The following is a 142,037-nucleotide window of genomic DNA, read 5'->3' as shown; positions in this document are numbered from 1 at the left end:
TTAATTTTTTAATTTTTTCTCTAAACTTAATAAATTGGGTTTTTTTGGCCACTCAACCGCTTTCTCATTAACATTGTTATAAATAAACTTTTATATAGATGAAAAGTGACATTCTTTTTTTAATTTTTTTTTAAAACGACATCAATTTGATCCCATTAACTATTTGACGGTGAGTGACAAATAACCTCCAATTTTTTAAGTTTCATGAGAAAATTAAATATTTTAAAGTTTAATAATTAAAATATGAGAGAAAATAAAAATTAGGGATGAAATTAGTAGTTTAACCGATTGGAATTAGAAAATATGAAGAGTATGAAAAATACGGCTTGTGGACATCACCGTAAAGTGCGCCACTAGGCGCCTTTTCTATCCTAGCGCATGTTTTCGCATGCCCGTATGTATCAGACTTGAATTTCCTGGATTACCCTCGTGTGTTCCTCTTTATTACGAGTAAACCACAACGGTCGAATAGCTTTGTTAGGAAAAATTGATCTTTTGACAGTCCACGCATTCCAACGGAACTCTGTGTGCACAGGTGTCATCTATCAACGACCGTAGCTATTTTTTTTTATCTTTTTCGGTTTCTTTTTATTACGTCATATTAATGATGTGCTGATGTTAGGTGACCTGGCTGGATGCCAGGTTACCTAGCTACCGCCCTGAGAGGGAAACGCCACACACGCGCTAGTGAAGTTCAAAACGGTTAAGTTGGTGGGTGTGGAATTGACGCGCTGAGGTGCCCGTATTGGGGGAATGAAACTGGACCCTGTCCTAAAACAAAGGATAAACTTAAACCAATAGTTAAAAGATATATTGGGTCTAACTAATAACGTTCATTTAGATTTTTTTTTAACAAAAAATTGAATAAAAAGATTAAGGTGTGATAAAAAAATAAAATCAAAATATTTATTTAAGTGTACTATAGTGAGATTTTTCTTCGTATAATGAAATGATTATTAAATAATATTTTTATATTTTTTTTAATTTATTAATAATATACATAAATCTCATAGTCGTAATTGCTTGAACACAGTAACTCTAAAAAAAATATTCATTTTTACTACCGATAATATGATGTCACTTAGTAGATTTAATAAATTTTAAATTAAAATAATCTGTTTTATTTTATATTGTAAATTTAATATTCAATCAGTCAAATGTATCTAGTTAAATGACTTGTACTCAATTTAATAAAGGGTAAAGTATGTTAATGGTTCCCCATTTTAGTATGTTACTTTGTGGAATGTGTGATTATTAAAAGTTATAAAATGATCCTTCAATTAGAGTGACAACGGTTGCGACGACGGTGCTTTTGTTTTCCGTCAAGCCGGCAAGTGCAGAGTTTGACCGACAATTAGACCTTTATGCATCAATATATGCTACCGACGTTGTAGTCATGGCGCCGCCACGATGGATAGTGACAGTGCGGAGGTGAACGGATGATGAACCGACCAGTTATGTATTATTTGTTTTTGTCAATTGTGATAAACATAGAAGGTCCATGAAATTGATCTCAATAAATTATCATTTCATTTCTGAATATTTTTTAGATTATTCAATTGTTTATATTTTTATAATTATCGATATTTGATTTATTAATTGATTAATTCAAATTGGGTATTATAGAGTTAAAGATGATCCTTTCGATCCAGTTTAATCTATTTATAAATATTAGGATTTAAACACTTAATCTTGCTCAAGGGATTTAGTGTCTCGTCCCACTAAATTAATTTTATTTTAATGCATGTAATATAAAATAATTTCAATTTATTTTAATATAAGAAAAATATTAGTATAAGATATAGAGATTTGGACTTGAGATTTTAGGACAAAAACATATTAAAATAATTAAAGAGCAATTATAAATAGTATTGGAATGAGTTGTCAATGTTTAAATTTTTTAAGTAATCAATTTTAAAATTTAGAAAATTATTTTAGGTTAACGGGATTGTGAGAGTGTAAGTAGTGATAAACATTAATGATTTTATTAGAATTTTATAATTCGTAAAAAGGTCTTGTTTTAAAAAAAAATACAATTTAAAAAATAAATGATTATATATTTTAAAAATTTATGATTTTTTAACTTTTAAAATTATTGTTTAAAAATATTATAAAATCATAAATATAGATTTTTAATTTACAATTGAAGTATTAACTAAGATATACTTAATCAATTGAGTGTAAAATATGATTTTGGTTGAACTACATATTTAGTATCTAAACTATCAGTTTTAATCTGTTTTAGTATCTAAACTTTCAATTTTTTCAAAAACATATCTAACATTTTTCATTTCATTCTAATACATGTCGTTAAAATTTTGATACATTTAGTACCTAAACTATTAAGTTTGGTTTGTTTTAGTACAAAAAATTTTAATTTTTTCAAAAAATAACGTTAAATTTTGATCAATGTATTAAAATGAAATAAAAACTAAAATTTTTAACGGCGGGTAATAAAATGAAATAAAAACTAAACTTTAGACACAATTTAAAAAAAAAATTTAAATACTAAAACAATCCAGAATGATATTTTAAGTACTAAACACATAATTTACCCTATACCTTTTTCTAGAAACATTTAATAACACATTATTCATTTTATAATAAAATTAAAATTTCAATATTCCTTTTATTAAAAAGTTTAAGAAATAAGAAAAATATCATTTTCACTTACATAATTAGAAATATTCTACATTTTTCTATCGTTCCATTTGTCAATTAAGGATGGACACCAGAGTTGAATCGAATATGGTAAAAGAATTGTTAATACTCATTGAGGTCTAGGGTTTGAGCACCCTGAATATTAAAAATATAAACATTCAATGATAAATAAGTGAGAATATTTAAACATATTATTACTTGTACTTACCCTATAATAATAATAATAATAATTATTTTGGATAATATATATATATATATAATCCATTAATTATAAAATATTATTTTATTAAATCTCTAAATTATTAAAAATTACATAAAAAAAATTAAAAAATAATATCTTATAATAACCGATCATTGTGTACTTTACCTTTTATTTTTATAAAAAGTTTAGTTAAGTCAGATCGAAAATTTTCAATTTTAAACAGTGAGAAACCTCGCACAATCCCCATCGTTCCATTCCCAGCTCAATCTTCATCTTTATCGTCACCACTGTCACTATTTGTTCCTAAGATTTTGACGTCACTGCGTGAAACATGATCTTTGCCATCTTTTGAAGCTAAATTTTGTTCACTTTTTTGTTTTGATTCGTCGCTAGTTAATTAATTACTGTTTACTTCTTCCATTCGGGGGTTTGCTAATTTTGATCGGGGACTTGTTTATTCAACGGAGACACTGATTCTATGAATCTCATGTCCTCTGCCTAAATCAGTTTTTGTCAATTTCCGGATCTTAGTCTTCGAAACAAACAAACAAACCCAAAAGACTATTAAGAGGGCGATGGATAGAAATGCAATTACGGCGACGATTTTTGTGTTTTTAGTCGTTGCCGATGTTTCCAGTGGTTATCCGTTTTGGAAGTTTCGATTATTAGCTGGTGAATCTTCCACGAAGAACGACACGACCGCCGCCAGTAATTTCTCTTTCCTTCCTCCCTATCTATCTCAATAATTTATTTTAGTTGACCATTGTCGTTTTTGTTTTATTCTTATGGAATTTATTGTTTAATAAAAATTACTTATTGTTGGAATTTTAGAGTTCTCAGTCGCCAACCAAGAAATTGGATCCAAAACCGGATAGTCAATCGAATTTGGATCCGGATCCGTTGAATAAAATGGATCCCGTGAATCAACTTCCAGTGGACAAGAAGGATCCTAAACTATCTGATCATCCCGGGAAAGTGATTCGACCTTCTCCCCAAAAGGGAACAGATAGTGGAACCAATTCGAGTTCAACTTTAAATGCGACGAATGTTAAACCAATGGATGTTAAGGAGGAGAAGAAAAACAATGCTAGTAGTGCAAACAATTCAACTTCAAATTCCACTAATGATAAAGAATTGAAGGATAAAGAGGAAAAGAAAGAGAATACAGGTACTGGAAAGAAACCGAATAGCACGGGGAATGAACGGGCAGATGGGTTAGAGGAGGATAAGAATAAGAAGAAACCGAATGTAGATGGAAACGAGACTCAGTCAGGGATTGCCGAGACATGTGATGGGGTGGCTAACAGCTGCAAAGTCAGCAACTCCTTGACTGCCTGCATTAAAGGGTTTGAAGCTGGTAATTTTTATTGTTTTTTAAGATTTTATGGATTGTATATTAGGATGGTAGGGCGGACTTCTAAGAAATAGAAAGTGATTTAATGCTTACATCTAATTTTAAATGAGCTAATGATTTTGTGCTGTTGTTTTTATTAGAGAAATATCATGCATATATTAATTACTGAAGTGAAATTGAGTATGCATTAGCTGCCTAGTAGAGTAACTATGTGCAATGAAACTTAACACTTATATGTGTTCTTATTCTGTAAATTTGAGCATAAATGTGCCTAGGCATGTTGCATTTTTAGAACATGTTTGGAAACAGGGTTATGAACTGTTCCATGACCGTCTAGCAATACATGGACTTGGGTACACAGCAAGGGTGTCTATTTACAAATGTTAAATCTGCTAGATTAAATAAAAGAAAAGAAGTCGAAAAGGCTGGATGTTTCTCTATGTTGCTAGATTAAGGTTGGATGAAGCAGTTCAGCACAATAAACGACTTTATGGATGATAGCTTCCTTTTAAGTGTTGCCCGAAATGGAAATAAATAATGGGAATCTGATTGTTAGGTAGGTGTTGCTGGTGACTAAATTCTTAGGAATATGTATAGAAGGTTAATGGTTAGGAATGCCACGTTGATGTATTTGGTTACCAATATAGATAATGCAGTTCTTGGGTTAATTTCCAGCAGTATCCTTTTGTTGAAAACATATTCTGAAAGAAACAAGGGGCAAGTCCGTATGAAGGCATCTTAACTATAATATAGTAGTATAATTATCATAAGCGTTTTCTAGATCAGTTATAATTAAATTATAATCTTCATCTATTAATCTATTTGTATGAGGGTGGGTTATGCTAGGTGTCAGAAAATTGACACATTTGAAATGCCTTCAACACAATCTCCAAATCATCGAGTGGTTTTAAGTGAACAGTTATTTAAGGATAAATTATTTGGTTTCTTTTTTTGTTATGCTATATTTTTGCCATGTGTTAAGAAACGGATCTCAGTATAGATGTTCATTTAAACTGTGCAAATACTAGGCAGTATTTATTGATTGTTGCCTAATTGTACAAAATGATGAATATAGTGTACTTGTTTTCATGTATTGTTGCTTGTTGGCAATGTGGAATTCATAAAGTAGCATAGTGGTATTTTTCCTGAGGAGTGAGGACAAGCAATATGTTTGATTTCATTTTTCCTTTCCAGGGTCCAAACATCGGGTTGTTTTGGTCCATAATACTGGAAGAAAAAGTTTGAAAGTCAATGTCGTTGGCCCTTCTGGGGAATCTCTTGTGGAGGGACTTAAAGTACCAAAACACGGAACTCAAAAGGTATGGTCTTTTCTGTATCTTCTATTTTGTCATTTTTTCTCATACGATAGGGACATAATAAGATATATGTTATGTTGGAATAAGATTCACATAAAATTTGAAATTGGACTTAAGCTGGTAGCTATTTAAACAAAAGCTGAAGTTCTCAGCTAGCTTTCAATTCATTGATTCTACCCAGCTGTTAAATTAGGCATGAACTGCATCATTTGATTACTTTTAGGAAGAAGACTTGCTTTATGACTTAATGTGGCATATCTTAGAATTTAAATTGTAGTGACAAAATTGTTATCTTTAATCTGCATAAGTTTGGGACATTTAGTACATCATTGTTAAGTAATAAACAAAAAGGGAAAAATATGAACTTTTATCTCTGCCGTATATTGTTGACATCTTTGGGCCTTTAGTGTACTTTGAAGGTTTAATTGATTGTTTACCAAGTTTAAAAAGCTTGCTATGAAGGACCTTGTTAACCGTCCTACCTAATACCAATTGGTATCTTGTGTATGAAAAGAACAAAACCCTAACTTCACCAACAAAACTCTGCTGTTATGCAGCACATAATACTCGCTTTACCAGTAGGCCTAATACTAATAGATGAAATCAATGGACTTCTTTTTTGAATAATGCATGAGAAGGACATCAGCAAAGTACATAAGATTTCTGGGATGAAAATAGATACCCTGACCCTGAACAATGTCCCAAATCCAATAATTGTCCATTCTTAGTAACTGTATATCTTACAGTGCACTTATTTGTATCTAGAGTTTATGTGCATTTTCTGAACTGTTTTCAGGTCAATATACCTTTGACTATTAGCGAAACCGGTGAGCTATTGGTAAGTGCTGGAAATGGAGACTGTGTGCTACGCATGAACCCCCTTGCATCCAAAGGGAACCCTTTCTTAAACCTTCCTTCTTATGAAAAGTTGCTGAATCCAGTAAATGGAGCATACTTCTTGATTGCAACAGTTTTAGTTTTCGGAGGGTCGTGGGTTTGTTGTATGCTTAGCAAGAAGAGACGGCCTGATGGTATACCTTACCAAGAGCTAGAAATGGGATTACCAGAATCCATGGCAGCTACTGAAGTAGAAACAGCTGAAGGTTGGGACCAGGGTTGGGATAGTGATTGGGATGAGGACAAGGCAGTGAAATCACCAATGGGACGACGCAATGTACCGAATATCTCAGCAAATGGCCTAACTACAAGATCATCGAACAGAGATGGCTGGGAAAATTACTGGGATGATTAGACTTTTCGACCAGGGAAAAAGAGAAGGTAAGAAAGTGCATCAGTCGAAGTCGTTGGAGAGAAGGAATAGATAATACATAGAACAGGCGGCTCGATATCGAAACTGTAAATTGGTCCCCACAGTTGTGGTGTTTAGGTTTTGGTTGTGGAGTGAGTATTCATTTATTTGGTATTTGAAGTTGGTCTCTAATGAGTCGGAATATTATATTGGAAGGTAACACAGTTAGCATAATTGTTGTTTCATGTATTTGCAGGAAAAGGGTTACAGGTTTTTTGGAACAAAGTGAAAAGCTGAAAGAGTCATATTAGTTGTGTATTATGTATAATTGAATTGGGCCCTACTCATAAAGAATAATAATAACCGAAATTAATGATGAATATTTAAATTTTGTTTTGAAGTTTAAATTTATATTTATGAACTTGAATCCATATTTATATTAGGGTTCATAAACCTATATATTAGGTCTAACCAATTATATAACAACGTCGAATTGAGGGGATGGTTGCTCTTTAAAAATTCTAAATTCTTATATGTTTTAGAATTTTTTATTTTTATAAAAATATGTTTTTATCCTCTTAAAATTTTATAAGTTTGTTTCTTCCCAACATGAATTTATATGTTCAATCCTTAAAATTTTATAAGTTTGTCTCATTCTAACATGAAATCATACAGCCATCTCTCAATGAGATGAAACAGATAGTAAGTTACTTAAGTTTAACTCAATCAAAGTTTTGATTATATTCGAATGGAAGACGAGTTTTTAGTGAGTCGAAGCGAGCTACTTGATACTCAACTTGAAAAGCTTGTGAGCAACTAAAAAAATAATATATTATAATTTTAAAATTAAATTATTAATAATATTAATATTTATTTGTTATTTTTTTATAAAAACAATATTATTAGTCTTTCATGTACTTAAGGTTTAGGTTCGACTCGAGTTCGAACTTGAATTAAGCTCGGATTTTTAGCTTCAATCGATTTGAGTCTGAGAATGATTTGAGTTCAAATTTTTTCAAGCTTTCGAATCAAATTTGAAAATTTTAAGCTCGCAAACTTTCGAATCAAGTTTGATAATTTTAGACTCGTGAACTTTCAAGTCGAGTCAAATTTAACTTTAAATTTTTCTGACCGAATCAAGTTTAATAATACTCAAACTCGACTCGATTCATTTACCGTTCTATCCACATACCACACTATCATCCCTAAACAACAATCTTGTTTTTGAAGAAATGCACACATTATTATCTTATACCTTATATCTTACCTTTAATGCCCTATGCTCTCTGTAATACTATGATAATGTATTTTGCCGTTATCTTTGATAAAATGATAAGAAAATTATATTTGTTTATCAAATATAAAAATAGAACTTAAAATCTAAATAATTCAGATTATTGATTAAGTGTTAAATTTTGGAATTTATAAATTTAAATATAATAATTATTGATTTAAAAATTTAAAATAATTGTAAGTATATCAAAGAGGTATATCGGCAGTCTGTCGACACTTGATAGTCCGGTAAGAACCATATTTATGCAACCTAGCTGAATTAGGGAAAAATCCAGCTGTAATGCATTTTTTTTATAGCCTCTAAATCATTAGCACCGCATGTTAACTCAATTCCAACTCTCTCCAGAATACCCTCTAATTGATCCCTGACGTCTCTCGCACGCTTCATGCTCCTGGCTTGAATATAATTTTCGTAACACCACTGAGTTGAGTAATTTGTATCCCTCCAGGCATTGTAAACATTCATTAAAGCAATAAGGTGACCCACGTTGCCAGTATGAAAATTCTTCCTCGCATTATCAGCATGAACTTGTTTGTCCTTTGGACGGTAAAAGATTGAATTGCCTACAGAGAGCATAGCAGCAATGGAAATAACCTCATCCGAACACTTGTCGGAAGCAACTATCATTTTGGATAGCATTGGATCAAGAGGGAACTCTGCCTTTCGTCTACCAACTTTAGTCAACTCCGCAACTTTATTTAATGCATTCAATGCAAACAGAAGATCAGCTGCTTTTATTAGAGCCTCAGCTGGTGGTCGATCCATAAAATCAAAATCACGCAAATCATGAACTTTATTCAAGACTCTTCAAAGAAAGAACAACACTGGCAAGGTTGGTACGTTGCATCTCCGGCATGGTATTGTCATCAAGATTTGTATAATCGAATTCAGTGTACAATCGGAAACACTTACCTGGACTTGTTCGCCCAGACCGACCAGCACGTTGCTTAGCTGAAGCTTTAGAGATAGGAGTTACTTTCAGAGACTCCATCCCAGTCCTCGGATTATAAAATTTCATCTTGCAGAAACCTGGATCAATGACATACTTAATGCCATCAACGGTTAATGATGCTTCAGCAATATTTGTTGCTAGGACTACCTTGCGTGCACCAGCAGGAGTAGGGTTCAGAAGGAAGATTCGCAAATATAGGGCAGATAATAAGGTCCTACCCTATGCTTCAAAATTTCTCCTGTTGTCTCAATTTTTTCTTGACCAGTGCGAAAAACCAAAGTATCTCCCGGTGGCTGAGTCACATGGATTTGAAGTGCAGTAACAATTGCAACATCCAAGTAATCAGCATGTGGAGTTTTTGTGTAGTGTATCTCAACGGCGTACAGTCTCCCAGGAATTCTGAAAACTGGAGCAGAATAAAAAAATCACTGAACTCCGCATCAAGCGTTGCACTTGAGATAAGCAATTTGATATCTTTTCTAAATCGTGCAATATCCTTCACAAATCCGAAAAGAATCTCAGTTGAAACAGTTCTTTCCTGAGCTTCATCCACCATTATCACACTGTAGCTAGCAAGACCAGGTTCAACAAGCAATTCTCGCAACAATGCACCATCTGTCATATATTTCAATAGAGTCTTGCTTGAAGTGCAATCTTCAAAACGAATAGTATAGCCCACCTCATTGCCAAGTTTGACACCCATTTCTTGAGAAACTCGAGCAAAGACACTCATAGCAGCAACACGTCGAGGCTGTGTACAACCAACCTTCCCACGTTTTGTGTAACCAGCTTCAAGAAGATATTGTGGTATCTGTGTGGTCTTCCCTGAACCAGTGTCTCCTATGATAACAACAACCTGATTTTCCTCAACAACTTTAAGCAGATCATCTCGATATGAATAAATTGGCAAAGCTTTCCGTTCCTCTTGTAGTTTCTCCAATTCAGATTTTGCCATGGATTTCTCGGGTGGGTCAAGTAACATCTCATTATCAAACTCGTCAACATCCATCATCGACGCCTTAATAAACTCAATCTGGTCCTCAAACACAAACTGATAGTCATCATTCATTTTCTTTTTATTTTTTGAGTCAAATCTCAATGTGGCCTTGCCAATTTGATGGTCTTCCCATGCCTCTTGCTCTGCAAATGGATTCATTTTGTCCCCAGCAGTAGGGTCTCTGCAACACTGAAGGGTCACAGAAAATCTTTTCACCTGGTCAACAACCCTATCTTGATCATAAGCTTCTGGCATTTTGTACTAGCCAATATCATCATCCTCTTCAGTCCGCTTCTTCACAAGCTCATATACTTCCTTCTTGTACCTTAACTCACCATATTCTGCTTTGGTGAGCTTTACACCTTCGAAAAGGTACTGCTCATCTTCTATTCCGTCCCTGAACTCCTCGAGTTTCTTTTGCTCCCTCTTTTTCAAATACCGTTGTCTTGAAGCTTTCCTCAAACTATTAATGTCACCTCGCTCCAAAGCTCTAGATCCATGTCTTCAAATCACTACCTGCCCATTGCCCAGATTTTGAATTAACTGACAATGACATGGTTCCCTAGCAATCTAGTTTGCAAAATTATCCTTCTCAACAAAGTAAGCAGAGATAAAAACAGCAAATCGAATATAGCAGAGCGATGCAGAGCCTTGGTTTTAAAAGGCAAAAGGCGCACCTATGCGCAAAAGATATGCAAAAGGTGTATGTAGCCTAGGTGCAAGGTGTAAACGTAACGCACTTTTATATTAAAAATTTTATAAATTAATTATAGAACATATTTTATAATTAAAACAATATTATAAATATATATATATGCTAAAAAAATTATAAATGAATTGTATGAGTATATTTATACTCATTATCCACTTATTAACTTTTAAAATACTTGTTTACAATGTATTGATTTATACTTAAAGTTTTTAATATTTAAAATTATTATTTTATTTATTTTTATAAAACATATTTTGATCCCTTTCACTAAAATCTACACTGTTATTGATCTATACTTAATGTTTTTAATATTTAAAATTATTATTTCATTTATTTTTAAATGATACAAATTTATTTTATTATTAATTTAAAATTTTTAATTTTTATATTTAATAAAATGTATTAAGTAATTAATATTTTATTTAATATTTTATTATTTTAAAAATTAAAATAAATTATGTATTATTAAATAACTAAATTTCTAGAAGAAGTATATATTTTAGGTTAAAAGTAGATAAATGGTGGAAGAAATTATAATGGTTTGTTATAAATAAATAAACATCAGAGTTGGACTATAAATTTGGGCTATGGGGTTAGGCTTATTAGTAGTTCGAATATTAGTGTTAAGAAATGAGAAAATGTGATAAAATAAAGAGTTTTCTACTCTTATTCAGCGTTCTTCTTCCTTTTCTACTAGTGCAATTCTTTTTTATCTTTTTCTTTTTTTTAATTCGAGATGACCATCCAGCTCAGTTGGTAGAGCACAAGGTTCTTAACCTTGAGGTCATGGGATCGAGTCCCACGAAGGGTATTTCATAATTCGGAGGTCTCTTACGGAAGTTGTTCTCAACCTGGTGTTGGGGGTAACCTACTATCTTACCTCCCCCTTACCTCATATATATGGGAAAAATGGACAATCATTTTTTTTAATCCGTTATACTTCCTATTAATACATTTTAAAAAAATCCGAAAGACATTTGTGCCCGACGCCTAAAACTAAGAGGCGCTCGCCTTTTGTATCTCACCTCATCTCAGGTAGACGCCATCTTCAATGCCTGGCTACGTCTCGCACCTAGACGCACCTTTTAAAACCAAGTCCAAAGCAGAAAGCAGATAACTCAGAACTGAAGGAGAAATCAATTTTCGAGTTAGAGGTTTCGAAAATTATCTAACCCTATTCTCAGGTCCGTCGGAAACTCGAAGGCAAGGGCTTCTTTGGCCGCGGGGGATGTGGGAAGAGAATAACAAGCAATAAGATTGAAAAAACAAACAATCAAATTTAAGCAGTGAAGCAGAGGGAACAAATCCAACTATAACTCAAAATCTCTGAAAGAAAATCTTCAAGTCCAGGGTTTCGAGAATCACTTAAAAAATAATGTCCTCGTTTGCAGGAAACTTGGAGCGCAAGAAAGAGATAAGGTTGAACTTGACGAGGAATGTCTTTGAGATTATATGTTGGGAATTTTCTTAAATATATATATATTTAAAATGTCGAAATAAAAGTCGTCTTTGACTTGAATCGTCAAAATTATACTATTTTAAATATTTTTTAAATAAAAATATGATACATATTTTCTATTTATCATTAAAAATATATTTTTTAATAAAATTAAAAATAAATTAATCTCATAAGATTATGAATATTTATTCATGTGAATATCTATTATGATTAGAACATTATATATTAAATATGATTTGGTTGTATTTTATTGTTAGAACTTTAATATCTATTAGAATTAAAGTTCCATACGATATATACTCCTTATGTCTATACATACAGAGTTTCAGAAAATATTATACACAATTTTTTGATAGAAAACCGTTTGTTTTATTAAAAATAAAAAATATCTAAAATTACAATAAAAATTTAAAAACATATAAATAAAATGTTGAAAAACCTAAACAAAAGTTCGAAAAAAATAAAAGATACAAACACCTTTTTAGGATAGTTTGATGGCTTTATTAGCCAAATATTGGTGACAATAAAATTTTTAAAAAATGGGTTTGTTTGAAAATTATTTTGGGATATAGGATATTTGTTACAATACACTAGAAATTTGTCGCAAATGGGATGGCGAGTTCTATAAAATATAAATAATAAATAATTTAAACTCATCACGTGGACATGACAAATTCCATACAATTTTTAAAAAGTTCATATGACCCGTTTGATTTTTTTGATATATTTTATGGAACTTGTCACTTTCACGTGGCAAGTTTCTCGTGTACTATAACAAATGACCTACAATATTCCAAAAATTTGAACTCGTTGGATTTGAAAAATTAAATGTTGAGATTGATAATAATAAATGATAAGATATGCACCGAAAAAAGAGAAGTTAATCTCAACATTTAGTTTTTTTTTCACGATCCTAAAAATATAAAACTAAGTTTTGCACGTGTAAGTGGATCTTAACCCATATATATATATATATATATATATATATATATATATATATATATATATAAAGTCAAACACATTAGGGTATCGCGGATTTTTTCGGGTCGGGGACGGGGCAAGATATCCCCGCCCCGACCCGATTATATATATATATATAATATTTTATATTTTTTATATTAATTATATATATAATATTTTATATTTTATATTAATTATATATATAATATTTTCGGGTTCGGGTTTGAGTATAATATTTAGGGTTGGCTTCGGGGACGGGACAAAAAAAATCCCCAACGGGGCACCCGATAAAAAACCCGATGGGGATCGGGTCGGAATCGGGGATAGGAATTCATTTAGGGTTCGGAGACAGGGCGAGCAAAACCCACCCCGAACCCGTCCCGTTACCATTCCTAAAACACATGCAAAATGTCCAAACTCAATATATACAAGGGTGAGGGCTACATAAAATTTCCAAACCAGTTGAAAACCAAGGGTTGTATGAATGATGACTTTATTAGTACATTTTACAAACAAAGGTTTCTATTTTTATTCTATTGCTGATTTTTTAAACTGTTAGGAGAGTTTCCATGCTTTACCAGACTTCAAACTGAAACTCTTGAGCCTCCCAAAAAACATGACAATAATGAGAATAAACTTGCCACTGTTGCTCCACCTCCCCACGAATCCAGTCCATGAATCTGTGCATCCCGTCTCCCCTTTCACCCTTCTCTTACAGCTATACCCCGTCGAGAATCCAACATTCCCATAAGCACTGCAAAACCACGGTTTTCTTCGGTTAATTTACACTCTGAAATCCGAATTTTCTTCGGTTTATCATTCGTTTTATTGATTGTGTTGTTAATACAAGTGTTCATCCTGAAAAATAACGCAAACGTATACCTTACGACTTCTAGGGTGATGTTTAGGACATTGAAGTTGAGGGGATCTTCCCTCAGTTTATGTCTTTCTGTGATGCAGATAAGGATGATGAAGATGGCCAAGTATGAGAGGGTAGAGAACATAACACACTCCAAAATGTTCTTCCCTTGTTCTTCACTTTTGCATTCCTTCTCCGATTTCTTTTTCCAGCATTTAGTTGGTACAAAGGAAGTATAGGGAGGGAGATACCTGTAGAAGAAATAATGAAATCATATATATTATTGGAGTTCGATTTGACTCGATTAATGAAAACAAAAACTAAGAGAAAATTAATAAAACTAGAAAATCTAATTTTTTTATATTTATAATTAGGGTCTTTAATTTTTATAATTTCATAAAATGTTTAGTTTTTGATCATCTTTTTCCATTTCTCTTATTTATTCATTCAATTTTAAATTAAATTTAATCATGTTTTTCTCTTTTTTCAAATCTTACTCTTTAATTTATCAAATATTCTTTAATTTTTAATCTTCTTCGTTTTCATTCTAACAACGAAATAATATACAAATCTTTTTATTTATTTATTGTTCAAAATCAAGCTATATATCATGCATGCATTCAATTTTTTTGTATTTATTTTCTTTTAGTTGTATTTAAGGTGTTTTCTTAATAAAATAATAAAAATAATATATTTTCACATAATTTAATCATTTTCTATGATTTATTTATGTAATATTGAATTAATTGTTCAAAGTAATGAAATATATTTTCATTTTATAAAGTCATATTTTTTAGTTTTCGCTCAAGGTCCCGAAAATGTTTGAGACGACTCTGATTTATACTTTTCAAGTTCATTAAAAGGGAAAATCTAATTTTATTACATCTATATTAAATAAAAAAAATTATAATCAAGTAATTATACATACAAATAGATAATAGGAATTAAGATTAGAAACAAGATTATCTATAAGTACTACTCGTGTATTCTTGATGTTTTCTTAATTAAACGATCATTATACTCTTTGATATCTTCTAATATTATATGTGCGTTTGTGTACGATAGAAATAATGAGGATTCTTATCATTATTAGTTGCACGTGATATATTCTAGACATGATCAGTTGAAGATAGAAATAATTTACAGAGACCGATGCAGGATTTTATGTTGGGGGACGAATTTGAACATATAAAATTTTAGGGGATGAATTTAAACTTATAAAACTCTAGAGAGCAAAAACATATTTTCAATAATAAATATATAAAAGAAATTTTAAAATATGAAGTAATTTTAAATTTTTAGGGTAGGCGACAGCTCCCAACTGTCTTCTCGATCCATCATAGATAATTGATAAGTGCTAGACACACAAAAATTGGGGGTTGAAATAGAACTTATTCCAAACCCACTTCAGTAGTGCTATGACACACAAATATGTATATATCTTATAAATATAATTGAACGTAGTATTTGCCACATGCAAATTTGCCTACAACAACAGCTACCAGTCGAGTTTTAAGATGGCTCCCTATTAAGCTTTATAAAGGAGTTGCGAGTAGACATATATGCTCTAAATCATTAAAGATGCGACCGTACTTTCTTGTCAATTGGGCAAATTTGAGGCTAAAAATGCACCAAATAAAATCATGCGTGTGTGCGCGTGTGCATTTGCGAGTGAAAGAAAACTACTCACATCATAACGATGAAGAGCAACAAGATGGCGGAGGAGATGGTGGAAAGGTCGACGATCGATTCCCCGCTGTGCCTCGAATTCACTACTTCGAACAACAACCCCACGATCTTCTGGTACGAACCAAGACCATCCATGGCGTCCGAGTTCCATTCCATCGAGCAGAACAGAACAAACTGAACCGATATGAACCCGAACACGGTGGCAGCAAGAAGAGCACAACGAACGCCCGACCGTAAATGAACGTAACCCATCTCCTGATAATTCGACAGGATGTAATTGAACTCCGCTTTTTTCGTCACCTTGTCCAAAACCCATATCGTGGCTCGCAGGCAAACCGGGTAAAGGGTGTTGCCGAGAAGAATGAGTGGGATAAGCAGCAGCAAGAGACCCGAGTTCTCCTTGAACACGATCATGTTCTCGTTCGTCGGAATGAACCCGCAGTTCGAGAAAGTCGAAACGACGGTGAAGAAGGAGAACGTTTGAATCTCAATGCCTTTGGTTTTCATTATTTTCCTCGCGCTTGGGGCCAGGCTTACGTACATGTAAACCAGACTGGAACCGACTACATGTACGACCAAAAAATAACCTAACACCACGTACCTTAAATACCTAGTAGCTCTATACTTGAGGCTCTTTGTGGAAGACGAGTTTATGTTGTTTTCTAAATCCGTACCACTAGGTGGTTTCTCGTAGGTAATTATGGTACCCAACTCCACTTCATGGGCAATGGTATCGGGGCTTTCATGGTTTGTGAAACTGGACCTTGCCAGCTGAAGTCCGAACATGGAAGTAAAGACCTCCCCGCCTACGAGCATCAAAACAGTCATGATGATAAGTTGGGTGTTGGAGAAAACCTCCATTTCCACCGTCGACATGCTTGAAACCGTCGCCGCCGACACCGACGTGAAGAACACGTCGATGTTCTTTGGCCCGAACGAACCGGTTCTCGGCTTCGACATGTTCAGTGCCCCGAAGCCAAGCAGAGACAGGACGATGAAGTAAACAACCTGAACCCACAAGGGGTTCGCTTTGAAGACCAAGGCATGGAAACAGGACCGTTTGAAGCGTGATTTGCTACAAAAATGCTCCAATTTTCTACCGAAAAAGATAGCACTACCCATTTGTTGTAGGAAGAAAGCTGCATGATAACATGTTGGCCTCCGAATAGAGGGATATATATACTGGAGCTAAAGCTCAAGGTAGTGGGTTTTCCCTATCATCGGGGTGAGTGTTCGATTGAATCGAGTCAAGTCAAGTCAATTTTTCGAGTTTTTTTTTTGAATTAATCATTGGTATCGATCTATTGACCGACTAATTCAGATTGGGTACTCCAGAGGCGAGGGCGACTCTCCCAACCCAGTTTGTTCCATTCGCAAATGCCAGGATTCGAACTCTGACCTTACTTAAAGAACCTAATGTCTTATTTCACTAGATCAACTGGTTGGTGGTTAACCTTTATTAATTTTAATCATAAATCAAAATATCCACAACCTTGTATAAATGGAACTTCAATAAAAAACATTCAATGTTGGGTAGCCCTTTATATAGTTATAGCCTAATGAGATTGGCCTTTCATGGAATGACATAATGGGCTCACGAATTACAATCTGCAATCGTCTCTAGCGTGTTCTAGGTGAGTAAGATCCGGGGCCGAGTAGCCCTTGGCTGTTGGGTGGTTACTTCAATGCTCTTTTGTGTGCTTCAGAAAGAAATGGTGGTGCTGTTGGTAGAACAGGAACGAGCTGTGGTTTTTCGAATTTTGTGTTTGATAACGGTCCGATTGACTTCAAGTTTCGGGTTTCTCCTTCACCTGGGCCAGAAGATCTCTTTTTCAGCGTATTGACCGTTGCCTAGTTAATTAGGATTAGGTTCTACGCTACTCAGCTTCCGTCGCTTCATTTGGAAAGGATAGGGTCGGACCACTGCCCTCTCCTTCTTCGTGTTCAGTCTCATTCGTTGTCCTCTAGGCCTCCTCCATTTCGATTTTTGTTTGCTTGACAAAGTCATTCGGAGTTTAAGCCATTGCTGCGGAACTCTTGGCGTAGTCAAGTGGATGTAATTTCTAATCTAGCTATGGTTAAATCGAAGTTGATGGACTATAATTCTTCTACCTTTGGGAGCATTGGGAAAAGGAAAAATAATGTTTTAGGTCGCATTAGGGGCATTCAACGAGCTCTGGAGAACCGATATTCGAAATCTCTTCAAGTTCTTGAATCTAAACTATATAAATAAGTGTCTACAAAGGATAATAGTTCATGGCTTAGTTACGAACTAAGGAAAATATTAGACTTGTATTGATGAGAATCATATTATGCCTTGATATATGAAAATGCATATTCTCGTTAAGTATTCTACTAGTATGTTTATGTTTATGACATTCACGATATGATCATAATACTAGAGATATATTAGTGTGTACGTGAAGTTTAGCATTCCGATTCCTTCGTTCGTAGGTTAGTAGGCTCAATCCGTTTGTGGAGCATCGTTATTTTAGGATTATGGCATCCATTCTCATGGTACAGTTCTGGTTATTTTGGTGAGCATATGTATCCATGAGATTATTGTATTCAATCTATAAACCATTTGTTTATTTTAGTATGTGTTTTGTAAACTATTATTTTGGTGCTCCGAATTCGTAAATCCTTTTATAATTCCTTATAAACTTGATGGATTGTTTTATGGTGAATTCGTATCACAGTATTGAAATACCGTAATTAAGATATCCAAGTCACAATGAAAATTTACAATCATAATCGTAAATTAAGATATAATTAGGAGAATTTCTTATATTCATTGAAACAAAACTAACAACTTAAAATCACATAAGGATCATACAAAGATATATTAAACATCTAACCAAAAAACTCGAACAAAGATAAATACAAACAGAATTAATTACCCTGATAAACGATTCACAAAAATAGATCAAAAACAGCTCCAACTTTCCTTCTTCCTCAAGTTGGAGAGGGAAAAAAGGATGAAGAATTTTTAATCACTTTTTGTTTAATATTCCCTTTATTTATTTCCTTTTCATTTCCATTAAAAACATGTGCTAATAAACATGTGGTAGGGATTTAACATTAAAAAATCTAGTATATATATATATATAGGTCTAATTGTACTATGAGGTTCTAACTTCTATTCCCTTTTGATTTAGACTCTAATACTGCTTGAGCTATTCAATTTAATCCTTGTTTAAGATCTGAGGCGTTACACTTGCCTTCTCTTATACCATTAAATTTCTGAAAATTTATCTAGCAACTCTTGATATTACGATATGAACCACACATGAACCCTAAAATCCAAATCTTGTATAAAAAATATTGAATTAATAAAAATTTACTAGTTATAAACCCCGAAAAATTATTTTTTTATTAATCTGGGTAAGTATAAAGTAGTATATATTCAAAGATAACTCTCAACCATTTTACATTGAACATTCACACTCTGACATTCTTGATGCTATCGAAAAATAAGGATAATTCCTTTATTATCGAGTTCAGTTCATGCCAAAGAAAATGTTGTTAATGCGAAATGATGGCTTTTATACTTCTGATTATTTGTTTTGTTAATGCGAGATAGTGGGGTTTTTCTTTTCTCTGGTATGTTCTTTTTTTTTCCATTTACAGATTTTGCTTCACAGTGAAAAAGATTTGTCTTTTGGTGGCCTGAGTAAATTGATGATTCCAATACTTAGGTTATATAATTGTAAATTAGGGCTGAGCTTTCGATCGAGTCGAGTCAAAAATTTTTGAGTTATTTGAAATTTTACGAGTTCTATTTTACAACTCGAAGTTGGCTTAAATCTTTTTTATATCAAGTCGAATCTATAAAATTTAAATCGAGTCTAATTTTATTAATATGTGGCCTGCCTTTTTAGGGATGAATAATGGGACAAGAATAAGTTATATTATCTGCATTGAAGATCAATAGAATAATACCTTGACAAAGTTGTTTTCCTTCTCTTTTTACCCACGTCTCCAAGGTCACTGGGCGACTGTCTAATATCACTTTCTTATTTATTTATTTATCAGGTAAGCTACGCATTTAGTATCTAAATTATATCTTTTGATCCATTTTAGCACTTAAATTCTTACTTTTTTAAAACCATACTAAATATTTAGTTTTTATTTTATTTTAGTACTCGCCGTCAAAAATTTAACGCTTTTAGTACCTAAACTATCAGTTTTGATCTATTTTAGTACCTAAACTTTAAAAAAAAAATCAAAACTTAACGTTAAATTTCAAACGGTGGTACTAAAATAAAATAAAAACTAAAGTTTTTTACAAAAACGAAACAAAAACTAAACTTTAGGTATGATTTTGAAAAGTTGAAAGTTTAGGTATTAAAAATAGACTAAAACTAATAGTTTATGTACCAAATATGTAGTTTACCCTTATTTGTTTATTTATCATATTTTTGTTATGAAATACAGATTCAATCGGGTTGATGGAGATAATTCAAGTCATAATATTTTAATAGTACGTAAAATAACGATTTGAGGAGCCAGACAGAACTGATTCGGAACCCACTTCACCACTTACTCGAATGAGAATGAAAGCATCAAATAATGGCCTACGCGTCAAGTCCTCCACTGGCTCAAGGGGGGAGCGGAGGGAGATCCTCGTTTATTATCCGATTATTATTCTATATCCGTTTTAATATCTAAATTTTTAATTTTTTTAAATTATACTTAAAATTTAGTTTTTATTTTTATTTTAGTGTCATCCGTAAAAGCTTTAGTTATTGTTTCATTTTAGTATCAAATTCAAAATTTAATGTTAAGTTTTGAAAAATTGAAAGTTTATGTACTAAAATTGACCAAAACTAATAGTTTAGGTTCTAAAAGCGTTAAGGTTTTAACGACGGGATATTAAAATGAAACAAAAACTAAACTTTAAGTATGATTTTAAAAAAATCGAAAGTTTAGATACTAAAACAGACAAAAAATAATAGTTTATGTACTAAATGCATAATTTACGCTATACTTTAAATAATTTATATTCGTATTTTAAAATTTTGGGTAAAGTGTCTAATGTTTGATTAATATCATTTTCATGTAATATATATGGGATAGAATCCTATTACACAATATAATTTTTTTTAGTTTTACAAATATTTAGGATCATTTGATGAGTGAAAATAAATTGTTGAGATTAACAGTAAGAAACGAGAAGACATTCACTTGAAAAAAAAAAGAGTCAATCTCAACCCTCTATTTTCACTCATCCAATGATCCTAATCTGTGTAAAACTAAATAATTTTACATCATGTAAGTGATTGAGATAATATCCGCTTATACTATGTAAAACTAAAAAAGTTTTACAACTTTTTTGGATCATTTGATGAGATGAAATCAAATGTTAGGATTAATAGTAAAAACGAGAAGATATTCACTGGGGAAAAAATAAGAAGTTAATATCAACCTTTGATTTTCTTTCATCCAACGATCTTAAAAGAGTGTAAAACGAAAAGAGTCTTACATAGTATAAGTGGAACCCAATTGTATATATATATATCAATAAAATTAAAATATTATTAGACTAAAACATTTGAGGTAATTAATTTTCTAAAAAAGCACTTCAATTATTTTCTAAAAAGTAATTAATTTTTTTATGTAAATTAAATTTTATATTACAATATAATTAGATGGTCAAATTATATTTCTCAAATAATTAAATTATCATGTGGGTAATTAGTTTTTGGGTAAAATATCCAGGTAGTCATTAAATTATAGGATTATTTTTATTATTAACTTTTAATCAGATCATTTAACTATTAAGTTATTATCAATCAAATTACTAATGGTTAATATTTAGTAAAACTAAAGATATGACAGTTAAATAAATAAGTATAATTACACTTTCAATATATCAATTAATAGTTTTAAAAAAATTAAAATAATTATTCCAACATGTCTTATTTAATATTATATTACTATCAAAAAAATGACATTAGGAATCCCTATATATATAAACTTTTAAAAATAATTAAAATAACAGGTGGCTGGCACCAACGAGGGCTATGGATTTGTGTCGGAGATGAGTGGGAAAGTAGTGGGTTTACTAGTGAAGATATAGGAATATATTAATCTTGGTCAATCCTTTAATAAATTTCTAATTGTGGAAAATGTTGACATTGTGCAATAATTTTACCCTTTTAACCATGTTATTATGATGATTAGTTTAACTTAGTTAAATTTAAGAACCAAAACATGTTTTAGTTAAAATTGACAACTAATATTAAAAAATTTGGATTCTATGATGCAAGAGCGGAACTTGAAATTTATTATAGCATGAGCTAAAAAAAATTATTTTTCATAAATACAATTCCTTTTAATTGAGGGAGTCTGCTAATTTTTTATTTTTTAAAAATATATTTTTTATATTAATTAATAATTAAAAGTATAATTGGCGGGGGCCTTGGCCCCCTTTCGGCTCGGCCCCTGCCAGGATGGGCACATACCCAGTCTGGATATGTTTTGCATCTGTCATTACTTATAAAGACTCAATCATTTGATAACAATATTCAAGTAATTTGTAGTATCTAGTGTTCGAATTTAAGATTTTTAAGAATAATAATCATTTCTTTAACCATTATTGGTTTGTACTATTTGTCTTATATTTTTAGGCTTAATACACTTTTAGGTGTCTAAACTATAATTCAAATTAATTTTTGGTGCCTAAAGATTTTTTTTGCTAAAAATAAAACATTATATTTTTAGGTGCCTAGAATGTAACAAAAACAATTATCTGATACATGTCATGCATATAATATTTAAAAAAAATTAAAATACACTTTTAGGTGCCTAAACTATATCTCAATTTGATTTTGGTGCCTAAAGAATTTTTCATTAAAAATAATTGTCTAACGTTTTCTCCTTTACACTTTTAGGTGCATATCGTTAAATTTTTATTTTTTAATAATAAAAATATTATTTTAAAAAATCAAACCCTCCCATGCGTCTTCCCTCTCCCTCCCATCCCCTACCTTCGACACGACGAAGGATCACCATCGACTGAGTTTTATTCGGAGCAGGACGAGGAGCTCAATGGTGGTAGCTGTGTAACGTACGGCCAGTTGTAGTCGTGAAATCGTCAAAAAACAGCTAAGGAAAACTTAGAAAATCGATGACCCCTTATAGATGTTTTTACGATGATCGGCGCAGTTTCATGATGGGTGGAGGACTGTGTTTTGATCCCGACAACGAGACGATTCTGATGGTGTCAACGGTGACTACGGACCGACGGTGACCGATAGCGATGAAATTTAAGTTTTTTTAATTATAGTATTATTTTTTAAATTTTATATGCATGACATGTGTCAGATAATAGTTAAATTTAAATGTCGTTATGGTCCAGACACCTAAAAGAGTAACGTTGAAAACGTTATACACCTATTTTTAGAGAAAAATTCTTCAGGTACTAAAAGTCAATTTGAGATATAATTTACGCACCTCAAAGTATATTAAACTTTTTAAAAAATAAAAAAAATATAATAATAGACACCTCAAAATATAATGAAAAAAATGTTATGTATCTATTTTTAACAAAAAATAAATAAATACCAAAAATCAATTTAAAAAGTGTATTAAACCTATATTCTTATTGCCGATAAGCTTCGATGTTGACATATTTGACGTGCTAAATATAAAGAGCCACAAGTTTATAATCTTCGTTTGTGTATATCACTAAGGAAGTTATACAGGTGTGTAGAAACATTTCATTCTAGTAGTAATCATACGCAGCGTGACATTATCAATTATTTCATTTTTGTAACATCTTAAATCGGTACGACACACAGTTGATTGATTAGGATATTACATGGAAACACCAGAGTGATTAACCAACTCTTTCTCACTTCTTTTACTTTAAAAAACCATTCTCATAAGAAAAGTTACTATAAAGATATAATTAAAACCGCACTCTGAAGAGCTCCCAAAATAAATATTTACATTCAAAAATAATAATACATATCGACTTTAAAATACATTTACTACTCAATTTTACAACATGGTTTATAAATATACATGCCCTTCAAAACGTTGAGACATACTCTGATCTACTCCTGGTCTGGACCTCGGTCACTTTAAGTCTCCTCAACATGTTCACCTAATTTGCGTAAGGAAACAACTTTCAAAATGCTGAGCTAACTAGTTCAGTGTCACACTAACAACTAAATCATACTAATTGTATATCACTGAAAGGCTCAAGCTATCAACTCCACTGTTTTTCTTTAGTGAGTATACTTGTATACTCAATGTCTACTCTATGGTAGACATCATGGTGTTGCTGAGGGTTCTGTATTTCGGAGCTCACACACACCTCTAGTCTACCGAGGATGAGGCCCCCATAATCTCTGCATCGGACACCAAACCCTTGACTAACTCACCCCTTGTGAGTGTTTGGCCTTGGCCTTAGTTAGTTAGCTTAAAGTGCCTCGCGCAATCCCTAAGGATATATCTGGACTAAATCTATACTTGCGACCCCGCTAACTTTTCCTGAAATAACTCGGGTGTCCTGATCGTTTCCCGACCATACAAACAATGCTAGTCTTATTTCACCCTACTTTATCTCGTTTCTACGTTTGAATTAAACATTATTTTTGTTCTCACTTGTAGTCTTATTTGACAGTAATTATAATTTTTTGGGAAACCTCACTTGCTTCTATGATTCCTCTTGATTTTTTTAAAATCCAAAACTTAAGTTTGGTATCGATACTGACCTTACAATATCGATACCCTCTCCTCAGTATTGATTCTCTACCTAAGATATCGAAACCCCAACTGAAATGCCTTGAAAAAATAAGGGGAGTATCGATACTCATATAGGAGTATCGATACTAGGACCTTGGGTATCGATACTCCCTAGGGTACAGATACCAAAATGGCATACTGAAATTCCACTTTCAATACTAAGCCCGTCAGTCTCGATAACGAACCCTCATTATCGATACTACTTTATGAGGTATGGATAATGCTTTTAAAAACTATTGATTTTATGTCTGAGACATGAACAATATCGATACTTACCCTTAAACATGCCTTATTTAGGCACAAATTAATCCTTTAAACTCCCTAAATTTACTACTTTGAGGTTTCATACTTGTTATTAAGTCTTATGTGATTCATATGGGTCATAAATAAGGTTTTAAACATGCTATAATAACTTTAATAAGAAATCTACCATGTAAATTTACTTAACATGCTTAAATCTTAACTTTCTACCTAAAATTCATTTCTAATGATCTACAATTGGTATAAGGAAGTTGTGAGTGAGTTACCTGACTTTCTTGGCTACTAGAATCCCTCTCTACTCAGCTAAGACTCACTTTTTCTTTCCCCCTTGCCTTTAAACTTTCTCCCACTTTCTTAGCTAAACAAGGGTAAGAAAAGAGATTATTATTTATCTAAGGCTTAAAACAAGACTATGGATACTCCAAACAACTCAAATTTAATAGAATAAACTTGAATTCTTTGAATTCCTTAACCTCCCTAAAAACCCATTTTCTGAAACCTTATCCAAAACTTATGATTTGGGACTTGAAATGAAGCCCAAGGGATGAAGATTAGGATTCTTAACTTGGTTGCTTCAACTAGACTTGAAAATCTCAAAAAACTTCTACCTTTGGTTGGCTTTTGGAGAGAAAAAGAAGGAAGAATAGATGAGGAAATGAAGAGTTCTTGGGAAGCTTGGGTTTCACGTAAAGCCTCTTAAAATAAGGGGTTTCTATCCGTTAAAACAAGAATTGGGTAAACTACAATTTTGGTCCATCGCCTTTAAAACCCAACTTAAAACCACCACTTAGTTTTACCTCTTGCGCCCACCTTGAGCCCAATACCCTCATACTATAGTCTAAACTGGTTTAGAAAAACTAATGGACTCAACTTATAAGTCTCGTGTTGACCTGAACTACTGACCCGAGATTCGAGGTATTACAATTTTTACTCAAATAACACCTAAAGAAATTAATGATATAATATTAAAATATACTTCAAATCTTTGATAGGATAATTATTTTATTTTTATTATTTTTTCTTAAGTATTTTATCTTTCGCATTTTAATCTTTTACATTTCACTTTGAGATACTTTAATATCTAATTGAATAAGAATCATTGATTAACTATTAATGTTTGATACAAACAATATTGTGTTCAAAATAATAATATGACATACTCATGGTATCACTTATGCATAAGCGACATATATCACATCATCATTTATGTTTATGTAACATGTATCGCATCATATTATTTTTCCCATTTAGAGATAATACTAATCTAGTTTTCTCTCATTGATGTGTGTTCATCTCTTTTTTTTTTGTCTTTATTGATTGAGGACGACATCAACTTTAATATTAATTGTCAACCTCCAATATTTTTTATTGTCTTTTTCTTCTCATTAATGTTTGTTACACATTTTCATCTGTCTTTCTAACACGTTTTTTTTTTATATTTTTAGCATATTTTTCGATTCTTTAGTCGTTTTTCGTTTATCCTTTTTCTAAAGATTGATTTGACATCGTCACGAATGATCAAGATGACATTTATCTTATATATTGTTAATCTTCCCTGCTTTAGACTCTCATATTGAACTTGAATACTCGACTTACGCTTGTGGATAACTTTTCATGTCACTTGAGTCTAATTTACAATTTGTCAATAATCTTTCAATAACTTGATCCCTTTTGTAATTCATTTACTAATACGATCATATTTTCTTATATTTATCTTTGTTTGAGTTTCTTAATTAAATTTAATCTTTCCTTGTATGATCTTTATATATTTTAAATTGCTAATTTTATTTCAATAATTATAATTTTTTCTAATTATGTACTTAGTTTACTAGTTGTTAACTTCTATTGTAATTTTAGACATTTCTTATTTTGAATAAAATTTACTTCTATAAAAAAAATGTATCATATTTTCACTTTAAACATAAGACTTGCTATATTTGCAGATACTAACTTGTCAACTAAGTTTTCTTTTATCCATATGATATTTTACCTCAAAATGAAACATCAAGAATTAAATTGCTAAAAAATAAGTTAAAGTGATTATTCGATCAAATACTAGTGATAAAGATGTTTAAATTTAGCCATTAACATGTAGTTGCCAAGCACCACCTTCGCAAAAGCTTGTTCTCTCTGGCTGTTTTGACTGTTGGATGACCATAGAATCATATTGTTTTAAATCATCTTAGAAACCTATAATGATATGGAAGATGCAGAGTGATAAAAAAACATGATCATGCAACTCATAAAAGATGTATGGCCATGCATAATGAAAACTTGTCATGTACGTAACCTTAAATTATTTAGAATTACAAAGTCAAAAACTAAACGAGTAGATATTAAACCTAAGGGAATGTTCCATGTGCTGGTCTTATATGTCTGGATGATGAACGTTATTAGGTTGATTATCCAATGGCATGTATTGTGCCATAATAGCCCTAATCTCCGAATCCATGTATCTCTGCATCAAGTTCAATAAGTCGGTTGAGTTCTAAATAATTTTGCCGACACTCCAAATATTATTAATATTAGTGGAATGACAATCTTACCCGGATTCTGTACTTGTAAATGGCGTATCCTGCACCTCCAGCAGCGATCAGTCCGAGAATTATTACCCACACGGACCCCCAGCCTACCTCTGTTCTACCGTTCTTGCCTGAAAATGAATATCCGTTAGAGGGGTGTTTTGATCCTGAATAAATCGAAATCATGTTGATATGTTGCCAATCTCCAGATCACAGCATGCCTCGAAGATACTTACTGATACACATGTCATGCTCTTGCATGTACAACGAACCACCGCTACAGCTGCACTCGTAGCTTCCCCAGGTATTTTTGCATTTGCACCCAGAACATTGGCATGCCAGCTTCTCCTTGCACTCATCAACATCTGGGAAACATTCCGATGTAAGAAACAATTAACCAACAGAGATATAAATGATATAAAGCTTGAAGTTTTGCCCCAAAATCTAAGTCCACGGTGTCTCGGTAAAAACACAAAATGTGATGGCTGAAATAATAGCTAAGCATCTTCCAATTCACGTGCGACCGGTGTGTTTATAATGACTTGATATTATACGAAGAAATCAGGTAGAAATATCATATACCTTCACAGCCCTTGACTCCATCACCCTTGAATCCATATGGGCACTTGCAACCATGTGAATGGTCATCCTGAACATTACATTCCAGAATCAAATACGTAAGCAACCTGGAAAAAGATAAACAGATAAAACAAAAAAGAGATGGCCGGAGAGGCACTCACAATACAAGCAGAGTATGTCCTTCCTTCCCGTGTTTCTCTCCAACATCCTCCGTTGTTGAATTGACAACGTAAAGCCGAAGAAGCTGTTAATCAGAAAAGCGGATAGAACTAAGCATAAAGGAGCCGCAAGATGCAAATTTTGTTTTAGCATTGATTATAACCCTCAAGCATAACGACCAATACTGTCCATGAAAATATTTACCTTCACAATGTGTATAACCATCTCCAGTAAACTTCACCCCATTAACTGTTGGGCACTCGCACACTCTTCCCCGGAAGGTATCCTACAAGTAAAAGAGGGGCATCAACAAAAAGGTTTAATCGAACACATAGCTGACGAACAAAAATTTCCTGTTGCATACCCTGCATGCGGTAATATTAACAATCTTGTCGTGCCAGCAGCCACCATTGTTTTCTAAGCACTCATTAGTTTCGATTTCTGCCAAGGACAACTTGTAACGAAATAATGAATATCATCTCTACGATAATCTCTACCCAAAAAATATAAATTTATAACTTAAATAGCATGGGGGGAAACGGTGGTGGTTAATGCCAGAAAATCCAAATGTTTCAAAGCAAATCACAAGAAGAAAAAAAATGCCTCTAAATTAAAGAGCAACAGGTGATAACCTTCACTTAAACAAACTGCTGGCTCTTTTGTCTCTTGAAAACCTGCACAAATTGCATTGAGAACAGCCCCTCTGTCCAACTTCCCTAAATCCATCAGAATTGATATTGTTAAAAAAGCAATGCAATCAGATTCCCAGCAATGACAGTAAATTCTGATTCAAACCTCTATACTGTCTGTTATTTATCACAAGAGTTGGCAGTATAGTTACATCTCCACGGGGGCCTTTTCCAATCTAAAATAAGAATTACATCATAAATGAGAAACTCGATGAAAAGAAATGGCAACAATGGGATTGCGGGAATTCTTTTAACTTATAAAGTTCAAGAACTGTCTGACCTGTGCATCTTGCTCAGCTTTCAGAACTGGGTTCTCCACATCGGCCTCAGTGTCACCAATACATTTGTCTACTTTATTGAGATCAACGCCTATAAAGCAGAGAATGGAATGCAAATACATAAGTACACCTCTCGGAAGAAAAAATATGAACTTGTTTTAATCCATACTTAACAGATGATTTGAGTAATCAACATTTCCAGTGGCAAATAAGAATTTGTTTGTTTTTCTAGAACCCTATAAAACCACATAGTTGTATATACGAGTAGATACACATGTAAATGCATATAAAGTCATCAGTACTACAACAAATAACCCATTTCCATTAACTTTTAGGGAACATAGAGGAGAAAAATTACGTGCAATTAACAGGAAGAAAAACTACTTACTGCTTATCCCTAGTAAAAGGAGACTAATTCAATGGTCTTACTCCATATTCGAAGAAATAAAATCAATCAAACCTCAAACAGTATAGCTGCAGCAATGTTGTGAATGGCCCATTTTAAGACTCATATATAAAGAGCATTGTGTATAAAGCATTAACCTACCAAGAGATCGGATAACTTTATCCGCACACTCTTTGTTATACTTCTGATCTTTCATCGGGCAGCGGATAGAGAAGTCCGTGACATAATCCCACCAAAGCCATGGCTTTCCACTTTCATTAGCAACTCTGAAAACGCAAACTTGGCGAAGATTTTGAACCACCACATCTTTACCATCATAACCTTTGCTGAAGTCTTGCTCAGGATCCGGAGCACAGTACCTCCCATGATTGATACACTGCGACTTGCACTGCTTGCTCAAAATAAAAGCTTCCGGGCAATACCAAGTTATATAGTGCGGGGTAAACAGGGTGTAGCCTTTCTGCTCGAGAATTTGAGCAGCTCCTTTGAAGCTCTTGACAAATTCAATCTGGCTGTCACACTTTGGCCCGCACTCGTCGTTGCTATTAGTCCAGAACTCGTACTCAACCCGCTCGTCGGGATGAGGAAGAGCCTCCCTCCAGTCGAGATTCATATTAACCATTTCCCCACCATTGACGGCTTTCTTGAGGCTGTCCCCTAGTGATTTACTAATGAGGGCCGATGGAATGGTGATCTTCTGCAGGTATTCGGCATTAGCATTCTCTTCTTCAGGGGTATCCATGGTAATCAAGGGCTCATTCTTGTTATCAGCAACAAGAATAGCAGCGGCCCCAGCTTTCTGAGCATTCCATGCCTTCAAGGTGAAGAAACAATCTGAAAGAACAGCAAAGTCAAAGATGATAAATCAGGCAAACTCAAAATAAACCCCAAAAACCTACAAGTTCAAATCAATAAATTAGGCAACTCTAAATTTAGCAAACATCAACTACCAGCATAATTTTATTTGGTGTAAAAACTCATAAACACAAAGGAAAATTCACTTAGCTAACACTAATCATATTTACAAAGATAAAAAAGTAAGAAAAATTCCAATATAGTTGAAATAATTTACTTCCAAAATTGGATTATCCATCTAAAATAAAAATAAAAAAGGCGTACATACCTCCACGATCAACGAGGAGAAAAGTGGGAAGTCCACCAGGCTTAGATTTGAAGGAGATGTCCAAATCATCGAAGGACTTGCATGCGCCTTGATTGGCTTTAGGATAAACAACGGTGCCGACCAAGGTTCCGCCGTACTGAGGAACCCCAAAATTCCCGATCGCACACTCATAAACCCCTTTGATCGACTCCGGCGAAGTCACCTTCAAGCTGTTCTTCTCCACTACAAACCTCCCCAAGCAATTCCCAGACAACAAAACCCACAAGCAAGCTAAAAACCAGAACTTTTCCCTCATTTTTCCCGGACCCAAGATTAGAAAAACTTAACTAACAATAAACCAAGATGGGGAATATTTTTGAATCAATAACCAAGCACAAAAGACACCTCTTTTTGCTCACCGGGTTTCCGTGTCCTTCCCGGGAGCTGGAAGTTTATAGCGATGAGGCGTTTGTTTGGTTCGTGGGGAAAAAAAAGGAAGATTTGGAAGGAAGTCGTTTGCTTTTTCAAAGCTCAGTGAAAAAAGGTTGTGCATTGGGTTTTTTTATAGCATTGATATATCTACACTACAAAATCAAATGGATTATTAAATATTAAGTATACCGACGTTGATCCAAGTCTAAGGACTTGATTGCAGGGTAAATAATATTGGTGATCACTTATTTTTTATTTTGTTCAATTTCGGTCACTAATTTTGAAAAAGTTTGATTTTGGTCATTTTAATTTTCAATCTTATGTTAACCACTAAGTCGTAACTTCTATTACTTTGATGATGTGATATGTTAGTAAAGTGGTTACTTAATTCCTAAATTTTAGATAGAATAGTAATTTGATCTTAAACTTTACATAAAATATTAATTTAACTCTAAATTTTATATAAAATATCAATTTGATCCATGAATCCAATCAAAATTTTCTCACTAGCCGTCACTCATCACTGTCGTCCGTCATCATCGATTTCCAACGCTCGATCAATTTCATGTCGAAGTCCTCCAACACATCCTTACTCATCATTTACACTTTTTGTCATCATTCATCAACTCAACTGTCAACATACAAGATAATCTGACAATCTAATAAGAAAATGAGATAAATCCATGATTATTGTAATATCACTTACTAGTAGCCATCATCTCCCCTTCTTTAAAGTCATCATACAACACCGATGATAAAATATCCATAAGAATACTCTTTTTTTTCTTTAGGAACTCTTTTATCTTTCTCTCTTGAGATTTCCCTCGACCCCTTGAGGGGGGAATTTTCTTGAGTATTCTTCCTAACTATTAGTAGGATAATTACTCTTTTAATAAGTTAATTTAAAAATGTATTTGTTATCTTTTTAATTTTGAATATTAAAAGATAATTATATATTTTTGTATATTTTAAATTAAAATAATATTTGTTTAAGTTTTAATAGTAAAAGAAGTTTACTACTTGACCATTGCAAATTAAATATATTATTTAATTTGAATATTAGTATGATAATTACTATTTGAATATGTCAATTTAAAAAGGTATTTGTTATATTGTTGTCTCGCTTCTTGTTTGCTCATTCAACCCTAAAACTTTATGTCTCGCTTTGCTTTCAATTTTCTCCCGATGTATTAATTTCGAAATGTATTCAATCTTGTGTTTTTGGCTAGAGGTTTGATTTTAGGATAGTATTCAATCGGTTTTTCTAGGAGAGTTTGTCAATCGTGTTTTTGGGGTTTGTTTCTCAATTGTGATTTTGGGATTTTGTTTCTCAATCATAATTTTGGGAGAGAAATCAATCACCTTCGTGTTTTTTAGGGCTTAAGAAAATTGGGGATTTTTCCTCGCCCGTGTAATTGTTAACTTAAAAAAAGAATTTTTTGGGTTATTGCCACTTCAGCAAGTTTACATGTCAGCAAAAAAATCTTTGGTGGCAATAGCTAGCGTCCACGTCAATTGAAACTAACGGTCCCGTTAGTCAACATGATCAAAGGCATACATTGATGAAATTAAACAACTTCAATTATCAAATTGATGCGAAAATACGTTAGGGGTTAGATTGATTAATTTGATCTACTACAGGGGCAACTCTAACTCTTAAGCCTAAAGATAATTATATAGTTTTGTATATTTCAAATTAAAGTAATATATGTTTAAGTTTTAATAGTAAAAGGATTTTACCTTTTGACCATTGCAAATTAAATATATTATTTAATTTAAATATTAATAGGATAATTACTCTTTTAATAAGCCAATTTAAAAAGGTATTTATTACTTTTTTTTTAACTTTGAATATTAAAGATAATTATATACTTTTGTATATTTCAAATTAAAATAATATATATTTAAGTTTGAATGGTAAAAGGAATTTTATCTTTTGAATATTTCAAATTAAAAAATATTATTATCTGTTTAAAGTTGAATATTAAAATATATTTGGTTGAATTAAATCTCTCTTGAAAATCTCCTATAAATAGGGAACAAACTTGTTAGATTTTTCACAACTCAGGATGGTTTGTTATATATGTAGATGTGTTATTGTAGCTGATCATAAGTTGTTGTATCATAGGAGACAGATGACCAACGAACTCAAGCACCAAAGGAGTGGCAAAAAATCTGTCATAAGGAAACTGTGTAGCGACAAGCCTCAACTGATTCTGATCTCACATGATCAAATAAAAAGAGTATTTTATCTTCTTTTTTATTTTCCTTATTTTTTAAAAGAATTTAATTTATTCTTTTGTTTTCTTAGGTTTTGAATTTCGTCTCGGATTGTTACTTCGGTTAATAATCTTAAGACAATAAACTCGTTCTATCACTTTCATCCATTTAATTTTATAATGATATTTATTCATTATTAATTTTCTATATCATTCTCAGATTAATTTTGCAAGTTTTCCAAAAAATACCTAAGCAAAAGAGAAAAGTCATTTAAAGAAGTCACAAATATTGTTATCAACTTTTTAATTGAAAAACTAAATTAAACTCGTCTCTAAAATGACATAGATTATACTTTCATAAACTTATTAATGGAAACAAAATGAATCAAAAGTCGGCTAAATGATATATTTTTTATCATTATAAACATATTTAAAATAATAAAGATAATATATATATTTTTTATACAAGTATCTAATTTTATTCAAAATGGAAAATATTTCAATTTGCAATAAAGGTTTATGATTACAATCGTAAACTAAGCACATAATTAGAAAAAATTTCAATAATATTTGAAATAAAACTAACAACTTAAGATCACATAAGGATAATACAAGATTAAATCTAACCAAGAAACTCGAACAAAGATAGATATCCACCGACAAACCGTAAATCAGACTCGAGTGATGTGAAAAGCTATCCACGGACGTAAATCGTGTATCCAAATCCAGTTTGAGGGTCAAAAGTAGGAAAAATCAACAAGATATTAAACATGTGTCATCTTGATCAGTCGTGATAGTGTCAAATTAACCCTTACAAAAAAGTTAAATAAAAAACGGCCAAAAGAATCAAAAAACATGCCAAAAAACATAAGAAAATATGACATAAAGGTATATGAAAACGTGCAACACATGCAGACTTATCGAAAATCAAATAACAAAAGAAAATAAATATACAATATAAAAAAATAATATAGATTACTGACAGTCGACAACCAACATTAAAATTAATGTCACCGCCGATCAACAAAGATAAAAAAGAAAATAGATGAATGGCATCTATAAGAGAAAATTAGGTTTTGTTTTAAAGCTAAGGCAAATAATAATTTAATAAAGATAAGATAATTATGTTTGTTAAATTGATTGATTCTGAATTTCAGTAATTTGTATATACGAACGAAACCATACTAATCAAAATTAGAAATAATTTAATTAAAAAACTGGAGGTAATTGTAATCGATAATTAATTTACCTGAATTTATTTACTATAAGACGACAAAAATGTAGATGGGGAAAGGGCATTGCATGAAATACACGTGTTCTTTTTTTCTGATTGGCTTGAACAGTCGCTGCTCGGTAACAACTAACAACCGCATCCCATTCGTCGCTTCGCGTTGTTTTTCTTTCCTTTTTATTTAAGGAACGAAATACTTATTTAATACATCGTATTATAATAGAAGGGTAAATTTTCATTTATATTCACACAATTTTGAGGTTGTTATTATTTTCGTTACTCAACTAAAAAACACTTTCAAAATTAGGATAAAATATATAAATAGTCCCCAAACTTTTAAGATACCTGCATTTTGGTCATTCAACTTTTGAAACTTATAATATATTCATCGAACTTTTAATTCGTTTTCAATAAGGCCCATGTCATTACATCCGTTAGTTTTTGTTGTTGTAGCATTTAACTCCCCTTTGTCTCTTCCTCCTCATATGTGGCACACTACTAAATATTGTCGTTGATTTTAGTTGTGTTTGTGTAACTTGTTTTGATAAGATGACTATCTGGAATGTAGATTAAGAGGGAGATTAAAATACTGTAGAATCTTTGTGGAGGGATAAATATTGTGAAAATTGTTGGATATAGTTAGGGATCCGCAATCAAAACTACCAAAACACGTAAATTCGAAACTACTTTCCTTTACAAAGGTGGGTGATGATGTTTATGCAGATGGCTTCCACCCAATAAATGTTATTGTTAGTTGAAGGAGGAGGAGGAGGACGAGGGAGTTAATGAGAGTTAAGTGACACGTCAACAAAAACTAACGGGAGGTAACCATAGGAATCTTACTGAAAACGAACTAAAAGTTCAATGACTGTATTGCATTTTTTTAAAATTGGGTGACTAAAATGCAAGCGTTCTAAGAATTCGGGGACTATTTATATATTTTACCCTTCAATTAAATTACTGATATTGAATTTATTGAGAAATTTTAGTGATAGAAGTGAATGATTTTTTTAAAGGTCTTGAGTTGAAAGCTTTTAATTTAAGCCGTCCCTTAAATTATTGGAAATGCAAGTCCCTTTCCAAATCCAAAGAGATCTTTATGCGACTATCATATGTGGTTGAGTGGCAAAACAATTAATCAATATTCTATTATTATAATTGAAGAGAAGACGGTGTATAAACCAGTGTGATTCACATTTATATATATTTGTACATTAAATGACAAACCTCCATGGCCCCACCAAGAATGGACATGGCACATGATGGAGTGGCAAAACTTTCAGCACACAAGCGGAGATCTTATTTATCGACATTAATTTCATCATCGTTCAGTACCCACTATTTTATGCAGAACAATAATAGTATATTGGTATTTTTTCAGACATGGTTGAGTGGCTTTGCTCATTGCTTAAACTAGCTTTGGTCAGACCATTCTACTCGGTTTGTATCAGTAAATGTCTTTTTTTTTAATTATCTCATTCAAATTGTTTCGTTAGAAAATTCAATAAATAATAACACTTATTAAATAAACATTTCGGTGATCGGATTGATTCTCAACATGCACTTTCAAGCCACCTGAAAATCAAAGTTCGCTACATAAATTGCTTGGTAAATAGAGTTGCACACTCGCCGACGCAGTGGGCACGGTAGATATACAGGGATGGGTATGGGACCGAAATCAATGGATTCTGATTTGACCCGACTCGATCGAGTTATTTTTAAAAAAAAAATTAAATTCGGCTCGAGTTTTTTAAAGGTAGGTCTAGGTCAGGTCGGATATGGGTTTAGGGTAAAAATATCCGACCCGATCCTACCAAAAAATAATTTCACTTAATATATTTAGAGATAATTACAATAATATCACTCTATATATTATTTTTTTCAATTAAATCCCTATTTTTATTGAACAACAATAATATTTTTTATTATTTCGGATCTGGTCGGGTTTTATCTTAAAAAGTCAGGCCAGGGTCAGGCTGGGTCAGCTTCAAATTTTATGTTAAAAAGTCTTGTCGGGTGAAGGGTGTATATTTTTCAAGTCGGGTGGAGGGTGTAAAACTTTTGGGTACCCTAACTTTATTTGGATGAACTCGAATGTGTTAAGAATGATGTGCTTAAAAAACAAATTTCTTTTTTACTCTTATGCTCCCACTTTTACACTTATCAAAATAAATCAGTCGATTCTATCAATCACTTTCAAGAGATAATTTTGTCATTCTTTTTATTAAATATATCTCTTAAAAATATATACATTATCGAAATAAGACAAATTAATATGGCAGAGGGATTAATCCTTACCGAGCAGAATAAAAACAGATATAAAAGCCCATTGGTATTAGTGAAGCCCAAATAGTGGAAACAAAAACGACAATAAATCACGGACCGTCCATTCCCTTCGGATCAAGAGAAGCCCGACATCTTTAACTGTTTGATCCGTATTTCAAGAAAACCTTCCCCTAAAGTTTCTACCTAGATCTTGACCCGGGCCGGTCCAAACCAACAAGTGCAAAACCCACTATCTTTTTCATCTGGGTTCCGGTCTATTTTCCTAAGGATAAACTATACAAATAGTCACTAATGTTTGAGTAAGTTTTTGTTTTTTTACTGAAATTTCAAAAAAAAATAAATTGATCACTAACTATTGTTAAATTAACTGACCAAGCACCGTTTGACCATGTGAAACACCTTTTGACGGATGGTTTGACTCTCCTTTCTTATTTTACTTTCTTTATTATCTTCTGTTTTGTTGCTAACACCCATTTATTCAGGCACGAAAATATTCAAGCATGAAGAAACCACTATTCAGAAAGCCCAACAGTATCGAGAAAATTTTGGGAAGACTGAGCGAGAGCCTGATATAGTGATATTTAGGCTTCAGTCACCTCCAGAGCAACCAACAACACCACCTTTTGTGACTCACAAAAGATGCTCTCCAATATATTCCTTCTGGAAATCCAAAAGCCTTTTTTAAAGAAAGAAACTAAAAAAATGAAAAATTGTAAGAGCCATTGATAGTGGAACACATATTCACAATAATCATGAAAGGTGTTTTAAAAATGTGAAAGTTGTCTTCTTTACTTCATGCCTAAGGTTTCTCTGAGAGAACTTTACAGAGTCCGTTTGACATATCTGTCACCGCCGGTGCCCTCTGCCTCTATATGATAGATTAAGTATGGCATTTTCTAAGAGATAGATCAAATGATAGATGTTATTTTTTTCTGACTTGTGTTCTTGCAAGAAATGTAGGTGGAAAAATTAAGAGTAAGCTTGATGACCCGAACCAAACTGCATGAAACCCAGTGCATACCTGCATTCCAGGCCTCGTTATAAGCACGGTTTATTCCTTAACGATCATGGAAATTCGTCAACAAATATTCTCCGGTCTCACCTTCATATATTTGTCATTTCATGCTGGAGAAGAACATGCAATATTTGAGGCAAATTTGCGAAACATGAATGAAAAAACAAGAACGAAACATTTGATCCGCAATCAGGTAGAAGGAAAACACAATCATCCAGCTTCATAATCATCAAATTTTAAATCTATATTGAGACAACAAAGTTGATGTAAACAAGTTTCGAGTAGAGCTAATAAACAAAGTATAATAATAAGAGTTTGGAATCTTGTAAACAAGATATAGCTAGTTTGACTAGCATATATATGCATTACTATCATAAAGAGGCAGAGATTAACGAACATACCTATTTTAGTGTAAACTAGCCATACATACATACATACATACATAAATACATACATACATACATATATCATGGCTTTACCTTTGAAACGGAGGATGCCCTAGGCTTTGACAATAAAAACACGCTGCAACCTTTACAAAGCTATATATATATTGTTTAGATTCGACAATGAGTTTTCATTATACGTCTCTTTTGGGTGTTGAAAATACTTTTTTTTTTCACTAGCTTCAAAAACTATGAGCAAAGCATGGGTTCGTGAGATGTTTTTGTCTTCCGCTTGGCATTGTTAATAGTTTTGTCAACTCACCTTCTGAATTCAAACTTCCAAAATTATGTCTTTCACGTTTGCAATTTTTGGTGCGAGTTCAGTCTCAGATTCAGTCACGCAGGATCTAGATGTTTGAAAACCAGGCAAGGGTTCAGTTTAACAACGATAAGGATTCCGTTAAAGGGTGATGGCAAAACAAAAAATGATGAAGAAAATAAAATAAGATAAGAGAGTCAAATGACCGGTCAAAGAGGGTCTCAAATGGTCAATGATGTTAGATCAGCTGATTTAACGTATCACGTCAGTATTATGTTAATAAAGTAATTGCCATTAACGTTGAGTTATTCGATAATATTAATGATCAATTTGTTGATTTTGAAATTTCAGTAAAAAAATGATAACTTAATAAAAAATTAGTGACCATTTGTGTCATTTACCCTTTTCCTCATCATAAAATGCAAAAGGATTTGTCTTTCTTTCGAACTCTTTAGGTTAATTTTGGCGGATGGAGAGGGAACTGGTGGATTTGTTCGAGGCCGCCAAGAAAGCGGCTGATTTGGCCGCTTCCTCCGACGCCGTTCTCACCGACGGCGCCGACGTTTCAAGATGCGTGGACGCCTTGAAGCAGCTCAAGGCTTTCCCCGTCAGTTACGACATTCTTGTTTCCACTAAGGTTTTTTTTCCTATCACTTCCTTCGCCATTAACATATATATTTTTTGCTTATTTTAGTTCTAATATATATATATATATATATATATATATATAAAGTATAAACTTGCACCTGAGCGTATCTTTGTTTTAATTTTGTCACTGCCTATTAGAAGGAAAATTTAATTATATATATGTGGAATCTTAGTTCAGAGAAGCTGATTTAATACGGTGCAAAAATAGTGATTGCGTGAATCTGTGATTTTGCAATGCCTTTCGGATTCCCATGGCAAATAAATCAAATTGCTTCTAGTACTGAATATATGAACATGTAAACTATATTAGGTTATTACCAGGAGGAGGCTCCGGTTTTGTGCTATGGTTTTGGCCACTGACTAGAAGTGATCAATAGAAAGTTAGGAGAGACTTAATTTAGGCAATATTTTCCCGAACTGTACTCTTTTCTTGTTGTAGTTAGGAGTATATAGTTGAAAATAGCTTAAAATAGATCCTATGGTTTTCCCATTTTTCTCTCTTGCAAAGTAGGTGAACCTCTCTCTCTTTCATTCTCCATTCACCGTTTTAGAACCCCATTTTTTAACCATCAAGTATGTTAAGGGTGTGGTTGGATGGAATGATGGAAAGAGTGATTGTCTAGGTGGAAATGGAATAAATTTTGAGTGTGCTTGGTAGGAAAGAAAACAAGAGAGATTACCATTTTCTATCCTAATCCATAGAAGCAAATCATTGCAAAATTTAAATGATAAGAGGAGATCATAAGAGGGGGAAAGATGTATGTTCAAAATTATGCATTTTTAAAAAGTTTTGTCTTCTTTCCTCTCATTTTTCAACTCTACCAAGCAAGGAATGGAAAGAAAATTACTTTTTCTTTCAATTTTTCCATCTTTCCTATCAAGCACACTAATGGACAGAAAAAAATATTTTCTTTCTATTCAAATTTTACACCCTCATAATTTTCTTTCCCCTCTTCTAAGCAAACACAGCATGTCATTTGAACCTATTAGTGGATCTTTTTTGAAGTTTATATAATCTTCTCCTTGTACATATGTGTGTTGTTGAATATGTGCACTTCAGAAAAATTTATCTCCCATGTATATTACAGGTTGGAAAAAGGCTTCGGCCTCTCACAAAACATCCCCGGAAGAAGATTCAAACTGTGGCTTCTGACTTGCTTGAGTTTTGGAAAAAAATTGTTATCGAGGAGACTACCAAGACCAAGAAAAATGGCACCACTGATGCTGTCAAGTTGGAGAAACTACCGAAGCCAAGTGCCATGAAGTCTGAAAAGCTCTCCAATACAGAAAGTGTGAAGGCTGAGAAAGTATCTAAAGATGGTTCAGTAAAAGATGTCAAAGTTGAGAAGAGGGAATCAAATGGAGAGATTGATAAGGTTGAAAAGCTTTATAATGATGTCAGACAAGCACCGGATGTAAAGAAACCATTGCAGCCATCTGCTGGTCCACCAAAGCTGACATCAACGGCCAAGTGCAATGATCCACTGCGTGACAAATTTAGAGAGATTCTTGTAGAAGCCTTTTCTAAAGTTCCCGGTGAGGTTGACAAGGACAAGTTTGATCAAGTTAATGCTTCTGATCCCATCCAAGTTGCTGTAGCTGTAGAATCTGCGATGCTCGAGAAGATGGGTAAATCAAATGGCACCCAGAAATTCAAGTACAGATCTATAATGTTCAACTTGAAGGATCCAAAGAACCCAGATTTAAGGAGGAGGGTTCTTCTGGGAGAAGTGGAACCAGAAAGGCTTATTTCGATGACACCAGAGGAAATGGCTAGTGATGAAAGGAAACGTGAAAATAATGAAATCAAACAAAAAGCTTTATTTGATTGTGAGCGTGGTGTCGCACCAAAGGCCACGACAGATCAATTCAAGTGTGGTCGTTGCGGTCTACGCAAGACCACTTACTACCAAATGCAGACAAGGAGTGCGGATGAACCCATGACAACTTACGTTACGTGCGTAAACTGCAACAACCATTGGAAATTCTGTTAGGGAATCCGGAGATCCGTCATTCATTCATGCAGTGAAGATGTATGGTGATCGATTAACTTTAAAATAATCCTTCATTCATATTTATCTGCAATAGGAACTCTCATAGGGGATAACTAGGTACTTGAGTATGACTTAGCTGTATCACAACTTCTGTGCTTCCAAAACGAGAGGCTCAACTTGTGGCAAAGATGAGCTTGGATGCACAACCAGGGACACTGGCAATTTATTTGTCAGTTTCTTTCCATGTGAAGTAACTATTTCTTGTTCCTTTCCATTATTAGTCATTGACCCTCGTAGGTTTTTTTTTTTAGAAGGTAGCGGGAATTTTAGTTGTGGAATTACACTTATTAACAACGCTATAATTGAAGCCATGTTTCAATTTTCTTTTTCTACTCCATCAATGTTCGGCTTGCTTTTTCGATTCCAAATAATATTTGAAGATCCGTGTTTTAGTTGCTTGGGCGTGTGTTTGTTTTGTAAATAGATTAAGAAAATTTTGAACATATCAATTTTGATTCAAAGAATGAAATAAATACATGGGTAAATTATACATTTAATACCTAAACTATTAATTTGGTCTGTTTTAATACTTAAATTTTTTTTTTTTCAAAATCATACTTGATGTTTAGTTTTGATTAAAAGAATGAAATAAATACATGGGTAAGTTACGCATTTAGTATCTAAACTATAAGTTTTGGTCTGTTTTAAGACCTAAACTTTTAATTTTTTAAAAATCATATATAATGTCTAGTTTTTATTTCATTTTAGTACAATATTGTTAAAACTTGGCACATTTAGTACTTAAACTATCAGTTTTGGTATATTTAAGTACTTAAACTTTTAAAAAAAATTTCAAAACTTAACGTTAACCTTTGAACAGTGTACTGAAATGAAACAAAAATTAAACTTTAGATATAATTTTAAAAAAAATGAAAAGTTTAGGTATTAAAACTGATAGTTTAGATACTAAATACATAATTTACCCTAAATAAATATATTAGTTGAATTCAATGAATGACGGGATAAAACGAGGATAATAAATGGATTTGAATTTTAAAATAGATAGATAAAATCAATAATTTTGGGACTTGCTGCTGGTGCTTACGGAGAAAGGGGGAAATTAAAATCAGAAACACAGCTGAGGTAGCTTTAAACAAAATCAAAATCAATCATACGGTTGAGGTAACTTTGGTTTGAAAATCATCATCATCATTATTGTCTCCAACAAATTGAGAAGAATCTGATGGAGTTGGGCTCTGCAATGTGTTGTCATCCATGGATTCTTCCCCCCAATCTGCACCCTGAAGAAATCAAGATCCAAACAAATCGGCATTCTGGTTTTCACTTTTTAAATCAAGTTAAAAACAAGGGTAAACTGCACGTTTTGTATCTCAATTATCACTTTTGTTTTATTCTGGTCACCCAATTATTTTTGCGTAAATTATGCATTTAGTATCTAAACTATCAGTTTTTATTTCGTTTTACTATCCGCGGTCAAAAACTTCACACGTTTAAGTACATGAACTGTCAGTTTTTATCCGTTTAGTACCTAAATTTTAAAAAAAAATCAAAACTTAACGTAATAACGTTAAATTTTGAACATGGATATTAAAATAAAATAAAACTTAAACTTTATGTATGATTTTGAAAAAAAAACTGAAAGTTTAAGTACTAAAACGGGTAAAAACTGATAATTTCAGTACTAAATGCATAATTTACCATTTTTTTCAAAATCAAAACTTTGTTTTCATTTTGGTCCTCCACCATTAAAAAAATTAATTGGCGTGACATTTTTTTAATTTTTTTCAATGATGACATGATATTATCTTAAACTATAAATCAGTGTCATCGTTAATATTTTAATAGTAGGCGGGTGATGAAAATAAAACTAAAACTAAATTATTATTATTTCAAATTCATGTGTAACGTTGAGTGACCAAAACAAAATAAAGTTTATAGTTAAAGTAGTAAACATGTAGTTTACCTTAAAAACAACTTACCAACAATTGAACTTCCTTCTTCATACTGGCCACCTGCCTCTCCCTCAATGACTTTATCGGTGAAATCCTCTGTTTCAAAATCAATTGAAATCATGAATCTATAAGAAACAAACAAGAAACTAAAACTCTTCCAGCTTGATTTAAGTAATTACCATGCTATAAGATTTGAGCTCCTTTAATCTGAACAACCGATCCACCTCCATCTCCAGCTGCTTCTGAAACCGTCCTCTTTCTTCCAGATCCTTGATCTGCGAATCCAGCACGGCGTTCCTCTCTCCCAACATCTTCTCCGTCTTCTCCTTATCCGATATCAGCCGCTCCATCCTCTTCCTCATGGCGCTGAGCTCCTCCGCCAACGAGCAATCCAAATCCAAAGCCTCCTCCACCTCCATCTTCTGATTTTTCTTCTTCGTCGGCGGCGGCGTGGAGTACATTGTCTTGGAATGATGATGGTTCAGGTTCTCCTTGTTTGATACATCGTCCGGGGAGTGCTGTTGTTTGGGCTTCGAGTTCACTTGCTTAGTCTTCGAGCCTTCTTTCAGCACAACCATGAAATTGGCATTGACGGCGGCTGTATTCCTCGGGTGGAGAGGTTTACGGGCGCTGAGATGAAACTCCGGCGTAGCCATTATTAGGGATTTGAGGGGGTTGACAAAAAAGGGAAAATGGGGGCAAATGGGGAGAGATGGGAGGGGCAGATATAAAAAAACAAGGAGAGTTTGAATTTGAATAGAAGCAGGCGCTAACGGCTACTACTTTATTTATATAAACCAGCTAAAGTCGTACTACTTCTTTGTCTTTTACTTTTTTTTGTGTGTAAACTACACCGGATAGCATTGAACTTTGCCTGCTGTCTCCTTTATATCATTGAATTTTTAGTTTTATAATTATAGCACCGAACTTTAGTTTTCCAGTCAATTATGTCATTCTGTCTTTAAGTCACTAAGGGACAATGACATGGCTAATGCTTGCTGATGTGGCATGCAACACCAAAACTTCATCGTTTTGGTGCGATTGTTATGATGCTTAAAACGACGTCTTATTGGACATTAAACTTTTGGTGTGTATCAATTATGCCACTAAACTTCTAAACAATTTTCTTTTTTACCACTATACTTTCTGGCCTCCGTTGGTAACCAAGCATCGATGTTCACCGATCATATGTCGTGACAAGATCTCTACTAAAACGCTCGTATTTCACTCCTCTTTCTTCTCATAGGATTGGTTTTCCACAAAACCCATTAAAAATCGACGAAAATCTATTTAAAAATTCAATGTATTAATACTCTGATCTCTGATCTCTTTCAATTATCGATCGATGAAGCTAGTTTGAGGTAAGTTTTCGTTTTCTTGAAATAATGCTTTTCACCGTTCAGATTTTCTAACAAACAACTCAAATCTTGTAAATCTAATCAAGTCTCCAAACATCTAAAAAATGGTAGATTTTTTGTGTGTTTAATTTCGTCGATTTTGAATGGGTTTCATGGAAAATTAATCATATGAGAAGAATGAGGAGTCAAATGCGAACATTTTGGTATCAATTTTGTTGCGAAAGATGATAGGTGATGGCAGTGATTGGCTGCCGACGACGGTAAAAAAATATGTGGTAAAAAAGAAAACTATTTAAAAATTCAGTGGCATAATCGATACATCCCTAAAGTTTAATGTCCATAAAGACATCGTTTTAGGCATAGAAAAATCACAATAAAATGATGTCATTTTGGTGTGGCATACCACATCAGCAACTGTTAGCCATATCATCATGTTACAAACTTAACGACAGAGTGGTATAATTGAATGTAAAACTAAAGTTTAGTGCTATAATTGATAAAATTGAAAGTTTAGTTATAAACCAGCCAACATATAAAGTTTAGTGGTATTTGGTGTAGTTTACCCTTGTTTTTTTTCCTTTTTTCCTTTATCAAAGTTTTTTTTTTCTCTTTTTCTGTTCTCAAAGAAGAAATCATTTAAGATACATAAAATGGTAATAGTTTATCCTTTATTTTGATAAAATGGGGAGGGGTGGTTCCAGCTTGAGCCTACAATTTGATGTCATTTTATTGACCTTAAAAGTAAAAAATTATAATTTAATTATAAATTTTTGAATAAATATAAGATTGAAATGTAATGTTATGCTCTTGACTAAAAAATGTGTTCTAACTCCATCTTCAATGAAATTTTTGTCATTACACTACAAGTTTGCTTGACATAAATGATTTATCAAATGAACATATCATTTTATTTTTCTAAACATGATTTATCATTTATTTATAATTTTATTAAATTAATAATTTTAGGAAATCAATTAGAGAGAGAACAAAAATAATTGACAAATTTAACACTAAGAAATAATAAACGCCTAATCAAATACGTTTGTCTGATTCTGGTACATAGATTGTGGCTTTGGCTTCAAATTTCATTTGGCCAGCAACATCAATCCGCATACTTTACACCTTGATTATGCAAACTTGATGAAAAGGACTCAATCCGATTCACAAGTAATCCTTCGGAAGTTCCCAATCATCATCTGCTTTCCTCATCCTTGAGCGTGATCTCCGGCCGCTTGAACCCCTTTGGTTTCTCCATCCATCATGGAATTCGACAGACTCATCATCATCATTTTCATATTCTGTACTCTCATCTATGGAAATAGCAGCATTGTTGGCATCCCAGAAACCCTGGCATAAGCAGTCGGCGATTATACCAATAGCGGAGTTTATATTATAGATAAAAAGACATTAGTAAGCACATTTAATGGAAAACATTTTCAAATACGAAACAGATGAGGACATATCAGCTTCTCTATTTTTACGAGAGAACTTATTATCCAACTCAGGGTGTTAAACCAAGTTCGAGTTATGAACAAAAGTTGCCCGTGGATCATAACAACGTCCCGTTATTGTTATATGGACAACCCAATTCAGTCAGCCAAAGACAACACAAGCTACATTGTCCCAGCGATAGAAAAGTTGCATGCTTGTCAAACGGACTCCGGAAATGTGGCTCGTATGCCAGAATACAATCGTCTGAGTTATGATTGCCGATTTGGGAGGGGGGAGCTTATTTTTAGCTGATATCACTGAGTTAAACTGGGCCTAATAGGCATGCATATCAACATGAAGGCAAGCAAGTGCCTGTGCTTTGCATATGGAAATATTAAGTGATGAGTAAGATACCTTTGTCAGCCTCTGAATACGTGGCGCTGCAGCTTCGTGAACAACTACTGTATCAGCTATAACTTCCAGCACATCCTCAACAAGCAAAGCATAAGTGCTCACCTAGAACCATAAAATGATTACGACAGTAAAACTACAGGAAAATTCTGCAAATTTCATGACTTGAGATATTAAATGTATTAAAAGATAAGAGGGCAGTCACACTACCAAACTTGATGGAATTAATGATATCCCGAAAGAATCCAACTCAAGAGATTCAACAACCCCTGAATTAATGTTGAAAGTATAGCCCCGCACCTAGAATTATATGAAATATTAAGATCATATAAAGCACCCTGAAATAAGCAGAGTTTCTAGCACATAAAGTATGTACTCACCTTCCCAATGTTTTGACGTCCGGGAGTTACAACTCTGTATCCTACCTAACAAACACCAGAAATTAAGCTCTCAGAAATATAATCTAAAGAAATAAAACGCAATTCCTAATGATCGTAAAAGGAGAAATGTTTGATATCTTAGAAGAATGTAGCATATCAACGTCATTCATTCATAAATCAACAGAAACATGGAAAAACAAGAATAATCACTGTGCAAACTTTAAATTTTAGTGAAACCTAAAACGAGTTTACTTATAGTGCATAGTGAACAGTAGCGACCCAGACACTAAATCAAGGGACTATGTTTCAAAACAACCGAAACTTGCAAGCTGAAACAATATAGCTCTATTTCAAATGAGAAACTAGTCATCACTCATCACCATGGCATCATACCAAACATGAGATTTTCATAGGATTGAACACAAAAAAATTGCATAAAAGCATTCTATACCATAAAGATAACTGCAATTTCAACATGGGCAGAATAATCAATGGATCATACAGATAAAAATGATGTGATTAACATCCAAACAGAAAATAAGATATGCATGGAGCGTTACCTACCAGCGTCTCAAGTCCAATCATTTTAAAATCATTCTCCGTCTCATCTTCAACAAGCACAACATCACCAACCTTTAAAAGCAAAAAACATAGTTACTATATGAGAAAGAACGGTAGAAGCAAGCATAATCCTTGACCTACAGACTCGGACTCCTTTTTGTTAGAAGACAGATTTATAGGGACATCAAACATGAGCCAGAGACAGGAATGCAGCAGAATTTAAATGCAAAGCAGAAACATATAATCTATTACCTTGGCAACATCTTGTAAAAGAAACCGTTCTGATTCCCCAGAGAGCAAGCTTGGCCTCACCTCCACAACCAATACCACCCACTGAAACAACAGCATATGCATTAACAACTTGGCTCACTTGTGCTAAAACTCACAAGGAAAAGAATAAAAGTCCAAATTTTTTTTGTCTAAAAAAATAAACAATTTGACTATAATGCAAAACAAGCTAAAAAAGGCATACAATTTGGCATTCAAAAGAAACTTTTTTTTGCTTTACTCTTCTAAATTAATACGTGAACAGTAATAGTAACAATGGAACTAGGCAGTAAACTAAGATACTATGAAAACCAAAATTCCAAATTAAGCTAATCTGAATAGCAAAGAACTAACTGAGGTGGTATCCACCCATAATTGAGACACAACGCCTAAGCTTTGAGCAGACTGGATGCTTATTACTTGCTTTGCCACCATATTTAACCTCTTCATCACTTGCTTCTTCTTCTTCATCTTCCTTCTAACCAATTCCTCCCGACTTCTCTCTCTCCCCTTGTCGTCACTAATCTTCTCCAAGCTAGCATTACTTCGACTTCGTCGGAGTTCGAATTCGTTGTCCCCTTTGTCTTCAAACTCCAACTGCCCATATCCGTCTCCATCTGAGCCTGACCTTGGAGAAGGGGCTGCTTTCGCAGCGCATTTCAAAAGCTGTAATCTGCCATTTTTTCTGATAATCGGGAAATGGGTACCTGGAATATCGGAGTTACCGAGCTTTGGGTTTCCAGGTCCGATGACTGTAAATCCGAGGGCGCTCCAGGTCCACCGGACGCAGTTGCACATAATACCCGAAGCACCCAACTTCGGGCGGAATTCAAAAGGTTATCAGCAAAAGTAAACCCAACTCGACGCCGCTCGACGCACGGCTGGTTAATAGTACGGTACTAGTAGGCAGTGGGCTGGTTGATACAGAGAGTTTTCTCCTATTTTGTCCATAAAAATAATCTGAATTTCACTTAGATTGCAAGTTGTGATGCTCATCGATAGCCAGTCTGATCTTTGTGGATATATGAATAGTGTTTTGGGTAAAATTCTGGAGATTGTACCTGTTCTTTTCGTTTTGTAAGCATTTAGTCACTCTATTTTTTTTGATAAAGAAGATCCCTCTACTTTTCAATTTATTTAAGAATTGATTATTTTAATCCCCACCAGATAAATATCTAATGTGTTACTAAATATATATAAATTATTGTTATTTTTTAAGGTTCATGATTCAAACATCATGAATGTCTAGGTTACGTGCGTTCAATGCTAAATATTTAAAGTGTGTTTAATGTTAAACGATTAAAATTATCTTTAAACATATATTGTTTTATATTTATCCCAAATTAGTTAAAATATTATTACAATATTGTAACATCTTGATATTCAAAATGTTATATATATACACTAGAAAAAAAATGTTGTAACATATTTACTATATACCTAGAATGTTACAACATTATAGTAATTTTGTTATATTTTATAATATATTCAATATTTTAAGGGTAAATTATGTATTTAATACTTAAATTATCAGTGTTGATTTATTTTAGTATCTAAACTTTTAATTTTTAAAATCATACCTAACGTTTAGCTTTTATTTCATTTTAGTACATCACCGTTAAAAACTTAATGCATTTAGTACCTAAACTATCAGTTTTGGTCCATTTTAGTATCTAGACTTTCATTTTTTTTAAAAAAATAACGTTAAATTTTGAACATGAGTACTTAAATAAAACAAAAACTAAATTTTATATAAAAATTTAGTGCTAAAACGATCAAAACTGATAATTTAAGTACTAAACTTATAATTTACCCTATTTTCAATAACACATGGTTTTTCTACCTCTTCGTAGTCTTTTTCTTCAAAAATAAATGCTTCATATTATTGATTAAATCCACCGTTGCTTGAATTTTTATTTTAATATCCTTTAATGTATTATCTAACAAATTCTGGCATCCATCAAATAATTTACAGTATTTGATTAGAATTTAAACCAAATTCAAATAATACAAAAAATTTATAATTAAAAAGTAAAAATAATATTATTTATTTAGACATCTTATTTTGTCCTAAAAAATTATGAAAACCTATTCATTCACCCTATTTCAAAGCGTGACAAAAATACATAAAAGCATTCAATTCCTTAAAAGAGAGGGAGTTGCGTGTAAGTTTCCCAAATAAAAAAATGTTGTTTTTTTATTATAAAAAAATAAAAAGAAGAATAAATAATTGAGATTAGCTATAGAAAAGGTGGCGGCTGCCAAGCAAGAAAAAAGAAAGGGAAGAATGGCAAGTTGGCAACCATAAATAATCAAAGGGTAAACTACACAATTACTGCATCGACTATCACTTTTGATCTGTTTTAGTCACCTAATTATTTTTTAAATCATACATAATTTTACGTTTTGATTTCATTTTCATCACCTACCATTAAAAAACTAATAGAATTAATGACATGGTTTTTTTATTTTTCAATGAAGATTTGGCATTATAATATGGCAACACATCAGCATCATATTCAATTTTTTAATAGTAGATGACCAAAATGAAACTAATACTAAACGTTAAGTATGATTTAAAAAAGGTTGAATACACTTTTAGATGTCTAAACTGTACCTCAAATTGACTTCTCATGTTTAAAGAATTTTTTGCTAAAAATAGGTGTCTAACGTTTCTAATATTACACTTTTAGATGTTTAGATTGTAATGGTCGTTAAATTAATTGTTATCTGACACGTGTCACCAAATACAAAATTTCAAAAAAATATTTTTAAAAAATTAATATTATAATTAAAAAAACAAAACAAAAATTCACTGTCGATCGGTCACCTCGGTCCGTGACTGTCGCCATTAACACCATCAGAACCGTCTCGCTGTCGCAACCAAAATCCAGTCCCCATGTACTGTGAACCTGCGTCGATCGTCTTGAAAAGGTTCACGGCGGTCTTCGATTTTCTAAGTTTTCCTTCATTGTTTTCCGACAGCTACAGGTAGGGACGGACGCAGGAATTTAAGTTAGGAGGGGCGAAATTGAACTTATAAAATTTCAGGAGGTAAACTTGAACTTATAAAATTTTAGGGGCGAAAATATATTTTCAATAGAAAATACATAGAAAAAATCTTAAAAAATATGGTGATTTTAGATTTTTAGGGGCTACAACCCCCACTCGCTATCCCTAAGTCTATCACTGTCTACAGTTGATTATACATTACACAGCTGTCACCATTAAATTTCTCATTCTGCTCCGAACAAAACTCAGTCGGTGGTGACCATTCGTCATCGTCGGAGGTGGAAGATGGGAGGGAGAGGGACAACACATAATTATTAAGCCTTAAAAAAAATAGTTGAATCACTAAAACGGAAGAAAAATTATAGTCGAGTCACTAAACGTGTAGTTTACCCATAATGAAATAAAGAAAGCATTAATTAATTAATACGCGGAGAGTTGTGCTGTTATATTATGCTACGCAAATCCAATTATAAGCATTCTTTCTTTATAAAAAATCCGGCGGAGTCCCGTTTCAATTTGTTTCTTCTTCCCTAGGTATTTCGTTTCGTTTCTCTCTTTCTATAATCATTGCTTTGGTTTATCAAAATTAGCATCAACTGTTTGATCATCTGCATCTGTTTCGGTTTCAATGTTCTCTAGTTTCAAGTTTCTATTCATTGATTATCTGCATCTGTTTCAGTTTTATAGAGAATGGGACTTCTGTTTTTTGTTAAACGTTTTTCTTCCAATTTTCATTGGTTTCTTCATCCTATTTGCGTTAAAGAGGGGACTTCAAATCCTATACATTTTCCTCAAATAGGTAATTAGTTTTTCAATGTTGTATAATCAAGGTTCATCACCCCCCGGATAAAATAAAAAGAAGGAACCCACTTTGTGAAAAAGGTTTTTGTGTTGATCTTGGTGATTTTCTCTTCGAAAGTTTCGTTTGTGCTTGTTATCCCAAGATCAAGTTTTGATTTTTCTTTTGCTTGTTAAAAATATGTTTTTTTGTTGTTGCTAATTTTACGAGCTTCTTGTGGAATTTTGATTGGCAGATTTAATTGCAAGGTCTTCATGAATTCAAGAATTGCTGGAGAATCCACAGTTTCCTGCAAATCGGGAAACAAGAACGCCTTCTTCTGGATCCTCTTTTGCTTGCTTCCCAAGTTTCTTGGAACTCCTGTCGCATACCTCAGCCTTATCTCGTTCAAGGCCATTGATAGGAGTCTTGCAGTAATCATCATTTAGGATACTTGTCAGGGGGGTCATCAATCGTGTTTCAGTCGATCGATTTGCTTATTTGGCAACATGGTTTCATCACAGTTATCTGGTCTGACCAAGGGTCGTACATGTAAACCATTTGATGCTCAGTTGCTATTCACTGCAAACCCCCCGGAAGCTGTTTTGCCTTGTCAGGTTGAAGTAGATTTTTCCGATGTGTTCGGTCCCCTGCTAATTCAGGACTCAATAGAAGTCAATTGTGGTGAATTAGAGAATACTGATTCAGCTAAGGATGCGATCGAGCTTGTTTATGATGAACCAGCTATTGTTTACAGCCAATCGCATTCTTTGCTCGGTCCCTCTCCTCTTGTCAGTCCATCCTTGAAGCTAAGAAAACTCACTTTATGTGAGACAAGGGATGCAGTGGATCTTGTAGAACTTATTGACGAAGAAACCAACAACGAAGAGGATGAGCTCTCTGTTGAAGATGGTGACAACAACAAGTCCCAAGAAGATTTTAATGGAGATCACATGAAGGTCAGCAGTATTGGTGTTGAGGACTTTGAGGTGTTGAAGGTGGTCGGGCAGGGCGCATTCGGAAAAGTTTATCAGGTAAGGAAAAAGGGCACACAAGAAATTTATGCGATGAAGGTTATGCGGAAGGACAAGATAATGGAGAAGAATCATGCAGAGTACATGAAAGCAGAGAGGGATATTTTAACTCAAGTTGATCACCCTTTCATTGTTCAGCTCAGATACTCATTTCAAGTAATTTCTAGCTCTCCAGTGAATCTACTCTCTAGGATTTATTTTTAAATGCTTTTAACAGACATCTATGGAATTAGAATTTCACAATGCCTTGTACTAATGATTTTTATCCATTCTTTTACAGACCAAATATAGGTTGTACCTTATTTTAGATTTCATTAACGGAGGGCATCTTTTCTTTCAACTTCACCATCATGGACTTTTCAGGTATCATTGTGATCTTTGCATTTTTTTTTAACCTGTCCAAGAAATGGTTGATGATGTTTTCATTGTTTTTCAGAGAGGATCTGGCTCGTATATACACTGCTGAAATCGTTTCTGCGGTTTCACATCTTCATGCAAATGGCATAATGCATAGGGATCTTAAACCTGAAAATATCCTTTTGGATGCTGATGGCCATGTATTCACTTTCTCCTCCATTGTTATCTTTATCTGTTCTTGCTGTACCAGCAACGCTGACTAAATCTTTATCGTATATCGTTGTTCTTTTGTGTAGGTAATTTTGACTGATTTTGGCCTGGCTAAGCAATTTGACGAAAATACAAGATCAAACTCATTGTGTGGAACAGTCGAATACATGGCACCTGAAATAATTACTGGGAAGGGCCATGATAAGGCTGCAGACTGGTGGAGTGTTGGTGTTTTATTATTTGAAATGCTTACTGGAAAGGTAATTTCTGTTTTAATTTTTTTTTTCTGCTTTCTTCTCTTTGCATCAAATGCCACTTTGTTGATGTTCAAAATGCTTACTTTCACTGGTTACTGGTGCCTTTTGTTTCTACATTTGTAGGAGCAATTTGCAAACCTTCTTTTTGTGATGGCAGTTCAGGGAATTAAACATTAACTTCTGGTTCTTTCTGTTCTTGCAGCCTCCTTTTACTGGAAACAGGGAAAAGATTCAAAAAAGATTGTTAAGGAGAGGATGAAGCTGCCTAAATACCTTTCTAGTGAAGCACATTCTCTGCTGAAAGGGGTAAATATTCCTGTTTAATGTCCCTAAACTTATCTGCATCTTCCTGGATGAATTAATGGTCGTAAGCTGGGATGTTGCCGGCCTAGAACTGTCCTTTCTAGTTTCTCACCTGAGAGCTCTAGCTAAAGATAAATCTTGAATGGCTGATCTCTAGGAACTGGTTATTAACAATTTGGTTTTCTTCTGTTTTAGCTGCTACATAAAGATCCGAGTAAGCGCCTTGGAAGTGGACCGACCGGAAGTGAGGAAATAATGCGATGCAAGTGGTTGAAGACAATAAACTGGAGGAAACTAGAGGCGAGGGAGATCCAGCCCAGTTTTCGTCCTGAAATCGCCGGGAAGCGTTGCATTGCAAACTTCGATAAGCAATGGACAGACATGCAGTTGACGTTTTCTCCTGCGTCTAGCCCGAAAAGCAACACAAACCCTTTCACAGATTTCAATTATATAAGACCTGCTGCAACCAACCCTTTACATCAGAGTAGTTCATCATATAAGTTTGTCTTGGCTTAGCCTTGGCATTTTGCTCACCTATAACAAACCCGAAATTAGTCTGTAGTTTTTTCTTAAATTTACTGGGTTCGAATAATTAAGGAACTCTTATGGAAACAATCTCAGTTTTTCGATTGAAATAGAAATGAGATATTACAAATCCACAAAGAATCTTATTTGTTCCTTGCTTTATATTTCATTTCACATTTTGCATGTATAGCCAGCTTCCAAAGACCCTTTACCTGGGCCATAAGCAGTTTTAAAGATAATCATGGTTGAGGAATGTCTCCAAGGAATTTTTCTTCCTGCAACCCCAACGGCAATGCCAAGAACACCTGGAGTTAAAGATTGCGAGTCTCGTTGAATGAAGGGATATTAGGTTTGCGGTCGAATGAGACTTTGAAAGGACAATTGCATAGCCATCATCCATGTAGTCCGTCCCATCGGGGAAGAGCTGCCACAAGAGCTACCAGCTCCACTCCCTCCTTTCTTTGTCGAGTTCAGGAGTGTTTTGTACACCGTGCTAATAAGAGTGTCTCGGTATGATGAGTTATAGCCGGTGTCTTTTGAGGATACTCCAAACTCGGAGAAGATAACAGGCATCCCCAGATATTTCTCTGCATCTTCTATGTGGGCCTCCATCCATGATTTAGTGAATAGGAGATGAGCATCAGAAATCATTTGCGAAATCCTTCACAAATCAATTAAATCATCTATTATGATGTTTCCATATGCGTGATACGAAGAGGGTATGATTAACAGAGAGGTTAAAATGTGATTCATAGGAAGTATACATAATATCTTTATTGTATTTAAAAAAACGGGTGTTCGTACCAGGAATCGGCATAAATGTGAACAGATGCAAAATCGACGCCAAGAGCCTGATGGTTTCTTATAAAGTCAGTTCCAACTTGAGTTGCATATGAATTCGGGTTGAACTTGGTCCTTGCAGGTGCTGAGGGTCCATAAAATCCTTCTACTCCGATTTCAACCAAGTGCTTTGCATCAAGGCTCTTCACGTACGCTGCCATTTCCGCTATCCATGACTAGAGCACAATACTAGAATTTAGAGGATTAATATATGCAAAGCTAATTTCATTCTGTGACTACTTCTTACAAGAAAACCGAACCTGCAGAGTATCCCCGGAGGGATCTGAGGCGCATCGAGGTTCGTTCATCAGTTCCCAAGCAAATATCGTAGGGTCATCCTTGTAAGTTATGTTTGTGAATGTATTGACTCTATTTAGCACTGCCTATACAGCTCAGAAAAGTAACAGATGAGTTCCACTGCGTCGAACCACTGAGAATACATCAGCAAATTCGACAAACAGAGCTGTTAAACATATAGTTGAAAAGAACTTACCTTAACGTGGGACTTGTAGTAACTCCTAAGAGTCGGATGAGAGAAAAATTCGTCGACTGAAGTCAAGTTGAGGCCGGAAGCGTTTCCCCACTTAACATATTGTGCCTTACCACCATATGCATCCCAGTTATTAACCAATGACAATATGAGCCTGATCTTGTATTTCTTTGCTTCACTCACCGCAAAATCCAAGGCCTGCAATATAATTTTTCAAAGGAAAGACTTCGTTATCTGATTCAGATGACTGACATTGCCATGTGCCGTATGCAAGCAATCCGAAGCCACCATTCAGGGTGACATTAGTACCTTGAATACATCCTCGTCGTAAACTGAAGGAGACTTCTGAAGAGCTCGCCATTGGCCGTCGTTGAAAGCCCAAGTCCTGCAAACAGTTAGTCCGACCGACGATGCTTTTTGGAACAATTCAGAGACCTTCCCTCTTGTAGATAGATCGGCTGCGAATACCATCAACCAGTAGGTATTGAATCCATTGACATAGAAAGGTTGACCATTGACGACAAACTGGTTCCCTTTGGTCTGCACCATTTGCCAGTCATCATCATCTTCCAACTCTTCCACATTATACACCCTGAACATAGTAAACCATAAACATGTTATATCCAAGTTTCTATACTTGAACATTAGAAAGTTCTTATAAAAACGTATAATACCCTTGTCTCGAGGTGACGAGGACTTCGTCCCCCATGGTCTCGATCAGCTCTTCCCCTTGAAAACCGAAGAAATCGGCCCTCGAATCGTCAAAGAAAAACATGAGAAAGGCCAACGAAAGAAAGAAGCATCTCTTGAAAGTGTCCATGACTATGAAAAATTGACCCCCCCCCCCAAAAGCTGCATTTTTGCATCTTCTGGAGGTAACATATTTATACACGTGTCTTGTGCAGCAATATCTATGACCACCCCATACACATAGTAAGAAGAAAACTAATCTTTAATCTGAACTTGTGAAACAAGAAGAGTATCAAAGAGGGGATGGTTTATGTAGCTTGGAAGCCAAGAAAAAAGGGTTTCCAATGGATTCCCATTGAGATAACAGATAGGGTAAGATGAGAAGACACTAGAAACTGAGATTGAATAAAAGGGTATTTAGTTTCACAATTTGCAAGGACACCATGTGATGGAGCATAAAGCTTGTGACTCCCAAGTTAAGTTTTAGGTCCAGGCTTTAGGGTTCAGAGAGGACAAGGATTGGTTGAGATGTGAACATCATTGCGTTTTCTTGGTGTACAAATACAATCTAACTATTCCCATCCACCAAACAGAACTTTCACTTACGTTTATAAAGCAAAGCAAGAGAGAAATAAAGGAAAGAATTTTGCTACTCAGAGTCTCTGATAATGCGAGAAAAGTTGTCTTCAGCTTTTCTGCCTACTTGTATGTGAGAGAAGAAGAAGAAATAATTCAGTTGGTTTTCAGTTTTCAGTGATTGCAGGTATGGAAAGCTGGGTGGGAGAGTTTACAAATTTTCATTAGACTAATCCCTTTTTTATTGTCAATCCCAAGCTTAATTATTTATCGGGTAAACTATAAGTTTAGTACCCCAACTATCAACTTTATTCTGTTTTGATCACCCAATTAATTTTTTTTCAAAATCACACTTTTGGTTTCATTACGATCATTAACCATTAAAAATTAACAAAATTTCTAACGAAGCATTTTATTAAAAAAATCAATGATCAGGATCATGGTTAATTTTTAATGTTGGATGACCAAAATGAAACCAAAACGTAACATTAGGTATAATTTTGAAACAAAAAATTAGTTAGGTGATCAAAATGGAACTAAAGTGATAGTTAAGGTACTAAACTTGTAGTTTACCCTTATTTATTTTAGTACAACAAAAGGTTAGTGGAGCTTTTGCTTAAAACCAGGAAGGTAAGTGGAGCTAATTTGTGAATAGTCAATGGTTATTGGTGGAAATGTGCGAAACAAGAGGAGGCAGGTGTATCATTTCATCATGTTTATTTTTTCTTGGGTAAAATACACTCTAGGTCATTCAATTTGTGACACCATTTCTATAAAAAATGTTATAAACATGTTATTCAATTAAAATAGTATTATAAATAGGTTACTCTGTGGTTAAAAATGAAACGAATAACTAATGTGGCTGGTATAATAACATTTTTACTCTTTAAAACTTATATATATATATATATATATATTAATTTAAAATAATTCAATAAATTTAACCCTTCATGTTTAACATTTTTATCAATCTCGATTTTTTTTGTGATATTGTCAAATCAAGCAAGTCTGTCGGATCAAAATAATAGTTGGATAATTGCATTATGTCATAAAGCAACACCAAGTTATTGTTAAACTGTTATTATATCAACAACTCATTGGTCTAATAGGATGAGGCACTAGATTCCCTAAGCAAGGTTAGGAGTATGAATCTTTGTGCTTATGAATAGAGTAAACTAGGTTAATAGAATCTCTCTTAAATCTTCAGTACTCCATCTGGATCAATCAATTAATAAATTCAATAATAGTAGTTATACGAAGACTAAGATGTTGAAATTTTTAAATATAAAGAGTTAAATTTATTGAATTATTTTGAAATAGAATCAAATTGATAGATTGTGTAAGTTCGATGACTAAAACTACTATTGTATCTTGTTGTGTTATGATTTTATCTAATAACAACTAATAACTTATTTATAATATTGTCTTATAATCACTTCATATCATTAATTTTCTTTAAAAGAAAAAAGTGACATGTTTGTTGCCATACATATAATTGAATACTTGAAGTGTATTTTACCCTTATTTTTTCACTATACTTACTAAATCTATATACGTTATAAATGGTTGAAGTTTATTAAATTATATTTAAAAGTTACGTAAGTGGTTAAAGGAATGATTGTTATATCTAGAGGTTTCGAGTTTTGAGCACCAGCAACTGCAACATGGGTGATTGAGCATTCATTGTTAAATAATTGATAATATTTAGAACATATATTATTTTGTAATCAACTAAACTTAATAGAAACTTATACTTCAAAGTTTATTTTATTCTCTTTATTCTAAAAAAGAATATTTTAATATATTAAAAGTTTATCGGGTAATTTCAATGATAAAAATAAATATTATTCTCTTTAAAGTATTCAAATTCAAACATCTACAGTTGTAGGATTGTCAATTAATTAAAGGAATTTCGAACATATGCTACTAGCTTATTACTTATTAATAATTACATCACTAGTAAAATTTCATATTCATCCTTGATTACTTATTAATAATCACATCATTTATTATTTAATAATTTAATTAATAAAATTCATAATTCGATAATTAAAATAAATTATTCTTTATAGTTTAGGATAAACTGCATATTTAGTACCTAAATTATCAATTTTTGGTCTGTTTTAGTACCTATACTTTTAATTTTTTTTTAAAAATCATACCTAACATTTAGTTTTGTTTCATTTTAGTACCCCCGCCGTTAAAAACTTAACGGATGACTAGTGGGGCATAGCTCGGGTGGACGGACGACCAATCCGAACGGTGGACCACGAGAAAATGACGAGTCGACCAACATAGTATAGTTTCAAGACCATTGGACAGTTGATGACGAAGATCGAAAGATAAAGAAGTTGAAGAGTCTATTATCGATTTGGGGTTTAGGGTTTAGGGTTTACGACTGAAAGGTTTTGCCTTCATTGGTTGAAATATGCTATGGTCAGTGACTGTAGACATGATGATCGGAGAGACAGTCTGTTAAGTTTTTAACGGTGAGGTACTAAAATGAAACAAAAACTAAACGTCAGGTATGATTTGAAAAAATTGAAAGTTAGGTACTAAAACGAGTCAAAATTGATAGTTTAGGTACTAAACGTATGATTTACCCTATAATTTGATAACCCCTATTTTTGGATAAAGCACAAAAAGATAGGGTATACTTTATTACTTTAACTATGACTATAGAGTGTTGCTTTGTTGAGTCCCTCAACTATTTATTATATTCCTAATTCATCCCTTTTTGTTAAAAAATTGATGATATTCTGAGCTGAACATTAACATGCTAACTGCGATATGATAAAATATGATCATAGAATCCAAACAACTAGCATATCTCAGTCATCATGTTAACGTTAAACTTAGACAACCGCTAATTTTAAACGGAAAAGGACGAGTTTGAAATATAATGAATAGTCAGATGACCATTTTGTAACTTTTAATAGTTGAGGGACTTGATAAAGTAAAATTCCATAGTCAGAGGATCATTATATAACTTTTAATAATAAAATGACTTAATAAAGTAATACCTAATAGTTGGGGGCCCGTTTGTGTACTTCACCCAATATTTAATATATTTATACACATTGATTGCAAAAGGGGATGAGATGCATGATATATAAATGCAAGTTGGCAAAGGGAAATGGTGAAAAACAGAAAAAGAGAGAATGCCTTTACAAACTCACTCAATCTATCATCCGACCATTAAAACCTCATCTGTAATATTTAAACACATTCAGGGCTGTTACCGTCCTTTCCACATATGCATCATCATCGCCTCAGCTAGCTCTAGCTGTAGCACTTCAACTTTCCATTTCAAAGGTTGCTCCTTTCTCTTTCTTATTCCTAATGAAACAAACCCTTCTTCTCCGAGTTCACTCACTGAGTTTCTCCCTTCTTTCTTCAGCTTCCCAAAGGTAAATGCCTTGAAAGTCCCTTCATTTACACTTATTTTACAAGCAACGTGTTTCTTCTTCTTCTCTGTTTTTGGGGTAACTTGCTATTGTCCCTTGGATCTCAGTTCTTTCTATGCTCTTTTAGCTATAAAGAATTCTGGGTTTGCTTTCATTTGTTCATTTATGTTCAGACATTAAGTCTTTTTTATTCTTTCTTGGATCCCGCATTTTCAACTCATGAGGAACTCAGTCGGTAACTCGTTTCCAATGTCGGTTATTGTTCTTGCCTCCTTCTTGTTGCTGTGCTTTCGATTTGTCTTAGCTGCTGATTATGTACCAACTGAGAAAATCCTGCTGAACTGCGGTGAGAAAGCGGAGCTCACAGATAACGATGACCGGAAATGGACCCCGGATTTCGGGTCCAAGTTCCTGGTCGGAACTGGGAACTCCGTCACTTCCCGAGCTGCCACGCAAGATCCCTCGGTCCCCGAAGTTCCCTACTTGACCGCCCGCGTTTTTCGATCGGACTTCACCTATAGTTTCCCGGTCATCGCCGGTTGGAAGTTTGTTAGGTTGTATTTTTATGCTAATTCATATGATGGCCGGAATTCGAGCAATGCTTTGTTTTCGGTGTCGTCCGGTTCTTATACGCTTCTCAAGAATTTCAGTGCTGCTCAAATGAGTGAAGCCATGAATTATGCTTTTATTGTTAAGGAGTATTCCATCAATGTAGATGGTGATCACTTGAACTTGACATTTAGTCCCGGTTCCAGTCCTTCGAACTCGTATGCGTTCGTCAATGGGATTGAAGTTTTGTCGATGTCTGATATTTATAGTAATACCGATGGGATACCAGTTGTGGGCCAAAACTCGCCGTTCAGTATCGATAACAGCACTGCTCTCGAGAATGTTTACCGGCTGAATGTGGGTGGAAACGATATCTCGCCTTCGGGGGATACAGGTCTGTTTAGGTCTTGGTATGATGATCAGCCATATCTGTTTGGGGCGGCCTATGGAGTTTCAGGAGCTGCAGATCCGAATGTCACGATCAATTATGGTACCATGCCTAGGTATATTGCACCACAAAATGTGTACACCACTGCTAGATCCATGGGGCCGAATGCTCAAGTGAACTATAATTACAATTTAACCTGGATGTTCGGTGTTGACTCCGGGTTCTCTTACTTGGTCAGGCTACATTTTTGCGAGTTTACGGATAACATTACTAAGATTAATCAGAGGGTGTTTGATGTCTTCCTCAACAATCAAACTGCCGAGAAAGAGGCAGATGTGATTGCCCTGGCAGATGAACAAGTTGATGTTCCTTTGTATAGAGATTATGTGGTCATGGTTCCTGGAGGGAGTTCGCAGCAGGATCTATGGCTTGCATTGCATCCCGACCCAACTAGCAAGCCCCAATATTACGATGCAATCTTAAATGGTGTGGAGATATTCAAAATAAGTGATCCGAAAAGCAACTTAGCAGGGCCTAATCCTACTCCTGGTCCGAAACAGAATGTAGTTGATCCATCGTTGGCTTTGCCATCTCGTCAAGGTTATTCAAAGAATCGGACGGCAATTATTGCTGGGGGAGTCGGTGGTGGACTGGTTCTAGCTCTTGTCGTTGGTTTCTGTGTTGTTGCTGCTTCACGTCACTGTAGGCATGGTGGTGCAAAGTATACGAGTGCAAGTGATGGCCCATCGGGATGGCTTCCTCTTTCACTGTACGGAAATTCACACTCCGCTGGTTCAGCGAAGACTAATACTACAGGGAGCTATGCTTCCTCCCTTCCTTCAAACCTTTGCCGCCATTTCTCGTTTGCTGAGATCAAGACTGCCACGAACAACTTTGATGATTCTTTAGTCCTTGGAGTGGGAGGTTTTGGCAAAGTTTACAAGGGAGAAATTGATGGTGGGACGACTAAAGTCGCAATCAAGCGTGGCAATCCACTATCCGAGCAAGGTGTGCATGAGTTCCAGACCGAGATTGAAATGCTTTCCAAACTTCGACATCGCCACCTTGTTTCATTGATCGGGTACTGTGAAGAGGACTGCGAGATGATCCTTGTTTATGATTATATGGCTCATGGAACATTGCGAGAACATCTATACAAAACCAAAAAGCCACCACTTCCATGGAAGCAAAGGCTCGAAATATGCATTGGGGCTGCCCGCGGTTTGCACTATCTCCACACTGGTGCCAAGCATACTATTATTCACCGAGATGTGAAGACGACCAACATTCTTCTGGATGAGAAGTGGGTGGCGAAGGTTTCTGATTTCGGATTGTCGAAAACCGGTCCCACATTGGATCATTCTCACGTGAGCACTGTCGTGAAGGGTAGCTTTGGCTATTTGGACCCCGAGTATTTCAGAAGGCAGCAGCTAACTGATAAGTCCGATGTTTACTCTTTTGGGGTAGTCCTCTTCGAAATCCTTTGTGCACGTCCGGCATTGAATCCTACACTGCCGAAGGAGCAAGTGAGCCTTGCAGAGTGGGCTGCACATTGTCACAAGAAAGGCATCCTCGATCAGATCATGGATCCTCATCTGAAAGGGAAGATAACACCGGAATGCTTCAAAAAGTTTGCCGAGACAGCAATGAAGTGCGTGGGCGATCAAGGAATCGAGAGACCATCGATGGGCGATGTACTGTGGAACCTGGAGTTTGCGTTGCAGATGCAGGAGAGTGCAGAAGAGAGTGGAAAAGGAATCGATGAAATGGGGATGGAGGAAGGGAGCTTTGAAGAAACCTGTAAAGGGAAGAAGGATCCTAATGCATCCCTTGGTTTTGATGGTAACCTAACCGACTCTAGGAGCAGCGGTATGAGCATCGGTGGTCACAGCCTGGCTAGTAACGACTCCGATGGACTGACACCAAGTGCTGTTTTCTCACAGATCATGAACCCGAAAGGGCGTTGAGATGGTAAGTGATTGCATGCTGTTGTTAATGGTTGTGGCATTCATTTACTTAGAATTACTATATTTGTTCTTAGCTATCCACTCTGATGATGTGGTCTGTCGTAATTTGCATCTAGAAAATAAAATGTTGAACTCACAACTGAATCAGTATTGAATGGAAAATTTTAATTTAAGAAAATGATGAAAATTCCGTAAAAATTAAAGTTAAATTACAAATATTTGGCCATAATTTCAATATTCAGTTAAATGATATGAATAGCAGAATTTATTTCTTTTCATCTGCTGATTAATTTTTAGAAATCTATTATTACCGAAAGCAACATTTCATCTGCCGATGAAAATGCCATTGAAAAACCAGGCATTCCAAGAATTACAACTATATAACAAAACCAACACTTTATATCACCATGCAGCCGAAGTTCACAAATCACAACACCACACACAAACGGGCCTGTCCACCGCCGATTTTTGAATCGGATTATTCCCCGTCGGATCTAAAACAGCAGTAATCTTCTTCTGCAGCTCTGGCTTGTTTGCTCCAACAAGCTTGTCAATTTGCTGCCCATCTTTCAGAAAGACAAATGTAGGAGTGGCTTTAATAACCCATGATGTGCTGAAATCCTGTGGCACCAATCCTTTTTTTTTTTGGATAAATAAGATATTATCACCCAAATTAGCAGTAAACTGCTGCAGTACAAATCAATCAAAGGAACAATGGCGGGGTACTACTTACAACAAAGCTAGACTATGCCCCAGTGAGTACAAAGGTATAAATTTGTGCTATCTGTTCTGTTAATATCTCTATTACTTAGAAGAGATCCAACTATATCCTTAATAGCATAGGCAATTTCTGGTTCTGTTCTGCAACTTCCTCTAAAGGTCCTACGATTCCTTTCCTCCCAAATGATGTAGTTAAAAGCGCACCATGAGAGCTTCAGAATACAAGAAATCAGTGATTTACCTTACCATGATGCGGTCGCCCACTCCAGCAGATTGTTCCATGATGAGAAATGCTTGTTCAAACCAGACATTTGAAGGATTGATCTCCAAATGGATGAAGTCTTCACACACTCAGCAAAAAGATGATTTCTAGTTTCCTTTGCATCCGAGCAGAAAATACAGAGATCGTTGGTAACAAGCCCAAATCTTTACAGTCTGTCCCTAGTGGGGAGACGATCCAAAATAACCATCCAGGAAATTATGTTGTACTTCGGGACATGGAGAGGGTACCAGATCAATTTATGCCAAGGAACTTTAGTGTCTTTAGGACGGATCTCTTCCCAAATTTCTTTTGTACTTTTTGATGCTGAGATCGGAACTGATTTAGCAACACTTCTAATTTTTTGCATTCGCCTAAAGCACCAGCTTGCACTCGAATGTTCATCCATGGTCCAGAAATCTTGCTGCTTAATTATGTAATTATGGATCCACGCAACCCATAGTGAACCTTCCCCCGCGAGTAGCTTCCTGGTAAGATGAATTAGGCATGCCTTATTCCATGTCTTTATGCCCTTTAGTCCGAGGCCTCCTTCGGATTTAGGCTTACAGATTTTCCCCCAACTCACCCTTGCACCATTTGCAGGAATGTTCGAACCTTTCCAGAAAAATCTAGAGCATAATTGTTCAATCTTCTTGATAATGGATTGAGGTAAGACAAAAAATTTGCAACACTATAGAGAACGGTTTTAATAAGCTCAATTCTACCTGCATAGCTCATCTTCTTCCTAGACCATTGATGGAGTCTGCTCTTGATATTGTCAAGAAGAGCTCGACAATCTTTTTCAATTAGTTTTCTTGTGACAAGTGGAACCCCCAAGTAGCGAACAGGCAGTGTACCATGTTTAAAATCAGAATAATTGATGATAAAATCAAGATTATTAGCAGAGATACCAGTAGTGAAAATCTCGCATTTGCTTGCATTAAGCTTCAAACCTGAATACTCATAGAAACAATCCAATGCAATAATAACACCCATAACAGACTCAAGGTTTCATTTGCAAAAAATTAATAAATCATCAGCAAATGACAAGTGAGTAAGACCAATTTTTTTGCATTTAAGATGAAAGGCAAAAATCCCTCTGATAGCAGCATTATCGAGAATATTAGAGAGGATGTTCATTACCAGAACGAACAACATAGGAGATAGAGGGTCTCCTTGTCTGATTCCCTTAGCTCCCTTGAAATATCCAACCAAGCTTCCAATTGAGAGCAATGGAGTATCTAGCGTCCGTATAACAAGATACAATCCATTCAATGACTAAAGGAGGTAAATCCAAAGCTTTAAGAACAGCATGAATGAAGTCCCAATTGATGGAGTCGAAAGCTTTTTGAAGATCAATTTTAAGTGCACACCTCGGCGAAATGATCTTCCTCCCATATCCTTTAACAATTTCCTGAGCGAGAAGAGTATTGTCAACAATATTCCTGTCTTTGACAAAGGCAAATTGATTAGGAGCAATAATCCTTGGCAGCAGATTTGTCATTCTGTTAGCAAGAATTTTTTGTGATTGTCTTGTAAATAACTGAACAACATGAAATTGGACGGAAGTCAGATACTTTGCTAGGATTCAGCTTTTTTGGAATCAACACAATAACTGTTGCATTAAAGGCTGGGTAGATATAAGATTCTTGGAAGAAGTACTTAATAGCCTTAATAACATCATTGCCCACCACTGACCAAGCTTTCTTGAAAAATAGAGAAGTAAAATCGTCGGGGCCGGGGGCCTTGTCGTTGCCTTGACTGAAAATAACATCTCTGATCTCATCACTAGTAACTTCCTTGATAAGGTATTCGGAATCTCCAAAGGAAGAAATAGGCTGCATCAGATCTTTATGAAGTGTAGGAGGATATTCTTTAACATTAGGATCCTTGGAGCCTAAAAGATTTTTGAAATACTCTATTATTTCCGAGGACATTTCATCAAATGATTCTAGTTTTTCCCCCCGACTGTTGACAAGGGCTCTTATAGTTTGTCTCTTGTTCTTTGTAGCAATGATTGAGTGAAAGAACTTTGTGCATTTGTCACCCTCCTTAAGCCAATGCAATTTAGCCTTTTGTTTTAAAAACATGGACTCAACTTCTTGTAAAGAGTTGAGCTCTCTCTTCAACTCAAGTTCTTTTCCTATGGAATCAACACCTCTTAAAGTAAGAATTTGCTATCTTTCGAGTTCTTCTCTTTTTTGTCTAACTCGAGCCGTGATGTCACTGAAGTAGTCTTTATTGAGCCGTTTAAGATTGACTTTGAGACGTTTAAGCTTTAAGAATAAAGACTTCATAGGATTGCCTTGTGCTGCCATACTCCATGATTGACTAACAATATTAATAAATTCAGGATGAAGAGTCCATCAATTGAAGAATTTGAAGGGTTTGGGTTGATTTAAGTGAGCCTCTTTGTGAAGATCAACCACTTCCATAAAATGGTCTGAAGGACAAGGTGCTAAGAACTCCACAGAGGAGAGAGGAAAAGATTTGAACCAAATGGGATTGATGAGAACTCTGTCAAGCTTTCGAGCAAGGTAATTGTCACTTTGTTTGTTGCTCCAAGAGAATGTAGGACCAAAGTAAGAGTGATCTTGTAAATGTAAGTCATGAGTGATTTCTTGAAAATCTAACATATCAGAAGAGGTGAACATACCCATAATCTCTTGGTTAGTGCTATCATAATTGTTCAAGGTGACATTAAAATCCCCTCCCAAGAGCCAAGGGATGTCACTAAAATTTGAATCGAGATGTCGGAGTTCTTGCCAAAGTTGCCTTATAGTAATACCGTTATTACTACCATAGATTGCGATGATGATGAAATGAGCATTTTTAAACAAACCTTTGACAGTGATACTCTGATCTGTTGCATTACATAAGGAGAAATCCAGTCCATTCCTCCACAAAAACCATATTCTTCCATTTACTGCAAATTCATAGTTGGTGAGAACATTCGAATTCTCAAAAGAAGTTGCTAAAATATTAGTTGATTTTTCTACTTTCACTCGAGTTTCCATCAAGCAAAGAATATCTACATTATTCTGGGTTGCCCTTCGAAGCACTTGGCCTTGTTTAAGAGGATTATTCAATCCTCTTACATTCCATAAGGAAATAATCATTTCCTTGGGATGAGGAGCCTGAATCCCCTCCCTTGCTTCCTCCTAATGAACCCTTAGATTTGTCAAGATGTGTCTTCTTTTTAGTTCTGAGTTCTTTTATCAATTCTTCAACACCAGAAGCTGTTGCTTTAACTTTTTTACCTTGATTCTCTGCAGTAGATTGTGCCTCATCAATCGTGCTTAGAAGTTCAAATTTGTTGCTTGACCTTGTTAATGCATTTTGAACCTTAGCAGGCCTTCCTCTAACTTTTTTATTGATAATTGTAGGAGCAGAAATACAATCAGCAGAGCTGCGTAAAAGCTCTGGAAGTTTCAGATTTTCTACAACATTAAGATCAGAAGCAGTTTCTTGAGCGATAACAGTGGTAGTAGAGGAGTCTGGTTTTATGGGAACACCCGAATCATCAGGGTCATCTCCTGAGTGTTGCACCTCTAAACTGATTTGATTTCCTGTATCATTATCCTCTAATGATTGGTACGAATAAGGTTTTGAACCATCAACCTTTAAAATTTGATTTCTTTCAGGACAAGCAGCTTCAGGAACCAGGGAGGTTGAAGTGACAACATCTTTTTTCCTCCAGACCATTGTTGATGCTTGAGAATTAGGATTATGCTTGCATCCTTTAACATTATGACCAAAAATATTGTAATTTTTGCAGCTAGGAGGCATCAACGGCACTTCAACCGCAATCGAAGTTGTTTGGCCATTATTTAGAACAATATCTATAAACTTAGGAATTGTATCAGATGCACCAATTTCAACACACACTTTGGCAAATTCTAATCTAGATTTCGTGGCAGTGATAGAATCCATTGAGAGTGGGTAACCTATGGCACTTGAAATATAGCTAAGGCCTTCGCAAGAGAACAATTCTAAAGGAACGTTAAACAAGTGTACCCATATAGGAATTCTAGATAAGTCGAAATGCAATTTTTCCATGTTTGGAACCCATTTCCTTAGGATTAAAGGTTTATTGAAGATATGCCAAGGGCCATTCTCCAATACCCAGTCCCGTGCTTGTTCCGAACTAAACGAAAATAGGTAAAGGTTATTATCTGCATAGCTGACCTGCAATTTTGCTCCTTGTAAGGGTTTTCTCCACAGAGAATCGTGAATTTGTTGCAGAGAAGCAAGTTTGGGAGCAACTCCTAAGAATTGCCCAACAAGCGAGAGTCTCCATTCAGCAATTCCATCTTCGAACACTTCAGGCAGAAGATGAACAGTTGGAATTCCATCTCGAGAATTTGGGGGAAAATATTGTAACTGGTTTCCAGTAGAGCACGAGAACAACTTGCGCCAGTTCATTAATAAACCGTGAGAAATTTGAACAGGCTTCTTAGATCACTTTGCATATAAATTGCTTATTTCCCGGCCGGAAATCGGTCGAACAGGAACTCGTCTTCAATCCTTCTTCTCCATCTTTACCGCTGACCTGCTTTGCTTCAATAAAGGACAACAATAACGTTATCAAAGGTGGTACTTGATATCTCTCCGGAGCCCCTCGGGTAAGTTTCGGATCATCTCGCATTCGTCGACACCGCGCATCGCAGCCCACCGTTGCTGCTCGTAGTTGCGGACCCTTTGTCGGAACCCAGAAGGCAAGCACCTCTTCCTCATCCACCACTCTATATTCCTCATCTTTAACTACATCGCTTGTTTCTTGGACATTGTTGCATAAATAAACACCTTCACAACACCAATCCTTTTATAATCAACTAAAATGTTGGATTTTCCCAACATATTTATAAATTCTTCTCCTATCCACATACAGAGACAAATCCATCCACCTACTACTTACTATCATTGAAAACCCTATTTTTTTCAGGGTGATACGAGCCCGCGAATTATCGAGATCAAGCAAGTAGCATGCCTGCCCAGTGCTCACTTGGGATCCTATATATTTGCTATACTAAGCCAAATTTGTTTTCTTTCTTTATGCAAGAGGGTTAAGCCATATCATTCGTACATAATCACTCACTGCACGAATTAAACAAAAAAAGTGGTAGTTGGCAGATGGACGATTCAATACTTACAGTTAGTTCATCGACGTCTATCAACAAGAACATCAGAGAAGGGTGTTTCTCCGAGAGCTCACAATAAAATGGTGCAAGCACTCTACAAGGCCCGCACCATGTTGCGCTGAAGTTTGCTATTACCTGATTAATCATTAGGCTTTAGACATGCGATAAATCAAGGCTTTCATAGACAACAAATTCTCCAGTAAACATGACAGGCGTAGGAGTAAACAAAGAGCAAGCAGTCTTTCCAGGAAAAGACAAATGAAAGAAGTAATCAATCTATAAGGACTCGATGATATTTTAAGCAAATGTAGCCACCTTATCAATGTAAAACGAAATGTACTTGAAAAATTTACAATCCACTGAATCCAGGCAAATTACAGAGTAAACCAAAATTTTACAGGGCCTCATCCAACTTAAAACTAATGAAAGGAAGAAGAAAATAAAATCACAGAACTTTCATCATTACATGAAATCATGTTCTTAGTTATTATGTTTCATCTTAGTGGAAAAAAATATTTTACGGAGCTTTTCCAAACTAAGAATCAGTTATTGTCGATGAGTTCTTTAGAGGGGGACTTCCATGGTAAACACATTGTATCATCATAGATAAAGCTATCCGGATGTAGAATTCTCATGTGTGAGATCTTATTAAAACATATAGGTATTTACTCCAAAAGGGCATAGAAATTAACATGTAACAAAAAGAGATATAACATGACATTAAACAAAGAGAGGTCATTAGATGGGAAAATCCTTTAGCGTAGTTACTACTGCTCCGTTACCTCACCTGAGTTGAAAGTAAAAAGAAACTTACAATCTTGCCATCTCTCTTTGCTTTGGACAACTTCTGATTCCAATCCTCTTTGGAGGTAACACGGTGCACATTTCCACCAACAAACTCAACAGCCTGATCTGAATCAGTGTCATCAGAGTTATCCTACAAGTATCACAGGTATTATACAACTTCAACAAGGTAGTAACTGATAACAGATGCAGGATTGCAAAGTGTTGAGGCAAAAAAATGTCAGTATAGACAAAACCGTTATTTTTGTTAGTTAAAAGAAACATCATTAACAAAACCACAACCATTCAACTCATCATAGTGTTCTGAACGACGTTCTTGAATTGGACCCCATTCCCCAAACCAAGGCATTAGAATCCTGGGGCACACTCTCTAAGACGTTAGAACTATCACTAGTATATTGAAATGCTTGGTTTCTTTTCTATAAATAAAAGTTAAATGGAATTTTTAAAATAAAAAAAGTCATAGTTAGCCAACAAAGAGGTCTAGAAAACCAGTTCACCAGACGAACTACAAAATATACCATATACTAAAAACATGTACAAAATAACAATTTTACATATAAAGTGTATCGTTTCAGTCTATTATTAACAGTTAGCATCAAACACTAAAAAAGAAAAGAACAAAAATCTCATGGTTTCATAAGAACATAAACAAATTCAATTTCAGTTTTCAGTAAACGGTAGGAGCTATGTATTCTTCTTCTCAGAGCTCTCGAAATTCTAGTTTTCTTATTCAAAGCTGTTGAACAATCATCATATGACATTGTACCTTTACATAAAAAAAAAATCACATGTCCTATAATGCAAGTAAAATATCAGAAAACGTTAATTTTAAAACGTTTCAGATTTCATGGTTTGTTTAATTAAAGATTCATTACATTTTGGCCAACAATATTCTTTCATCTGATACATTATGCAGTCATTAAAAATTTGAAAGACTAAAAAAAGTGTATACATACAGGGATAGGATCATGTTACACAATGTAAAACTCTTTTAATTTTACATAGATTTAGGATCGTAAGATGAGTGAAATCAAATTGTTGAAATTAGAAGTAGGAAATGTGAATATATTTACTGGGGAAAAAAGAGTCAATTTGAATCATTATTTTCACTAATCCAGAGATCCTAAATCTGTGTAAAACTAAAGAGTTTTACATTGAGTAATATATATATATATATATAGCACGTACCCTAGAGAAGCAATGTCCCATATTTTAAAAATTGCCAAAATGCCAACAGCAGCAATGGATAAGCACCCTGAAAGCTGGAAAAACATCAAAGTCAAGAAATCACAGACTAAGTACATGGCAAAGAAACAATTTGACTATCAATTAATATATATAAAAACTAACATTAAAACAAGTTAGATTAAATCCATTTAACTTCCACACCTACAATAAACTTCAAAAGGCATGTATTTACATTTCTGAACAAGTTACAATCCATTCAGATTCCCAAACGCAGAAATTAGCAGAATCGTGATGTTTTCTTTCTCAAATCTTTCCCAAAAAAAGGAAGCCCCAAGTCACAACGTAACAACAATTCCAACCCACCTCCGACATATCGGCATAGCTCTTTTTTCACTTGAATTATCAGAATTTTGATCTTTTAACAAAAAACAAGAAAGGAGAGACAGCAGTAAAAGAGTAATCTGAAAGCAGTCCATAAAGGGAAACAGAGAGAAAAGGGCAGTAAGGAATGCATGCTAAGAAAATTAAATAAAAAAATGTATCGATTACCAGCTCGGGACAAAGGGACGGCTAATTCACCTGTAAAAATGAAGGCTTGATTTTTCCGATCAGATTATCGACCAACTATAATCAGTGAAACATTATAGTTTTATAGGCTCAAATTTGAAGTAGAAATTGAAGGGAGAAGCACCAAGCAGAAAAAAGAAATTTGGGTACAAAAAGCTGTTGAAATTCCGGAGCATGTTTTGCTTTTCACTGCTGACAATAATTTCATGGATAAATTCCATATTTAGTACCTCAATTATTATCTCTACTCCGTTTTAGTCATCAAACTATTTTTTAAAAAAAATCATACCTAATGCTTAGTTTTGGTTTTATTTTGATCATCCGCCGTTAAAAAATTAATAGTGATACTTATGTGTCACTATAACGTAATGTCAAATCATCATTGAAAAATAAAAAATGACACGTCAATAGTTTTGTTAATTTTTTTTAACGGTGAGTAATCTAAATGAAATCAAAACGTAACGTTAATTGTGATTTTGAAGAAAAAATAGTTGAAATCAAAACTCGATTAGATACTGACCGTCCGTATTTGCATATGCCTTTGAGACGAGTAGGTACATTCTATATATGTCCATAGCTGCAAAGCAATGAACTTGGTATATTTCCTTAGGATCCTTATAATGCTCCTTGGTTTTTTTCCCTTCCCATATGTTCATCGTATGAATTCACAAGTTAGCCAACAAAAGCGACGTCTATAGCCTCAGAATAGTGCTTCCGGAACTTTTGACCGGCATGCTGCCGATCTCTCATGGTCGAAACATCGTCCGGGAGGTACTAACTATTATATATTTATGTTAAGTGCGACATAGACCAGAGGATGAGTGCACACTCTTTATATAAAATTAATGAGGCATTAACAAACAGACAAATTCATCATCCCAATCTCAATCATATATTAAAATACAAAACAGAATCCAATCAAAGATGTTGCCAGACATTTCTTTGATTCAATAATTGAAACAGAAGCAAAACTCGGGAATCTATCGTCTCCATCGTAATCGAAGACACAACCAGCCAACTTAAAAGACGAGAGACGACCCATGTGCTTCTTCGGATACTCTGACCCGAAATAAAAGAATATAATAAACCCGACCTGACTCGACCTGCACTATATGCTTCATGTAAAGGAATCAAACTAAACATATGACACAGACCCCCATAAAACTCAGAAAAACCCTCACCATCATATATATATATATATATATATATATATATATATATATATATATATATATATATATTTCACTCCTTAACCTACTAATCATATGAATAAATCCAATGAATGTATTAAAAGTTGACAGCAAAACTGAGTACTGACTTCACCAAATCTAGACTCCAAGACCCAATTTTCTTTTTTTCAATCGGAAAAACAGTTGAATGATGGAAATCCCATCGCCGGCTGCAGCTGCAACTGTTAGCCTAGTCTTTACGAGTTACACGGACGGAACCAATATGTATCAGAAGATATAGCTGGCTTATGAAATCCTGGAGCACGGTAGAAACAATTCCAGATGGTTTTCAGGTTTGATTCTTAGCGTCCGGTTTTTGGACGTTTCATTCCGCTTGAATTAAAAGGAGAAACGCCGCCACTTGGACCAGGACTATCTTCTCTGAAATTCGAGTTTAGCATTGCCAGCTCGCGCAGCTGCTGTCTCTTGATAAAATCTTGCGACTCATCCTGCATATGACGTTATGAAGTTCAGAAAAGAATACACGGATAAAAATATATTAACATCAACAGTTCAACACCATGATGCCTGCAAATTGATAACGGCCGAGGAGAATGGATGCAAAAGTGCTCTGCACTGCAACCATGAGGATAACAAAAGTAGGTAGGTGGAAGAGAGGAAGATTACTGTACGTACAATGGGTTTAAGTAACTCCTCCATGATTTCCTGTGCCTGTCTAAGCCTTGTATCAACAATATTAGCAGGCAAATCAGCCTCGATTAAGATGTGGAGTGGATCGTTCAGGTGCTCATATCCTGGTCTGCCTCTCAGCTTCTCTTCCTTCATATGGGAAAAGATGAGGAATTATTAAAAAAAATCAATTTTTTTTCAGGAAAATTCGTAGGAAAAAAAAGGGGGCTATTAAAGATATAAAAAGCTAATGGTATTGGACCTAAACAACAACAACAATAGTTCATATAATTTGTAGCTTTACCTTGTCCGGATCCTTTATTGATCCTTTGCCTCTGATGTATACTCGGCAGCCAGTAGTAGCTTCCACCCGCTTTAATGAATTTCCTCTGGGGCCTAGAAGTCGTCCAACAAAATTGAACTAACAACGAAAAAAAGACTTCTAAACCCCAATTCTCACAACAGATTTGTCTCATTCGATTGAAATATGAAAATTATAATCAATAAAATTTTAATCCAACGCACTAGCAGCTATCTACGGCTTACGTTTGGATATGAATCAACAGGAATTTCAAGACGCAAAATCCTCTTCACAGTGTATGAACTAGGACTTGCAGGGGCACCTTGCCAGTCCATTGACATCCCCGGTGGTCGGCTCAATCTCTGTCAAAATAAAAACAAAAACATGGTGACACAAAAGAACAGAAGGCTCAATCCAAGAAACAGGAAACAAACATATTTAGACGAGTTTAAGCTTCTGCAATTCATCCGCGTTAAGAGGATACCATTGGCAAGCACAGCAATTTGAACAGGAAATAGATTAAGTTCTCATCCGAGTTACTTACGATGGTCCAACATTGAGTAAAATATTGGAGATTAAAAAATCATTGTGTATGAGTCATCAACCAAATACAAAGAGGATCAATATAAAACTCGGATGTTCACCTTTTGGTAGGAATGCTTTCATTTGGTGACAATTAGGGCATTTTCCTTATTCTTGTTTAACTAACAGAACTTAGCAACTAAAATCGAAATCCATAGTTTTAGAACAGTTGCTTAGCCAACGAAGATATGAACTCTTCCAGGAACCATTATCACGTAAATCGTGTTAAACCAAGACCAATCAATATCCGAATGTTTTGGTCTACTAATAAAGCAAGAGAACTTCAAACAATAAAAATGTGAATGATAATATATATATTCAAAATGAAGAAACAAAAGCTAAAAGATTTAAGAATAGTAACCTCTTGGGAAAGACTATTCCAGCCGCCTAATCCTCTCCCATAAACATTTGACATAAGGTTCGAAGAAGCCATGGGACTGGGGCTTCTATGCCTCATCCGGTCAAAGTCACCAAATCCCTGGTTAGACATCAGTCCTGAGACCCGAAATATCTCTGCATATAGAGACCACATATGAAAACATATCAATGCATGAAAGGAACATAACATCCAAAATCAAAATAACCATTTCGAGGCAAAATGATAATAAAACTTAAAAAAGAAACATAGAGTGCTAATACATCCTACGGTCCGAAAAATGTACACACTTTCACCTACTCTACCTATGGTGCCGCATCTACTTCACATCTATGCCAGCTTTTCCATATTAGACGAATTTTCTTCTCAAGACATGAGTAATACTTGAAATGCAATAACCTTTCTAAGCCCAAACTTAAGAATCTTTTCCAATTTATATTCGAATACATAGCACGCGAACAGAAAGGTGAAAATAATCACACCATTTAACTAAAACAGCAGTGAACACCAAGTGACTCAAGACTTTGTCCCAGCTGAAGACGACAGTATCTCGTATACAATTCACCTAAAACAACAATGATCACCGAGTGATCGATGTGTAGTGAACAACTAATCCCAGTGAAGGCACCATCCAAAACACAATGCTGCGATGAAAGCTAGTCAGGTTCTAGTATTGGACCACACAGCAAACTAACAAATATAGGGTTAATTACATGGTCGAACCAATACCATAACCACCAAGGGAATAGGTACTAGAAAAAGGCAAACTTGAAAATCTCATCACTACATTCAATTAGACTGACCTACCATTGGTAACTAAAACACATACAATAATTAAAAAAAAACCTAGATCCAGGAGTGACAAGAGTAAAGAATTAACCTTGATTTAGCAGGCGGCTACATATAGGAAGGACTTGCATGAAATGTCCAAGCTTTTGATGCTCTGCCAACAGTTCTGATAAGTACTGACTGAGGAAAAGCAAAAAAGAAAAAGAACACAAAAATTCCAAACAGATTAAAAATTGTCCAACACCCAAAAGGAAAAAAAAGAAGGAAGAATCAGAATTGAAGAAAACAAGTTTAAGTTAAAATAAAATAAAACTTGTGTGTAAGTTTACCTGTCAGCATCTGGGGTGGTTCTGATCTGAGGAGAAGCAGCTCTGGCAGGAGAAAAGTTGGGATTATAGATACCCGACATACTAGTTTAGCCTTTGGGGATTCAATTCTTTATAAATGAATGATCTTTTTAGTTTAAAAGAAAGAAAAAAGATTTCCCAATTTGAGCAGGATAAAGAAAGAAGAACACAACACCATCAATAAGAGAGGTGTGTAATAAGAGGCAACAATATTATTTATATATATAATAAAAAAATAACAAAAAAATGAAAATTTATGGACAGCACTGTGTGTCAAATTAGTAGAAAAGGAGTCCACATTTTAAAAAATTCATAATTTTCCTCCATTGTCGGAAGTTAACTCTGCAAAGACGGTTATTTTTTTATGCTCTTTTTCCTAGAAAAAGTGACAGTGTGGGATTATTAGGCCAGAAGAAGAGTAGGAGAAGAGAAAGGCAGTGTCTTTACTATTCCCTGTGGTGGGTGGGGAAGTTAGAGGATGTGGAGGGATGCAGAGAAGTGAAGAGATGGATAGGACACGTGTCAATCATGCAAAGGATCACAAAATGTTTGGACCCCACGGAGAAGGAAGAGGCCAATGGGGGAATTATAGTGATTGTTTGGTAATGCCAAATGCCAACGAAGTCTTAGCTGCCCCCGGCTACCCGCTCCTCTAGGATACCTTTGGCCTTAGCTGCTTGCTGTTTCTTTTATTTTATTTTGGCTTAATTATAAAATAAGTGTCCAAACTATAGAGTTTTTCACAAATAGGTGCCCAAACATATTTTTTGAATGATCAGATGTCTAACGTTACAAACGTTATCACTTTAGGTGTTCAAGCCATAATTGCTATTAATTTTCTCAGTTAGGTGACACATGTTAATTCTAGTAATTTTGAAAATTTTAAAAAATATTATTATATTTATTAAAAAAACCTAATTTCTCTTAAGTTAAAAAAACTCAAATTCCTAAAAATTCTAAATTTCTAACCCTAACCCACCATCATCGCTCTTGTTGACTATGACCACCGTCGTCGACGTAGTTTCTTCCATCTTTCTAGTCATACGTCGTCGTAGTTGTCATCGATTGGGCGTATGGATCACGTAGGATCACGATTTTCAGCCTAGAGTTCATGGGATACAAAACACCAATACAACTATAATATGATTAAATAATAAGATTTAAAATGATCAAATAGTAGAAAAAACACATGTAAACTTACTCAAAATATAAGAAATTATAATAGGATTTAACCTCAAATTTTAACGATTATTGTTCAGATTAAGATAAAAATAAAAGGGTAGAAAGTCATAAAATCAGAAAGCAGAGTAAATTTATAATTTATGTATAATGTATGAAGTAATAAAGGAAATTTACCTTTTTGTGTAACTATTAATATTTCACTTATTGGTTGGTTAATATAGATAGAGTATTAGAGACTTATTACGGTAACGCTCTTCCCATTTTACGTGACGTAATGTCACCAACTTTATATTACATTTGGGTGATTGGGATTACTAAATTTAGTAATAGCTTTTATTTCATCCTATTTTATTGGATATTGTACTTGCGGTACACGTCTTGTTTCAAAACTAAAAGTTGAAAATACATGTAAAAAAATCAATAAAGTAACTTTTAAATATATATTTTAAAAAATTTAACCAACTATAGACTATTTGAAATTCCAATCACACACACATTATTGAAAGTTGAGTTGGTCTCCTTTAATATGTGTGCAGATATAGAAAAAGCGGTCTCGACTCTCGACTATTCGACGTTATTCTTTTGAGTCTCTTAATTTTTAAAATTTATAAAAGGGTCATTCGACTATTCATTTTGTCCCAAACTCGTCCGCTTCCGTTAAAAAGTTGATGACGATTTGAGTTGGACGTTACTCTATTTGACTGAGATACGATCAAATCTGGTCTCAGGATCTCAAACGACTATTATATCTCATTCAATTTGTTAATGTCCAACTCAAGTTGTCGTCAAATTTTTAACGAAAAATGACGAGTTTGGAACACAATCAATTGTCAGGTGACCATTTTATAACTTTTAATAGTCGATGACTCAAAAAATGATGTCCTATAGTTTAGGGAACTTTTTGTAACTTTTAATAATCGAGTGACTCAATAAAGCAACGCCCTATAATCAAGGGATCATTTGTATACTTTATCCATCAAATAAAAAAATTTAGGGTAAAGTACACAAATGATCCTCTGACTATATGATGTTATTTTATTGAGCCTCACAATTATTAAAAGTTATATAATGTTCTCCCAATTATAGGATGTTGCTTTGTTGAGTCCCACGACTATTAAAAGTTATAAAATGGTCACTAGACTATTTATATGTTCTAAACTCGTCTTTTTTGTTAAACAAATTTATGACAGTCTAAGCTGGACGCTTAACCAGTTGAGTGAGATATAATAGTTATTTGAGATTTTATTATCATATTTTATCATATTACAGTCAGCAAATTAATATTCAACTTAGACTACCTTCAACTTTTTAACAAAAATAATGAGTCTTGGACATATAAATAGTCAAATGATCATTTTGTAACTTTCAAAAGTTGGAGACTCATTAAAATAATATCATATAACTAATGGATTATTTTATAACTTTTAATAGTTGAGAGACTCAATAAAATAATATCTTACATTTGGGGATCATTTGTGTTCTTTATCCCAAGAAAACTAAGTTAGTTGGTTTAAGGGTAAATTACGTGTTTAACACAAAAATTATTAGTTTTGATATGTTTTAGTACATAAACTTTTAAATTTTTTTCAAAATCATACATAATGTTTAGTTTTGTTTCATTTTAGTATCTCACCTTTAAAAAATTTAGTTTTTGTTTCATTTTAGTACAACTGTTCAAAATTTAACGTTAAATTTTTAAAAAATGATAATTTAGATATTAAAACGGACCAAAATTAATAGTTAAAGTACTAAATAGGTAGCTTACCCCTGATTTAACGAGTTGGAAAGCCTATTTCCACAACGGTTGGGCCAAAATCCGGAACTTAATTAGTCCTCGCTCACAGCAGAATCGGAGTTTATTACTCCCCACTTAGAAAACTTGGGAGATCGAAAGTGCAGAAGAATCGAAAATGGCATGGATATGGCTGGAAGCAGCTCTCCCCCTGGGGATCATAGCTGGGATGCTCTGCGTTATGGGCAATGCTCAGTATTTCATCCACAAAACTTATCATGGCCGGGTTCGTTTCCCTTTTTTGATTTCAATTTAAAAAATTTGGATCTATTTATTCATTGGGGTTTCAGTTTTGATTGAAATCGTTTGATGAAACTGAAATTTGAAACAGCCGAAGCACATCGGGAACGATATGTGGGACGTTGCCATGGAAAGAAGAGATAAGAAGCTCATGGAAAATTTCTCTTCCTCCAATTGATCTCTTTTTGGTTTAGTTCTGGTACTTGCTTTTCTCTTCTGTTTAATTTCATCTTTTTAATGTTTTCTCTTTATCTGTATCTCCGGTTTCTCTACTTGTCATTGATTTCATCGGAGATCAACTTATTAGGGTTTTCAATTAATTTCCCCCCAATTTTACTCATTTCTGATTTCAATTCATTTTCCCCATCTGCTGGATATTCCCCCCTCTTATTTGTTTACTCTGCCTAGAAGTCATAGTATACCGATTTTCTTACACTAAACTTTTAATTTTAATATTTCATTACCATCGAAATACATTAATCTATGGACTAAACATCTGTTACAATGATGAGAGCTAAATTTATTAATGGAGTATGTAGTGGAATGTTATTGGACTTTCTCCTGCAAGTTCCCCAGCTCACTCTGGTCTATAAGGACTGTTGCTTTCAGTGAGAGGGGTGTTATGTCCCATGAAAATTTCAAATTCTCGTACATTTTAGATATTTTTTTGTATTTTATATTGATAATCTGTTTTCGCCCCTAAATTTTGTAAGTTTCCGTTTGCATACGTGTGCATGGGATTTTGAAATGATTATAGAGTAGCATGCATTAAAATCTTAGACATAGTTTTGATTTGTTTGTCCATTTCAAATGTGTTGAAGCGTTGGCTTTAGCTCATGAGCTGAATATGTAATTTCTATTTATTTATGGCTTATGTGAATATGACACAATGTGCTTCCTTGTGATTCTGATTTCTGCAAACTTGATTAAGTTAAAGAGCAGTGTTCATTCTATACCATAACTATTAAATTATTTGGCTCTTGAATTATTATTAGTAGTTCATAATTTTTTTAATGATAGTTGTAAATTTTAACTAGAATAACTCATTCTTCTGAAGATTTCTTTTGGTGGTGCTTTGTTTTAGTTACTTTGCATGTTGTACAACTGGAAGGAGACTAGCAATGCCACAAATAAGTCTATGTTTCTTGTGCTCTTTGATGTTTCACTTGCATTTAGCCGCGTGTGCATGCATATATTTTAACGACTACCGCCCTTTTTCTTTCCGTTTGATAAAGGGGGAAATGTGTTTCATCCTGCCTTGTTTGCATATATCTGCCCAGTTTTGCTTTTCGTTGTTCCACACATAGAAGCTCATGTTATTCGGTGTTAAATGTAGGAAACTTGACCCAATGGATCGAGGGAGAAGAAATAAAAGTGCTCTAATGATATTCTGTTCTGCTGAAGAAGACTAAAGAGCATATGAACTTTAGTTCCTTTAACTGTCTTTTTCTCTTGTAATGTTAAAGCATGAACACCTAAAATGTTGCACATTCGACAACTCTCGCAAATGTTTACATTGCTCGACTGGTGTGTGTTTGAGATTTTTTGATTTACAATTCCCTGTGGCATTTTATTTGCTTAGTGTCGCCAGATCATTAAGGGTTTGAATTAATTTTAATAAATCTGAGTTTGAGTCTTCATTTGACAACGTGCAAGTTAGTACTAGGGCTTTAAATAAGACGAGACAGATCGTGAGCTACTCGAGATTGACTCAGTTAAAGCTCGATAAATACTTAACTCGAGTTCTTAACGAGTCAAAACTAGCTATTTGATACTCAATTCGGAAAGCTAACGAGCAACTCAAAATTATAATATATTAAGATTTTATTTTTTTTAAAAAAAAATTATTAAAATTATTAAACATTTGTGTTGATTTTTTTAAAAATGCAATATAAGATTTTCATGTATTTAAAGTTCATGTTCGAATTTTAATCGAGTCTTCAATCAAGTTAAGTTTAAGATTGTTTTTTCATTTTGAGTTTTTCAAGCTTTTACGAGTTTTAATTCATAGTTTTGAGTTCGAGTTGAGCTTGAAAATTTATGTTCACAAGTTTTTGAGTCGAGTTTAGTGATACTCAAGTTCGACTCGACTTGACTTATTTACAGCCCTAGTTAGGACAAGGTATCAATACTTGCATAAGAGATTGGGAAGCACAGCCTCAGCTAACAGTTCATCAATTTAATTTTGATTTGGTTTTAAAACAAATACAAACATACCAACAAATGTAGTTGGTATCCCATTTATAAGGCCGCCGTGGTGACCCAGCACATTGATGTTCAATAAATAACAGAATCTCATTGTGTGCTTTGTTGGTTTGGGGGCCATTATTATAACTTCATTCCATTATAAAATAAAATACATTGCAGGTACCACTACAACTAACAAAGCACTCAAGATTCGGCTAATCAAGTCATACTAGAACACAAACAGGCTTCCTTATTCCCCCATATCAATTACACCTTACTTTACTCTGCATCTGCATTAACATCGTCACATGCACTAATGATGGAGAGTAGGCTTCCATTTGCTATTTTGTACACAATTTCTGTAAGCACATGATTGCTTGTGGTGGTTCCATGAAAGAGAGATCGCAAGCTACTATAGTCTACACATCAAACCTCAATCAAGTGGATTTGGGTTGAACCAAAAAGAAAAAAAAAATCCTAGTAATCCTTCTCTTGTTTGTTTCCATTATCTATGATAGCTATAAGGATGACATCTAGGGTAATATGGTTATTGTGCCAACGACTTTTAGACAATTCTTCAAAGATATGCAGCAGAGAAACATAACAAGGTGGGGATACCAATGTAGCAATAACGACAACTGAGATTGCCGAACCTGCAAAGATATGCTTGCCCGCAATATCCACGACGCAATTTTCAGTACAAAATAAAGATAACAAGTATCTCCACATGGGTATAAAACAGCAGTACCAAGCCAGTATAAGGTGAAGTTTTGAACACAAGGTTGGAGAATGTACACTACAGAGACAACGAAAAAAATGACCAAGGTGACACTGAAACAAGCTCGATCGATGTCTGGAAAGAAGTATTGTGGTAAAGCAACTATTAGCAATAGAAATGTAGAAAATAAGGAAGATTGGCATCATACTGGTGCCAAGTTTGAGGGCATATGCAGAATGCATTGGCGAACAATTCCACAAACAAAATTAGCATTCAAGATAGTCAGATTTCAGAGATGATAAATGTTTATATCAAACCAGAAAGATTTCCCACGAGCACTTTCAAGAAACTACATTTTAACTCGGAATAAAGTTCTTCGTAGCACAGCCAACCTAACGTTATAGCCAGAGTCAATGACAATTACCGGTTTTGCAGTCGGAACTCGGAACTGATACAAAAAATAAATAAAATTTTAAGTCTCAAGACACACGTCCAAGCTTAACATTTGCTTCCAACCAAAGATGGTTGGGAGTAAAGCTTTAACATCAGCTTGCTTTGATTACAAAGCAGTCTTCATCCTACATTCTCAGAGGAACAGTCAACAAAAATAAATCCCAAAAACACAAGGCACCCCAAGGAGAAAAGAAGGGTTTTTATTCCTTACGAATGAGACAGCTATAATTCTAGACATGGAATAGAATCATTTCGGCTAAATGCACACCACAATGAATCATGAAAATTATGAAAAAGAAACCTAATTTACCCACACTACAACCGAGAGGCTACCATGAACAAACCACCAGAAAAAAAAAAGAATAGGTGTTTGGCTGTGATCAGAAGAATAATTTACTGAAACTACACAGAGAGAAGGGTTAATTAAGGCACATATTCATTCTCGAGAGTCGGTTGAGTCCGAGTAAACGTTGCCGATGGCGCCTTCGTATCGCCGACGGAGGTCATGTGTAGTGCTTCTCCCACATCGGCAGCGTTTTCCATCTCCTGCATTTTCTTTCTCTGCTTGCATTTGCGTGCCCAAAGCACCAATAACCCCAAGAATGCCAGCAATGCCACCCCACCCACAACAGAACCAACGATTATCCATGTTCTCCTATCATTACTCTCCCTTCCTCCGTTCTCCGGAGACGGAATAGGCGGCGAAATCGTCTCGGCGACAATCGAAAAATGCCCCTGCTGGATGGTGGAACACTCATTGGGAGCTGTCAAGTTGCTGAATTTGACCAAGCCGTGTAAATCAAACCAAACGCACTTGGGGACTGACCCACCCGGAGCTGATTCGGCATCCGAGAAATTGATCTTGATGGGATCCCCAGACGCTCTCAAATCCAATTCCGGCAAATTCTTAGCCGACAAATCGGAAGCATCGTAAGCAAGAAGACCCAAAACAGGGGCGAGGTAGGTGTAGTTGGGCAGCGAATAGTATCGCAAAGACCAATTCCCCAAGTTCTGATAAACCAAAACGAGGCGTTCGACGTAAGGCCGCTCCACGACTCCTATGGGGATCTCGAACTCTTTGTACATCCTCACACCTCTGGTCCGCAAGCTCCCACTCCTGAGCCTCATTGCCGCAATCCGAATCCCGGTTAAATTAGAAGGAACAACCCCATCGTAGGGCACTCCTGTTTTAGGGCGCACAAATGCCCTGTAAGCGTAGTCTTGGAGAAGAGCATCGAGGGCTCTAGCGGCGGCGCTCGTTGAAGATGCATTCGTCTCGAAAGACTGAGCCAGTAGAACCGGAAACAAGAAGAATAAGCAGAAAACAGAACAAGAATGGCGTTGAAACTCATTCAAAAAAGCGGGTAGGCCTTGAAGCAAATGAATGAGTGTGAGCTTTTGAGGGAAACAGAGATCCACAGTTAAAAAAAAAAAGGAGAGAAAAGGGCAACTTAGGATTCCTTTTTTGTAAACGTTGAACTTGAACTTGTAGAAGAAGCCATGAAAGCAAGAAAGAAATACACAAAAGAAAGAAGAAAAAGAATACTGGAAATGGTATCAGTATTAGTATCAGCAAGAATCCTTAAAATTGATTGAAAGATAACATATGGGAAATTGAAGGAGAAAATACACTGAGATTTACCCACAAATTTTCCCTCTACTGCCTGCATATATAAATGCAATGCACACACAGAAGAGAAGAACAAAGGCCAAAGGGGAGAGAATAGATTTGTTTTTCTTTAGTATATATGGATTTTTATTTATTATTCACAGGTTGTAAAAGTAGTAGTTGTATGCATGTAGTAAAAATGAAAATCCCCACTGTCCACATGCTTGCTTTTTTCTGGTTTTTTTTAGGGGGAGGGAGGGGGCCCCATTTTCTCTCTCTCTCTATATATATATATATATGTATATATATATATATGATCGGTAATATTATCGATCTTGAAGCCACGTGGGTATAACATGGTTCATGGAACGCACTATACTAGCGCGGATTAGGTATCGCGTTATATCTTTACTCCCGACATAATTTTATATAGCGCGGGATAGATACCGCGACATACCTTTAGTCTGACATAATTTTATATAGCGCGGATCAGATACCGCGCTTTGTATAACTTTTCTCGCTATAAATACCATTCTCCGCCGGTTAATTTCTCACATATCTCTTCTTAACTTATAAATTAATACAACAATTCCGTCAACGAGTCAATAATTCTGACAATCTTCTCATATTTTATTTAAAAATTCGTGTGATTTTTCGTTATAAGGTATTTTGTTATAATTTTTTATATATTTATTGTTTATTATGATTATCTGAAAAAAATATTATACTAATTATTTTAATTAATTTTTGTGTTTGTAATAAGATTAAATTATATTATTTAATTTATTTACGTTGATGTGTAAAAATTTTATTGTGTTATATGTTCGTTCATATATATTTTAAATCAGGTTTGTTTCATTAATTTTTTTTGCAGATTTAATAGTGTCGCACTTTTAAACTCAATAATGGCGCGACTTTCAGTTATTGTTTATTATGATGGTGAAATTCGAGAAGATGAAACCGATGTTTTCGTATCAAATGAGCGTGTTAAAATATCATTCAAGAGAAACATAACTCTTGAGGAGCTGATAACGAATATTTCGAGGAAGATTTATGTTGGAAATAGTAGAAGAGTGTCTTCGTTGCAGTATAGATTTCCAACATCATTGTTGCCATTAACTTATACAGCGTTTGAACTTTCGAACAATGATGATGTTGAAATGATAGTTGAAGCTCAATGTAATTATTCAGACGTCGCTATTGAGATGTATGCACATTTTGTTTAAGTGCGTGCTGTTTGGGGTCAATCATTAAGCTCCCACTATAGGCTGACTGAACAAGTTGATCAAGTTGACAGCCCGACGACAGTAATGTGTAATGATTTTAATGCCATAATGGGGAGACATTCATCCGCAACTCCTTACGATATACCACGTAGGTTCACGAATAATCCGTATGGTAACATTGCGTCCAGTTCAAGGGGAAGACATTCATCTGCAAATCCCTTTTACCTTAATATGGAGATGCCATCGACGCAACCATCTGTGCAGTTTCCATTTGACGCGATGGCTTCAAGCTCTAGGGGGAGGCATTCGACTGTGAGCTTTTTCGATCTCAATGTCGATATGTCTTCCAGTTCAAGGGGAAGGCGTGCAAGTAGTAGGTTCTTCGACCTAAATGTGGAGAGCATGGAGGAACCATCATCTCCACCAGAAGAACCGCTTTGTGAGCCTGGTTCGGATGGTGCTGAGACTGGACTATTCATTGACCCAAAATCACCGTAATTCAACTCCGATGATGATGAAGTTCCAGGAAATGTGGCACAAACTGACCCTCCTGCACACATGTATGAAGCTGATTATGGTGCAATGTACGGACCAGAATTTACGAATATGCCTCATCTCGGTGACTATGGGTATTACTCATCAATAAATAATGGTGAGTTATCTTTAAGCATTGAGTTTTCAAGCAAATAAGAAGCGATGATGGCTATCAAAAATTACAATATCCGTAATTCTGTTCAGTCCAGAGTAGACCGCTCCACGACCGAAAAATATGTATGCTACTGTGCCCAGCGTGAAAACGGATGCAATTGGATGGTTCGCGTATCAAAGAGGAAGAGAAAAAACATCAGATGGGAACTAACAGTATACAACGGTCCTCACACATGTTGTGCTGGAGGGGTCAACCAAGATCATCCCAACTTGGACTCTGAAGTGATATACCAAGCATCATGCCCATGGTCAAAGCAAGCTCTCATATAGTTGTTGCAGTGTTGATTTCAACTATACAATCGCAGTATTGGTACACTGTCTCCTATAAAAAAGCTTGGTTGGCAAAACAAAATGCCATTGTCAAACTTCATGGCGAATGGGATGCATCTTACAACGAACTTCCAGGTGGGTTTAGATTGGTACGAACGTTGAATCCTGGGACAATTGTGGACTTTGAAACCTCCTATGCATACCATAATGATCGAGTTCTTCGCAATCGATGCCAATTCTACCGGGTTTTTTGGAGTTACCCACAATGCATTAATGCTGTCAAATATTGCAAGCCTGTGGTCCAGATCGATGGGACTTTCTTGTATGGAAAATACAAGCAAGTTTTATTATTGGAAGTTGTCCAATATGGCAATCGCAACATTCTTCCAGTTGCTTTTGCTCTTGTCGAAGGAGAATATACAGCTTCTTGGGCTTTTTTCCTCCGAAATTTACGGGCACATGTTATAACGAGGGAAAATATCTGTGTCATTTCATATCGCGGAGCTGGGATCAAAGCAGCAATGGAGTCTTTGGGTCCAATATGGCAACCACCCTTTGTCCAACATAGGTATTGTCTTCGACACATTGTCGCGAACTACCATGGAAGGTATAAGAAGAATGATGAGCGTCAATTAATTGTGCGCATGGGTAAGTGAAACTTAGCAAGTTTGTTTTCTTTCGATCGTTTTAATTTTGCAAAGACAGCAAGTTAGTAAGATATACATTTTTTAATCAGGTTACAAACTACTTCCTCGAACGTTTGAATCAATGTTTCAAGAGTTGTGGGCGAAGAACGGGGAAGGATATGATTACATCAGCCTCATCGATAAAGAAATGTGGACGAACGCATATGATGGTGGATATCGATATGGACACATGACGACCAACTTGGCAGAGGCAATCAATTCAACCTTAAAGGGTGCACGTCACTTACCAGTAGCGGCTTTGGTAAAAACTACATATTTTCGTTTGGGGGCGCTTTTTGCGAAGCTCGGGGGACAAGCTTCAAACCTGGATGCAAGGCGGTCATGTCTATCACCTTAAATTAGTTGCAGATCTACAGAAAAAAATTGTTGCATCAAATGGAATGTATGTAACAAGCTTCTCTAGAAGGCATGAAATGTTTCGTGTCACAGAGTTGCCGCGACCTCTTCAAGGGATTGAAGATGTGTCTTTAAGAGTAAATCTAAAGGACAGAACGTGCGATTGCGGGGTTTTTCAAGCTCTGAAGTATCCATGCTCTCATGTGATAGCAGCTTGCTCGCATACACGTCAAGACTATAACCATTTTGTGGATCCCGTATACCTACTATCTGAAGTTTTTAAGGTATACGAATTTGAGTTCCCCCCATATGTAATGACAAAGACCCTTATGAGGTTCAAGATTGGCTTCCGATTGTACCAAATCCGAGTTTATTGAGGGAGCGTGGTCGTCTAAAATCCAATCGAATTCATTGCGATATGGATATTAGAGAAAGATCTAGACAAGACAGAAGATGTGGGCATTGTAGAAACCCATGACACACTAGAAAAACATGTCCACTTCTGTTGTCATCAAGTAACAATTGATGAGGAAATGATGTATTTTATTGTCAAATATAATTCTTCTACTTTAATTTGCATTTACTTCAAGTTAATGTCATTTGATAATCACCGATGAATATTAAAAAAACAAACAATCATTAAATTTTAACAAACTAATAACAATAAGTATTAAATGGTAAATGATAACCAAATTATAATAATTGATATTAAATGGTAATAAAAAAATGAACTGAAATACATTAAAAAACTCCAACAAATTTAACAAAATAAAGTAAGTATTAAATGAGAAATAATAAAAAAAATTATAATTTAACAAAATAAAGTAAATACAAATATAATAAAAAACAAAATCTATCGATGCCTGCGACGCGAATGTGTTCTGTAGGGCGGTGGATGTCGGTCTCGAGGAGGATTTCTTCGTATCTCTGGTTCTGACTCCTCGCTGTCATCATCATCACCGTCATCGTCGTCATCGTCGTCGTCGTCGTCTTGCGCAGGTACATGAGGAGATGACGATGAAGCACCTCCGTAGAATAAGGACCCTGGAGGTGTATGACTATCCCACCGGCCTGCGAAAACTGGGAAAACTCATAAAACCCAGACATCGCTGAGTGTGAAAACTGTACAGGAAGCGGTGTCTGTGTTGGGGCCATGGGTGATGAGGCTGAACCCGCCAAATATCTAGCATATGAACCCCAAGTTGGGTCTGCAAACATAGACCCATAATAGCCTCCAGGAGGGGTCATCTGTGACGGTGGCGGTGGCGGGGTCATAAAACCGGGTGAAGGCGGTGGCGGCATCTGGTAATGAAAATGCGATGACGGTATCATATATAGCTACGGCATCATATATGGCTGCGGTGGCTGCTGAAAAGGTCCTTCTTGTGCAGCTGAGGATGAACCGGAAGCATATGCTCTCGGTCCACGAGTCGGGGGACGATGGTGCTGTGTCGGTGAACGTCTCTATCGACGTCGTGGAAATGTCTGCCCTCGTGCATCCTCAGGAAGTAGAAACGGTTTCCCGTTACTGTTGAACCACTCATAATAATCCTCAGCATACATCAAGAAGTCAGTAAAAATGGGCTCTCTACGTGGAAGACGCCGATATCGATCCTCCCACAACACGACCCACCTATGATGCCTCACCAGCCAATCTGTATCTGTCTTGTCGCGTCTATCTAAGCTATGCAACTCGTCCATATTGCGAGGTGCTTCCGTAATTGGTTGAAAACAACCAAACTACCGGAGCACGCGATCAGTGGAGTGCCACTCGACGGTCGCATAACAGATCAGAGGGACCATCGCCATCCAAACATCTAATGGACCCTCAACTCAAGTGGGATCACCGCCCTCACATCATCAGTAGAATATGGCACCCATTCAAACTAAAACAAATAATATATAATTTTTATCAAAATAATCATCTAATTATATAACTATAATCTAAAATCGATTTTTAAATATTAAAATTCATACATGTGTACCAGCCTTCTGATCGATTAGCACCCTTATCTTTTCTAAATCATCATGTAGCTCCTGATGATTTTTCCTATCAGTAGACCACCTATTCAAGGAAAAAAATTTGTTATACGCTGTATAAAATTATTAATATACAAAATCAGTTTTATAATTACCTCAGAAGTAGTGGAAATACGAATGGGTTCTTCACAACGGGACATAAAAAGGGCAATTGATACCATGCCCAAGACTGCAGCAGCAGGAGACATCCGCCGATAGCATTACGCCTGTAGTCAGTGGCTCCACACATCTCCCTGTACAGCAAAGCCAAAACTGTCGAGCCCCAACTGAATGATCCGGCGAGACGAAAGTCGCTAAGATGTCTCAACCACATGCAATGAACTAGGTTGCGCGATTTGTCCGGGATCAACAACCCTCCTATCAGCTGCAGTATGCATGCCCGTACATACATCTTAACCTCATCCTCAGAGGCGTCTGCGCTTAACTCCCGAAAAGTGGCATCTAACCAATTTAACGGTATCCTACCTCCGATAAAATTTTTCGGGACACGTCCTAGACTATCCCGACATAAAGCAGTCCAAGAACCGGAAGCTATCCACGATATCACATCTCCATCCAACGGAAACCCCAAGTGCATGGAAACATCCTCAAGCGTGATCGTGCACTCTCCGCACGGAAGATGGAATGTGTGGGTCTCCGGCTTCCACCGCTCTACTAAGGCAGAAATCAGGTTTGGCTCTATCTTACAGTGACCCTGATATCTACCTATGTAACCGAATCCAGCCTCTACTAAATACGACAAGACACGATTGGGTATCACTAACTTAAGATTCCTACTAAAAGGATCTAATACACGGTCTTTCTCCTAAAAATAAATAATTACAAAAATTAATTATTAATCTAATAATCATGCATTAAATGAATCAACTAAATATTACTAATAATTTAAATTAAATTAAAATGTTAAAATATTAAAATGTTACTGTATCAGCAAAGTGTAGAGATATATGATTTCCATCAGAGCGAAGTAGACTGTCTTCCATTAGATATCTGCAAAAGAATTATATTAGTAAAATATTAAATAAAGTAAAAACATAATAGTAAAAAAATTATAATATATACCTTAAAAATAGAGTATTTGAGATAAATTTAGAGAATTTGAGAAAATTTGGTGTGATAAAAGTGATTGAGGATGGGGGTATTTATAGGGAGGATGGGGACGTAAATTAGGGGTATAACGCCCCCCTGCACCGCGCTATACCCCACGTGTCAGATATACAGGTATAGCGCGCTGCAGGGGCCGCACTATATCCACGTGGCGTCAGCTCACCGTATAGCGTGGTGCAAGGGCGCGCTATACCCACGTGACGCTAAATCATCGTATAGCGCGGTACAGGGGCGCTTACTGCTAAGGGGTTAGATCAAAAAATATAGTCTGACCGGTGTTAGATCGATAATATTACCGATCAGCGGTGATATATCGAAAAAATCGCCGGAGGGGGGTTAGTTATTGCACAGTATTTGCTTTCTTCTTCATCATTGTCCCTCTCTTAACTTTCCCCATTATTGATGGCAAACAATGTATGAAATCTGGGGAAAGTTTCGCGACTAATATACTATTAATAAAAGATGTTATTTGAAATATTATTTTTTAATATTTTAGTAAAATTTATTGAAGATTTATTATTTCTATTGAAAATATTATTATTGAGCGTTTTATCAGATTTATCAGGTTTATTAATATCTGATAAAACACTACTTAAAATAATATTTTTTCTATCGAAAATATTAATATTAAACACTTTATCGGAAATATTCAAAAAATATTAATATTTTAAGTAAAAAATAATATTATAAATAATATTTTTATCAAAAATATTAATAAAAAATAATATTTTTAATAAAATCATTGTTTAATAGTATATCAAGAATGTGTGAAATCCAAATGTAGACGTAAACTCAATGTGTCAACGTAATCGACTTTCACTCTCAATCTATTTCGTTCTTCAAAAAAGTTTTCAACTTTGTGTTTATTTTTTAGATTCAATATGAGTGGAGGATTTAAGTCTCCCCTTTGACTCCATTGCCCCGCTTGGGATTTTAAGTCTCCATAATAGTGTTTTGAGATATAAAAAAATACTTCAATAATTTTATCATTTCATTAACAATCTTTTCCCTTTTTTTTATTCTCAAGTTTTAAAGATTCGTCTTAGTTAATTTAGATCGATTTGAGTTACACACCATACATTGGTGGGTGAATTTCTCAGTATAAATTTTTTATATTCACAAAAACTCGAACATGAGACATTACTTAAACGATATCAAACTGTTTACTAATTAAATCAACTTTCGTTGATACAATTGTTCTTTTTAATTATATATCTTTTGAACCCATTAAACAATCAAAATGTTTAAAGAGAATGGGAATGGTGTTCTTCGTAGATGTCTTAAATTTGGACGACTATTCTACAAGATATATATGCATTGCCAAATGACTAATTACACATTATTTCTTTTATTTTTTTAAATTATTACTTTTATTTTGTTTTAAAAATTATCAGTGTCTGATAAAGACATATCACATGTTATATTTTCATTGATATTTTTTTTTTATTTTAAGGTGAATTAAGATGACAGTGATAGTTAAAAAAAAGTATAAAATATAATTTAAAATGATTAAAAATATATTGTAAATAAAAAAATTAAAAATTAATTAAAAGTTTTACAATTTTATGGTGGAGTTGGTAAAGAGAGAGACAGAGGGTAGAAGTCAAAACATTGGATACGAAAATAGTTTTATCTGGTTGGAAAATTATTATACTGGGAATGTTTAATCAGCATGTTATGATTTTAAATTGGGTAAAGTACGCAAATGGTCCTTCGGTTATAAGATACTATTTTATTAAGTCGCTCGACTATTAAAAGTTATAAAATGATCTTGACAGTAGAATATGGCTTTGTTAAGTCCCTCGACTATTAAAAGTTACAAAATAGTCACCTGATTATTCATCGTGTTCCAAACTCGTCCATTTTCATTAAACAATTGGTGTTTGCCTAAGCTGGATGTTAACATGATGATTGGAGTATGATAATCGTTTGAGATTTTGGGATCATATCACATTCAACAGGTTTACGTTCAGCTCAGAATCTCATCAATCTTTTAACGAAAGAGGACAAGTTTAGAGCATAATGAATAGTCGATTGATCATTTTGTTACTTTTAATAATCAAAGGACTCAACAAAGCAATACTCTATAGTAGAATTATCATTTTATAACTTCTAATAGTCGATTGATTTAATAAAGCAGTACCCTATAGTCAATGAATCATTTGTGCAATTTACCCTTCTAAATTTCTAGTTAACTTTTTGTTTGGAATTCAAACTCTCACCATCTTTCTTTCTTTTTTCTTATTAAAAAGAAAGGGCAAAAATGCAATGATTTCAACCCTTTTGGTCTGACTAATTGTTGACCATAACATACAACTTTTATAATCGTTCTTTGGGGAAAAAATGTAATTATTAATTAAGAGATGTGGGGTTGATGTTTCTCAATTTAATTTTAAGAGAAAAAGATACAGTAGAATAAATTCTACTGGCAGTTGAAGGTTTAGGGTTTTGGTAGTATTTAAAGTTTGGAATCTATATTCAATCCTATATGTGTAGGATTTGGTTTGTTGGGTTTGTTAGATATGTTCAATAAATGGGAAATTTAAGAACAAATTGTACTTTTTTTTATTAATCTGAGTAAGTACAAGATAATATTTGTTCAAATATAAATCTCAACCATTTGACACTGAACGCTTACATTCCTGATGTTCGAACCTGATACCTCAAAGAATAACAATAATTAATTTATCATTGAGGTCGCTTTATTCGTACATAATTTTATATTATATTAAATTTCTTTTGTTTGAGTTCATTTATCTTTTTCTTTCCTTCACCCTTCTCCCAAATTAAAGAATGTGAATATTAAAGGACCTAACTTTCTTTATAGAACCAATCATTCGAGTTTTAAAAAGGTAAGAATCATCATACTTAGATTGTGAGCTTCATGGAAACTAGTTTCATTATAAGTGTTAGATATTGACTTGAATTATAATAAATTTTTATTATTATAATTATACCACTTAAAGATTACTTGATGATCAAACGTGATATGAGTTAAATTTTATTATAATTTTATATTTACATACAGGGCCGTTGCTAGGTTGTCGGGGTCCTATACAAATTCTTAAAAGGGGCCTCTATTTTCTAGATATATTCGATTTTGGGACAACAATAGTGGCGTTTTTTTGATAAACGCCGCAATAAGTCTATCTATAGTAGCGTTATTTCAATAAAAGCTGTAATAATAGTGACGTTTTTTGAAAAAACGCCGCAATAAGTCTATCTATAGTGGCGTTTATTGGAAAAACGCCACTATAGATATACTTTTTTGGTTGGGGGCCTACGCAATCACCCATCTCGCATCACCCCAGCCACGACACTGTTTACATAAGAAGTCACAAACATATGTTATACATAAGAAATTATGAGTCATCAAGAGAACATAACAAATCTGTTCATTAACACAACAAAAACCAAATTTAAAAATTCAACTTAACAATAATTATCTAATGATTTAATAATTAGATTTGTGATTTTATTTTCTTAATTTAACGATCGGTAGGTAAATTAATACTAAATTTAAACATAAGATCAAACAACTTTAACAAATCTATGACATTCATAGTTAAAGTGGCTTAATTTTACTGTGGAATTAATGGTTCTATCGTAATATTTTATGTTTGAAGAACAAAGATTTTATATATTATTAAATTCTGCTTTGAGAAAGATAAAATCTCTGTAATTTTTTTTATGGTTCCATGATAAAAGTTAAATTTACAACAAGGGTCAGGGCTCTTGGCCCCCAGTGACCCTTCGTCAGTTTTTTAGTCCAATAGGGCAAACAAATAAATTATTTGAAAAAATAAGGTTGGTAGAAGTTGATTTTGAAACTCATCACATGAGATGAGTTTTAATAAAATATAATTTTTATTAAAATTTATCGCATCATAGTAAAAAGTTCGAATAAAAAATATTTTTTTTATAAAATACTGTAGAAAATATCATAGATCCCAAAATAAAAGTGTTTGTGAACTATTTTACAATTTTTTCGGGCTGCCCAATTGGGCCAAAAAAAATCTTCGTCTCTAAGAATGATTTTATGTTAAGGGGAACAAATTTCTAAAATTCTAGGAGAATACTAACTTATAAAATTATAATAGACAAAAATAAATTATCAATATAAAATATTAAAAATTATCTAAAATATCGATAATTTAGAATTTTAAAAATATAACTGCCTACGTTCAATCCTCCTCAATCCATCCTACTTCAATGTATTCAAATTTATAAATTTAAAAACACAACAACAACAAAAACAACAACAACATAATAATAATAATAATAATAATAATGAAATTATAACTTCAAGTCATCAAATAAATTGCAAGTCGTGTAGTAACAAGCATCTGCAGTCCATGAACGTGACAAATTCATGAAATGATTCATGTTGCTGGTGGCCCACCACATGCTAAAGTTCGTGTGTGCACATGCCATTCCCTAAACCCTAACCTTATTTTCGTCTCGTGTTTGTATTTATTATTTAATATACTTCAGAAATAACGCATTAGCATTGGCCAGGTAGGCACTAAAATATGATTAATTTCTAAATAAATGAGATTCGCATGCTTAGCTTTTTGTTCGTTAGATTGAGTGGTTGCTCAGATTCCTTGTTGGCAAGGTTGTTACCTATTTTTCTATATAAGGTGGCTTCAAGCCTTGAGTGAAGCCATTATATTATATTAAAATTAAGAATTTAAATACGAACCAGTGGCGAACTTAGTGATAGAGTTTGGGGGTCAACTTAAAACTTTCAAAACTTTAGAGAATAAAATTAAATTTTTCAAAAAGATTGAATTATTCAATTTAATTTTTGAAATTAAATCTTTAACCATGGCTCATCCAGCAATCTCATAATTAATTAGGATAAGTTTAAGCTAGGTAGTTTTATGGGGCTAGGTGCCCTCCACTTGGATTGTCTGCCCAGCCCATTCTAGCTAAGCTCCACGCTTTCATGATGCCCCAAAGGTACATGTGAGTACATTTTTGGGCCAATTATATTTTAATGTTCAAATTCAGTTTAAAAACTTTAATAAATCATTAAAATTCGAACCATAGGCAGAACAATAACTTCGATTTTTTTTAATAACAGGGAAAAACACAATTTAAAGACTCAGGGCCGTCTGTGCTTCCATCAAGAGTTGCTCCCTCACCTCTTCCGGTGGTTCAAACAAAACACCAGGTTCCAGCATATTGCTTCGGGCTAGTCTGGCCAATCCGTCGGCCACGCCATTGCATTCTCTTGGAATAAAATGAAAACGTAGTTGTCGATTCCTTTGATCTAACTCACGAATGTGGAGAACCATCGAGGATATACCATCAACCTTAGGCAACCCTTGAGGATGGATGTCTTGTACCATCAGCATTTAGTTTGACCCATCCGGTCGGCGGTCTCAACCATTTAACATCGCGATTTACTCCTTGGCCATTTGCAATTCGGCGTTGTTGCACCTGACGATAAGCTTGGACAACCTCATCTTTCATTCTGCAGCTTTGAGTTATTATACTCTCATCAATAATAAAATCAGCATAAAAAATCAAATTATTTATACGATTCCAAAGACACCACAACACCGAACCGAACATAAGATCCCAATCTGCCTTCGCCAACGGAAAGTGACTTGGGTTCCGATGATTTACCTCCACCCAAGAACTCATATTCATACTAGTAAATTCCTGTAACCTATGTGGTTTTATCAAGTCTTCCCATGTCATTTTCGCCAGCTGACAATCCCAAAAAATGTGTTCTACAATCTCTCCGGCAGTATCACAAATGTTGTAGCAAGGATCAGACGTTAAATGGCGTCGTACCCTCTCGGCGTTCGAAAGCAGGTGGCCATGACAGAGCTTCCATATGAGTGGTTTAATTCGCGGCAAGCCTCGATACTTCTTTAAAATAACCCAAGGACTCTCCTGTACATCAACATGGAAAGGAGAACGATTCCGATAAGCAGTGGATACAGTAAAATTTCGTCGATCCGAGTCGTTCCACCCCACAATATCTGCTCCACCATTAGCTAAGGGCATCCAAACAGCAGCTAATGTTAGGCGAACAGTAGCATGGAGGCAGTTTTGGAGGCGTTCCCAATCCCACTCACCATTAGTATATATCATCGTATTCATTTTCTGCCCCCTTTCTCGGAACATCCACGTGCGGCAAGCAGTGTTGAGCCAAAGGTCCCAAGGTCCCCAGCTATGCATCATACCAGAAGTCGATCCGAGTCCTAACTCTCACAATCCATACGACGTTTCCTCGAACATCGCTCCAAATAGTCGATATACCGGTCCACAACCGAGAGCATACCCGACGATGTACATTATCAGGAATACGCTCTTACATTATTGTATTTCGATCGCAGAACTTGGGCCCAAAGTTAATCTGGATTCTGAATCAAAAGAAATGCCAATTTCATTAAGAACTCTTCATTATGAATTTGGAGCTTCTTTAGACCAGCCGCCCCAAACCTTCAGATTTACACATGTATTCCATTTCAACAGATGTATAGCACGATTCTCATTAGATCCTCCCCAGATTAAATTTTGAATAAGGCGCTCAATTGCATCACAAATCTTCCTAGGAAGATAGCAAGTTTGCATAGCATACAAATGAATGGCAGCCAACACCGCCTTCGCAAGTACTATCCTCCCAGCAAAAGACAGATGTCGTGTTTTCCACCCAGCTAAACGATCTTTAACCTTCTGAATCAAATACTCATAAGTAGCAAAAGTGACTTTAGAATGCAGAAGAGGGACCCCAAGGTATCTCCCCAAGTCATCCACTCGAGTAAAATAAAAACCCGAGCTTAATTCATTCTTGCATGCTTTGGGGACATTGTTGGAGAAGCAAATATTAGTCTTTGATAAACTAACCTTGTGACCTGAAGCTGCAAAAAAATCCGCTAGGAAGCCTCCGATTACATCTATTTGACTACTAGAAGCTTCGGCAAAGAGGATTAAATCATCTGCAAAAAACAGATGAGAAAGAGCAGACCACCTCAAGACAAAACTATTGGTTTCCATATTTCGTCAGCTACCGCCTTCGTAATTGTCTGAGCCAGTCTCTCCATACACAAAACAAAAATATAAGGAGATAATGGATCTCCTTGCCGAATCCCTCGGGTTGGTTTAAAGCTCTCAGTCTGCCTACCATTCCACAAAACTTGAGTAGAAGCAGTTTCAATACAGTTCATGACGAGTCGTCGCTGATCCGCAGGAATACCCAAGTCAATAAAAGTATTCTCAATGAAATGCCACTCAAGGCGGTCATATGCTTTCTCCAAATCAATTTTAATTGTCATCCACCCTTTTTTGCCTTGCTTCCGCTTCATCGAGTGAACAACATCCTGTGCAATAACAATATTGTTTTCAATGCTGTGTCCCAGGGCAAAGCTCATTTGAGTTTCCATTACCCACTGAGGAAGAAGAGCTTTAGTCTATTCACAATAATTTTCGTTATCGCCTTGAAAAGCACATTACACAAGCTGATCATCCGGAATTGGGAGAAATTCTCTGGGCTCGTCACTTTAGGAATCAACATAAGAAGAGTTTTGTTGATATCAGCCGACACCTCTCCCTCACGAAAGCAAGCACGCACAAAATCACACACATTTTGTCCGATAACCTCCCAGTTCTTTTGATAAAAAGCTGCATGAAAGCCACCGATTCCCGAGGCTTTATCCGGATGCATCTCCATAAAAACTTGCTTAATCTCCTCCTCCACGGGTTCATTCGAAAGAGCCCTGAGAGTGTCTTGAGGGAATCAAAATAATTTATTTCTCATATGATAGGCTCGCCTCTCTTCACCAGCGGACGAGAACAAGTCCCTGAAGAAATTCACCGCCTCCCTTCGAAGTAGATTTTGATCATCGCACCACCGCCCATCTCTTAACTTTAACGATACAATAGAATTATTAGCACACGCATGGTAGTATCGTGTATTACGGTTGTAAAACCCAAAAATTTTATTAGTGATGGAAGTGTAAATTTTGAAAGTTTGGGGACTAAAGTATAAAGTTGTAAAAGGATAGGGACTAACAATATAAATTTTCAAAAGTTATATTTTGTATTTTTAAATTAGTAGTTCATCCCAAGACAATTATTTTAGTGGGTTTCAGATTTTTGATCCGGAAGTTTATAAAAATTTGCATGAAGGTATATTTGGGTTGAAAAATTATATGGATATTTTTAAATAGAGAAATTTAAGCTAGATCAGTGGAATTTGGTCAGAATTGTACTATAAAGTGAGATAGTGTAATTTAGTGACTAAAATGAAATTTTAGAAAATTGAAGGGTCAAAAAGAAAATTTGAGAGATGAGATTTTTTACAGATATTTAATAATATTAAAATAGAGATAATAGAGTGGCATGATTGTAATTTTGGAAATTCATTAATGACAATTTGAGTTTTTGACCCAAAATGAATAAATTTTTGTATTGCTTTTAAAAGTCAAAATTGGGGATCCCCAATTTATAGAGTCTCTTCTCCTCCAGCTAGTTGCTGAAACTCATAGTTAATGTGAACAATTTCTTTTCTTTCCCATTTTTTATCAAATTTAGTAAGATTTTCGGATAATCCCCATCAAATTATCTACAATTTGGTGCAATTATTTCTTGGTTTCATGCTTGAATGGTGAAAGTTGTGATTTTGGTGGATGAAGGGGAGTTGAGAAATTGATGAAATTAAGTTAGATTTTGATATTAGGAGTGTTGTAGGGTTATAATTAAGCATGAAAGTTGAATAAAAATTGTTGGAGGGATTGGTCTGGTGATTTGGCCATTGATGGATATGTTAGGAACTTGGTTGAATTTGATTATTTTTTTTTTGCTTTGAATTTGATTGAGAAAGATTATAATTGATTCGAAATGAGTTTTACTTGATGAGTCAAGCTTGAAACAAGTTGGATAGTATTAGGAGTCTATTTTGCACGACTTGAGAAATTAAAGCATAATTATGTAATTATTGGAAATTAGTGTATTGTGCTGAAGGTGATTGTGTTGATGATGTTAGGATGTTCAATTGATTCATTTGTGTTCATTTGATATGCTAATAAATGTGAGTGAATAAGTTAAGAATACAAATTAGTGAAATCAGTTTAAATTAGTAATTTGGGCAGTAAGTTTAGAAAATCACTATAAATTCTACAAGAATGAATAAAAGACGATTTTTATACCGTTGGATTTGTAAATCAGTCTAGTTTTGTTTAAAATAAATGGATATTGATTTAGAGGTGTATACAAAAAGATATACATTTTTAATAAAAAAACTTGGGCAACAGATTCTGCTCCAAACAGATTATGTAAGCTAGATTGAAAAGTTTTCCATAAACTGTACAATTTGAATTAGAATAAGTTCCTTATATGGTTAGATTTGTATTCGAGTCTAGTTTTTAATGGTACAAATGTAATAATTTTTAAGTGTATATATTAATACAGAAAAATACTTCTTTGAGGGTAGTGCAAACTGCCAGTATATAAAATAGTGGTAAATTATGCATTTTGTGATATTTTTATGTTATATGCTATTTTAATTGGTTGAAATGAGCCAACTCTATTATCTTAGTATGAAATTATGACATTTATCATATGAGGAAATTATGATAATTTCATAGAAACGTTGCTTAGAGGATGAATTTATGTTTGAATCGAAATAGAAACTATGTTATAAAAACTTAAAAGTATTTGGCCAAAGGAAAGAAATAAGGAAATTTTGTGGTAAAATTTTACAAGGTTTAGAAATTATGAATGAGTGATTCTATATGATTAGAATATGACTTGGGTCAATTTGAAAAATGGTGAAAGTATAAGATCTACTCGCATAAATTGAGAAATAGGAGGATTAACGTGTAATTGTTTAATAGTTGATGTTTTAGGATGAGATTAAAAGTTGGAGTGCTAAATTTCATGTCTAGATGGTGAATTGGAATATTTGTGAATTTAGGATTAAATGACAAAAAGGACTATATTAAACAAAATAGAAAAGTTAAATTGAAAATTTAAAAGAATTAAACTTTTGGTTGAAATAATGATATTATGGATTTAGAATCAAATTTGGAAGAATATATAAGCTAAATAACTAAATTATAAATATGGAGAAATTAGGGATTAAAGTGGAAATTGAGTACGAGATGACGTGTAAAGTCTAAATAATTATTAAAGGGACTTGGATAGTTAAAATTGGGATTTGGTTTAATGTGAAAAGTTGTATAAGATAGAGATCAAATTCTTAAGTTTTAGGAAAGTGGGTGGTGAAACACAATTGGGTAAAGTTCATGTATTACATTTAATATAATGTGAAAATAGTTGAAAAGTCAAGTAAATTGAATATTAAGGAACTAATTTGCATATATACTAAATATTGGATTTATAATTGAAAGAAAAGTTTATTAGTGATTAAATGTGAAATGTTGAAATGTCAAGTAAATGATTGTAAAAAATAACATTGAACATATATAAAGCTTCTTGAAATTTATAATTTATTCAAAATAAAGAAATTAAGCAAGCATATTGTTAAAGGAAACGTATTAATTGTTTGACTAAATATTCCGTTTATATCACATTCTTTGATGCACTTTAACCTTAAACGTTTTTAAAATTAAAATAATCATTTTATGGATGAAAATTATTACTCAACTCGTAACTGACACAATAAGATGATGTGCTAAACTTACGTAGGATCGCACATTGACGTGGCAATTGCATATCATTATTGGTGGAGCGAAATAAACTTGAAAGAAAGTGACATTGACTGGTCTACACATTTGATTCCCCCTGTAGCTATTGCATATCATTATTGCTGGAATTGTGATAAACATTAGCAATTGATGGAGGAAGCTTTGTCACTAAGTTTTCAAATTATAAGATAAATTATTGAATTAAATAAATTAAAATTAAGAAAATGGCATTGATGACATGTTATCATCGGATAAGAATAAAATATATAAAATTAACTAAAATTATGATCAAATTGATAGAATATATAAATAATGTTGTCTTCGTTAAATGTTAATGACAAATGATTTGATTGACATTGTTTAAATAATTAAATAATTAAATGTTAACGGACATACTCGTCAGCTGTCGCGTCTACAGTGTCGGTCGTCACATCGACTTTTTGGCTCGTACCTTTTCGACCCCCGGAACACGATTTCAACCTTCGTTTCACCGAAAAAATCTCAATCTCTCTAAATCGACGATGAACTCTTCGATTTATTCATTCGCATATCTCCATGGTTCATCATCCGATGAGCTTGAAACTAGAATATGTTGATCGACTCGTCATTCTCTCGTGGTCCACCATTTAGATTGGTCGCCAGTCCACTGGAGTTATGTCACGTCGGCCTGTCTGTTAAGTTTTAACGGTAGGTGCTAAAATAAAACAAAAACTAAATGTTAGGCATGATTTTGAAATAAGTGTTAAATTAAAATAATGAGTAAATAACACATTTAATACTTAAACTATCAATTTTGGTCCGTTCTAGTATCTAAACTTCCAATTTTTTTTCAAAATCATACGTAAACTTTAGTTTTTCTTTTATTTTAGTACCCATGTTCAAAATTTAAAGTTAAGTTTTGAAAAAAAATGAAAGCTTAGGTACTAAAACGGATCGCAACTAATAGTTTAGGTACTGAATGCATTAAGTTTTTAACAGTGGGTACTAAAATGAAACAGAAACTAAACATTAGGTATGATTTTAAAAAATAAAAGATAAGTATTAAAATGGATCAAAACTGATAGTTTAAGTACTAAATGTATAATTTACCCAAAAAATTTAAAATAATATATATTTAGATAAAAAAATATTCCCTTTTATAGAAAAGGAAAAAAAACACAACTGAGGTACATAACCCTTGACGGTCTAACTTTGATAAAATATAATACATATTATTTAGGAATATAATAATATATTATAAATTGAATATCATGAAGATATAATAGAATTAAGGGTGTAAAGGAGCCAAGTCGAGTTCGAGTATTGCTGAGTTTGACTCGACTTAAAAAATCTAGATCTACTTGACTCGAAAACTTACGAGTTTAAAATTTTCAAGCTCGAATCGAACTCAAAATCCTAAACTGAAGCTTGTGAGCAGCTCGAAAATGCTCGAAATGAAAAAAAATCTTAAACTTAACTCAATTAAAACCTCAAACTCGAACTCGAACCTTAAATACATGAAAATCTTAATATATTTAAAAAAATCAATACATAAATGTTAATAATATTAATAATTTATTTTTTAAAAAATAAGATTTTAATATATTATATTTTCGAGCTGCTCACAAGCTTTTCGAGTCGAATATTAAGTAGCTCATTTCGACTCGTTAAGAACTCGAGTTGAACTCAAATCGAATCTATTCGATCTAAATATTTATCAAACATTAATTCACTCAATTTTAAATAACTAATAATATGTCTTATCTAATTTACATCCTTAAATAGAATCTCGTGTTCATGAAAGTTAGCTTTAATTAAAAGTGTTGCTTTTTTTATAGGGTTACGCAACCCAGTAGGCCATGATTATGGATGGCAATAATAATGCAATTTACTACTATTACAATTCAGATGATGGGATATTTTCTTTCCACCTGGGAGTTAGGTATGAAAGTAAATCTTACAAGTCAAAGAATGTTATAGAAGAGATGAGAAGACACTACTTCACATGATTTCACAATTTTTTTTACTAACAGTTAAAAAATTAATAAAATTAGTAACATGTTTTTTCTTCAATGTTAACAGTGATTTGTTACCATCACTCTTAGTTTTTTAATCAAAATGAAATCAAAATTAAATATCAAATATGATTTAAAAAATAATCGAGTGACTAAAATGAAATAAAATAGATAATTGAGGTACTAAACCAAAATAACCCAAATATTTATAGGTCGGAGATTCATTAATTGAACGAGTAATTAAGGATGTTCTTATATTATTATCTCATCTTGTGTGAGTTCATATCTTTTGACATTTACCTCGAAAATATAATACTTATATACTTAATTAAAAATATATAATTTAAAATTTTGTACTATCAATATATATATATATATATATATATATATATTTAAGGATTTATTGGTTAATTCACTCAAAAATTTAAATAATTAAAAAATAATAATTGATGCGATTTAATATCTTAAATATGTTTGATAATTTGAACTTAAAAATATTTATTAGAATTTTTTAATGAAGAGTATGAAAAATAGTTTGTAGATAAGGAGATACTCATCGTGTAATGAAATTTATTTTGAACACCTTTTATTTTATTTTTATTTCTTTTAATTATTTATTCTTTAAAAAATTACATTTATCAATCAGTTTAGTTATATCCACTATTTAATTTTAAATAAAATTTCAAATATTTTTCTAATTTAAATTCAACTTTTAAATTTTTAACACTTAAATGTTCTATTTATCCAAAAAAACCTAAATTTAAAGTATTTTAAAATTCTATCAAAAGATAAAATTAAAATAAATTATTTTTAGATAATTTTTAAAATCTTATCTAAATTGGAAAATAGAAAGAATAATAAATTAGCATTACAATCAAACTCAAAGTTCAAATAGATTATAAAATACTAAATTAGATTATTGCATATATTATTAGTATTTTTTTAATTCGTGTGATGCACAAACTGTTTCGATTTAATAATTTTAATTCTATAATAATAATAATAATAAAAAATTTGTCGTGATGATTGATAACACATAGGGTGAGCGTTCGATCGAGTCGAGTCGAATCGAATCAAAAAATTTTGAATTATTCGAGTTGACGAGTCCTATTTATAACTCGGACTTGATTTGAAATTTTTTCGAGTCAATTTTTTGAGTTTATGTTTAAATTTTGTAAATATTTATAATATTATAATATTATTTTATTTCAATTTAAGTGACTTTCTATATATAATATAAATATATTTTTTCATGTTTTTCATATGTGATATACATATATTATACAAAGTCGAAGGACTTAATTCAAACTTAAAAATAAATCCACTAATTACTAAAAACTTTGAGTTATTCGAGTTGCATTTTACAACTCTATTTGAATTTGAAATTTTTTCGAGTCAAGTCGAGTTTATGAAATTGCAACTCGAAGTCAATTCGAATTGAGTTTTTTTGAATCGATTCGAAAAATTTAATTTTTCGAGTTGAATTGTGTTTTGCTCACCCTAGTAACACAAACTCTAATGGGAACACCATATAGGCTAAAATTATATGATTTTTTATAAACCGAACTTATACAAATAAATTGTGTTCTATTTAAAGTAAAAATAAATTCATATATTACTTTAAAATTAAAAAAGTTGAACTCTATCTTTGTATTAAAAAATCTCAATATTTATATTCTAAAGTAAAATAATCAGCATACATGAATTTATTTATTTAAATAATAATAATAATTAAGTCAAAGTAAATCCATGTCATGCATGCATCAGTATCAAACTGAAAACAACGTATGTCAGAGAGTTACGTAATCCAACACTTAGTCGTAGTTAAGGGAATAATTTCTAATTAGAATTAAGTTTTAGGGTAAATTGCACTTAGTACTTTAAATATCAATTTTGATTCATTTTAGTACCTAAAATTTTAATTTTTTTCAAAATCATGCCTAATATTTAGTTTTCATTTCATTTAGTACATTTCGTTAAAAACTTAACGCGTTTAGTATCTAAACTATATGATTTGTTTTAGCACCTAAACTTTTAATTTTTTCAAAACTTAATATTAAATTTTAAACAAAATGTACTAAAATAAAATAAAAACTAAAGTTTTTGACAGCGAAGTACTAAAAATGAAACAAAAGATAAATTTTATGTATAATTTTAAAAAACTTAAAAATTTAAGTACTAAACAGGTCAAACCAATAGTTAAAATTTATGAAACCTTGCTTCATTTGGCCATTGTTCAGAGTTCACATGTTCTCCGTTGTTAGTATAAACACAATAAATCAATCAAAATAAAAATAAAACATGGAAAAACTACGTATTTAGTCATCCATCTATTCTAGTAGTTTCATTTTAGTCACTTTTTCTTAAATTATATTTAACATTATATTTTAATTCTATTTTATCACCCGTCATTAAAAAAATTAATGATGACGTTGACGTATTATATAAAGTAATATCATGTTATCACTAAAATAAAAAATAAAAGAATTACTGCATCAACAATTCTATTTATTTTTAATGATAAATGATCAAAACAAAATCAAAATATAACGTTAGATATGAATAAAAAAGATAATTTGATAATGAAAACAAAACTATAAAAAATAAATGGATAACTGAATACATAATTTATCTTATAAAGTTGTTTTTTAAAAGAAAATAACAAAAATAATTGAAGTTAAAAAAAACAACAACAACACAAGAGTCCAAAACAGACTCAATTAAGGGTAGCTTAGTAATCCAAAATAAAAGACGAAACATAACCAAATACTACTAAGGGTAATCCGGTAACTTACTCTGGTAACCTTAAACATTCAATAGTAAAACAAATATATAAGCAGCAGATCATGGAACGTAGTCTATAAAATAAAAAAATTAGAAACAAAATCAAGCGAATCACACTAGAGATCCAGTAGAAGAGAAACTGGGCAGGAAGAGGAGGATAATCAAAAGCCAAACCCCAAAACGAATTCCAAGTTCCAACCTCATAACCAAATCTGCCCTTTTTTTCTTTTCTTTTTTAAGTCATTTGATCAATAGGTAGATAGAAAGCTTGTTTTGCTATTTGCAGTTAGCATCTGTTGGTGAAACAATAGTTCATATTTAGAATAAAACCAGATTGTTGTTTTAGATCCAGAGAATTGAATAAGATTCATCGGAGTGAGCGTTTCAGAGAGAGGAGGTGAACGTGATACTTTTTTCGTAAGGAGGAAGAAAAGTCAAGATGGAAAGGTTTCTTCTATCGGCGGCCGGCGGAGGCGGGGAGTCGTTGTTAGGAAGCATAAAGATTGCGGTGCTGCCGATTGCCAAAGTATTCACCATGTGTTTTCTTGGTTTTTTAATGGCTTCCAAGTATGTTAATATCTTGCCTGCTAACGGCCGGAAGCTTTTGAACGGGGTAATTTTTCTTCTTCTTTTTGTTGGTCTCAAAATATTGGATTTTTTGTAATTGTTTTTACTCGTTTTTGTTGATTTTTTATGACCCCTGTTCGATGAAATTTCATGTAATTTGCAGCTGGTGTTTTCTCTTTTGCTTCCGTGTTTAATCTTTTCTCAACTCGGACAAGCTATAACTCTACAGAAAATGCTTGAGTGGTATGTATGTGATTATGTATGACTCATGGCTCTGTTTTCTTCCTTGTTGCATCTCGGTATCATCAAAGCTCAAAATTGAGCTCTATATCTTAATCTTATCTACCACTCAATTGTGTTGCGCTTGCAGGTGGTTCATACCTGTGAATGTCGTTCTCAGCGCCCTGGTCGGTTCGCTCATAGGTTTTGTGGTTGTAACCTTGGTGAAGCCTCCATACCCATACTTCAAGTTCTCAATCGTACAAATTGCAATTGGTAAGCCAAAGAAGATATCAGTTGTTCATATGACACATTGTCGGTGTTTATTTACACTGTTGCTTTTTTTGTATATGTTATCGATTAACCATTCCTGATATGATGAATTACTCGACACTCGATACAGGGAACATTGGGAATGTACCACTTGTTCTGATTGCAGCATTATGTAGAGATACATCCAATCCTTTTGGTGACTCGGAAACATGTAGCACCCAGGGAACAGCATATATTTCATTTGGACAGTGGGTATGTTTACTTTAACCAATTGATAGTATGCGCGGATTTAGTTTCTGTACTTTATTTCGATTGTTATGAACGATATTTGTTGCACTGAAATTTTCCTTTTCAAACTGTTCCTCTGGATTTTTGCTTTTCGTTGAAACATGGTAGTGGTACCCTTAGTTTCTTTATATAATAGGCTTTCTATGAATGAGTTCTAATCCACATTATATACCAGGTCGGCGCAATCATTCTATATACATATGTATTCCGTATGTTTGCTCCTCCTGTTGAAGGAACCTTTGACCTTGAAGAAGCAAGTCTTCCCTGTAAGATGCCTCAGATGGGTACCTCTTCTGAGTATGCTCCATTGCTTGAGCAAGTGGATGTACCAACGGATTCAGATGATTCAAATACTAAGGGAAAGGTTAGGATAATATTTATTTGGATTTGTTCAGTATTTGCTCTGCAATTATCTTTTATGAATATCTGTGATCTTTGTGCAGATTAAGGATTTTCTAGTATTTATTTATGAGAAGTTAAAGCTCAAGCAAATTCTTCAACCCCCTATTATTGCTTCAGTAAGTTTCAGTGTTTTTAGTTTATTCCATATCTATTTTGGTGAACCAACTATTGTTTTCTTCTTCCTTGTGTAATGAATCGCAATTGTGCACTTTCTGCAGATCCTAGCCATGGTTCTGGGCACAGTTCCTTTTCTGAAAAGATTAATATTTACAACTGATGCTCCGCTTTATTTCTTCACAGACAGCTGCATTATTCTTGGGTACGCTTTGCGTGGTCTCGTGAACATAATTTGCTTCTTGTTTCTGTAGCTAAAACGATGCTTTCTATTAGTGTCTGTATCATGGCATTTGAATTTGTGATTTGTTTAATGATGTTTCATGTTAACAGGGAAGCCATGATCCCATGCATTTTGTTGGCATTAGGAGGCAACCTTGTTGATGGTATGTTTAAATTCTTCGTGCTTAGTTTTCCATTTTATACTTCATTTATAGTCGACTGTCATTAAAACTGATATACGTACACGTTTTAACCACGGTCCATTGAAGCGTGCGTTAATAATGTTCTAAATTTGACATGTTCTGGTTTACCATGTTTGATTTGCAGGACCTGGGCCTGGAAGTTCAAGAATTGGTGTAAGAACACTTGCTGCTATTATTTTTGGGCGCCTAATCTTGGTGCCTCCGGCAGGACTTGGAATCGTAATGCTGGCTGACAAGCTTGGTTTCCTTCCTGTTGGTGACAAGATGTTTCGATTCGTCCTACTCCTTCAGCACTCGATGCCAACATCTGTTCTTTCTGGTATGAACCCTATCATGTGCAAGATGTTCTTGGAAGAACTCAACTTCGGGTATAATCTATGTTTACTCGTATGAACCGTCTAACCCTTCTACTCGTATGAATAGGTGCTGTTGCGAATTTGAGAGGCTGTGGAAAGGAGGCAGCTGCTGTGCTATTTTGGGTCCATATTTTTGCAGTTCTCTCCATGGCGGGATGGATCGTTCTCTATCTGAACATACTCTTCTAAAACTCTGCCAAGCTTATCTATTTCCATGCATGTTAGTGTTGGTTGCTAACCTCGGCAGTCGGCCGGAATCTTCGGATTCGTTGAAAGGAGACGAAGGTAACAGCTAGCTTACTCGATCGTCTGAAGGCTTCGATGCAGTGATGAAAAGAGATTGTGTGCATGGTTACAGAAGAGGCAAGAGCTGTATTTTGCAAATTTATCTTTTGTGACAATGGGTTATTTAAAGTTGGGAATAGCTTAGTTATTAGGTGGAAGCAAATAGAAAGTAGAGCAAAGAGCATGAAGAGGCATCAAGCTTTGTGTTCTTTGACATAATGCAATCTTAGGGTGATTGACTTATTTGAGAAATGTTTTGAATGTCGAGCAAGAGGAAGAGTGGAGGAGGTGTTACCAAAATCTCCATGTTGATAAAAATGTCGACTTTTTCATCAAATATGTAAGAAAATATTTTATAACATTACCGATCTTTTTAGGCTTAATTATAAAATAAAATGACCAAATTATATCGCTTTTTACGATGAGGTGTAACCCACGCATGAGAGATCTAGTTCTTTCAAACTACTGTTTTGAAGGGTAAACCATTTCAATGGTTACTAATGTTTGGGTAAGTTTTTTGTTTTCACCACTAATGTTTCAAAAGTTATAAATCGGTCACTAATATTTACTTGCCGGAAAGGACACGTGGCCTGTTAACAGCAGTTTTAATTGGATGGTATAATTACACAAACAATCTATGTTATTTATATATTCTTTCAATTTGATTCTAGTTTTAATAAATTAAAATATATTTATTTTTTATTCTTATAAATAATGATATATTAAAAAAAAAGAAATCAAAAATTTAAAATTAATTATAAAAACAAAAAAATAACATTTTTAATAAAATTAATATTTTTTTCTTCTCCAAACTTTTTTTTTAATAAATACTAATATTAAAATATTGTTTGTGAAGAATTTTTTTTCACTCGGTGCGTAAAATTAATTATTTCAAAAGCTGGGGAGCGACGAGATGCAAAATTAATTATAGAAATTTAAGCTGTTAAATTCTTCTAAGGCTAAAATATTTAAACAAGGACAGAAAATAATAGGTGTATAGTTTTCTCTTTTTCAGCTATAATGTTTTTCTTTTAGAATTTTGCTGCATCAAGTTAACAATATTTAATCTTGGTCCTTGTCACTAATGTCTACCGTGTTATTAAATTTTGTAGTTTATTTTTTATGAGCTTCGTGTGAGATGCTTCAGTCTGATAATGACAAATCTTCTTTTGAAATGTTGAAAAAATAGGTATTTGTGGGTTCTGTAGGAGCTCATACTCATGATGTTAGAGCCTTGACAATGGCGATGCCTATCAGTTCTGAAAGTATGCTCACGATTTTGATTCATGTCTATTTATTGTTTTTTTTATTTCACTAATTTTGAACTTGCATTTTTACTGTTTTTTAGTTAAATAAATTGTGTACTTATTAATTTTTAACTTTTCTTTTTTCCTTCTAATTTCTAGGTTATTTACCTGATTAAGCAAAAGACTTGCAAGATGACGAGGAAAAAAGTAAAAAGAATTCGATCTAGGGAGAAGAAGCCCTTTGATTTCATTTACGGTAAATGGGCTCATTTTGGAGTTCCCACGCTTGTCTCTGCTGGTGGTGATGCGAAGCTATTTGCATACTCTGCTAAAGAGTTTACTAGGTTCTCCCCACACGATATTTGCCCTGCACCACAGAGAGTTCCTATACAACTGGTCACTAGCACAAGGTTCAACCGGTCTTCTTTTCTCCTGGTCCAGGCTTCTCATTGGTTAGATGTGCTCTGTGTTAAAGTTCCTGATGTGGGTTCTGGCTCCTATGGTGGTCCCCTGACCACTAATATAGTAGGTCGAGTTAAGAGTAAGGCTTGTCGAAAAATCATTTGCAGTGCAATGGCTAACCCAGGGGAGCTTTTCGGTTATTCTGATCTCATTAGACCCAGCCTGTTTGCACTAAGTAGGTAATCTGGCCAAAGTAGTTCCAGAAATTTAAAATTGGGTCCAAAATTTTAATTTTCTTTTCTTAAAAATAATAAGTATGCACTTACGTGCATCCGCCACTGAGTACATGGACGGTCAGTAAAAGGCAACTTCCTTAGAAACTTCCATCTGCACATTCTATGGTTTTTACCTCTGATGGGTCACGGTTGCTTATAGCAGGCCATGATAGAAGGATCTATGTAAGCCTCTACCCTCATGGCTTTCTTGTATTATCCTTATTGTAGTTTTTAAAATGTGATTTTTCACAAATTATCTATTTCATTATTTTTATTTTTTAGGTTTGGGGAAGAGTATTTTTATCCTAATAAATAAATTTTAGGTTTTTGAGGTCTTTCACCTCATTCTAATGGCTTACTCAAGCAAATATTTTCCACCTTAAACTTGGAAATTTATATTTTGTGTGTTAATGTGCACTCAACCTACTACATTTGCTTATTTTAACATAATATGAATGTACGGATCAAACAAGCAAAAGAGTTTTCAATAGCAAAATGTAGAACCTCTTTTAACCTTTGAATATGTGAGTTCGGGTAATGTGTGTGTGTGATCTTTGCTAATGACTTACTTTCCTGGTTTATAGATTGTGGATTTGGAGAGTCTTCCATTACAGAAATGTTCACAAGTTCTGATGACCACTGGTTAGCTGCTATCAACTGCTTTGGAGATATATATTTATTCAGTCTGGAGACACTAAGGTACGAAATTACATTTGAGACAATTATTAAATAGTTGTCAATTAATAGCTACCTAGTTATAATGCTGTTTCAAATATATGATCAATCATGATGTGATGAGAGCGGCTGAATGTTTTTATTTTTCATCTGCTTTGCTTTTTTCTTTTGATCAACTTTTGTTTCCCTGAACCAGGCAGCACTGGTTTATATCAAGATTGGATGGTGCCTCTGTAACCGCTGGTGGCTTTCCTCAGAATAATAACTCGCTTATTGTCACAACATCTTCAAACCAGTTCTATATATTTGATGTGGAAGCTAGGCAATTGGGTGAATGGTCAACGCAGCATACATTCACTCTTCCCAAAAGATACCAAGAATTTCCAGGGGAGGTTATTGGGTTATATTTTTCCCCTCCATCATCCTCCAATCCATCAAAATCAACATCTGTTGTTGTTTATAGTGCAAGACTGCAAGGTGCTAGTTCTTTTACTCGTGTTTATGTTGTCATTGTAGCCCGTATCTTAATATATATTAGCCATTGTGATTGGCATGACCAAGTTAGGGGTATAGGTGCTTTACTTTGTGCTGTTCTATCGAGGTGCCTGCTGGTTTCTTCTGCTACCTTCTCATCCTTGCATATTTAGTATGCCTGCTATTTTGCTAGCTTGTTAGCTTAAAACTGATAATCTTATCTCCCACAAAATTTTGGGCAGATCAAGTGTTGTTTTTCTAATTGCTTTTAGGAAGTTTGGAGATCTAGTAAATTTATGATCCTTCCATAATTTTAGGGCAGATATACTTAAGTGGAGACATGAGGAAATATTCATCGTGGCTAATTGTCTGGCACTTGTTTTGTTTCTCTCCTCCTTTTCCCAGCTAAACTTCTTTTGCGATGAAATTCCATTTCTGTGTGGTTTTTTTATTCATTTATGATAAATTATTTTGATGCATGGAATTTGTAACTGCAGGGCGATGTGTTCGATCGACTTTGGGAAGGGAGTAGATGAAGGTGATGAAAGTGAGTTGGTACACGAGGCTTTGTTGAAGCCTCAAGGGTCTCTCACCAAAACCAAATGGAAACATTTGTTGAGAGATACTGGTAAGAAAGATTCTAAATAGACTAATGGAAAAAATAATTTTGACATAATCGGTTTTCGAGACCCTGTTTTATTTATCGGACGCCTTGCGAGAAATTCCATCTTGATCGTAGATAAACCATGGATGGAAGTGGTAAAGTCTTTGGATACTGCACCTGTTCAGAGACATATTTACGGGACATAACTTGTTTCGGTAGGAAAATGTGTTAAGAGTGGCTATTGGGACTGGGAGAAGTGAAAATTCAGCCACATCCCATTCCCCCATTTGGAGTACCACTTTAAAAACTGTTTTCATGTTAGAATGGGGTTATGGGGGATCAAAAGCACTTTGTGCTGTGCATTGTGTTCCTCAATTTTTGTAAACGAGCTAAATCAGTTTTGTAATCTTTTATTGATAGGTTAATTGACTTGATTTACACGTTCTTGTTATATAAAATGGTAATTTACTACCAATGTGCTGCCAAATATTGTATATATATATATATATATATATATATATATATATATATATATATATATATATATATATATATATAGGTTAGGATCTACTTGCAATGTGTAAAAAAAAAAATTGTTTTTATATCTTTTTTGGGTCATTGGATCGAGATAAATCAAAGGTTAAGATTAATTTTTCGTTTTTTTAGTGAATATCTCATCATTTTCTATATTAATCTCAGCCTCTAATTTTTTATCCAATAGTCTTAAAAAAATGTAAAACTAAAAGAATTTTATACGGTATATATATTTATAGGTTTCTATATTAAGTGTAATTTTCTTTTAACCGTCTTTACCCTTTTTTTTCTCTGCTCCAACTATGAACTTAGCATTAGTCGTCAAGAATGTGATGTCCGAAAATTAGTATCATTTCCAGTTCTAGACAATATGTTTAGTTGTGGGTATTAATCTTTCACACACGTAATAGACTTGAACTTTTTTTATTTCATAGATAATTTTTTTAGTAAGTTTTAATTATGTTGAAATCTTATTCAAAAATAATTCAACTCGAAAGATTAATGTATATGGAACTCTGTTGGACTGGAGAAGTTAAATTACTCGGTTGTATGTGAAAAAATTTTAAGTTCAAATCGAGTTGTAAAATACAACTATTCTACATGAATGGTAAATAGAATAACTTGAAAATCTTAGTAATTTGTTGATTGATTTTCAAGTTTGAATCGAGTCCCTTGATTTTATATAATTTATGTATATCACATGAAAATATATATATACATACATCTATATGTATAATTATAAAAAAAAATCATTTAAATTAGAACCAAATAATATCATAATATTATAAATAGAAATTCAAAAATCCGACTTGACTCAAAAAGATTTAAGTCACCTTCAAGTTGTAAAATAAGACTCATCAATTCAAATAACTCGAAATTTTTTGATTCGACTCGATCGAGCGTTCACCTATACATAAAATGTTTTAAAATTTGACGGGCTACGTGGTCACAGTTTAGAGACCGACAATGCAATTAACTTTAATATATATAATTCTTTCCTGTCTAATGCTGCACTAAAGAAAAAAGAAAATGTATCCATCTGAACAAAGAAACGATAGTGAATTGAAACCGAATAAAAGAGAAAAAAAGCTTCCCATCGTGAATTTTGAAGCTAGAGGTCTCTTTACAGCAAAAAACTCAGTGATATCCATCAAATGTAAAATAATAAATCAAATCTTGAGGATGACCTTTAAGTTTTCCACAGTAACAAGATGCCCTACACAAAATTCTCTAAGCTACTGCAATGCCTTCCATCTTCCGAGAACAACGATAAAAGTCAGCGACTCGAACATATGTCCAAAATGTTGCGTACTAACCTCATCCTCAGAGATTTTTTCTGCCAATAAAAAATGGGTTTCATTCGATCGGGTTTGAAGTCGAAGAAATCTGCTTCCGTCCACTTGAACGACCACCCCTTCCTCTCCCTTCACGCCAAGCTGAACCTCTAGGTCGACCAGAAAATTCACCACGGTTCCCATATTCGTTTCTGCCGAAGCCTCGGTTGCCAACATAATTTACACGACCCCTGAAGCTGAAGCTGTCGGTTCGAAACCCTCCTCTTCTGGGTAGGAAGCTACCTCTTTCATTACCAACTGTAAGAAACAGCAGCAGGGGCGACCATCAGATGAGTTTGATCTTTATAGTTCATGCAGTTACAACATTTACCATCACAAATAAATCAAACAATATTTCAAAGTTCAAATCAATAGCGAGTGTAACTATAAGTTCATAGAGTTTTTACTTAACTCTGGTTGAAGTTCTCTTTATCTCGACAACAGCTTGACGGTCTCCAATTGTAATTGGTGATGCCTGAATATTACGGCTCATTATGCAATAAGTGCAATGCCCCAAAATGTAAACTTCCAATAGAACAAGGAAATGGCAGGTTTTGAGCAAGGACTGACATTTAATTACGCAAAATTTATAATTATGATAAAAGATGATGGCTGGGATCAGATTAGTGTAAGGAAAACCAAATCTTGCCGTAGTCGAAGAAAACTCAGGTGGATATAAAATGTTTACGAGGATGTGATGTACACATTAGTAAGAACGATTTCAAGCAATACTATACATTTTAGCTTATCTTCATAGAACTGCAGATAAAAAATGATCCTAATATCAGACCACCAAAAGAATCAGGTAGCATACTTAAAGTCCCATCCAACAGACAGAGACCAGGTAAGAATCAATCAACCATAACGCATATGAAACTGAGCTGCATGCATTAGTTACCATGCATTACGACCAGACCATGTACAAGCATGAGATCAGGTAGCATTATGAACATAGCATGATATCATGCTGTGCCTTTCAAAACTAATCTACATCGCATACTGCACGTGGAAGGCAAGGGCAAGATAGACCAGGTAAGCATCAGGCGAGCCATATAAATAATAAAACCTAGCTGCATGCATGATAGGTTACCTTGCATTATGACCAATTCATGTATAAGCATGATATCATGCTATGCTTTCAAGATTAATCCACTTCACACATGGTGGGCCAGCGCACCATCATATCAATAGATATATGAGCAAATAACAATATAGCTTCATATTAAATGAAGCCAAGGACATCTTTAAGGTCACATAGAAAAAGCTTTCCACTCATTCCCGAATGGTTTTTTTCCTTGGGTAAACAAATTTCTCTATATTTTCTGAAACTTTGTCAATCTTATTTCAAAATCCAAGAATCTGATCCATTACGCTTACAGACACGAGCACAAATAAAAAAACTCATTTTCCTAGTTCATGCATCATTTCATGACGCAAATTATTTGCAACATCAGTACTCACACAACACATAAATTTCTTTGACCTACTAATATAGGCCATCAGATAAATTACACAACGCTAAGCGGCTCTCAGAAATAAAACTACTTGTTAAAAGACGGCTGATGAAAAGGTTTAAGTAATATTTGTATAGCTAAGCACTGTTCGTTCAAGCAAATGATGAGACATAGGATGGGAAAGAGGCAGAGAACAGAACACCAAATCAAGATTTGGATAGTACGGCAACATGAAAGCATTTGCATATTAATATTCAAAGAACAAGGATTTGACTAGAGACTGGGGAAGAACCAAATTAGGAGCACAATTAATATGCCCAAACCAGGCATTGACATTTTACAGATATTTAACATGCAACATATTCATAAATAATTATCGGTTATTAATGTTCTGGAAATTGGGGGGGGTGGCCCAGAGACTAATTTAAAAAGTTGATTTGCTCTCAATGTGCGGTATTTGATGCTTGCACTGAGAAGCTAATTAGTACCTGATGGTAGACAAAATTGCACTTTCCTACTTTTGGAGCTTGTACATATAAAGAATAAGAAGTATGAAAAACTAAAGATGCTCTAGATGAGAATTTGTTGCCCCTTAATCGGTTGAAAGAGTTGTGGTAGGGGATGTGGTGTCAAGAACATTTAACTGATCCCATATGATTTTAAAAACTTCCCCAATAACATGGGCATTAAAAAGAGTGGACTGAAAGAAACTGATAAATCTGAAACATTCTTTCAATATGTATATATAACAAACATGATCCATACCTGAATTGCATCATTCATGGAGCTCAAAGACAGAAATTCAACGAAACCAAAACAGTATCCCTGTTGCTGAAGAAATAGAATGTAGAAATATCAAGAAATGAATGTTAGTGAAATAGAATGTAATATATTATTCATTCAATGTACCAGCAACCAACCTTATTGTTTCTAACTTGGACACCCCCTTGCTTGATGGGTCCAAATTTCTTGAACTCCTGATCCAGCTGTGCAGGCGTCACATTGAAGGGCAAGTTCTTTATGTAAATGGAATGACCCTCAACTGTTAGTTAAATAGAGTTAGTACACAGTTGTCTTATACTGAAAGCATATATGATGATTTCAGATCGCACAGCCTAAATTTGTAAACAACACACACACACATGAGATACCTTCCTCAGGAATATCGTTACTCTCAGTGGCATCAAAATCGATGCTAGAAGGTGCAGATGCTTCTGGAGGAGCACGTGCTGGAGACAAAAGAGGCTGGCTCTCAGTTTCCCGGGGCATCACTCTAGAAGAATTAGTGGGGACATAAACTCTAGTTGGACCTGAACTCCCTTTTGGTACTTTTACCTATAACAATAACCAAGAAATTTCAGCAAGCAACTAAATGCAAAACTGGAAAGTAGATGTTCGTGTATAAACTAACAATTGATGCATAAGATTTCTTCGGTGTAACTTCTTGGGCTGAAGAAGTTGATTCAACAACTACTGGAATATCATTACTAAGAGAATGCGACTGGGATACCGAAAGAGCCTCTTGTTCATTGACCAATTGTCTTTCCTTGTCTGATGGCTCAGAAACTTGCTCAGCGACTTGCTCAACAACATTTTGATTCTCTTCCACAAGAGCAGTTGCTGCATCTGTTGGAGAAGGATCCACACCTTGAGAAGGCTCTGCAAACAAAAATAAAAAGAATATTGAAAGAAAATCCAACAAAATATATGGAAAAGGAAAAAGCAGACAATATAAGTTTACCATGTTCTGATGCAGAAGGCACTCTAGGAACATCATAAACGCCATTAACTTTCTGATTCTCCAAGGATTCACCATCCTCTACATACCTAAATACATCATTTAGAACAAAGTACCCATTGTCCTGGGGAGCCAGGAAAAACGATTGTGCAAATTTTCTCTTCAAGTTATCCTTTCCTGTTAGACATCCAGTTACGAGCACAGTCACACCTTCCTTGTAAGACTTCTGAGCATCAGCAGTATTAATCTCAGCCTTATAATTTTTGTAATCCAAGGAAAGAATCTTTTCATTAATACTCTGTTCAAGAAAAAAATGTTATTGGAAGGCCTTTGCACCAGATGATAGTATAAAACTGACAGCAACTATAAATTTATAACACAGTATAACTACAAGCTATTTGTTATTGGAAACTAAAAAGGATGATAATATTACAGTTTCAAATTCCAAATAATAATAATTACACCCTAGAGCATGTATGATGGATTTGTCATGTTTGCTAAATTGATGTTCTACGTTCAAGGTTACAAATGGATGTGCAATATTGTAATTAAGAAATGAATATAAAAATGACCAGATCAATGAGACATTTTTTAAGAACATCATGCCTTCTTTTAATGAAAACCAAAAGAAATTTGTAATAAGTTAAGCTCCAACAAAGATCATATTTATTAGTGAAAGTAACAATAGAAGCAAAAACAAACATCACAGATGAAGAAAAAAATGTTAGAGCATAACACATATTTTATTGCCAAATTGAGAATATCATTTCCATGACATGATATTCAGAAGCACCATACACCAACTCCAAAAAGTTTAACCCTGCAAATTTCTTGATGCAAAACCTACAGACTCAAGCACAGATGCTCAGTAAGTACCGCCTAAATCATAAGGCCATCCATCGCCCTTTAACCAATTGGTAGGTAATAAATCAGCATCTATTAAATGCACATCATCGGTATAGAATCAAGGAAATTTAAAGACATACTGAATGTTCTCAAGAATTTTTAAAGATCAATGATCAGAAACTCTTAGAACCAACTAAAAGAACAACATTGAGAAGGAATAACACAAGCCAAGCAGCTTACTTGCATGGTTGTCACTGATGTCATCATACCATTGGAGTCCGGCCGGCTAAGCACGCTTGAGTCATGATAGAATCTATGAGCCAACTCTGGAGAATTGTAAAGAATGTGGTAATACTGCTCAACAAAAGCATTTCCAACAACTTGGGCACTTGGAGTAGCCGTTTCCAATGCCATCTGCTGGAAGAAAATACCATACAGAAATTTACCACCAGAATATATCTTCAAGGTCAAATAAGAAAACGACTGCCCCTAATCTACAACCTCAGAGATAAAGCCTGGACTGTTTTACACACTCAAGTATCATCAATACCATAGAATGCACAAGGAAATTGAACTAAAAAGGCTGAAAACACCCCCTAAATAGAAAAAGCCAATTAAAAAGCATTGCCACCAAATGCATAAATGGAACAATAAAATCATAATAAGGCTTAATTTACATTATTCTACCTACATGCCCTAGGAATAGACTGCTACATTCTCATGAAAACCCTTACACTTAAATGCATTAAGCCAAGTACTCATCTAAAGAAATCAAATAAAAAAGAACATCTATCAAAAGTTGTTAAAAAGAGCCTAAATACCAACAATTTTCACCAAAAATCTAAGATTAAACAACACTTAAATCGGAATAGGGCTTAACTTATATTATTTTACCTACATTCTATAACAGTGGACCGCTACATTCTTCCCAAAAATTAAATGCATCCAGCCAAGGAATCATATAAAAACAATAAAAAAACAACAAACCTAGATCATCGAAGAAAAAATAACAGATTCCTACAGAAAAAATCCGAAAAACGAAAAGGGGGAATACCCATCGAAGAAAGCCAAAACTTTTTAATGAATCAAGCAACATTTTTAGGAGACATTTATACCATAAAGTAAAGGACCTTAAAACCCATAGCAAAAAAATAATTTTTTTAATTAAAAAACCAAAAAAAAAAACTGAACTTTATAGTAATGACTGATCCAATAAACGAATATCAAAGGAAAAAAAAGCAACAAATAACCACCAAGTAAAAATAAATAAAGAGCGAATGGGAAAAAGAAGAAACAAGACGATCGGGGGAAAGTACCAGAAAATGGGAGATGCTGAATGTTTTTCTTCAGAGAATAAAGAGAATTTTGTGGGAAGGCAGCTCTTTATTAATGGAAGAGTTCAAATTGCTTGAATCTGTTTTAAAAGAGTTATTTGTTGAAGGAGATGAAGATGACACAGGAGCTTTGAGTCGTAGAAAAAAAAACAAAGTGTTTTAATGGGAAACGGAGAATAAGGGAAAGAGAGAGTGACGAAAGGTACTTGTGAACTGTGAAGGTATTTTCCTCTAACCTACTTGGTTTTTTTAGCTTCTTTTTGGGTACTGTTTTCCATTTTAAGGAAGGTTTAAGCTTATTATCCATAACGGTCCTTCAACTTTAATAACATTTTCATTTTAGCTTTTTATTATTTTAGTTATTTAAGCGTAAACTATACTAATGGTCACTAATGTTTTAGTAAATTTTCGTTTTTCCCACTGAAATTTTAAAAGTAACAAATTAATCATTAATATTGTCGATTTTTAACAAAATGATCACTAAAGTTATCGGTTTATAACTAACCACTCCATCGTTGTCTCTTTTAAATTAAGAAAATAGTGACATTGCAAAATGAGATATTGTCGGGTGTTAAATATTTTAAAAAATAAAAAATATAAGAGTTATATAATTTTGGGTAAACTATATCATTGACCACTCAACTATGGAGTCCTTTTACTTTTACCACTGATCTTTTAATTTTATAAATCAGACCATTTAACTATTTAATTATGTTTAATTAGACAACTTACTATTAATATCTAACGGAAATAAAATTATTATAATTATACATTTAATCCTCAATACTTACACGTTTTATCAATTTGAAAAGTATCATTATAATTAAGTTATTTAAGAGAAAATAACTAAAAAGTTAAATATGAATATGAATATTAAATTGATGTAATATTTATGAATCTATAATGAAATAATTTCATTATAAGAAAATTAGTATGTATATTCAAAGGAACGGATAGAGTGGGAGGGGCTCTTGCCCCTCCCAAACTATTGGTTTAATAACATCTTAGTCCTTATTATTTAAATTTAAGTAAAATTGAATTTTTATCCTCCAATTTTTAGATTAAATACATAACAAGTCTTTATTATTTTAAAATTAAGTATTTTGTCCCTCCCAATATTTTCTCCTAGCTCTATCCATGTATATTCATACACACATGCATACACATTTGTTGGCATTAACTTAAGAAATATACAAATAATTTCTAAGAATATTTACATAGAATTATTATTCGCTCTAGATCTTCTAAAAGTAAGAATTTTGACTTAAGCAACACTGAAGGAATTTGCAGCGCTCTCCACAAACTTTCTAGCTCCTTTAAACCACCTCTTGTCTCCAGCTTGCGCCTTGCAGATGTAAAGCTTACCACCGTTCACGGTGGCCATAATTAGTTGGTGCTTGCCACCTTCGTCTCCATCGGCGGTTCTTGTCAGCACCGACAAGTAGTAGTACTTTTTCCCATCTATCACCGGAGTTGAAGTCTCCAATATGTTTGCAGTTGCCACAACATTTGAGTCAAACCCACCCTGCATGCATGCATGCCAATTTCATGATTTTAAAGATATGGAGAACAGAGAGAACAGATTTTGGAGAAGACGATCAACAATGAGGGTAGGGTTGAAGCTCTCTTTACTCAGTTTTATTTGTGTGAGTATATATGTCCTTGACACCGGAGAGTAAGGTAACCGGTATCCGTCTTAGAAGATCGTGTCCACCAACTTAAGTGTGTCCACCCTAAAAAAAATATTTCTGGATCCACCATTATTGAAGGTACGAGAATACGGAGGAGGTATAACAACGTGTTGGACATGATTATGTGTGACTTAAGGATAATCAACATTTTAAGCATTCTCATGTTTTTGTATTTGTTTTTGGGTATACGCTCTTATTTGATAAACCATACCTCAGCATCGGTTAAGCCAGAATATGCTTGTTTTCCAAGCAGATAGTCCACCTGCAAAGATCCATGAGAAGCAAATAAATCAGTAAACCACATATGACATGTATATATGTATGTATGTACATATGCATGTCTGTAATGTAATGAAATGATGAGAAATGAACCTTGGAGAGGAACTGTTCAGGGGGGCCGAAGTCGGTGATGGACTTCTTATCAGTTGGGGTGACCATGACAGCAACATTGGTGGTGGAGTCGAAGTTGTCCTCGTATCTCAGGACTTGACCAGGGTACTCGACCTCTTTGCTCGGGTTCCATTTCGATGGTATTGACAGCTTGAACCCCGTTCCATCGTACGGTATGAACTCTGTGTTCGTTTTTGGCTTCCCAAATACATTTGCTGCAGCACCAAATCTCTCCCTATTTTAATATAAACACACACTAAATGATACAAGGTGAAATAGAGGGTGAGAGTTACCAGGTTCACCATAGGCGGCACCGGCAGGTGAAACCTTAGAGCTAGCGGCTGCGGTGCCAATCAGCACGGTGAGAGCCAACCTACGGGAGATCAGATCTGCATGTTTCAGAGAAGCAGTGCAAACCAGGAGTTGATTTGGCTTGGCGTTTGGCACTAGGCGTTGCGATGATGGTGATCTGGTGGCGGTGGTGACGAGTGGATGGTGGTGGTGCAGGAAGCATGCGGCGGAGGCCATGGCTTGGCTGCTGCTCTAATAGTATACAAGTCTAAAGTATAAACTGAAACCGAGACTGAAAAAAGAGTGTGGTGTGGGCGTGGAGGTTTTTGATTTGATACGTGAATGGGGGAATCGGGAATTTGGTAGAAATATTTGATGAGGAAAATGGATTGGATTATGGGGATAAGGATTTTGAGGATCTTATTGGTGCACGTAGATTGAGTTGCTGTTGTGGCTAAGTCGATGTGGGATTCCCATTTTGGATGTATGTCCGTCAATGGACTTCCAGGGTTTTCTTGTATCATGTAACCATCGCTAAATTCATACCTTTCGCACTCAATATTATCCATGATTGGGGATGGGCTTTAAATGAGTTTAGTTTAGGGATGGTAAACGGATAGCGTGATAAATGAGACCAGATAGATTGAGAGATTGACTCGATCAAAATTTAATAAATATTCGATTCGAATGGACTCGTCTCGAGCTTGACTTGAGTTCTTAACGAGTCGAAACGAACTACTTGGTACTCGACTCGAAAAGCTCGTGAGTAACTCAAAAATATAATATATTAAAATTTTATTTAAAAAAAAATATATTATTAATAATATTAATATTTATGTATTGATTTTTTATATAAAAAATAAAATATAAAATTTTTATGTATTTAAGGTTTATGTTTGAGTTTAAGGCTTCAATTGAGTTAAGTTTAAGATTTTTTTTCATTTCATGCCTTTTCGAGCTAAGATTTTACGAGCTTCAGTTCATGATTCCGAGTTTGAGTTCGAGCTTGAAAATTTTAGGCTCGCGAGTTTTCGAGTCGAGTTCCATTTCAGAGTTTTCGAGTCGAGCTCGACTCAGCTCGTTTACAGCCCTAGGGGCTGATGCAGATATCTCATTCCCATTTTCATACTCACGTAATATTTTTGTATTTATCACCTATTAACCACCCACGACGGGTAAAATTTTTAAGGGTAAATTATACACTTACTCATTAAATTTTATTCTTTCCCTATTTCACTCACCATACTTTCAATTTTTTCAATTTGCTCACTGAACTTTAGACATTAAACTTTTTTGTCACTCTACCGTTAAATAATTATCACCGTCAATGACATGGTAACTGCTAAAATATTAACCATGCTAGAGTGACGTGTTTATCTCTTTCTTCTTCTTCTTCAAGGATAGTTGATTATCTCTTTCTTCTCCTTCTTGAAGGATGGTTCATAAAATAAACCAATAATAAAAATGGAACAAAAAAACATATCATGTTCACACGTCTGGTTTGGCAACCGTCAAAACCAGCAATGATAAAGATATTGTTGTCACTGCAAACAATTCAAAGAAGAAATTACAACAGAGAGAGAAAAAGAAGTCTAAAAATGGTGTTTTATGACGACGATTCCTCCCGTGTCAAATTCATTTACACATCCAAAGTCATTGCCCCCAACGCCATCAACCGTCCTGAGGTGACATCCATGACATCGAACAACTCGTGATCCCCCGATTCTACAATAAGATTACAACAATCGTAGAACAGTAGAGGCCTCCTCTCAATGGGTGGAAACTATCCTTACTTCGATGGGTGGTAACTCAGGGATTGTTTGTTTACTTCTGAATGATTAAGCGCTGAATGATTCAGAGGCTCTATATGAATTAGCTCTGAATGTGGCATGTTGTTTGATAACGGATTTGAATCATTCAGAATGTACTTCTGTGATGAATCATTCAGAATGTACTTCTGTGATGAATCATTCAGAATGTACTTCTGTGATGAATCATTCAGCACTATTTTGTTGAATCAATCATTACTGAATCATTCAGAGGTGCGATAGAAACGCGCTGAATGCTGAACGGTTCAGCATTCAACGTTGAATGGTTCCATTCAGAGCCAGCAAACAGCCCCTCAGTGTTATACTAATATAGTGTAACATCCCAAACTATGGGTTAGTGATTAAATTGTAAAATTTCAGAATTTGGTGATTAAAGTGGAAATGTTTAAATGTTTAATGATTTATTTGAAATTTTTTCCTAAAAGTTTTTAGTAATTATCAAAGGAATTAAAGGACAAAATAGTCGTTTGACAAGAAAGATATTTCCCCCCTTTTATATGAATGATTCACGTCGGGTGGGGGGAGTTATCTACAAACTCTTCTCCATTCTTCATATTCTTCTTCCTCCCTTATCTCCAAGCTCAAAGGTGAGTTTTCGATTTTGTTGATTATTTGTTGAATTAAAGGTTGGGTTTTGATCATTAGATGATAACTAAGCTTAAGGAAAGCTTAATTTATCTTAAAATCAAAAGATAAAGGAGTTATGACAGATTAAAGAAAATGGGTTTTGAAGTGAAATTTTGAATAAGAAGGTTTAAATGAATTTGGAGGATGAATTTGACTTGTCATCTATGAGAATAAGAAGTTAGAAGTGTTAGAATTAAGTTTGGATAACATGGAAAATTTGGTATGATTATTGATTTCTATATGGAGAATATAATTTGGAGGTTTAAGATGAAATAAATGGATATAAATTAGTTTAAGTATGTATATTTGAGTTAAGAATATGAAAGGGAATGAAACTTGAATAATTAAAGTTGAAAGAGTGAATTTTCGTGCTTAAGATACCTCTTGAACGAAAATTTCAGATTACGCAGGGGGTACAGATTCCCCCTGGGGGTATCGATTCCCCTTAAAGAAAAAAATGGAATTTTGGTTCATTAAACCGGCTTAAGTTATTAACATCAAGTTTAAGGTTTAGGCTACTGATAATTGTTTTGAAATGTGATATTTATTTAGATATTAAGCCTAAACAAGTTCCGGAATAATCAAAGGATTAGGATCGAATCAATGCAATGCTAATGTGAGTGCAATTTATTTTGTACTTAGGTTTTTGAACAAACATTGGCTTGTGATGAGCCAATGATGGAGTTTCATGGTAATAAGTAACTTTTAAAATATTATGTGTGTATTAGTATATAGAAATTGATATATATTCTTATATGTTACATGATTTACATGTTTACGTGAAAACGCACTAGTGATATATGTGATGTATTGGAAACATATAAGAACAAGATATGATATGATTTGTATGAATCCATGAGTAAATGCATATGTGAATATAAGTTGTATGCATTATATGTCATGTGAACATAAGAGGATAGAGCATGTTATATAATATGAGATTAAGTGATGAAACATAGATGATATATATATATATATATATGATGATATAAGAATAAGACATGAATCAAATGATATATATGTTTATATGAATCCATGCAAGGTGATACGAGCTATGTGACATATGAATATGAATTCATATGAAAAGTGACATGAATTACATGAAAGAAATTACACGATTACAAGCATATGTGAACGAAGCTATGAGCTTATATGAATATGTGAAATGATATAAATGATATTGCCCATGTTATGTGACATGAGAGCTAGTGGTATAATTGGCATGCCAAGAGTCGAGGGTTACAGTGGTCCTTCGGGATAATAAAATGGTCCTTCGGGACAATACAGTGGTCCTACGGGACATAGTGGTCATTCGAGACCAATTTCAGTGCCCCTAGTAGGAATTTTACGAGCTGTGGTGACAGCATTTGTGTATAACCTCAATGCACTCACATATCCTTAGTTCTCACAAGTGTACCATGAGCTAATTAAATAGATAACCCAAATATAATATATGTGATATATATGCTTTTGATGATATGAAATGTGTTGAGTTAATCGATTGACGGAATTGGCCAAGAGGGGGGTGAATTGGCAATTAAAAATTTGGTGGAAGCTTTTGCAGAAAATTGAAAGTAATTGCACAGCGATTTAGAGTGGTTCGACTTTCTCAATCAAAGTCTACGTCCACTACCTTAGCTATCCACACTAAGGATTTTCCAACAAATTCACTAATTTGTTCTTTTTTTTGAGGCCAAAGAGATAACCTTACAACACCCTCAAGAATATACCCCAATTCTTGAGAACACTCTTTCCCAAAGAGAAGATTACAAATTTGCAAACTTACAAGGAAAACCTCACAAGGTAAGATGTTTGCACAATTCTAGAACAAGAAAAGAACACTCACAAATAATTACAAATAAGCACAAATGGTGTTCTTTGAAAGCAAGATGAATATTGAAAGGAAAATTGGCTTGATTTGCACAAACTTGGTGTTTGATGTTTTCTCTCTTGTTTCTCTATATTTTCTTTATGATTTCTTGTTGATCAAGGGCTTCAGAACTTGTTTAAATACACCTTGAATCACTTATGAACGTTGGGGATGATTAGTGAAGATCATATAGCCATTTTAGTGTGAAAACAATTAATAAAACAGCTTGGAGCGTAGGGGGAATCGGTTCCTCCTCATAGGGAATCGGTTCCCTAAGTGTAAAATTCAAATATTTCGACCGTTGAACAGGGGGGAATCGGTACCCCCTATGGGGGAATCGGTTCCCTCCGAGCATTCTGGAAATCTCGGAGCCAAACCATTCAGGGGGGAATCGGTATCCCCTTGGGGGAAATTGGTTCCCTCTGAGCAATCTGGAATTTTTGGCTTTGAAATGGTTCGAAATACTTTGAAAGATTATTTTGAAATTGTTTTAAGATTAAAACTTAATTTTACACTTAAGTAAGGATTAAAAATGATTTTTGAAATATTTGGAGTAATATTTTGATATTCGAATAATTATATCGAATATACTTAGAAAATTATTTGGAAAATCTTAAAATTCATTTAACTTAATTTGTTATATCGAAATATCAAAATGTTTTCAACAATCTCCCCCTTTTTGATATAACAAAACATTTAATGTAATTTTAAGATTTTGAAATCAAGTTTTGAAATTACTCCCCCTTACTTTAACACTTCTCCCATTTATCATTTTTAAAAATTTTAAAAAACACACACTTCTCCCCATTTTTGTTAAATCAAAAAATTCAAAGAAACGTGAAAATCATTTAGCCAATTGATTAGGTATATGTATGCATAAGCTGCTAACAATCAAGAGAAACGTTAGCCATTAGTTCCATAATCAATATTCATAAGCAATGTGATGTGGCAAAATTGGTCATATTGCTAATAATGATGTAAATGATGCAATAATGAATAAATCACACCAAACATATAAGTTCACACCATCCATAAATCCAAACAAATTCACAATCCATAAATTCAAACATTCCAAAATATTCAAAATGTTAAAACAATAAGTTTGGAGTTCAAAGCAAAATATAGAATCAAACATCCGTAGGAGGATCGGGAGGAGGAAAACGAGCTCGCATAGCGGCCATCTCGTGTGAGAGTGCATCAATACGTTCATTCATTGAAGCGTTGTTTGTTCGCATCTCTCGGAGAATCTCTAATTGTTGAGCTCCCATTGTGGATAAATGGGACTCTATAGAAGTAAAGCGCGAATCCATGGTCGCATATCGGAAATCAAATGTAACACCCCCAACCCGTATCCGACCCGGATACGAGTCCGAAGTGTCACATTGACTTTTCAAACATTTATTCGTATAAAATAGTGAGTAATTTAAAACTTTGATAACATTTAAATTACTTCAAAACGTTTACAACAGATATCAGAGTTCATACCATTTATATCTTTAGACTACATGCCAACTACACTCTGTAAACAGTACATACATTTTCTGATCTGACATTTGGTAAGGAGAACTGACCTGTCTTGCTCCGCATTACTCTTTATTCTTCTCGAAACCTACGTGTGAAACAATCACACGCTAAGTCGTTGACTTAGTGAGGCAATAATTAAACATATAACAATAAATTCATGAACGTGCATTCATACCATTGAATCATGACATCTCAATATGCATGTATCTATTGCATGATAACATATATATAATCATGTCATACACACACGCAACATATCTTGTATTACTTTCACTTTCGTTTATCTTCAATTGCATTGCCCATGTATATTATCTTTATCAACATCATTATAATTCAAGCAACACATGACATATCACTATAAGTATACATCACATATATCTTATACATTACATTCCATGTTATCTCTTATTAGCCCATGTGCACCTGTGAGAACTGTAGATATGTGAGTCTATTGAGGTTGTGCACCACTATGCTGTCACCACAGCTCATATAAATGTCCCGAAGGACCTATCCAGAGGTCACACAGACCCCGGTAACTATCCAGAGGTCATAAAGATCCTCGGTAACTGTCCAGAGGTCATAAAGATCCTCGGTAAACTGTCCATATGTTCCTTAGAACATAGGTATACTGTCCATATGTCTCGAAAGACATAGGTAAAACTGTCCATATGTTCCGTAGAACATAGGTAAATCCTCGACTCTTGGCATGCCAACTATACCCCTAGCTCTCATATCACATAACATGGGCATTATCATTTATAACATTTCATATCACTTGTACCACATATTGCATATTCATGTAATCATATAGATCATGTCACATGGCTTATATCATTTCTCATATTCATATATATATAGTTCACTTTCACATATCACATTTTCCTTTTCTCCTATTTTTCATATCATGTCTCTTATAACCACATATGTCTGTCTTATCTCATATCCTATAATTCTTTAGCTTATATCTTATATCACATGTTTATATCATATAACTTATGTAATCACATATACTATTTATACTAGTTCACATAGCTTATTTCACTAACATGTATTCACATGTACATGTCACTTTTCGTATGATTTCATAATCATCTGTCACGTAGCTTATAACACTTCTCTTGTGTTCATCTGGCATGTAACTCATTGTCATCTCTTATTCTCATATGATTCTCATACACCAAGTATATCACATAGCTTGTTACCTATATAATATTTTCTCATAACTTATCATCACATAGTTCCCATAACATTTCCTATAGATTCATAAATCTTTACCATATGACTCATGTATTATATGTTCATTTCCGCTCATATATCCTCTCCATATAACTTATTTACATATTCATGTAATCACTTCTGTCAATGTCTCCTCATTTATATATCTTCTTATATTGCCCTATAAATCAATGTTATTTAACTTATCTCACTTTTCATTTAATCTCATAAGTTGGTTATACAATTCTATATATATATATATATATATATATATATATATCTAACTCATGTAATTTATATCCTTTCTCTTGTTATCATATAAATCATTGCCATATAACACATATCATATAAATTCATACCACCTAACATGTAATACAACTAAACATATTCATGTAATATAAACATAATCATACAATCATATCTTCAACATATGGGAAACAGACTTGTCGCAAGTCAAATTTCCATACACAATACGTATATTCTAATAGTACGCACTCACCTGGCCTCACTAGTCAATATCGATCTGTTATCTTTCCTTGATCGATCTTACTTGCCAAACGTTCCGGAGTTGCTTTATGCGTAGAATCTACATACATGTACATTTTGAGGCAATCATTAGATACATACACCTTGTAATTGGATACTAGCAACTTAAACGAACTTATTAAACCAATATTAACATTTTCTTTAGGGGGAATCGGTTCCTACCATGGGGGTATCGATTCCCTCAAGACATTCTGGAATTCTGTCGTTTGAAGGGGTATCGGTTCCCCTTGAATGGGTACCGATTCCCCTTGCCCAGAAATCATATTTTCAACCCGAAAATTACTTCATTTCCACTCAAACACTTCATATATCATCCCCTTTTCATTCTTAACTCTAGTACACATACTTAAACCAATCTATATTCATTTATTTCATCTTAAACCTCAAAATCCTATCATCCATATAAGATTCAAAAATCATACCAAATTTTCAATGTGTTCTAATTCTCATTCTAACACTTCATACTTCTTAATTAGATTGATGACAAGTCAAATTCATCCATAAAACTTCAACAACCATACCATATCAAAATTTCATCTTAAAACTCATATGGCAAATTCCTTCATAATTCCTTTATCTTATTGTTTAAATCCCATATAAGCTTTCCTTAAGCTTATTTAATACCCAAAGAATCAAAACTAAGCTTAAAACTCAAGAATTAACCAACTGAAATTAAACTTACCTTTGCCTTGCTCTCTCACGTATGAAGAAGAAGAAAGGAGAAGAGCACTCTGGATGGTTCTCACACATCCCACGTTTATATTACCCTTAAAAAGAAATATAAAAATCTTTCTGGTCAAATGACCATTTAACCCTTAATTTCCTTTAATAATTACTAATTAACCTTCATCATATATATCCAATAAGCATTGAACTATTTCATTCTTATACTTTAGTCCCCAAATTCTGAAACTTTACAACTTGATCACTAACCCGGTATTGAGGATGTTACAAATCTCCCCTCCTTATAAGAAAATTCGTCCTCGAATTTTCACTGCACATCTTAATAGGAACATATCTTCTAATGTTCTTATGTTGCTTCCCTGACTTATTCTTTCTTGTCATCATCAGAAACTTACTTTTTAATCCTTTAGTTTTCCGACTATCTTTTTCGTTTATACCTTCATGTTCTGTTGTTTATCATATAAACAATAACCAGTAATACCAATCCATTGTTGTCTTTTCTCTCATTCAATTATGCATTTTTCCTTTGACCTTTCTAAAATTCCATATAATGTCACTCATCACGTTGACAGTAACATTCATCTCATCACTCTATATCAAAACTGTCCTCTGTACTTCCATATTTATCGTATCTGATTCTTTTAAATCAATCCCTTTCATTTCTTTACTCCTTATTCCTTATACATAAATCATATATTTCCTTTCATATTCACATACTCTTGTCTTATCACTTATACTCATCTTATGTACCAATCTTCATTGCATCCTCATTACTCTGATAACCCATTTCTTATACATAACTTCCTTCTTTATCATTTCTTATACTTGTATTTTCCTTCCTGAAGGTTCTATGCAAATACTTATCTCTGTTTCTACATCATAGCTATCTGCTCAGAATATACAACTATATTCAAATTCACATCAGAATCAATTAACTCCACTATATCTTCCTCCAATCTTATAACTCTAGCACCTTTACTCTGACAGCTAGATAATAACTTTTGTTCATTCTAGGGCACAAGCCCTCTTATACCAATCATATACATTCTTTCCAATCTAAATTATCTCAACATTTGCTTACTCAATTTATCAATTTCACCTCAATTCTCATACATCCTGAAATTTCTTTTGCTCAAACTCAACATTCTGACTTCCTGTGTCCTATAATCTGATCATTGATATACACATTCTCAAACTCTTCTTATCAATCCTCAGCTTTACTTAAATATACAAATTCTTACTTCCTTTTCCTTTACTATACCACATTAATATAACCAAATATGCAACTATATCCAGATCCATTGCAGATCTGGTTATCATATCCTGACAATATCTTATAATCTTATAATCCCAGTACTTTTCATCTTATAATATCATATTCTATCTTATCCACATAATAACTCTATATCGTTTTTCCGATTCCAAACGATGAAAATTTTCTATCATTATTCAGATACGATTTCAGCTTTCTGAAATCAACTTTTGATCTTACTAGGCATTTCCTGAGGTGTCCGCTTTTCATCCTGCCTGGCCAGGGCAAGTGCATAGCTATCACAATCAGGAATATCACCTTTCACTTACTTCGAAATTATCATGATCGGATTTCTACTGTATTAAATTATTCTTATTCTATTAGCAAGATAACATATTCCTTACACTATCAGATCAGAAATTTTTCAATCTATTTTGGCATGTACACCCTTTATGACATTTTGGACTTCGGTTTATGCCGAGAATCGGCTAAACCATAGCTCTGATACCATTAAATGTAACACCCCCAACCCGTATCCGACCCGGATACGAGTCCGAAGTGTCACATTGACTTTTCAAACATTTATTCGTATAAAATAGTGAGTAATTTAAAACTTTGATAACATTTAAATTACTTCAAAACGTTTACAACAGATATCAGAGTTCATACCATTTATATCTTTAGACTACATGCCAACTACACTCTGTAAACAGTACATACATTTTCTGATCTGACATTTGGTAAGGAGAACTGACCTGTCTTGCTCCGCATTACTCTTTATTCTTCTCGAAACCTACGTGTGAAACAATCACACGCTAAGTCGTTGACTTAGTGAGGCAATAATTAAATATATAACAATAAATTCATGAACGTGCATTCATACCATTGAATCATGACATCTCAATATGCATGTATCTATTGCATGATAACAATATATATAATCATGTCATACACACACGCAACATATCTTCTTGTATTACTTTCACTTTTCGTTTGTCTTCCAATTGCATTGCCCATGTATATTATTATCTTTATCAACATCATTATAATTCAAGCAACACATGACATATCACCATAAGTATATACATCACATATATCTTATACATTACATTCCATGTTATCTCTATTAGCCCATGTGCACCTGTGAGAACTGTAGATATGTGAGTCTATTGAGGTTGTGCACCACTATGCTATCACCACAGCTCATATAAATGTCCCGAAGGACCTATCCAGAGGTCACACAGACCCCGGTAACTATCCAGAGGTCATAAAGATCCTCGGTAACTGTCCAGAGGTCATAAAGATCCTCGGTAACTGTCCATATGTTCCTTAGAACATAGGTATACTGTCCATATGTCTCGAAAGACATAGGTAAAACTGTCCATATGTTCCGTAGAACATAGGTAAATCCTCGACTCTTGGCATGCCAACTATACCCCTAGCTCTCATATCACTAACATGGGCATTATCATTTATAACATTTCATATCACTTGTACCACATATTGCATATTCATGTAATCATATAGATCATGTCACATGGCTTATATCATTTCTCATATTCATATATATATAGTTCACTTTCACATATCACATTTTCCTTTTCTCCTATTTTTCATATCATGTCTCTTATAACCACATATGTCTGTCTTATCTCATATCCTATAATTCTTTAGCTTATATCTTATATCACATGTTTATATCATATAACTTATGTAATCACATACTATTTATACTAGTTCACATAGCTTATTTCACTAACATGTATTCACATGTACATGTCACTTTTCGTATGATTTCATAATCATCTGTCACGTAGCTTATAACACTTCTCTTGTGTTCATCTGGCATGTAACTCATTGTCATCTCTTATTCTCATATGATTCTCATACACCAAGTATATCACATAGCTTGTTACCTATATAAATATTTTCTCATAACTTATCATCACATAGTTCCCATAACATTTTCCTATAGATTCATAAATCTTTACCATATGACTCATGTATTATATGTTCATTTCCGCTCATATATCCTCTCCATATAACTTATTTACATATTCATGTAATCACTTCTGTCAATGTCTCCTCATTTATATATCATTCTTATATTGCCCTATAAATCAATGTTATTTAACTTATCTCACTTTTCATTTAATCTCATAAGTTGGTTATACAATTCCTATATATATATATATATATTTATATATATATATATATTTATATATATATATATATATATATCTAACTCATGTAATTTATATCCTTTCTCTTGTTATCATATAAATCATTGCCATATAACACATATCTATAAATTCATACCACCTAACATGTAATACAACTAAACATATTCATGTAATATAAACATAATCATACAATCATATCTTCAACATATGGGAAACTACTTGTCGCAAGTCAAATTTCCATACACAATACGTATATTCTAATAGTACCACTCACCTGGCCTCACTAGTCAATATCGATCTGTTATCTTTCCTTGATCGATCTTACTTGCCAAACGTTCCGGAGTTGCTTTATGCGTAGAATCTACATACATGTACATTTTGAGGCAATCATTAGATACCTACACCTTGTAATTGGATACTAGCAACTTAAACGAACTTATTAAACCAATATTAACATTTTCTTTAGGGGGAATCGGTTCCCTACCATGGGGGTATCGATTCCCTCAAGACATTCTGGAATTCTGTCGTTTGAAGGGGTATCGGTTCCCCTTGAATGGGTACCGATTCCCTTGCCCAGAAATCATATTTTCAACCCGAAAATTACTTCATTTCCACTCAAACACTTCATATATCATCCCCTTTTCATTCTTAACTCTAGTACACATACTTAAACCAATCTATATTCATTTATTTCATCTTAAACCTCAAAATCCTATCATCCATATAAGATTCAAAAATCATACCAAATTTTCAATGTGTTCTAATTCTCATTCTAACACTTCATACTTCTTAATTAGATTGATGACAAGTCAAATTCATCCATAAAACTTCAACAACCATACCATATCAAAATTTCATCTTAAACTCATATGGCAAATTCCTTCATAATTCCTTATCTTATTGTTTAAATCCCATATAAGCTTTCCTTAAGCTTATTTAATACCAAAGAATCAAAACTAAGCTTAAAACTCAAGAATTAACCAACTGAAATTAAACTTACCTTTGCCTTGCTCTCTCACGTATGAAGAAGAAGAAAGGAGAAGAGCACTCTGGATGGTTCTCACACATCCCACGTTTATATTACCCTTAAAAAGGAATATAAAAATCTTTCTGGTCAAATGACCATTTAACCCTTAATTTCCTTTAATAATTACTAATTAACCTTCATCATATATATCCAATAAGCATTGAACTATTTCATTCTTATACTTTAGTCCCCAAATTCTGAAACTTTACAACTTGATCACTAACCCGGTATGAGGATGTTACATCAAATGTCTCCATAAAAGATTGAAAATATGGAGGCATTTGAGTCGATTGTTGTCCGTGCTCCTCGGGTTGCTCAGGCTCATCTTCGGCTTCATCGATATCCCTCATTAATTGTTCAAACTCTGGATCTTTGTCAGCTTCGAGTGGAGCTTGTGAAGAACTAGCTCCCGGAGTAGTTGCAGAAGATCGAACCCATTCACCGGTTTCTTTATTTTTGACCCATCCCGCTCTTGTTAAAGAAAGAAGATTGATTTGTTTCTTAAGAGGAAAGGAGGCATCTAGACCAACTCGAAGCTCGGCTTTAGAAAAGAGATTACTAAGGATACAACCATAAACTAGTGAAGAACAGAGTTTCTTATTTGGCACTAGGTTAACGGTTTCAACAATCTCAGCAAAGATAATCTCGGAAAGGTTTATTTTTATATTGAGTTCAAAACAATGCAACCACCAAAGATCTAAAGCTCTGAGAGTAGAATAACGACCCCGGATGATCGAAACCACCAAGTGATCATGAGATAAAGAAAACGCTCATGAAGATCTAGAACACTTGCACTATCATTTCGTTTATATCGTGAGCCTAAAACTTGTTTTTCATTTGATAAACCTTCATTATCCAAGCCTAAGGCATTGGCTATGTAAGCCGGATCAAGATGGAAATATTGACCTAGGAGGTAGGAACGTACTCCTATGGTTTTGGTTTTGTCACGATTTTTGATACAAACGGCATTACAATAGAAGATACGAACAAGTTGATGATAGACAACGGGTTCAAGTTTGAAAAGTTTATCAAATTTCCATTCGTGCAAGATAGGGAGATATTTAAAGTTAATAGCAACCATAGATTGAAGAGATGGGATACGTTCTTCCCTAATCTTATACGAGTCAAAATATTGGTAAAACCAATAACAATAATCTTTAGGACCCGGTTGATTGAAACAAGAATTTTGGATAGTCAAGTTAGGATCAAGATTTGGAATAAGATTTTGAGGAATAGGAGGAGGATTTGGAGGTGGATTTGGTTGACGACTAGAACGACTAGATGAAGACCTAGCACGTTTAGGATTGGACATGGTAAAGGAAATCAGAATAGATTGGATAACCTGCAATTTTAAAAACAAATGTATGCAATTCAATTAATCCCAAAACTCAATTGAGTCCTCAATATTTCAAGGTTTTCTAAATCAATTCTAATGGGCAAAGTTTTTGAAAAACTTTTGAAAAATATGGTTTTGAGAAACAATATATGTATAGTTTTCATAACAACAACATAATTTAATCAAAACACAATAATTTGAAAATTAACATTTTTTTTAATTTCGAAAATTTAAAATTTGTTGGAAAATTCTTGTGTTTTTGATGAAATTAGTTGTAACATCTAGTTTCTAATCACTAAACAATCAATGCCCGATCACTATTTCAACCTATAACTAATTAAAACTAATCTTATGTTCAAAATCAATGAAATAGAGAGTTTAGAAAAAGTTACCTTGAAAGATGAAGATTGAGGGGATTTAGATGTTGTTTGCACGATTTTAATGATTCCAACAGGTTTAGAAGATGATATTTGATTCGAATTCCGATTAATATCGTTGATTTGAGGCAAAAATGGAGATTTGAGAAAAGTTGAGAGAGAACGGCGGAAGAGGGTTTGAGTATTTTGGGATTTTGGGTGTTCTGCTCGATTTAACAGAACCCCAGAGGGGTATCGATTCCCCTGTGGGGGGAATCGGTTCCCTTCAAATGGGGAATCGGTTCCCTCATGAGGGGGGATCGATTCCCTCTGCACCAAAATGCTAAAATCCGATTTTTAAGCACAAAAAATGCTAAATTAATCTTCTCTAGTGGTATAGGCAACTCATATATTGAAAAATAATTATGTTCAAACAATTAAATTAATCTTTAATCTATATTTGAACATAAAATTAATTTTTCATCAAGAATCATAAACTCCCCCTAACTAATAGCAATGAATGCAATCAAAAATTACTATTATGAGCATTTTTCAGTATTTATTAAAAGTGCTGAATTATTTTAAACACTAAGTGAAGATAGGTCAGTTAAACCTAATTCTCTCCTAAGTGTCCAAAACATTTCCTTATCTAAGGGTTTTGTAAAAATATCCGCTAATTGATGCAAAGTATCAACAAATTCTAGAACTACATCTTCCTTAGTGACATGGTCTCTAATGAAGTGATGTCTAATTTTAATGTGTTTAGTTCTAGAGTGTTGGATGGGATTTTTAGTGAGACAAATAGCACTAGTATTGTCACACTTGATAGGAATAGTACCTACTTCAATTCCGTATGTTTCATCCATAAAACTTGTGCACAACAACTACCGGCTGAAATATATTCCGCTTCAGTGGTAGATAATGCAACACAATTTTGTTTCTTTGAAAACCAAGAAATCAGCATATTTCCAAGGAATTGGCAAGTACCGGAGGTGCTTTTCCTATCTAATTTACATCCTCCATAATCCGAATCAGAGAAGGCATGCAAGCTAAAACTAGAGTCTCTAGGATACCAAAGTCCTAAACTAGGAGTGTCCTTAAGGTATCTAAAGATTCTCTTAACATCTAGTAAATGTGATTCCTTAGGACATGATTAAAATCTAGCACATAAGCAAACACTAAACATAATGTCCGGTCTACTTGCAGTTAGATAAAGTAAAGAGCCAATCATTGACCTATATAATTTAATATCTACACATTTACCTCCTTCATCTAAGTCAAGCTTTGTTGAAGAGCTCATTGGAGTGTCATGAGGTTTCCCATTTTCCAGTCCAAACTTCTTGAGCATATCTTTGACGTACTTAGGTTGATTAATGAAGATGCCATCTTTTCTTTGCTTGATTTGGAGTCCCAAGAAAAATGAGAGCTCCCCCATCATGCTCATCTCAAACTCACTTTGCATTAGCTTAGAAAATTCTTGGCAAAGAACATCATTAGTAGAACCAAATATTATATCATCAACATAAATTTGAACTACTAATAAATCTTTACCTTTATGCTTTAAAAAACAATGTAGTGTCAACCTTTCCTTTTGAAAAACCTTTTTAATTAAAAATTTTGACAATCTTTCATACCAAGCTCTAGGAGCTTGTTTTAAACCATAAAGAGCTTTTGTCAATTTAAGAACATGATCTGGAAATTTTGAATCTTCAAAACGTGGAGGTTGTTCCACATACACTTCTTCTTTTATAAAACCATTTAAAAATGCACTTTTAACATCCATTTGATATAATTTAAATTCATGAAAACATGCAAATGCTAATAACATTCTAATTGCTTCCATCCTAGCTACGGGAGCGTATGTTTCATCATAGTCTATGCCCTCTTCTTGAGTATACCCTTGAGCAACAAGTCTAGCCTCGTTTCTCACTATATTACCACTCTCATCAAGCTTATTCCTAAATACCCATCTAGTACCTACAGTAGATTTATTACTAGGCCTTTCAACTAATGTCCATACTTTACTTCTCTCAAATTGATTTAACTCTTCTTGCATAGCCATAATCCAATGTTCATCATTTAATGCTTCTTTAATATTCTTAGGCTCTATGCATGAAATAAATGCAACATAATTACAAATATTCTAAGAGAAGATCGAGTTGTTACCCTTTGGATGGATCACCTATAATCTCACCACCCTTGACATAGTTGTACTCTCTTGGATAAGATACTTCCCTTTCTTCAATGGTTGGATTCTCAAGAGGATCATGAGTTTCCTCATTCTTCGTTTCTTCCTTTGATGATGGTTCTCTAACTTCATGTCTAACATCATTTGTATTTATAACACCTACATCATCATTCACACAAGAATCCTTCCTTGGAAGGGGATTATCATCGAAAACAACATGTATAGACTCTTCTACAACTAAAGTTCTTTTATTAAATACTCGATAAGCTTTAGAATTTAAGGAGTAACCCAGAAAAATTCCTTCATCACTTTTAGCATCAAATTTGCCAAGATTTTCTTTACCGTTGTTTAAAACAAAACATTTACATCCAAAATGATGAAAATAGCTAATGTTAGGCTTTTTATTTTTGAAAATTTCATATGGAGTTTTCTTTAAAATTGGCCTAATCATTACTCGATTAACAACATAACAAGCAGTATTTGTGGCTTCCGCCCAAAAATATTTTGGCAAATTATTTTCACAAAGCATGGTTCTAGCCATTTCTTCTAAAGTTCGATTTTTCCTCTCAACAACTCCATTTTGTTGAGGGGTTCTAGGTGCTGAAAAAATTATGACTAATACCATTAGAATTACAAAATTCAATAAATCCAAGCTTTCAAATTCAGTGCCATGATCACTCCTAACACTAGTTATAGAGTAACCCTTTTCATTTTGGATTACTTTTGCAAATGTGATGAATTGTTCTAATGCTTCATCTTTAGTATTTAAAAATAGAACCCAAGTATATCTAGAATAGTCATCTACCAAGACAAATGCATATTGTTTTCCACCCAAGCTAGTAGTTCTAGTTGGCCCAAAAAGATCTAAATGGATCAATTGTAAAACTCTACTAGTTGATACATCGTTAATGGATTTAAAAGAAACTCGCTTTTGTTTTCCTTTAGCATAAGCATTACAGATTTTATCATTATCAAATTTAAGCTTAGGCAACCCTCGAACTAAATCACATTGAATTAGCCGTTGCAAAACACTCATACTAGCATGCCCTAGTCTCCTATGCCATAACAAATCATCATGCTCATCCCTAGCAACTAGGCACAAAATAGTCATATTAATAAAATCTAAATGCATCATGTATATATATATATATCCCTATTTTATGACCAACAAGCATAATCGAAAATAGATGCAATGGTAATCAATTTTGCAATCATTTAAAATAAAACATTGTATCTTTTATCAAATTTATTTTTCAAAAGATTATACTTTTAACCCATTCACATATAAAACATTATGCACTGTTGATTATAGAGATTAAGAGAACATGCATAAAGTTTTTGAAAATGTTATGCATTAAAACTTTATAATATTTAAACAAAAAATCTATGCATAAACATTAAGAAAAAAAAAATTTTAGGTCAAAATTTTGCAAAACCAAAGTTCTTGAAAAATCGATATCAATTGTTAAAGAGATATCAATTACTTTTTAAAAACAATTTTGACCAAAAATTAATATGATGAACTAGAGTTTATAAAACATTACCAAAATTTACCATGTCCATCATACAATATTTTTCAACATACATGAGATAAAACATAATTCAACTTTTTAAAACCTCATGCATGCATAAACTAAATGAGCAACCAAATAATAAAAACATTAAGTTTAGAGGTTACCCATTCCCTTTTTATGTGTGGCTTAAAGCATCTTGAATATCATCATCTTTATCACAATTGCTCTCACACACCTACAAGAGATATTTAAGTAGATTTTGGTATCCAAATTGCTTTGGATCATTGAACATTAGTTTCAATGCCTCTTGTTCCTTTTGGAACCCATAATTGTCTAATTTTAAATCGTTTTCCTTTCTTTAAAGGACAAGTAAGTTCCTTATGACCATGATAATGACAATGTGAACATATTGTCATTATTGAACTAGATGAATTATTTAGAATGATCTCTTTTTCTTTTGTTAAACATTCAAGCTTATCTTTCAAATTGAAATTTTCTTTTTCAATACTTTCAAATTTTGTTTTTGAGAGTTCTAAATCCTTCTTCAAGATTTCATTTTGATTTTCAAAATCTATTTTCATTTCTAGAAGAAGTTTGTTTAATTTGAAAATTTCTTTTTCAAAGTTTTCAGATTTTATTTTTGAAAGCTCTAACTCTTTTCTCAACATTTCATTTTGATTTTCCAAGTCTGTATTAGCTTTTAAAAGAATATCATTTTTAGCAATAAATTTAGAAATCAATTTATTGTATTTGGAGTTCATGGTCTCAAACTCCGAAAATAATTTATCATAAGCATCTTGTAACTCATTAAAAGATTTTGAATTTGATATATTTGAGTTAGAAGATACCTTTGGCTCTGTGAGAGCTAATAGAGACATCACTTTTATTGGTTCTTCTTCTTCCTTGTCTCTATAGATCTCCTCAAGCTTATCCCACATTTCCTTGGCACTTGAACAAGAAGAAACTCCTTTATATACATTAGGATCAATTGCACAACACAACATGTGCATAGCCTTTGAGTTTTGTTGAGCTTCCTTCCGTTCTTGAACACTCCACTTTTTTGCCTTCTTAGTAGGAGAGGAATATCCTTTCTTGATTATCATCCAAGCTTCCATATCAAATGCTTTGATGAATATCATCATACACCTCTTCCAATGACGATAATTTGTTCCGTTGAAGTGTGGAGGCACGTCAATAGGTCTGGATTCTTCCATGGAGAATGAACCGGAAGTAGACGCCATCTTTATCGATTTAACTCTTCCCGGATCGACTCAAGAGGCGATTAAACCTTCAAATGAGTGAGGCTCTGATGCCGATTGTTGAGTTAATCGATTGACGGAATTGGCCAAGAGGGGGGTGAATTGGCAATTAAAAATTTGGTGGAAGCTTTTGCAGAAAATTGAAAGTAATTGCACATCGATTTAGAGTGGTTCGACTTTCTCAATCAAAGTCTACGTCCACTACCTTAGCTATCCACACTAAGGATTTTCCAACAAATTCACTAATTTGTTCTTTCTTTTGAGGCCAAAGAGATAACCTTACAACACCCTCAAGAATATACCCCAATTCTTGAGAACACTCTTTCCCAAAGAGAAGATTACAAATTTGCAAACTTACAAGGAAAACCTCACAAGGTAAGATGTTTGCAAAATTCTAGAACAAGAAAAGAACACTCACAAATAATTACAAATGAGCACAAATGGTGTTCTTTGAAAGCAAGATGAATATTGAAAGGAAAATTGGCTTGATTTGCACAAACTTGGTGTTTGATGCTTTCTCTCTTGTTTCTCTATATTTTCTTTATGATTTCTTGTTGATCAAGGGCTTTAGAACTTGTTTAAATACACCTTGAATCACTTATGAACGTTGGGGATGATTAGTGAAGATCATATAGACGTTTTAGTGTGAAAACAATTAATAAAACAACTTGGAGGGTGGGAGGAATCGGTTCCTCCTCATAGGGA

At 34.0% G+C, this 142,037-nt stretch overlaps 14 protein-coding genes, 1 long non-coding RNA gene and 2 pseudogenes across 18 annotated transcripts; 6 read left to right on the top strand and 11 right to left on the bottom strand.

Annotated features, from left to right (window-relative positions):
- Positions 1 to 3,088: 3,088 nt before the first annotated feature.
- LOC120137838 lies at positions 3,089 to 7,116 on the top strand. Its single transcript, XM_039153490.1, has 4 exons — positions 3,089 to 3,571; positions 3,695 to 4,220; positions 5,412 to 5,536; positions 6,330 to 7,116. The coding sequence occupies exons 2-4, from the start codon at positions 3,773 to 3,775 to the stop codon at positions 6,783 to 6,785; spliced, it is 1,029 nt and encodes a 342-aa protein (XP_039009421.1). The 5' UTR covers positions 3,089 to 3,571; positions 3,695 to 3,772; the 3' UTR covers positions 6,786 to 7,116.
- A 1,218-nt stretch (positions 7,117 to 8,334) lies between these two features.
- On the bottom strand, positions 8,335 to 11,767 carry LOC120137811 (annotated as a pseudogene).
- Positions 11,768 to 13,711: 1,944 nt separating this feature from the next.
- On the bottom strand, positions 13,712 to 16,826 carry LOC120137695 (sodium transporter HKT1-like). The gene is made up of 3 exons (XM_039153393.1): positions 15,706 to 16,826; positions 14,039 to 14,266; positions 13,712 to 13,910 (listed from the first exon to the last, which is right to left on the bottom strand). Exons 1-3 carry the CDS (start codon positions 16,824 to 16,826, stop codon positions 13,712 to 13,714), a joined length of 1,548 nt encoding a protein of 515 aa, XP_039009324.1.
- Positions 16,827 to 26,986: 10,160 nt separating this feature from the next.
- LOC120137960 (vacuolar-sorting receptor 1-like) lies at positions 26,987 to 31,005 on the bottom strand. Its single transcript, XM_039153596.1, has 12 exons — positions 30,479 to 31,005; positions 29,497 to 30,189; positions 28,952 to 29,040; positions 28,778 to 28,847; positions 28,615 to 28,698; positions 28,347 to 28,423; positions 28,187 to 28,268; positions 27,985 to 28,067; positions 27,827 to 27,893; positions 27,481 to 27,609; positions 27,269 to 27,375; positions 26,987 to 27,180 (listed from the first exon to the last, which is right to left on the bottom strand). The coding sequence occupies exons 1-12, from the start codon at positions 30,771 to 30,773 to the stop codon at positions 27,091 to 27,093; spliced, it is 1,866 nt and encodes a 621-aa protein (XP_039009527.1). The 5' UTR covers positions 30,774 to 31,005; the 3' UTR covers positions 26,987 to 27,090.
- A 7,779-nt stretch (positions 31,006 to 38,784) lies between these two features.
- Positions 38,785 to 41,317, top strand: LOC120137730 (transcription elongation factor TFIIS-like). Its single transcript, XM_039153421.1, has 2 exons — positions 38,785 to 38,979; positions 40,079 to 41,317. Exons 1-2 carry the CDS (start codon positions 38,812 to 38,814, stop codon positions 40,982 to 40,984), a joined length of 1,074 nt encoding a protein of 357 aa, XP_039009352.1. The 5' UTR covers positions 38,785 to 38,811; the 3' UTR covers positions 40,985 to 41,317.
- A 767-nt stretch (positions 41,318 to 42,084) lies between these two features.
- On the bottom strand, positions 42,085 to 43,673 carry LOC120137712 (U-box domain-containing protein 34-like). 2 transcript variants are annotated; one of them, XM_039153408.1, is made up of 3 exons: positions 43,137 to 43,673; positions 42,985 to 43,053; positions 42,085 to 42,285 (listed from the first exon to the last, which is right to left on the bottom strand). In XM_039153408.1, exons 1-3 carry the CDS (start codon positions 43,611 to 43,613, stop codon positions 42,154 to 42,156), a joined length of 678 nt encoding a protein of 225 aa, XP_039009339.1. In that variant the 5' UTR covers positions 43,614 to 43,673; the 3' UTR covers positions 42,085 to 42,153. The 2 variants fall into 2 exon arrangements, with proteins under 2 accessions (XP_039009339.1, XP_039009340.1); XM_039153409.1 differs by having other exon boundaries at positions 42,210 to 42,285; positions 42,969 to 43,053.
- A 1,666-nt stretch (positions 43,674 to 45,339) lies between these two features.
- Positions 45,340 to 48,342, bottom strand: LOC120137823. Of its 2 annotated transcripts, none has more exons than XM_039153476.1 (7): positions 47,735 to 48,342; positions 47,351 to 47,431; positions 47,102 to 47,170; positions 46,538 to 46,582; positions 46,368 to 46,457; positions 46,161 to 46,262; positions 45,340 to 45,662 (listed from the first exon to the last, which is right to left on the bottom strand). In XM_039153476.1, exons 1-7 carry the CDS (start codon positions 48,161 to 48,163, stop codon positions 45,477 to 45,479), a joined length of 1,002 nt encoding a protein of 333 aa, XP_039009407.1. In that variant the 5' UTR covers positions 48,164 to 48,342; the 3' UTR covers positions 45,340 to 45,476. The 2 variants fall into 2 exon arrangements, with proteins under 2 accessions (XP_039009407.1, XP_039009406.1); XM_039153475.1 differs by having other exon boundaries at positions 45,342 to 45,662; positions 47,720 to 48,342.
- A 2,528-nt stretch (positions 48,343 to 50,870) lies between these two features.
- LOC120137701 (serine/threonine-protein kinase AtPK2/AtPK19-like) lies at positions 50,871 to 53,867 on the top strand. The gene is given in 8 exon segments (XM_039153400.1): positions 50,871 to 50,911; positions 51,412 to 52,345; positions 52,470 to 52,552; positions 52,626 to 52,746; positions 52,843 to 53,016; positions 53,216 to 53,246; positions 53,249 to 53,319; positions 53,512 to 53,867. Coding segments are annotated over 7 exon segments (1,482 nt in total). The 5' UTR covers positions 50,871 to 50,911; positions 51,412 to 51,664; the 3' UTR covers positions 53,833 to 53,867.
- A 137-nt stretch (positions 53,868 to 54,004) lies between these two features.
- LOC120137702 lies at positions 54,005 to 56,008 on the bottom strand (annotated as a pseudogene).
- A 3,769-nt stretch (positions 56,009 to 59,777) lies between these two features.
- LOC120137944 (receptor-like protein kinase FERONIA) lies at positions 59,778 to 62,875 on the top strand. Its single transcript, XM_039153577.1, has one exon. It carries the CDS (start codon positions 60,064 to 60,066, stop codon positions 62,746 to 62,748), a length of 2,685 nt encoding a protein of 894 aa, XP_039009508.1. The 5' UTR covers positions 59,778 to 60,063; the 3' UTR covers positions 62,749 to 62,875.
- Positions 62,876 to 69,644: 6,769 nt separating this feature from the next.
- Positions 69,645 to 71,512, bottom strand: LOC120137911. Its single transcript, XR_005517466.1, has 3 exons — positions 71,443 to 71,512; positions 70,864 to 70,930; positions 69,645 to 69,805 (listed from the first exon to the last, which is right to left on the bottom strand). It is a non-coding gene; the product is annotated as an uncharacterized LOC120137911 (long non-coding RNA).
- Positions 71,513 to 72,299: 787 nt separating this feature from the next.
- LOC120137910 (KH domain-containing protein At2g38610-like) lies at positions 72,300 to 75,824 on the bottom strand. Its single transcript, XM_039153548.1, has 7 exons — positions 75,667 to 75,824; positions 75,429 to 75,517; positions 74,534 to 74,685; positions 73,836 to 73,952; positions 73,594 to 73,710; positions 73,296 to 73,439; positions 72,300 to 73,108 (listed from the first exon to the last, which is right to left on the bottom strand). Exons 1-7 carry the CDS (start codon positions 75,744 to 75,746, stop codon positions 72,962 to 72,964), a joined length of 846 nt encoding a protein of 281 aa, XP_039009479.1. The 5' UTR covers positions 75,747 to 75,824; the 3' UTR covers positions 72,300 to 72,961.
- Positions 75,825 to 82,553: 6,729 nt separating this feature from the next.
- On the bottom strand, positions 82,554 to 95,562 carry LOC120137810. The gene is made up of 2 exons (XM_039153468.1): positions 95,410 to 95,562; positions 82,554 to 83,651 (listed from the first exon to the last, which is right to left on the bottom strand). The coding sequence occupies exons 1-2, from the start codon at positions 95,560 to 95,562 to the stop codon at positions 82,680 to 82,682; spliced, it is 1,125 nt and encodes a 374-aa protein (XP_039009399.1). The 3' UTR covers positions 82,554 to 82,679.
- A 10,241-nt stretch (positions 95,563 to 105,803) lies between these two features.
- On the top strand, positions 105,804 to 108,989 carry LOC120137842 (protein PIN-LIKES 6-like). The gene is made up of 10 exons (XM_039153493.1): positions 105,804 to 106,317; positions 106,435 to 106,514; positions 106,642 to 106,766; positions 106,894 to 107,015; positions 107,227 to 107,415; positions 107,495 to 107,569; positions 107,672 to 107,772; positions 107,901 to 107,953; positions 108,117 to 108,311; positions 108,416 to 108,989. Exons 1-10 carry the CDS (start codon positions 106,144 to 106,146, stop codon positions 108,535 to 108,537), a joined length of 1,236 nt encoding a protein of 411 aa, XP_039009424.1. The 5' UTR covers positions 105,804 to 106,143; the 3' UTR covers positions 108,538 to 108,989.
- A 1,056-nt stretch (positions 108,990 to 110,045) lies between these two features.
- On the top strand, positions 110,046 to 111,879 carry LOC120137809 (WD repeat-containing protein PCN-like). The gene is made up of 3 exons (XM_039153466.1): positions 110,046 to 110,517; positions 111,142 to 111,256; positions 111,429 to 111,879. Exons 1-3 carry the CDS (start codon positions 110,073 to 110,075, stop codon positions 111,877 to 111,879), a joined length of 1,011 nt encoding a protein of 336 aa, XP_039009397.1. The 5' UTR covers positions 110,046 to 110,072.
- A 2,049-nt stretch (positions 111,880 to 113,928) lies between these two features.
- Positions 113,929 to 119,739, bottom strand: LOC120137644 (nuclear transport factor 2-like). 2 transcript variants are annotated; one of them, XM_039153342.1, is made up of 9 exons: positions 119,533 to 119,739; positions 118,457 to 118,630; positions 117,374 to 117,668; positions 117,044 to 117,291; positions 116,784 to 116,967; positions 116,553 to 116,674; positions 116,398 to 116,463; positions 114,590 to 114,653; positions 113,929 to 114,436 (listed from the first exon to the last, which is right to left on the bottom strand). In XM_039153342.1, exons 2-9 carry the CDS (start codon positions 118,628 to 118,630, stop codon positions 114,201 to 114,203), a joined length of 1,389 nt encoding a protein of 462 aa, XP_039009273.1. In that variant the 5' UTR covers positions 119,533 to 119,739; the 3' UTR covers positions 113,929 to 114,200. The 2 variants fall into 2 exon arrangements, with proteins under 2 accessions (XP_039009273.1, XP_039009274.1); XM_039153343.1 differs by lacking the exon at positions 119,533 to 119,739 and having other exon boundaries at positions 118,457 to 118,633.
- A 953-nt stretch (positions 119,740 to 120,692) lies between these two features.
- Positions 120,693 to 122,271, bottom strand: LOC120137647 (oxygen-evolving enhancer protein 2, chloroplastic-like). The gene is made up of 4 exons (XM_039153344.1): positions 121,925 to 122,271; positions 121,614 to 121,846; positions 121,453 to 121,503; positions 120,693 to 121,075 (listed from the first exon to the last, which is right to left on the bottom strand). Exons 1-4 carry the CDS (start codon positions 122,157 to 122,159, stop codon positions 120,815 to 120,817), a joined length of 780 nt encoding a protein of 259 aa, XP_039009275.1. The 5' UTR covers positions 122,160 to 122,271; the 3' UTR covers positions 120,693 to 120,814.
- Between the last annotated feature and the right edge of the window lie 19,766 nt (positions 122,272 to 142,037).

The sequence above is a fragment of the Hibiscus syriacus genome, unplaced genomic scaffold (assembly GCF_006381635.1).
Source record: "Hibiscus syriacus cultivar Baekdansim isolate YM2019G1 unplaced genomic scaffold, ASM638163v2 tig00110676_pilon, whole genome shotgun sequence".
Lineage (NCBI taxonomy): Eukaryota > Viridiplantae > Streptophyta > Magnoliopsida > Malvales > Malvaceae > Hibiscus > Hibiscus syriacus.
This window is presented reverse-complemented; position numbering and strand designations above follow the sequence as displayed.

What these genes read in the sequence shown, in the direction of transcription:
- LOC120137944 (XM_039153577.1), top strand. Translation starts at nt 60,064, where the DNA reads ATGAGGAACTCAGTCGGTAACTCGTTTCCAATGTCGGTTATTGTTCTT.
- LOC120137842 (XM_039153493.1), top strand. Translation starts at nt 106,144, where the DNA reads ATGGAAAGGTTTCTTCTATCGGCGGCCGGCGGAGGCGGGGAGTCGTTG. An exon ending in ATTCAAATACTAAGGGAAAG is followed by an intron (nt 107,416 to 107,494) that starts GTTAGGATAATA and finishes ATCTTTGTGCAG; the next exon opens with ATTAAGGATTTTCTAGTATT. An exon ending in AGGAGGCAACCTTGTTGATG is followed by an intron (nt 107,954 to 108,116) that starts GTATGTTTAAAT and finishes TTTGATTTGCAG; the next exon opens with GACCTGGGCCTGGAAGTTCA.
- LOC120137823 (XM_039153475.1), bottom strand. Translation starts at nt 48,163, where the DNA reads ATGTGCAACTGCGTCCGGTGGACCTGGAGCGCCCTCGGATTTACAGTC. An exon ending in TTTTACAAGATGTTGCCAAG is followed by an intron (nt 47,171 to 47,350) that starts GTAATAGATTAT and finishes TTGCTTTTAAAG; the next exon opens with GTTGGTGATGTTGTGCTTGT. An exon ending in GTATTCAGAGGCTGACAAAG is followed by an intron (nt 45,663 to 46,160) that starts GTATCTTACTCA and finishes TGCTTATGCCAG; the next exon opens with GGTTTCTGGGATGCCAACAA.
- LOC120137910 (XM_039153548.1), bottom strand. Translation starts at nt 75,746, where the DNA reads ATGTCGGGTATCTATAATCCCAACTTTTCTCCTGCCAGAGCTGCTTCT. An exon ending in ACCACCCCAGATGCTGACAG is followed by an intron (nt 75,518 to 75,666) that starts GTAAACTTACAC and finishes GCTTTTCCTCAG; the next exon opens with TCAGTACTTATCAGAACTGT. An exon ending in TAGCCGCCTGCTAAATCAAG is followed by an intron (nt 74,686 to 75,428) that starts GTTAATTCTTTA and finishes CTCTATATGCAG; the next exon opens with AGATATTTCGGGTCTCAGGA.
- LOC120137809 (XM_039153466.1), top strand. Translation starts at nt 110,073, where the DNA reads ATGACGAGGAAAAAAGTAAAAAGAATTCGATCTAGGGAGAAGAAGCCC. An exon ending in ACCCAGCCTGTTTGCACTAA is followed by an intron (nt 110,518 to 111,141) that starts GTAGGTAATCTG and finishes CCTGGTTTATAG; the next exon opens with ATTGTGGATTTGGAGAGTCT. An exon ending in TTCAGTCTGGAGACACTAAG is followed by an intron (nt 111,257 to 111,428) that starts GTACGAAATTAC and finishes TCCCTGAACCAG; the next exon opens with GCAGCACTGGTTTATATCAA.
- LOC120137695 (XM_039153393.1), bottom strand. Translation starts at nt 16,826, where the DNA reads ATGGGTAGTGCTATCTTTTTCGGTAGAAAATTGGAGCATTTTTGTAGC. An exon ending in TTGCTCTTCATCGTTATGAT is followed by an intron (nt 14,267 to 15,705) that starts GTGAGTAGTTTT and finishes TTTCTTCTACAG; the next exon opens with GTATCTCCCTCCCTATACTT. An exon ending in ATCACCCTAGAAGTCGTAAG is followed by an intron (nt 13,911 to 14,038) that starts GTATACGTTTGC and finishes GTGGTTTTGCAG; the next exon opens with TGCTTATGGGAATGTTGGAT.
- LOC120137960 (XM_039153596.1), bottom strand. Translation starts at nt 30,773, where the DNA reads ATGAGGGAAAAGTTCTGGTTTTTAGCTTGCTTGTGGGTTTTGTTGTCT. An exon ending in AAATAACAGACAGTATAGAG is followed by an intron (nt 28,699 to 28,777) that starts GTTTGAATCAGA and finishes TGATGGATTTAG; the next exon opens with GGAAGTTGGACAGAGGGGCT. An exon ending in TTTACAAGTACAGAATCCGG is followed by an intron (nt 27,181 to 27,268) that starts GTAAGATTGTCA and finishes AACTTGATGCAG; the next exon opens with AGATACATGGATTCGGAGAT.
- LOC120137712 (XM_039153408.1), bottom strand. Translation starts at nt 43,613, where the DNA reads ATGGCTACGCCGGAGTTTCATCTCAGCGCCCGTAAACCTCTCCACCCG. An exon ending in AGCTCAAATCTTATAGCATG is followed by an intron (nt 43,054 to 43,136) that starts GTAATTACTTAA and finishes ATTTTGAAACAG; the next exon opens with AGGATTTCACCGATAAAGTC. An exon ending in AGAAGGAAGTTCAATTGTTG is followed by an intron (nt 42,286 to 42,984) that starts GTAAGTTGTTTT and finishes TGATTTCTTCAG; the next exon opens with GGTGCAGATTGGGGGGAAGA.
- LOC120137838 (XM_039153490.1), top strand. Translation starts at nt 3,773, where the DNA reads ATGGATCCCGTGAATCAACTTCCAGTGGACAAGAAGGATCCTAAACTA. An exon ending in CATTAAAGGGTTTGAAGCTG is followed by an intron (nt 4,221 to 5,411) that starts GTAATTTTTATT and finishes TTTCCTTTCCAG; the next exon opens with GGTCCAAACATCGGGTTGTT. An exon ending in CAAAACACGGAACTCAAAAG is followed by an intron (nt 5,537 to 6,329) that starts GTATGGTCTTTT and finishes AACTGTTTTCAG; the next exon opens with GTCAATATACCTTTGACTAT.
- LOC120137730 (XM_039153421.1), top strand. Translation starts at nt 38,812, where the DNA reads ATGGAGAGGGAACTGGTGGATTTGTTCGAGGCCGCCAAGAAAGCGGCT. An exon ending in ACATTCTTGTTTCCACTAAG is followed by an intron (nt 38,980 to 40,078) that starts GTTTTTTTTCCT and finishes TGTATATTACAG; the next exon opens with GTTGGAAAAAGGCTTCGGCC.
- LOC120137644 (XM_039153342.1), bottom strand. Translation starts at nt 118,630, where the DNA reads ATGGCATTGGAAACGGCTACTCCAAGTGCCCAAGTTGTTGGAAATGCT. An exon ending in CATCAGTGACAACCATGCAA is followed by an intron (nt 117,669 to 118,456) that starts GTAAGCTGCTTG and finishes TTTCTTGAACAG; the next exon opens with AGTATTAATGAAAAGATTCT. An exon ending in AGAAATCTTATGCATCAATT is followed by an intron (nt 116,968 to 117,043) that starts GTTAGTTTATAC and finishes TTATTGTTATAG; the next exon opens with GTAAAAGTACCAAAAGGGAG.
- LOC120137810 (XM_039153468.1), bottom strand. Translation starts at nt 95,562, where the DNA reads ATGGTTCTCCACATTCGTGAGTTAGATCAAAGGAATCGACAACTACGT. An exon ending in TGTTTGAACCACCGGAAGAG is followed by an intron (nt 83,652 to 95,409) that starts GTGAGGGAGCAA and finishes TTCCCTCAAAAG; the next exon opens with CTCACACTCATTCATTTGCT.
- LOC120137647 (XM_039153344.1), bottom strand. Translation starts at nt 122,159, where the DNA reads ATGGCCTCCGCCGCATGCTTCCTGCACCACCACCATCCACTCGTCACC. An exon ending in TGCCGCCTATGGTGAACCTG is followed by an intron (nt 121,847 to 121,924) that starts GTAACTCTCACC and finishes TTGGTGCTGCAG; the next exon opens with CAAATGTATTTGGGAAGCCA. An exon ending in CTGGCTTAACCGATGCTGAG is followed by an intron (nt 121,076 to 121,452) that starts GTATGGTTTATC and finishes GCATGCATGCAG; the next exon opens with GGTGGGTTTGACTCAAATGT.